At 41.2% G+C, this 142996-nt stretch overlaps 7 protein-coding genes and 1 non-coding gene across 10 annotated transcripts in view; 3 read left to right on the top strand and 5 right to left on the bottom strand.

Moving 5' to 3' along the window:
* Positions 1 to 2212: 2212 nt before the first annotated feature.
* Positions 2213 to 16969, bottom strand: DERL1 (derlin 1). Of its 2 annotated transcripts, none has more exons than XM_054385340.1 (8): positions 16817 to 16969; positions 15190 to 15301; positions 12317 to 12381; positions 10037 to 10063; positions 8701 to 8796; positions 7976 to 8028; positions 6776 to 6826; positions 2213 to 5018 (listed from the first exon to the last, which is right to left on the bottom strand). In XM_054385340.1, the coding sequence occupies exons 1-8, from the start codon at positions 16967 to 16969 to the stop codon at positions 4880 to 4882; spliced, it is 696 nt and encodes a 231-aa protein (XP_054241315.1). In that variant the 3' UTR covers positions 2213 to 4879. The 2 variants fall into 2 exon arrangements, with proteins under 2 accessions (XP_054241315.1, XP_054241314.1); XM_054385339.1 differs by having other exon boundaries at positions 6776 to 6886.
* A 1622-nt stretch (positions 16970 to 18591) lies between these two features.
* Positions 18592 to 43827, top strand: TBC1D31 (TBC1 domain family member 31). 2 transcript variants are annotated; one of them, XM_054385342.1, is made up of 22 exons: positions 18592 to 18668; positions 21083 to 21229; positions 21740 to 21855; positions 25301 to 25479; positions 28448 to 28599; positions 29020 to 29179; positions 29416 to 29616; positions 30796 to 30972; positions 31789 to 31868; positions 31971 to 32117; positions 32396 to 32529; positions 33514 to 33647; positions 34233 to 34412; positions 35403 to 35635; positions 36016 to 36168; positions 37318 to 37453; positions 38270 to 38362; positions 40032 to 40172; positions 41219 to 41413; positions 41828 to 41995; positions 42857 to 42977; positions 43682 to 43827. In XM_054385342.1, the coding sequence occupies exons 1-22, from the start codon at positions 18592 to 18594 to the stop codon at positions 43825 to 43827; spliced, it is 3270 nt and encodes a 1089-aa protein (XP_054241317.1). The 2 variants fall into 2 exon arrangements, with proteins under 2 accessions (XP_054241317.1, XP_054241318.1); XM_054385343.1 differs by having other exon boundaries at positions 41828 to 41978; positions 42861 to 42977.
* A 1678-nt stretch (positions 43828 to 45505) lies between these two features.
* On the bottom strand, positions 45506 to 45578 carry TRNAM-CAU (transfer RNA methionine (anticodon CAU)). Its single transcript has one exon. It is a non-coding gene; the product is annotated as a tRNA-Met (tRNA).
* Positions 45579 to 47725: 2147 nt separating this feature from the next.
* On the top strand, positions 47726 to 58130 carry FAM83A (family with sequence similarity 83 member A). The gene is made up of 4 exons (XM_054385516.1): positions 47726 to 48301; positions 51189 to 51356; positions 52813 to 52937; positions 57584 to 58130. Exons 1-4 carry the CDS (start codon positions 47726 to 47728, stop codon positions 58128 to 58130), a joined length of 1416 nt encoding a protein of 471 aa, XP_054241491.1.
* Positions 58131 to 63291: 5161 nt separating this feature from the next.
* On the bottom strand, positions 63292 to 71381 carry C12H8orf76 (chromosome 12 C8orf76 homolog). Its single transcript, XM_054385590.1, has 6 exons — positions 71268 to 71381; positions 71065 to 71160; positions 68416 to 68559; positions 67132 to 67652; positions 64527 to 64659; positions 63292 to 63498 (listed from the first exon to the last, which is right to left on the bottom strand). The coding sequence occupies exons 1-6, from the start codon at positions 71379 to 71381 to the stop codon at positions 63292 to 63294; spliced, it is 1215 nt and encodes a 404-aa protein (XP_054241565.1).
* Positions 71382 to 86793: 15412 nt separating this feature from the next.
* ZHX1 (zinc fingers and homeoboxes 1) lies at positions 86794 to 89478 on the bottom strand. Its single transcript, XM_054385678.1, has one exon. It carries the CDS (start codon positions 89430 to 89432, stop codon positions 86808 to 86810), a length of 2625 nt encoding a protein of 874 aa, XP_054241653.1. The 5' UTR covers positions 89433 to 89478; the 3' UTR covers positions 86794 to 86807.
* Positions 89479 to 108078: 18600 nt separating this feature from the next.
* ATAD2 (ATPase family AAA domain containing 2) lies at positions 108079 to 136623 on the bottom strand. The gene is made up of 27 exons (XM_054385314.1): positions 136529 to 136623; positions 135963 to 136012; positions 134461 to 134614; positions 133009 to 133102; positions 131978 to 132053; positions 130886 to 130990; positions 130302 to 130410; positions 129237 to 129341; positions 128217 to 128325; positions 127884 to 127999; positions 126556 to 126730; positions 125851 to 125939; positions 125364 to 125523; positions 123752 to 123842; positions 123026 to 123340; positions 121763 to 121889; positions 120253 to 120436; positions 118971 to 119156; positions 117551 to 117683; positions 117213 to 117409; positions 115908 to 116067; positions 115419 to 115541; positions 115175 to 115324; positions 113629 to 114021; positions 112936 to 113060; positions 109871 to 109999; positions 108079 to 108454 (listed from the first exon to the last, which is right to left on the bottom strand). Exons 1-27 carry the CDS (start codon positions 136618 to 136620, stop codon positions 108413 to 108415), a joined length of 3789 nt encoding a protein of 1262 aa, XP_054241289.1. The 5' UTR covers positions 136621 to 136623; the 3' UTR covers positions 108079 to 108412.
* A 4455-nt stretch (positions 136624 to 141078) lies between these two features.
* Positions 141079 to 142996, top strand: part of NTAQ1 (N-terminal glutamine amidase 1) — a 12432-nt gene continuing 10514 nt past the window's right edge. The window contains exons 1-3 of the mRNA XM_054385287.1: positions 141079 to 141152; positions 141363 to 141462; positions 142026 to 142076. Coding sequence (XP_054241262.1) covers positions 141079 to 141152; positions 141363 to 141462; positions 142026 to 142076 — 225 coding nt within the window. The remainder of the gene's footprint in view (positions 141153 to 141362; positions 141463 to 142025; positions 142077 to 142996) is intronic.

Here is a 142996-nt window from a genome sequence, read left to right on the forward strand (position 1 = left end):
TTTTACAGCACTAACAGTGCTTAATTAATACAGGAAGTCCTAATGAAGGCAAATGAAGCCTTTCCAGTTTGGGGTAGGTGAGGATGTTTTGATTTTAAAGCAGGCTGAGGGGCCTGTTAAGGTTATCTACAGCTGACTGACACTAACTTGAAAGCAAAGGGAAATATTAGTGCAAAGAAACTTTCTACACTACCTGGCTACCACAAGGTGACCTGAACTCTGTGGTGTGGAGAGATTCACCAAGCAGCTCAGCAAGCCCAAGGGTTGGTGTAGGTGGAGGCCTCACACCTCCAGTCACAATGACCAGTCAATGAAACCATTAATACAAGAATCCACCCAGTGTCCTTGAATCCATGGCCAGTCAATGGACTAGATTTACAAATCCTGTTCAGGACATAAAAGTGAAAACTCAGATGCAAAGAAGACTGCTTGTGGTGGTTTTGATTTTCAACACTGCCTCCAGCTGTTATGATTTTCATCACAGGAGGCTTACGGCTGGTTAGTAGTTCAGAGAAACTTGGCCTTAAGAGTTGACTAGAGTTCTAATGACATTTCACAAAGGCTTTGTCCTCCAGGGGGAAAGGGGAGCACACAAACCAAACAAACCACCTCCAGGAATCAGATCAACCAGATTCTGCAGAGGCCTTGCCAGTACTCAGCTTACCTTTTATGCAACTTTTGCTCACAACTGTTGCAATCACTGTCATGTTCTAGACGGTAAAAGGAGGAGCCACTGCCGTGAACAGAACTCCTTTCATCACCAAAAAAGTGTGCCTGAAAAATACCAGCAGCTGAAGTGGTTTCATTTTTTCAGTCCTAGAAAACAGCACATCACCTTTCAGACACAAGTACTTCTGCTTAACATATGTTACATATTTAATTTAATAAAACCAGACTCAATTCTGAATTTCAAGTCACACTCTTACTATCATCCACAGCAAAATAAAGCTCTAGGGAGGCACAAACCAAGAAAAGACATTTACTATGGCAGGCAATGGCAATGCTAAGAAAACCTTCACTAAAAATCAGTGCTCTGCCACACTGTATCAAGTACAAACTGACCCATCATCCTGAACTTTGCACAGAAAAGGAAGAATATGAATCATCTCCACTTCATGGATGCAGAACAGGATTACAAAGCCATTAGGTGACTTGTTACATCAGAAGCTTCAAACTGTAAGTTAGTATCTCCAGCCCACTACCTTAACCATCAGGTTCCTTCCCTGATAAGGTACACAGTGACACACAAACGCAGAAGGATCTGATGTTTCACTGCAAACAATACGCTACTCTGAAAATGGAAGCCTCTCAGTTTTCCTAACACAACAATTAGATGACAGAGGAAGTAACAGGTCCAGCTTCTCACGAAGTCACTGGCAACACACTAATGCGTTGAGAGAGGAGTTGTTGCCAAGACAAAGCAATAGGAATGAAAGGTGAAGCATTTCAGAAGTGTTGATTTCATATTCCTGGCTCTTCCACTGACTCCTTCTGCAACCAGAGCAAGACTGAAAGGAACACCCTTGCCTCGCCGCTCTGTCTGGTGCATTCAGTACGGACCAAGACTTTCAGTTCAAGGGGCACAACAAATTCACACAGCACCTTATGTACCATGCCCATGATCTCCTTTGATGCCTCTATGGCAACAAACGGGAGAAGCGCTGTCACATGAACAATGAGGACCAGAAGAGTCATTAAGAGGATGTTCCGTGTCTCCAAATCAGTTGAGATAAAAGCCTTAAAAAGGAATTCTGGCAGCTGTGCACATCTGGATAGACAGAAAGAGAGTATTGCAGAATACCAAGCTTACTCCAGGAAAAGTAAGTCAATTCTACCAATCCCGCAAAGTTTGAGGGTGAGTAAAAGGATACTTTCTCCCAGAGGACAATAAGGGATAAATAATCAAGTATGTACAAAAAAAGCTGTAAAATGGTACTGGTCCAAGAAGGATACAGACTACCAAAACTCATGGTGATAAACAAAGAAAATGCCTTCAAGCTTTTGCAAACCTGTCAGAGAAGACAAGACTCCCACCCAAAAGTAGGTCATTTTCTCGAGTACTTTTACCAGCAACAGGAGGTGGTATAACAGTACAGCTGTCATCCCCAGAGACGTGCAGATGACAAAGCTTGTCTCAAGCTGAAATATGATTTAGCAAAACAGAGACAATAACAGAGATTAAAACTTTAATTTAAAACTTTGCCAACAAAAATTGATTACAAAAAGGGAAGTTATCTGTACAAAGTAAGAAAGGAGGTACTCATTTAACGAGAGACTGCCATTGTCAGTATATGCTGGAGGACAAACACTGCTTCAGGTCAAGTGGCAAGTGAGAAATGAACAACTGAGCTCCTAACATGGAATTCTGAAGGGAATTTTCAAACCACAGTAAACAGACCTGAAGCAAGCTCAAAAATGAATCAAGACTTATCAGAAGTCTATTTTCCTTGCAAACCTTTCCCTCAATTTAGAGAAGAAGGATGTATGAGAAAGCAAGACCCAAAACAGCACACTAGGCCAGGACAATAAGTTCTGCCATGCTTCCTTCCACACAAACCTTCCTTCTGGCCTTCTGTATGAAGATTTTCTGCAATTTGAGTGTGCAAGGATATTATCTGAGTGACATTTTCACTTAGAAGTTCTGACTCAAAATGAAGACAAATGCTTTGGAGAGACAGTGACATTACCATGATTAGAAGACCAGTTGCATCATGACTCCTATAAAAATGATGGGTTTCAGACTTTCCAAGTTAATATCAAACAGCAGCTGTTGGTCAATGATAGATTAGTATTTGCAAGACTGCAGTCCTCTTTTCTACCTACCACTCTATACAAAGAGACAAAAGCATCTTTAAAACTCATCACTGAATAGATAAAAATGGCAGGTGATTTCTGAACTCCAGGTTCCTGTAAAACCTAAGCACACAATATGATCATCAGCAGTTTTCTACATTTTTCCACAAGCCAAATGAACAAAACGAAGTTGCAGTGAAGAAATGGAGCATGCATTTTTTTCAAGCAAGCCAACTGAGAACTTCCAGTCCGACTGCTTATTTTCCACTCACTTTTACATCATGTAGTATTTACAAGTTTTTAAACCTTCAGAATCTGGGTTTAGTGAAGAAAAAGTAGGAATAAAAATGTTTTGGCCCAGATTCACTTTACCTACTTATAGATACCTGAGATACCCAAGTTGGGGCAGAACGGCTTTCTGTGCACTACCTACCCAGTAAAAAGACAAACAAATGCTAAAGGAGAATTTGGCCAGAGACTTGAATCTCATCTTAGTGACAATGTTCTCCTTCTTGCAACTATAAAACAAAAAGTGAGCAACTATATCTTAGATTTAGACTAGATATAAGGAAGGAAGCTTTTATGATGAAGGTTGCCCAGACAGGTGATAGAAGCCTCATCCCTGGAAATGTTCAAGGTCAAGCTGTACAGAGCTCTGAGCAACCTGATCTATTTGAAGATGTCTGTGCCCACTGTAGGGGTGTTGGACTAGATGACCTTTAAAGGTCCCTTCCAACACAAAACATTCTATGATTCTGTGATATTCCAATGTAAAAGTCTTAGTTAAGCTTAGAGTAATTGCATTCCTAGCTTAAGTGTTGTCATTAATGTGAACCTAAGTCCTACCTTGCTCACTAGTGGCTCCCACCTAGGGGAGTCAGGGACAGCTACTTTTTAAGGATGAAGAGACATGCATGAGTCCTCCTTACAGCTGGGAAAACAACTCAGTTAAGTAGTTTGCTCAAGTCCATGTGGTGAGTCAGTAACAAGCTAGTAACAGCTTCCTGGATCTTTGCCCTGTGCTCTGCTCACAGGAACCCATATGAGAAAAACTACAGTACAGAACCATTCCCTTTTCCATGTCAAAAAAGAGTTTTACCAAAAAAGTACAGATACTAATAAACAGTGAACATGATGCCTTATTTGACAATTAAAGTTCTGTAGCATCTGGAAACGTTTATTTCCAGCTTTGATTCTTTGATGTCTTAAAGCCTTTAAGAGAAAGCTGAAGATTCAGTTAACAAACATAATGCTGCAGTCAGTACCCTTTACATTAACCAGGATGATATGCTACGTTCTCTAGTTTAAGTAGCGTTTGTACTATTCAGTTTTGCAATCAGAAGATAAACCTTGAAGCCAAGAGAATTCACACATCTTGGGGAAAAAAAAGCCATATTATTTCAGTTTAAACAGAGCGAGCCTCGTAACATGCCATTTACAGAGATTTCAATCCTGTGAATATCTGTTATTGCCATTTCAAACCAAAGCCCTCTTACCCTTAGCCTTGCCCAACCCACGCTGTAGCAGGTAGGACAAATGCCACATGGCAAGAAAAAAATACCCCTCAGAACACAGCGCAATAACAGAAATGAAGCATTTGCACTTTGTTTGATGAATGCAACAGAAAGAAATCACTTAATGCTTCCAAAGACCCTGGGACTTAAGCACAGCTATGGAAAAAGTTGTCTTCCTAGACTCTGGGATTGGTTTGATCCATCTGCCTCACACTGGATTCTTACCTTACCACAGCTAATGAAGCTTTTAACATACCAGGCGAGACAGAACACCATTAGCTTGTTCCATTACATCAGGGAACAAGAGGGCATAATGGATGCCTGTTGTGACAGACAGACAATACTGTATAAAGAAGGCTTTTTTCAATGGCAGAATCAAATCGGACACTACTGGCTAACCAGGAGCAACATCTACATTTTTCCCTTCTGGAGTTCTTAATTTTCTCTTGAACCAGAAACACTCTTTCTAATCAGTTAAATCCAACAGAGAGTTCGGTTCTTAAGCATGCTCTGCACCAGGAAGGGTCGGTCCTACGTCCAATTAAAACCAATTTTCCAAGGGCAGGAGTTCTTCACTGGTCTCCTAGCCGGAAACCTTGACCCCAGTTGTGTCTTCCACCACCCTGCTGATCTTCTGCAGCTCTTCTCATGCTAGCAGGTGGGATACCAAACCCGGACACTCCTCCTCTCCTGTTTGGCAGCCAGCGGTACCTAGGAGAAGCCAGAAGAGAGGAAGAGTTTGAGAAACAGCTGTACCTTGGGAGTAAACACCAGACAAATCTTCCATGCACTACTCCTTTAGTTGATAAACTCTGCAGGACAAGTGGCCTTCCACAGCAGTATTTCAGAATTCCTCCCAAATCTAAGCACACTGGCAAATAGGAATTCTGGGGAACTTCCATCTCTGAGATACGGTTACATATAATAATCCAAACAATGGGAAAAAAAAAACAAAAACAAACAACACATTATAAGAAGAGGCTCATTGTTAAGAATAAACGCTGTGGTACAGACTCTCCCCTTACATTCAGGGGAAATAATAAAAAATTCAAACAACTTCTGAGCATCTCCCTCTCTTCAGTAGTTGCAGAACTCCTGTTATCATAGCATCTAACCATCTCACTGCTCTCCAAGTAAACATTACTGAGAACCAAAGATACTAAGGGAAACAGGCTCAAGCATCTAGCTTGTCTGAAATCAAGCTCAGGTGACCCAGACAGAGCAAACAGGGGCCACCCAACTTAAACTACCACCTAAACAGAGTGATCCAAAGTACAGCTTTAGCGTTTTGGAGGAGATGCCACCAATGCAGAGTCATTTCAGATCTACAATAGCTACACTGAACTCCTGCAAACCCTTGCTGAATTTGACTACTAAAATCTGAGGCTCAGATATAAAATCCATTTTCCTTTCTGCAAGAAAAACAATCCTATGTAGAACAAAAGTTCCTACTATATTAAAGGTATCTGCAGTCATTACAGCTTTTTTTTTTGAACAAAATATTATAGTGCAAAGCCAGGATTTATCTCTTTATAAAGATGTTTGCTGTACTTTTGTTCCTCACTCTCAACTGTAAATTAAATACATGGAATCAAGAGACTTGCACACAATCAACAAGACTGATGGCAGTTTCACAGCTGTTATGACACTGAAAGATGTTTTTAAAAAACATTCTCTTCTAATCGTTATAGAAAATTATCATAAGGGCTTAGAAATTTACCATAAGGGCTTGCAAACACAAAAGTAGAATATAAAGCTTCCTTACTGATTAAAATTTGCACAGGTAGTCTAACTGTAACTCAACTCTGCATCTTCTAATTAACAGTTTATGCTACAAAAAGGGTTAACTGAGTTGCTAAAACAATGAGAACAAGGGAAACTGAAGCTACAAACTTTGGCTGCTGAGCACGGTATTTCAGTGTCAAAATAATGAACAGATCACAAGAAAAAGCTTCGCAGAAACCACGACCTGCAGTCTCGGTCAAGGTGACTGCTACAGACTGCAAAGCAGAATATGCATTGTAGTCCTGAACAAGTCTACAACTGACTCCCATCATTGCTACAGGTTGCTGAACTGGTAGCTACTGTAATAATACATGGAAACACAGATAAAAAGATAATTTACAGGAGAAAACAATTCTTTTTTTTATGATGTGATAATTGTTAGGGAGTTCTCTTTACTAAAGTTCAATTGACTAACACAGATGTTGCTGTTACTCTCTCGTAAGAGTGGGCAAAAGACATGAGTCACCCGTAGGGGTAGCAAAGAACTCTCACGTGGGCCACTTCTTTCTTACAAGAAACTCAACATCTCTGCTGACTCAGCAGCATGGTAAATATGAGACTCTGAAGCAGGTTGATTTAGCAAAGTGTTTGACGCTTCACAATCCCAGCAAATGTTTGTCTGAAGAACAATACAGAAAATTGGACCAAAGAAACAGTGAGCTAAACAGTAACAGCCAGCTTACAGGAACTGAGGTGTGGACAGAAAATTCCTTCCTCCCAAATCCATTGGATATTTAAACATTAAGAAGAAATACAGGTGTCCAACCAGATTTCCTATTAGCTCATTGATGACTCTGCAAGGCAAAAGAAAAAGAATTGTTTCACATGCTGTTTCACATCTCTGAAAATAAACAAATTATCATCTTCTAACAGCTACTACTGTTCACCTGCCATGAGCATTGATGGGACTGTGAACCACAAAAAAATTTCTCTCCCCTCAGCATTTTGCAGCCACTTCTTTAAAAGGGCCAACCTTCAGCGCCAACACATCAACAGGCAGTTCCACCCTCCCTTCCAAGCCTTCTCTACAGTCTGGACTGAAAATGCAATTAAATACTTGTTTACATCAGGGAATTAGACCGTACAGTTATTAGTGTCTAAAATAATAGTTTGTGGAGCTTGAGAAGTTACTGCTGTTTTCACTGGACAACCTGTCTCCTGCTGGACTGAGCTGTTTTGTTCCCAGTTTTGCAAAAACCACTGCTGAATGGAGCCCCTTGAGTATCTTCTGTCATGCATAGAAACAGCAGGTATCCAACAGCAGGCAGCTCTCAAGTGACGGATGAGTCAGTAGGAGGCAGAGCCAGAAGAGGGAATTTGGGTTTGCTGTACTTGCTCCTCCTTTTATAAGTCAACCACATAATTGTTATGGTCACTAACTGTGTTACAGCGGCACCAAGTGGCCCCAGTCAATGCAAGGCACCAGTGAGACAGACCATGCACAGAGGGGATTACTGCATCATGGGGGTTAGTCAGAGAAACCCAACACAGACCAACGAACTCAGCAAGTTAACATGGCACTCTGTGGACTTGCTGTAGACAGTTTGCCTCATTTCACAAGTTGAAAAAAGCATCATGTTGGGCAAGACCATGAGGGCAAGAAGTAACAGCACTATCAGAATCCAGCTAAATTTGTTTCTAAAACCAGTAACAACTGGGATTACACCTTTCTTTACTGTGCAGTACTCCTAGTAAAGACCTAATGCATACATCACTAGAAAAGAAACCAAATTCTTACTACTTTCCCCTCATCTCCATTCCCTAGTTCCCACATGCACATCTCTCTGCTTTTATCATAACTGACCATTCTGTGACACTGAAAATTATCAGTCAGATTATACAGCTTTAAGCCTCTTATTTTACTATTGTAAGTAAATACATACGATCCACCAATGATGTAGTTGAATCCCAGAATAACCCATGGTAGGTAACAAGCCTGAAAAAGAATGCAATGGAGTCAGAAGTTTTAAGTACAAGTTAAGAACATAAATGCTCCACTTGCCACTGCATTAATAAGCATGATTATAATCACAATGTTTTAGGCATTACACAAATTAACTTAAGCAGACTCTACCCAACAAGGTAAGATACCCCAAACTGAGTGACCACTAACATTTTTAGACAAATCACACTCATTTAAGCATTATTAATAAATGTATCTTTGCCACTCTGTTCTACAGCAAGCTTACACCTGAAAGAAAGTCCTAGTATTTCTGATTTTGAAAAGGTCTGGAAACAATGATCAAGAGTTTTCACTGCAAGATCAGGCAGAAATAGCTGAGGCTGCACAAGAAAGAATGATTTAAAATACCAACATTTTCTCAATATGGTGTCACTACATTCAGTTTTTTAACAGGTTCATCTATCAGGATTTTTGTCCTCTTTTTGGATCAGGAACTTCAGTTGCCAAGGACATCTTTTCAGTAAAGCCACACTGGGTGGCACTGTACAGAAGTTCATGAAAAAAATCTGTCTTTGCTGCATCTCAAGGAGTATATAGCAATGTGAAAGTACGGGACGTCTAATATGGCAAAATACTTTTATTTCACCCCTCAACCCTTCACATGCATCTTCTGAGCAGAAACCTTTCCAATATTCTGTGACATACCTTAAATCTTGTTCCAAACCAAAATGATACAATCATGTCTCTGTTCAGCTGGGCCCACACATAAAGTACTGACATTATCAGTGGAATCATCAGCAACTGCAACGGTAAAAAAAAAAAAAGCAAAAAGTTACCAACACTTTCACAGAGAAACTTATGCAGCAGGAGCTATAAGCTTCAAAAATGGTTTGTAAGCATGATACAGCACAACAATCTTTAAAGAATGTCCCAGAATCTTTGCCATTTTGTGAGCTACTGAGAAAGGTAAGCAGGATCATCTACTTGATCATTCTCTTCTGCAAGACCATGCCAAAGTAAAAGGCTCCAACATGCACCAAGTGAAAGAGCAGCTGTGACAAATTCCTCTGCTCCCAGTTGCTTGGTAAGCAGACCTACAGCAGATTTAGCAACATACTTGTGCCACAGTCATTTCCATTCACAACCCAGGGTACTAACATCAAACACACCTAAGCAAATCAACACAATCAGTCTAAAAATTCACACAACAGGTAAGTGACTTCAGCATGCTTTTGAAGAATTTTGTAGCATCTTCTTCAGAGCAAAAACTTTGCACTGTAAGTGCAAAGTTATGGACAGTCCTTAACAGAACTCAGCCCTGATTGCAGATACATGCTGACTGTTTTTATCTACCAGGGGAGCCTGATAAGTGATATAATAAATGCTAAGATAATATTGGACAGAATATTTGAGATATTGGTACATGCTTTGGGTGATGAGGACAAAGAAAAAACAGCAGAGGCAGGCTGAAGCCATGAAGTTATCTTGTGTCCAAAAAACATTCCCCTATTTCCCCGTGTAATACTGGGGGCAGATAGGAACTATGTCATTGAAACTGGTTCTTTAGACCACTATTTTAATCACTCTTCTGAGAGCTTTTCCACTTTGCAGTTCTGATCTGAATGTGAAGCTGCATTTTTCACAAAAAGATCTTCTGCTGGCAAGTAATTTGAGAAGACTAATGACCCCAAGAATTGTTTTTAGATAAAGACTGCAGAATCACATTAATCAGAAGAAACAGTACACAGGTGACATCTTGTGCCCATTTTAGTAATAGGCTGGACACTTCCTGACTGGACAAAGAGCCAATTTTCACTCCCTGACATCCTAACTAGTTAGAAGTGACAAAATCAGATCCAGGATTGTTTACTGAGGCTAACCCAAACTGAAAAACTAACACACGGCAGTCCCTTTTGGTACAAACTAAACAAGCCTAGGTTAACTATGTTGTACAGCTATGCTGATAATACCCTCTAAAAAAATCATTAAATAGCCAGAAAGTTCCATGAGTTGATTATTTAAGAAACTACACTGCACGTACCTGCATATCCATTGCCAAGCCAGTTATCTGTCATTGCACCATTAAGGAAAATGCAGCAAAACCTGATAGACTGGAATGATAAAAAGAAGCTGCACACACACTGAATACACCTGCAAAGGCCTTTAATGTTTAAAATTAAAGCAATGTTCTTGGGTAGTATTAAGTTAACCACTGAAAAATGAAAAACTTCCAATGATCTAGAGACTTAATCAGTTGGTTTCAATACCTGCTTTTCAGTAGCCTTTCAAGCCACCACCTCAAGTCATTACCCCAAGATGATGCACTGGTCTTCCCTCCACAACAAAACAAGCAGTCCTTGCATAAAAGCACGGTACATACAAGTTTAACAGCTGGATTCTTCCATTCGTTTTTTTAAGATTAAAATGTTGGTTTTCTAATTAGAGAAACAGCAGATCACAAAAAAAAAGTATCAATAGACTGTCAGTGAGTCACAGAAAATAATTTCTTGAAGGGCATCAATGCAGGCTTTTAATACTGCTCTCCTAGTTTGGAACATGAAGGATCTATTTGCTATAGTAACCGCTGAGTAGAAACAATTGCTGAAGAATTCTGCTGTCATCAGAATGCTTTTAACAGTTCATCATTGGCACCAAGCATTTTTCCAGATCATGCATTCAGGTTGCTGCTTACATCACAGAGGAAACAAGCAACTGGAATTTTTTTTAATGACCAGTTTGAAAGTAAGTCACAGCCAGATCCATCTAACAGCTCATAGTCAACAACCAGCAACTACAACAAAGCTGATGGTTTTCTCAACAACACAAGTAAATCTAGAGTTTTCCTAGTTACTGCTATTAGCTCAACAGACTAGAAGGAATAGCAAATCCCTCCATACAATGGAATGTGACTAGAGATAAATTAATAAAGGTGATAGCATTGATAAAGGTGATAGCATTTACACTAGCTTTCCTGGCTGTATCAGGTTCATGCTGATGTCACCACTCTGTTTCCCACATGCTTTGCCACTGCAAATTGCTACAAGGAGCTAGAAACGGCACAGACAGAATGCACCTCCAAGGATGAAGGACAACAACCTCTCCTGGCAGCCTGTCAGTGTTTGACCATAAAAAAGGTCTTTCTTGAATTTAAGCAGAATGTTCTGTGCTTCATTTCATGCCTGTTCTCTCTTACCACACCATGGAGCATCACTGAGAGAAGTCTCAATTTCCTTTACTCCCTCCTCTCTAAAGGTACTGATCCATATTGATAAGACACCTCTCTTCCTTCATGCTGCTCGATCCCAGCTTTACCAGCCTTTCCTTGTGTGACAGATGCTCCAACCTTTTAACCACCACCTTCATGACCTTTCACTAGACTTACTCCTGTATGTTCATGTCTCTTGCACTTGGGAACCTGTAACTGGATGCAGCCCAACCCATATTTCTCACAAGGCCTGAGCAGAGAGAAGTAATCACCTCCCCCAATCTGCTGGCAATGTTCTGCCTAATGCAGCCCAGTGGCCACCTCTGTGACATAGGTACAGTGCTGGCTTATGGGCAACTTGGTTTCCTAAAGGATCCACAAGACCATTTTTGCCAAGGTGCTTTGGAAAAGGTCAGTTCCCAGCTTGTCCTCGTGCCTGAGGCTGATCCTCCCCAGGGGTAGGATTCTGCAATTTGCTTTGCTGAGCTTCGCAAGAGTTCTGATCAGCACATTTCTCCAGCCTCTTAAGATGTCTCTGAATGGCAGCACAACCTCCTGGTCTGTCAACAGCTACTTCTAATTTTGCATCCAAGATCTAATGGAAATTCAGGTAGATAGATCATGGAAAAAACTGTTTCCCAACATTGCTAAACCTAGCTTCTTTAGGAAGTTGCCTCTGTGCAGATAACACAACACTGCTTTCACAGACTCAGCTGACTTATACTCATCAGGTAGATCTCTCTATGAGACACCCCAGAATTTCCCACTTCAGGAATGGCAGAGATCAGACCTGTTTGCACGTGGCAGCTTAACCAGACTAAATTCACTCTGAGCACATGCAGCAATCCATAGAAGTGATTAAGTGAAGCAATCCAGGAAACATGGAAGCTCATGCAGCATGAGCTGAGCTTCACATAAGCAGAACTCCAGTCCCTTGTGCCAGCACATTTATTAGTATTCCACTTACTACATTTCCAGGAAAATTAACAGCTCACCTGTGCACATCTGCTATATTTTAAAATTGTTAGTTGACAAAATCTGGCTCTTGAACACATTTCAGGCACAAACAGGAGAACCAAAAATATTGTGAAAGTTTGGTGATGAGCAAAAGGATACAACAATGCAGATCCAGTTAAACAGGAGCATAAACATGTAATCTGCTGGTCTTCCATCAAAAGCCCCTATAAATAAAAAGAATTGTTAGGAACAGTACTGAAATCTTAGTAAGAAATTAAGACTTTTTTTTTTGGAGTCTAAGAAAAGCTTAATTATTAACAATTATCCTCCATGCAGTTTGATTTTCTTTTTAAATGGCCTTAAAAGAGGACCAAAAAACCCCAAACATTCAGCCTACTGCATTAAGTGTACACACAGCAGCTCTACTTAAAAAAGAACACATTAACTCTGGAGGTAAGCGGGCTTAATGTCACAAGACCTCAAATTGGAATTGGACCCCCACCCTCATAAGAAGCACACAGTAAGGAAATACGCTTGCACAGCAAAAGCAGCAACACCAAGTTTAATGATTAAGTCATGTGAAAACCAGACCTTGCTCAGGCAAATTGCATCCTTTTTACATCACCTACTCAGACTCAAGAGATAGAACAGTTTTTATACTCCAGAAAAATTAACATACACGACAAGGAGGGTACAGATCTAAGCACATTCTGTTGCTTCTCCTAAGCTGAGCTGCTTGCCTAAATTCCCATTTCAAAGCATCAATTTCTTTAAGGACAGCGGAAACAAAACAAACAAAAAGCCCCACAAAACCAAAAAGTAACATTCCCTGCAGGTCATACTGAGTGAAATCATCTTTAGATGCCCAGTTGAGTTTACGACTTGGCAGAGAGGAAGGGTTAAAAACCAAAACCCCTAACAACAACTTGCAAACATGAAAGTTGTTAAGCTCTCACTATTGCAAGCTGCAATAAAAGGCTGGCAAGGACCTCAGAACCTGAACAAGACTCCTCTCAACTACCATGATATCCCACACAGGCAAGGAAAGCCTGAGAATGCTGCTGAAACAGACCCAAACCACACAGAACCAAGCTGAATTATGTGCTAAAAATTAAACATCAAATTCCCCAGAAAGAAGGCCACTGCTTCATGTTAGCACCATTTGGCTTCCTACAACTACTTTATATGTCTCCGAAAATGTAAAGAAAGAAAATGTACTTTTAAGCATTAGCTTTTTAGACTAACTGGAGTTAACTCAAGACTATGTAAAACAAAATTGATGTTTTAAATAATAAATGTAAAATAACCAAGTTCAGCCATGCAAGTTACACATGGGAAGGGCTAAATCTTTGGGAAAGTTTTAAAGTTGGAGAACTACATAAACTAGACTTATTTCCTTACAGTTGCCATACAACAAATGGAAACAAATTAAAAGATGAAGTTGGCTAATCTTGTAGAATCTCAAGCACATTAATTCCTTCACAACAGGAATAAATCAAAGCAAGTATTATTCCCTTGAAGATTTTCACTTCTCATTATCTAGGAGATTACTAACATTAGACAAACTATTTAAGCTGACTTTCCAATGAGTATCTAAGAAAACTGAGCTACAGACTGCCAAAAAGCTCAGCACAGGACCAAGGTGAGCTCTAAGCCACTGAGTCCTTTAGTAGGGTGCTGGGTATAATCCAGTCATTGGGCAAGAGCTGCAGACTCAATAACCCATCATTCGTACTGCTGGGGAGTGAACTCTGCACAATCTGGTTTCTCTGTTGATACTGGTTATGTTCTTTTCCAACAGAGACAAAACTGCACTCTCCTTTGGTAGCCAAATTTGAAGCTAGCATGCAACACCAGTGTGCATACACCAGCATATGCTCAAAACTCACATACAACCCTAAAAATAGAAGTTTCAGCAACGTCTACACCTCCCACTTTCAGAAGTATTTAAAACTTCTTTGTAAAGAGGAAGGATCAGCCTAACCAAAAACTTAATTTATACCCACTAAAATGACTCTAACATGGAAAAAAATGCACTGATTCAAACAAGACCACAATTGACTTCCCAGTTAAAATATCCAGATGTGTTGTACAGCAGAAATGTAAATTTACTGTTGAAAGAATTGACTTCCTTCCATGAGACTTTTGCCACAGCATAGACAACTAGAGTATTTTGTAAGTGTACGTACAAGCAGAGATGTCTTATAATTTGCATATATTAATCTTGCTACACATAGCTTTGCACAGGAGAATGTCATAACTGCCAGTACTCTCATGCTCACAAGTTACTGCAGAATGGCTCAAAGAGAAGGAGGAACCACTTCTAGCAATTAAACTACTATTTACTTTCACTAAGAAACCAATCAGATAACCTGTCACCACTCCTCTCTTTCCCTACTATTCTTCTTATAACTCCAAAACGTTTCCACGTTTTCTCTGGATGACAGGTTCACCAAGGAATTCTTCTCTGCCATAAGACTTGTTCTTAACATCCAATCTGAACCTATTCTTCTCTAACTTAAAACCGTTGCCCCTCATCGTATCACTACAGGCCTTTGAAAACAGTCCCTCTCCAGCCTTCTTGTAGACCTCCTGCAGGTACTGGAAGGCTCCTATTAGGTCTGCCTGGAGCCTTCTCCAAGTTGAATAACTTCAGCTCCCTCAGCCTGTCCTCATCTTTCCATCATCCTGCCATGCTCATGGCCATCGCACACAAGAAAACAAAGGTTAACATGATCTTTTACTTTCTATCCCTCATTTCCTGAAATCCAACAACTAAAAGCACCAGACCCTCCTGTTGAAAGAAGTATCAAGTTCAGATTCTAAATGAACAAACTCCCTGCCAAAGGGAAGAAGCCAATCACTGAAAATCAGTTTTCAGATCAATATCCTGTTGATCAACATAAGCAAGCAGAGGTGAGCTGTCTTTCTTACAACTCTGTCTGAATCAGCAAACACCCACAATACCACCAGAAGCTCTATCAGCTACATGCCGAGTTCAGTATGTGCACACAATTTAATGGATAACATACCTGTTTCTAATCGTGATGAATATTGATACAAGAAATACAAATTCACCAAGTAAAGAAATCCTGTTCCAGGTCCCACTGGGAAGAAGAAAGTTGCAGTTATCGGCCGCCATATCTGTCCACATCAAAAGAGAAAGATGCATTTATAGAGTGCAGAAGAAACTCATATGCACATGTGTTTTATTTCCATTTATCATCAATTACTTGGAAGATCAAAGAAGAGATTAAAAATAGCCCAAGTATCAAATACTGCTGCTTCAGCAGCTCTTACGTGTTTTAATCTGATAGAAAAAGCTGTTAAGATTACAACGTAATCACATACAACTTCCCAGATTGCTTCCACCTCTGCTGCAGTACGAAAGGGATATGCTTGCAATGATACTACTCTTTAAAAGCTTCCATACAGAACCCATTCCTGCATGGAGGCCAAGGAATTCAGACAACAGCCTTTAGTGTACAGTTCCAGACAGCACACACGGCTCTGAGCACCTGCTTTAGAGTCTCCCAGCTATCAATATTGCACACAGCCAACTCCATGGCAGAATACAGCTAGGATACATCTAGCCGTGTATGAACAAGCTCTTTAAGCAACAACATTCCAAATAAGGGTATTGGGATCCTGAATATCACAATTTCAGAATGAGTAACAACTAGAGGAAAACAGTCATTTAAGTTACTAAATTTTGGGGACAATACATGAAACAAACTATAGAAAAGGCTAACTTTTTAAAGGTTAGGATCTTTTCCTTCACTTTCATGTTCAGTTCATCCAGTGAGTGATCTCCGCATACACACATAAGTATCAAAACGCTGTAACCTCCCAATGGAAGAAAAAGAGTATATCCAGTTTGTGACTAGTTTTGATTTTGAAACCTCAGGATTCAGTTGTGAGTTTATCTCAACCACACCTAGGCACATTAGTTCACAATCCCAAACACATACTTTGTCAAATTCCAAGCAGGAATGTGGAAGAGATGCACTTTGTTAGCTGTGTCTTACTGCCTCCAAAATAGTATAAGATGGTTGCAAACCTGCCTGTAAGCCCTGTTCCCTAAGTCACACCCACACAAATGCACAATGGAGGCCAGGCAAGTCACCTGAAGTCACAGCCACAGGTTTTATGATTACAGAGTGCCTTGGCATAACAACCAGTGCCAGCCAGAATAATTCCTAAGAAACGCTTAGGCCAAAAAAAAGGCACCAGAATGATACACAAACCAAACTACAGGGCTTATGATGGGCCACAGCCCTCCCTGCCTCACCCAGGGTCCCTGGCATGGCCAGGCAATACAGCCTGTATCGCTCTGGTGGGAAGCTCAGGGCCTGTGGAAGCAGAGCACTAGCTAAATGCGGGACTTAGCTCGCAGGCCTTATATAGGCTGAGCAGGAAGGTAGGCCCGGCTTCCTGCTGAAGGTGATCTGGGTCATTCCTACAGGCTACCTGCGTGCACAATATCCTCCTAATGCAACCACGGACCCAGGGGAAGGGGCCAGCCCCTGCCGCAGCCCCTCTCCCCGCAGCACGGCCGGCCGCGCACTGCAATTCCCAGCATGCCGAGCGCACCCCAGGCTGGGTTCTCCTATGGCCGGCTACCGCAAGGCACGCCGGGATCGGTAGTGCGGCCCGTACCTGGAAGCGGTTGATGAAGGCGTCGGGCCAGAGGAAGAGGTAGACGGGGCTTACGAGGCCTAGCTTGCCGATGAGCGGCACCGCGATAGAGCCGGCGAACCAGTAGCGGGTGATCAGCGGGATGCTCCGGAACCAGTCCCCAATGTCCGACATGCCGCTGCTGCCGCGCTCGGTCACCGCCGAGGCCTCGCTACGAACCGGCTGCTGAGAGACTAGGGAATATCTGTCCGCGTTCCTCCCGCCACCGCCCCGGGCAGGGAGGGAAGCCCCAAGCCAGACGTGGCGCCGCCGAATTCGGCCGAGCCCCCGCTACTTCCGGCCCTGCCCACCGCTACCGGAGCAACACCAGCGCCCTAAGTCCCGCCTCCGCGGGAGGCGCTCAGCGACCCGCTGTTGCTGGGCGACGATGATGCCGCTCCCGTCACTACGACCGTCCGCCGGGCTGGGCCTGTAACCTGTGCTAATGCGAGGGCGTTGAAAGTAAGAGTGAAGCGGCCTTAACTCCCTCACCCGCGAAAGCCTCCAAGAAAGTATTGAGTGTCCTCTTGCTTTCTTGCATTAAGTTGCAGAAATATTTCACAGAATCCCAAGTTGGAAGGAAACTCAAGGATCACGTGGTCCAACCTTTCTCGACCAAAGCACCATCTAGACAATAGGTCCAGCACCCTGTCCAGCTGAATCTGAGAAGTGTCCAGTGTTGGGAAATCCCCCACTCCCCTGGGGAGATTATTCCAACGGCTCATTGTTCACTGTGAAAAATTCTCCTCTTGTATCCAATAGGAATCTCCTCAGGAGTAGTTCATATCCATTACCCCTGATCTTTCCCATGTGACTCCTTGTAAAAAGGAAGTATCCTTCTTCTTTGTAGCCACCCTCTAAATACTGGAACATGGTAAGGTCTCCCTTGAGCCTTTTTTTCTCCAGGCTGAACAAACCCAGTTCTCTCAGCCTTTCCTCATATGGCAGCCTCCCAGTCCTTTGTGGCCCTTCTCCGGACCCTTTCCCACCTGTCCACACCCTTTTGGCACAGCAGGGACCAAAGCTGAACACGATATACCACAAGTGCTGAGTGGGATGATGACTTTTGTATCTCTGCTGGTGATGCCTGGTTGATGCAACCCAGCATCCTGTTGGCTTTCTTTGCCACTGCTTACTCATATTGAGCTTCTTGTTCACCAGGACCCCCCAGGTCCCCTTCCACAGAACTGCCTCCCAGCTGGATGGATCCCAATCTGTGCTGCGCTCCTTGTCCTTGCTGAATTTCATAAGGTTCTTTTAGCCCACTCCTCCAGCCTATCCAGGTGTTCTTGCAGGGTGGCTCTCCCTTCCAAAGTGTCCACTTCCTCACTCAGTTCAGTATCACCAGCAAACTTCACCAGGGTACACTTTATCCCCTAATCCAGATCACTTACAAAATATTCAACAGCATTGCACCCAACATCGATCGCGGGGGAACGCTCTTTGTGGCAGACGCATTGCCAGTTTGAAAAGGAGCCAGTTACCACCATCCTCTAACCGCGCTCTGCTCCCCGATTCCCGCCCCGGGCCCGGCGTCACGCCCGACAGGAAAACTACAACTCCTGGCAGGCGCAGCGGCTGTCGGGCGGTTCAACCTCCCGGCAAGCTGGGGTGGTTGTGTCTTTCTCCTTTCTCTTGCTCTCCCTGGGTGAAGGCGGAGCGGGTTATACCATGTGTACGGCGTCCCCTGCCGTGGCGGCCGTTGGAGGAGTCCTGAGGGGAGGCGGCGAGCGCGGGAGCGTCAGGCCGAGGAGAGGATGGAGAGCTCCGATGTGGGCGGCCGCCAGCAGGGCCCCATCTGGCACCGCAAGCCCGGCCCGGCGGCACCGCGGGGGTAACGGCCGGGGCAGGGGGCGGCGGGGGACAGCCGGGGCTCTGTGCTGAGCCGGTGGCAACCGTGGCCGACCCAAGTGCTGCGCCGCGGAGAAGAGGCCAAGGCATTGGGCACCTCTAGGGGACGGGGCGGCGTGGGCAGGGCCAGCCAGAACTCACCTGCCAGCTTCTGCGGGGTGGAGGAACAGCCCAGGGTTGCCCGCTTATAGATAACGGGAAGAAACGTTCCCACGGAAGGTGGAGCAGGTCCCCAAGGAGGCTGTGAAACCTCCGTGCTCAGATATAATCACAACGCGGGTGGACAGTTATCCCATTGTAGTTTTGGGGTTTTAAACATACTAAACAAAATTACATGAATGAACTCTCTGAGTTTAATTAAAATTGGAGATACTGCGAAAATGCTGTCTGTCTCAAGCTGAAGAACAGCAGTATGAATGCTGCTTTGTGGTGTCTGTATGGGTGTTCCACCTGGGGAATCTAGATGCAGTTCCATCAAATCCTACTCTTACACTCCTGGGTTAGTTTAGTAGCAAAGGAACTTGTGAAAGGCAGGAAGCAGTGTTGAGGAAATCCTGGAAGACACTGTAACTATGCTGATAAATACTTACACTTCAGGGTGTGCCCAGAATCAGAAGCCATAGTTTGCTTGTGGGTATTTTAAATGACATTAAAGACCCTAAATTTTAATTATAATTTAAAATAGATTAGCATCTTTTAAATTTAATTTTTGTGGTCCTTCCCTTTTATTACAGATAAGAATGATCTTAATGGGATCAGGTGCAAATAGTTTTGTCTCTAGCTTGTACCACAGCTGCATGGCCCTTCCTTGTCTTGCAGTCATGGAATGTTAGGGGTCAGAAGGGACCTCCAGAGATCATCTAGTCCAACCCCCGTGCCAAAGCAGGATCACCTAGGGAGTGCATCCACATGGGCTTTTAAAGTCTCCAGAGAAGGAGATGCCGCAACCTCTCTGGGCAGCCTGTTCCAGTGCTCCACCACCTTCACTGTAAAGAAGTGTTGAGGTGGAACCTCCTGTGTTCTAGCTTGTAACTGTTGTTCCTTGTCCCATCACTGGGCACCACTGAAAAGAGCCTGGCACCTTCATCTTACACCCACTCCTCAGATGTTTATAGGTGTTGATAAGATCCCCCTCATCCTTCTCCAGACTAAACAGCCCCAGGTCTCTCAGCCTTTCTTCACAGGGGAGATGTTCAAGTCCCACAATCATTCTTGTAGCTCTCTGTTGGACTCTCTCCAGCAGATCCCTGTCTGTCTTTAATCACGGAGGCCAAAACTGGACACAGTATTCCAGGTGTGGTCTCACCAGGGTAGAGTAGATGGGAGGAGAACCTCCCTAGACCTGATGGACTCATACTTTTGTAACGTAGTCCAACAACTGCATGCAAGTGTGGGATTGCATATTCTGCTGTCTTAGAAACTGGTGTCTTGAGTAGCTATCAGCACATTATATAGCCATGATCTCAATACTCTGCAAGTGCCCTGAAGTCTTTAATGAGCCTGGTAATATCCTGTCCAGTTTTAGATGTAACTCTGAATTTACATCTAAATGATGATAAAAAATAATCGATTCACTCAGTGTTCTCTAGTGTGTCACACTTTCCTGTGTTACCTGTCCTAAGTGGTCCTGCTTTGCAGGGGTTGATGGTCTCTGGAGATCCCTTCCAACCCCTAGCATTCTATGGTTCCATGATTCAGTGTGAGCCGAAAAGTCCAGGAGTAGCAGATTCCTCCAAACTTGATTTCCTGCGTCCTGGACAAACCTTCCTCTTACGACACAGCCTGCACATAGGCTTTAGTTCTGCATTTGGCTCTATTTTATGCTCACAGCATGGTACAAAAATAGAATGTGAAAAACCAGCAAATTTTGTTCCATACTATCTCAGGTGAATAATGGTAAAAACAACTTTCTTTATGCTTCTGAAGACTGGAAAGAAGCAGTATTAAACCTGATTTCCCTCCACCTCTAATCCAAGTGGTTCCCTACAGCAATTCTTAGCTTCACCATTTTCTAGCATGTTTCTTAATGCTGATAATGAAGAGCCGAGTTCTATTCTGAGTGCTGAATTGGGCTTTCAGATACATTGGTAGATGATACACCAGTATACATCTTAGTGTTATGCATTAATAACATAAATGAAAATCCACATAAAATGATTGTGAATGGTGGATTTCCCATTTGCTTTACATTTCACTAACTACCTTCAAACAGTGAATTACTTCGTTTTAGTATATTAGAAATATGAGATTTCTGCGCAAGAAGATTTTTCATAGTACACCATGAATGATTAGAATGGTAAAAACCATAAGCTAAGAGCATTTTAATCCTAGGATTTAGAGAAATACATGCTAATAAAATTATTCTAAGCATGCTCGTTTTGCTTGGTTTCTTTACAGAGTTATAGTAAACATTATTCATAGTGTCAAAGGATACCATTCAAAGACCATACGTTTTCTGAATGTGGCTTTTGACAGTTCTGGAGATTCTCTACTCGCCGGAGACCACCAAGGGAATATATATGTTTTTGACTTGAATGGAAACAGGTAATAATATATTTATCAAGATGTTTTAATTGTCTTGATGTCTAACATTCAGGGGCATGAAACTTGCCTGGACAGCATGACACAGGTCTGGTTTTAACCCTCATTTTTCCATGAAAAGAGAGAGTGGTTTGCTTGGAGCTGAAACTACAAGCCAGTATTTCATGTAGGCTCCTTAAATATTATTTTATTACTTTAGCTGTTCCCAAAGATCAGAAGTTTGTAGCTCTAAACTGAACAGACAGCAATTTTATAGGAATTAAATATTGGTTGGTTATTCTTTGGACAGTGCCAATCAGTTAATATGAGCCATGTGTTACAATAAACTAGAGCTGAGTCTTAAAATGTTAGCACTCATTTTTAGATTTATTATGATCAGCTATCATTTATTTGTTCCCTTCTACTGAGTTAATTTATTTTTTTCAGTGGAATATATTGAACCTGATGTAAGTTATTACTTGACATGATGAACCAAAGTTTCCTAAAACAAGGAGAATGTGTGTTTTTAAATAGGTTTAACCTTGTTCAGCGCACAATGCAGCCTTGCACGGCTTTGGCATTTAATCTTCGCAGAAGGACAGAATTCCTTGTGGCTTTGGCAGATTATTCCATTAAGTGCTTTGATACAGGTAAGGAAAAATTTAAAGGCTTACTTTCTGGATTGCTATGAAAACCTATATAACTTTACTTTTAATCTTAACTTTTTTTTTGTTTGGTTTGTTGTTTGTTGTTTGTTTTGTTTTGTTGTGTTTATTAATGGAAACCTTCCTGTGTATTTCATGACATCTGTCCATAACAGTTTGTGCCTATGTGGGTTTAGTCCTGTGAGTAAATGAAACTGTGCTTTCTCAAAGTTTCTTGCTCCCACTAAATCATGCAGGCATCTGTTTAACTGAAGTCTGGCTCAGGATCACAATTATGTGTGTTACCTTTTTTTAAAGCAATTCTGTGTATGTTTGCTTAGAGTGAGGTGCTCTGTGTAAAATCAAACCAAAATTAGTTCACAGTATGTTGCTTTATAGGTGAACCAGTTATTAACTGTTTATAGTGAAATATTTGAGCAAAGTGGCAATATACACTAAAAGAATTGTCAATACTTCTGATAATGCAAGTACATTTTTATCCTTGTTCAAACGTGATATTTAAAATTGACTTCACAGGCCACCTGTGTGACTCTGCCATGATTAGAAGTTAAATGGTGAGAGGTGTTGACAGTTCATTCTTCATAAATTAACCTATCAAAAAGTGCAGTTCACAGTATCACAGTATATCAGAGGTTGGAAGGGACCTCAAGAGATCATCAGGTCCAACCCCCCTGCCAGAGCAGGATCACCTAGGATAGTCTGCACAGGAACACATCCAGGTGGGTTTTGAAAGTCTCTAGAGAAGGAGACTCCACAACCCCCCTGGGCAGCCTGTTCCAGTGCTCTGTCACCCTCACTGTAAAGAAGGTTGAGGTGAAATCTTCTATGTTCTAGTTTGAACCCATTGTTCCTTGTCCTATCATTGTGTACCACCAAAAAGAGCCTGCCCCCCTCCTCCTGACACCCACCTCTCATATATTTATAGACATTGATCAGATCCCCTCTCAGTCTTCTCTTCTCAAGACTAAACAGCCCCAGGGCTCTCAGTCTTTCTCCATAGGGGAGATGCTCAAGTCCCCTAATCATCCTCATGGCTCTCCGTTGGATTCTCTCCAGCAGGTCTCTGTCTCTCCTGAACTGGGGAGCCCAAAACTGGACACAGTATTCCAGGTGTGGTCTCACCAGGGCAGAGTAGAGAGGTAGAAGAACTTCCCTCGACCTGCTGGACACACCTTTCTTGATACATCCCAGGATCCCATTGGCTCTCTTGGCCACAAGAGCACATTGTTGTTCCATACAGAACTTGCTGTCCACCAGCACTCCAAGGTCTTTCTCTGTGGATCTGCTTTCCAGCAGGGCAGCCCCTAACCTGTCTTGGTGCCTGTTGTTATTTCTCCCCAGATGTAGGACCCTGCACTTGTCCTTATTAAACTTCATGAGGTTTGCCTGCACCCAGCTCTCCAGCCTGTCCAGGTCACGTTGGATGGCTGCACAGCCTGACAGGTGTCAGCCAACCCCCCCAGTTTTGTATCATCAGTGAACTTGCTGAGGGTACTCTCAATGCCCTCATCCAGGTCGTTGATAAAGATATTGAACAAAACTGGACCCAGGACCGATCCCTGGGGGACACCACTTGCCACAGGCCTCCAAGCTGACTCTGTGCCATTGGTGACAACCTCTGAACTCTGTTGTGGAGCCAGTTTGCAATCCACCTCACTGACCAACCATGTATGCCACATCTCCTGAGCTTTTCTATGAGGATGTTATGGGAGACTGTATCAAAAGCTTCACTGAAGTCAAGATATATGACATCCACTGCTCTGCCCTCATCTACCCACTTGGTCATAACTTCATAGAAGGCTATCAGGTTAGTTAGACAGGATCTGCCCTTGGTAAATCCATGTTGGCTACTCCTGATAACCTTCTTGTCTTCCATGTGGTTAGAGATGACCTCCGGGATGAGCTGCTCCATCATCTTTCCAGGGATGGAGGTGAGGCTGACTGGTCTGTAGTTGCCTGGGTCCTCCTTCTTGCCTTTTTTGAAGACTGGAGTGACATTTGCTTTCTTCCAGTCATCAAGCACCTCTCCTGTTCTCCATGACTTTTCAAAAATGATTGAGAGAGGTTCAGCAACCATATCAGCCAGCGCTCTCAGCACTCATGGATGCATCCCATCAGGCCCCATGGATTTGTGTGTCTTCAGATGGTATAGGATATCTCTAAACCTTTCCTGACTGACCAGTTGTGATGTTTCATATCATCTGGATTTAAATATTTTTTAAAAGCCATAGGAATCACTCACCTGCAGTTTTAGAGTTTGAGTTTGGTATAATTAGTGAAGATTTTAATGTAACACACTTTTCTAAAATAGAGGAGGAGTCAGGGTTAACATCTAAAATCCTCTATGCTTTTTCTTCTCCTTTCAACCACAGGAAGACCAAAAAGATTTTGGATGCACTTGGCAAAATCTTAATTGTTCTATAGAGTCTTTCATGTTTATATGGTGCTCTTTCCAGATGCCAAACCATAATGAAGAATGTTTTAAAATATAAATCTCATTCACATAAGTCAGTATTGGATGAACTATCCTTTGATGTTTATTAGCTAATGCTCCATCTCCTTCTTTAGAAGCCATACTCTAATTCCATGTCATCCTCCCTAGTGACAACAGCTTTTGCACTCAGTTGTCTGTAAGCACAGCAGAAATTTTGACTGTCAGGCTTTATGAGCTGCTTTATAGCCATTTCCCATATTTGATGCCACAGCTGGAACCACCCCATGGGCTTGCCAGGCAAACTACTCAAGGTAAATAGTGTAATTGCCACAAATATAGTTTGGTTACTGAGGGATTAGTGGTCATGCAGTCATAAGGGAGACAATGTAGTCAGAGGAACTATTTCCTTGGTATGCAATACACAGCATAAAAATGTTTTGGACTCTAAAAAAATTAATGAGGTGTGCTTTCTGACTGTGCCTTTCTATAGTCATAGCCTGGTGTCATTCAACCTTTCTTCCTTGCACCTGTAAATAGCTGCATAGTCATTCATAGATATTGTCTGCAAGTAAAAACAAGTGGAGAATTCTAACTGGAACATTTAGTCTCAACTTCTAGAGATTGCTGCAGATGTTCACACTGGTTAATTAATTAGCCTGTGAGGTATGCTGAACTTAATTGATCACAATGTTCATGACTTTTGAAGACTAATTTTTCGGCTAAATTAAGCAAGTCTGTGCAGGTTGACTTTCTTTGTAAAGCCCAGAAGAAGTTAAAAAATCTGTTAACTTGGAGATGAGTAGATGGCTATGGTATAATCACTATATGAAGGCTGCTACCTTTGTTTCATGTTTGTTGGGTTGTGATGGTAAATGATGATACATTAGGTACTCTTACAAGTCTCTTTCACAGCATACCGTTAGCAAAAAAGAATAAAGTAGTGATTGTTTCACTGAACGGCTTTCATACCCTTTTCAATCTTTTCATCACCTGCAGAAACCAAGGAGCTAGTTAGTTGGATGAGGGGACATGATTCTTCAGTGTCATCCATCTCTGTCCATGGCTCAGGCAGGTATGCCATCACTACATCCGCTGATACAGCACAGCTGTGGGACTTGGACACCTTTCAAAGAAAAAGAAAGCTGAATGTTCGTCAGTCTGTGGGTATACAGAAGGTGAGTAAAGAGCAGTTAGTGAGAGCTGAGCAAGCATACCTCAGTAGGAGTAACACTGCATGTTTAAATCACAGAACTTGAAAGTATTTTTTAAATTACAGCTGAATCTTTTTGGTGTTCTTTGGACATATCTCCTTAACTGTCATCCTATCACATCACCCAGACCACTGGAATCATGGCTCAGTAGTCACAGAGAACTGCTAGAAACCTTTTTAGGAACTTTCATCTTTAGAGATACTCAACACTTGGTTGGTTGTGACCTTGACTAACCAAATTTTTCCTAGAAGTTAGAGCTGTCTTCTAGACTGACCCTCACTCGACCTGAAAGTGGGCTCAGAGGATCTCTGGAGATCAATTCCAAAGTGAATGATACTGGGGTTTAGGGTATTGTTAGAAAAATAGTTTTGTTGTCGTAATGGTAGCTTCAGACAGTCACCACCTACCCTGTTCAGCTGCCTATTCCAAAGCTGTTTCTCTTTCTATATGCTGAGAAGTAACTCAGCAAAATGAAATTGCTGCCTAGTGGTTTCTTTGCTCTGGTTTGCTGCACAGACACTTATACTGGAACAACACAGGGGATGAGAAGGATGACATGTTTCTGTCAGGGAATGGTTTAAATAGGTGTTACATGGTTTGAAACAGGTCTGCCTGCGCCACCAAATGTCAAAATTTGGCATAAGTACTACAGAATTGTATTGATGCAGTGCCTGGGCATAGCTTGCACATGTGCTGCCCTGCAGTGAAACACCACTTCAATCTGAAGTTTTCATCAGGCTGGTCACTAAAAAGCCATGCTGATCTTGCAGAGGACAAGGATACTCATTTGGGTGTCTTCACCATGTTCTAGGTCAGGCAGAATTTTTGTCAGCTTGAAATAGTCACCTAGCAATTACTGTGGAAGATGATGCATAAATGTTTGTTTGTTTTATTAAAACTGTTGTGTAGTGCATGTCACTGAAATAATTATCGTGTTTTCCTTCCAGAGATGGCTCCATTTCTTTAGTGAATAATATTTTTCAACTGCTCAGTATCTTCCTTTTGTGTAGACTATGTGTTAATTAATAAACTATGTGTTCTTATTAATAAATTGAATTTAGTAGGATCAGGATATTCCAGTATGGAAGCAACCTTTAAGTCCAAACAGTAGTGACTATGGTTGAATGAATAAATCACTGTTTGGAAATCAAAGAGCCTGCACTTTTGGTGTGGCTCTGCCATTTCTGGTAGGACCTTATGCAAATAATCAAATTTATCTGGATTTCATTTTCCTGTCTTTAGAACAGAGAGAATGATACTTACTTTCATGACACGATTTAAGACGTACAGGTAGTGCTTTATTAAACCACAGCCCTGACATTCACTGTCCAGAGTTGGATTCTTGCTTGCTGTCTGAGCCATTGTAGTAGTGTCACACCAATCTCTGCGGTGTACTTTCCGATGCCTCTTTACTTACACCCAGTTGCTCTCCAATGTACACCTTCTGTTAAGCTGGTATGGAGCAAAGCTAGTTTAAAAAGACAGACTGAGCTGCACACTGTAAGAATAGCAGATGAAAAAAAAAAAAGAGAAAGAAGAGCTAAGAGAAGACATCCATAATGGCTGTTTTCAAAGCATCACTGCTTATTCAGCTGCTGCTTGTGATCATTGTGGTGTTTTGCTAGGGCAAAGCAGAAAACAAGGAACTGTGCAGTACTCCAGTTTACTAAAATGTATACTTCATCTATCTGCAAGATAGGCATGTGCTCTCAATTCATTGTTTAGATTTCCTTAGGGTTCCTGAATGAGGAAAAGCAGCTCAGTCAGTCTGAAGATAAATGACTTTGGTAGGTGAGGTGACACTTTCCCCACAAGTAACTTTTGCTCACTATCAAGTGATTAAATTGGCCTAAACATCCAACTTGCAGTCACTAACATGCAGCAAGATGAATCCCATCCCATGTATCCAGATTTACAGATTTTCAAGGCCCCAAGAGACCTTTCAGAGCAAATCTCTGAACTTTGTAACATTGACTATTAATCTCAGCCAGTGAGTAGTTCAGGTAGTCTCTCCAGTGTTTAGATACTGGAAGACATTTTCAGTTTAACCTTCAAAATTATAGGTACAGGCAGTTTGCTGAACCTGCATATGCTGTGTATGATCTAAACCTATAATCTATCATTAAGCAAGGATGCATCTAAAGACATCCAAAAAATGTAAATAATCCAAGTTTTTTTCTCATTGAAAAAGATTGCAAACAAACAATGAACGTGCTCAGAACAATTGAAAAAAATATATTTACAAGCTTTTTGGTTTTATCTTCACTTATCCTCAAAGTAAAATCTATGTTTCATAGTTGGAGAATACATTGCTAGACTTTATATTTACTTGTAATACATAAAAATACAGAGTTTAAGTCTGAAGATCACAGGATCACAGGATATCAGGAGTTGGAAAGGACCCAAATAGATCATCGAGTCCAAGCCCCCGATGAATGCTCTCTAGTATGCCTTTGGAGGCTCTTGGTACTATTTGAATGCTGGAGTTAGTTTTTAGAAGATGCAACAAGCAGTTGCTGAATGAGCAGTTCTAACCATGTCTTCCATCCCCTCCTTCTCCTGGGTTCATGTTCCACCTGTGTACATCACGTCTTCTCTGACACCCATCAGAAACCTTCACAAGATGATTTAAGAGTCATAAAAATAACACAGATAAAGAATTGTGTCATTTCAGTGAGGCAAACCAGCTTAGCAAAGAGTACAAGTTCTGAACCAGCACAAGGGGGAGCGAGCTTGCCTGGGCTGTAACAGGAAGGAGACCAGCTGCTTGTGGGATGTAAGCCTTGCATTGCAGCTGCATTGCATAGTTACAGTAATAGCTATGCTGTCATGGTTTCTTGCTGGGTTTTATTTTGCCATGCACTTTGGCCCAATTTAAAGGGTAATTCCTTGACAACACAGTCCATTATTTTTCTTTTCCATATTCTTTCAGGTTTTTTTTCTTCCACTGAGTAACACCATCATCAGCTGTTTCAAAGATAATTCTGTTTTTGCATGGGAATTTGATACTCTTCACTGTAAATACCAGTTGCCAACTCCTGTAGAAGGTTCTGTATTACTTTACAAAGTCTTTGCAGTTACCAGGTAAATTGCTTTTTTAAACATTCTGAAGACAGGCCACAAAAACTGTAGCTTTAAAGCAAATTTTTCTTTCCTTATTTGTAATGTATTATGGAAGTATTGAGCTGTATACTATGATAAGCTTTTGAACTCTGTTGTGACTGATACTTTCAGCAGGGATCAATTGCAGGATTTATTACAGTCCCATAGCAGTTGAAATAAAGTAAGTTGATCTTTAATGACCACTAAAATAAGGTTTTAAAATATCCTTTACAGAAGCAAATTTTATTATTTAGAAGCTATTTTGTTCTCTCAGGAGAGTGCAAGAGGAATAATAGCAGATTCAGAAGTTGTTAGAGGGCACAGAAGGAAATGTATAATCTCTTTTTAGCTAATACTAATTTATAGTATTCTGATGGAAACTTTACCTCATCTGTGATCCAGAGATGGCAGGATTTTTGTAGCTGGTGGAAAATCAAATCATCTTCACTTATGGTGTTTAGAATCAAAGCAGCTGATAAGAATAATCCAGATGCCTGCAAAAGTACGAGCTGTCCGTCATCTGGAATTCCTCCCTGACAGCTTTGATGGAGGCTCCAATCAGGTCAGGATTTTTTACAAAGCTTAAGACTGGAGTGTTTGGTTGGCTGATTCAACACATATGCTTGAAGGCTCTTGAGGGACACTGGGAATATGGGCCCATTCCACTCAAAAGGAATGTTGCCATGCTAAATGTTTGTTTAATTGCTCTTTTAGTTCAGTGGCATGTCATTGCTGAATCGGGTATTCCTCTTTGCTTTACAATGACAGCATTAACTGATGCATCCTTGTAACTCACAGGTCCTTGGAGTGTTAAGTCAAGATAATATTATGAGATTTATCAACATAGAAACGTGCAAACTTCTTTTTGACGTTGGTAGTCATGAAGAAGGAATTAGTACAGCAGCAATTAGCCCCAATGGACGATATATTGCATCAGTAATGGAAAATGGTAGCCTTAATTTATACAGTGTCCAAGCTTTGACTCAAGAAGGAAATAAGGTAGAGTATTTTACATTTCCTAAACCTGCAGCAGATCCCATTAAAGTTGATACTTGTCTACGTAACTTTTGTATCAGCAGTGGTTTGCAGACGTGTTGGTGTGCCATATTTAACATTACAAGTAAAGAAAAAGTGCTTTGTAGAGTTCCCTTCATAGTTACTCCAGCCCGTCAGGTAATATGATGGGTACTAAGTACATTTATCACTGTGTTTCTGGTGTTGGGAGGAAGGGGAGATGATATTTCTTTTATAGCAATATGTGTAGACCAACTTATTTTTGTAATGAAGTTTGGGGGAGATGGAAACAGCATAATTTTGCTGGTTCTATCCCATTTCCTACAGGAAATATTTTGCAACTGATGGTCTCTTAAACTGCAGGGATGAATGGTGTTTTTGTACTTGTGATTTTATTAATCTCATTGTGTTACTGGGTGCCAGCATCCATCATTATGGCACAATCATAATCCTAATCCTTCCTAAACAACAAGCATTCTAAATACTAGTTCTTATTTTATTAATTTATTAATGGGAGTCAGATTTCTAAATCCAGAATTCCATTCATCTTTAATCACCATGTCTTTGAAGTAAACAGTAACCAGCTTCAGATAATGAGGGAGTTGGAGCTGAGGAAGGATGTCTAAAGGTGTCACACATACATTCCATCTGCACTTTTGCTGCCGGTTTGACTTGAACTGAGTTATCCACTTTGTTACTTGCTTTCCCAATCTCCACTGACTTAATACCTCCCTGACACTGAAGACTAATTAAAGTTTGCAAAGGCCTTTTTGTATTCTTTTTAACTGGTGCTATAGAAATGCAAAATATTTTAGTGACATTGTGAAACATGCTGAACTAAACAACCTGAACAGTACATTATACACATATATACTGTGCTAAGTATATTTTGTATTTACTAAACAAGGAAATAACATGGTGTTTGAGTTGGTTTGGAAGCTACGTAAACTTTCTTACAGCCTTTCTAGTTTATTACAGCAGTTTTATTCACTGGCGTAATTATTTAGGAGTATGCAGTCCATATATATTTATTTATAGCATAAGTGTTTCTATTCTTGCTATGGGCATCAAGCTCAGAAATATGGCATATAAAATAAACATCAAATTATAGTGTTATTTAATCTCTTACAAGATGTTAACTGCATTGTTTTCACTTAATATTAGCCTCTACCACCCACATTCAAAGTAGTAGAAGATTGGTCCAAGTGCACACCAGAGGCAAATAAACTGGCGATGAGAGTGACTTCAGGAAGGTCAGAGCAGCCTTGGAAATCCAAAGGAACCAAAATTCAAACCAGACTGCTGAAAGTGCAAGCAAACACATCACTTGAAAATAAAGAGGTAGGAAGAAGTTGCAAATATTTTGTTCCCCAGTCTTCAGTGTTCAAATTTCATTGCAAAAAAAATATTTGGGCACTGACTTTAAGTTCAGGCACTGATTCACTTGGATGTTTGAACAGGGAAGGGACTTAGGGGGTTTAGTTCCATTTCCTCTCTCTGCTTATTCCATTCTCCTGTATTATGTGACACAGCCAGAGCTGCCTCCAGCTTGGGATAGCTCTGAATTTGTTCAAGCAACTTGTGACATGTTTGGATATTGCTCGACTGGATCTGCTTCCCTGCTACCAAACTGGCACTTGGAATGTCTGCCTAAAAGCCACTTTATTTTTCTATTTTAATTATTTACAAGATGCAATACTGTGATACTTTTTTCTGCCATTGCTATGCCATCTTCTCTCACTTGTCTTTATCTTGTGTCTTATACATAATCTGTGTGTACAGACACATATATGCACAGATCTATATTCATGCCTGTGTTTATCATCCTGTAACACTGATCACAACATGATCTGTCAATATTCTTTATGTTTTGAACATATCCATCATTTAATAATACATAGTTATAGTCAGATATGGTCTGCTCTGCTTCTGACTGAAATCACCAGCGGCTGTTATTTGTTCAGTGGAAGATGAATGAGCTTTTGAATTGTTTTTTTTTTGTTGTTGAAATACCAGGGATTATGTAACAGAAGTACAGATCATTTTATTGTTTTATTACATTAGGAACTTCAGTATTTAGCTAGCATCATCAATTAGAATGCAAAGAGATTATGAGAGATAAAAGCTTACATTTGTTGTTGATCCCTTGTTCTATAGAACGAATTGCCAGGCGGATTAAAGAAGGAACGTCTGCAGGCCTTGTTGAAAGGATTTGGAGAATATCCAGCAAAGTACAGGTGTGTTTGTGTGCATGTTCATGCTTGCACAGAGTAAATTTGTTTGTGTTTACTGGCCTATGAAAGAGAAGTTGCTTGACTAAGTCTGCATTTTAATTGCAGGATGTTTGTTTGGCGTTCCTTATTACAACTTCCTGAAAACCACTTAGCGTTCAGTAGCCTAATAGATAAGGGTACACACAGTGCATTTGTGAATATTCAAAAAGAGTATCCCATCAAAAGTAGGAAACTCCTGAGAGTTTTACAGAGGTAAAATATACACTTTTATATTATTTATTTATTTATTTATTTATTTTCATGTAGTAATCTGAAATCTATCCAATAGCTGGAATCAGCTGCAAGAAAAATTCTAAAATGAATTAGTAGTGCGTTCATGCAGGTTTGTTTTCTTTTTTTAATAACTCATATAATCCTGCAACTATTTTGAACTTTACAAACTTTTTATATTGTGGTTCTAAAAGGCATATTATATTGTTCTTTGGCATTGGATCAATGTTTTCTGCTCCTTTGTTTGCCTTTGCATACAGGACCTTATCAGCTCTAGCTCACTGGTCTGCTATATTTGCTGAGACACCTTATATTCCTTTGCTAGCATTCCCATTTGTAAAATTATTCCAGAACAACCAGCTGATCTGCTTTGAAGTTGTTGCTACAGTAGTAGGTAAGCAATGATTTTAAAAACTCAGATATGCTGCAACTTGTTTAAGCTTCCCCCTGCAAAAGAGCTTTTTCTGTTGAAATGAATGAGGTACTTCCTAAGAGGTCACCAGGCTCCAATTTACAAGTGTTTCTGGGAATTAATATATAGTAACTGTATGCTTAAAACAAAATCCTAGTTGTGAATAAAACAAGATATTAGACTTCCTTTTGCATTGTTTTTAGCAAAGAGTTAGCTGTTTAACACCATGTGTAAAGTCTAATCAGCAAAACCAAATGTATCTAGCATAATTACAACTACTGAAGTCTCTGAGACATAGGAAAAGTAGCCTCACACTCATGCATCCTCAGCCACTCCCAGACAAAAAAGAATGATCTCTTTTAAGGTTTTACTGTGTTTAGTTGTCTTAAGCATTTGGTAACTCAGAATTAGACATTTAACTGAAAGCTGGCCATGGTTGTCTTCTGAAGAAATGTTCTGAATTAAAGAGCTTTACACTTAAATTAATTGTTACAGCTGCTTCTAAGTCTGTAGAAGATATGTGCTGCCAAGCGTACTTGCCCACTTCACAAACACATGCTGTTAGTAAATAAGTATCCAACTTTGGAGAACTTACTATGTTAAAAATTACTTGATACAGGCTGTAGTTTCAGGAGACAGAAATACCAGGTTGAGTATTCCCATCTGCCTCCAGACACTTAGTCCTACAGCACACAGACTTACTTTATTTTTGAGCTAGATCAGTTCCCTAGTCTGGTTCACAGTGTACTGGCACAAACACAATGCAGCTGGAGGAGCAGTGTACTGTGGGGATGGGTTAGGAATAAATGCTAAGGAGGAGGAGAGATGGGAATATCTTAAATAGATTCTGCTGCCTAAAACTACCTGTTAAATCCATAGCCTTTATAACTAAACCTTAAGATTGTCAAGAGTCTGTCACTGGATTGCAGTGGATTTTGTTGTGGTTTGTCTTGTCTTCTCTTTCAGTTAACTTTTGTCAGCACTGGTTTGAGTATTTTCCAAATCCTCCAGTTAATGTTCTTAGTATGATGGAAAATGTTTTGGCACATCATGACAAAGAACTGCTTGAGCATTTAATAAAATACAGTGTGACTTCACAGGTAATGTTCTAGCCAACGTTTGTATATAAAATGTCACTGCAGTGAATGTTAGTGCACTAGTCTTATTTTGACATAATTCTTCTCTGAGGGAGTTTCCATTAAATAGCAGTGAATGATATGGGACTGTAATTAATGTATCATTGCTTCTCTGCAGCTTTTCCTTCTCCATAATCATAAATCTTACATACATGCTACTGTAGTTCTTAGAATTCTTTTGCTTTCAAGTCCACATTGCTTGAAAATCTACTCCTCAAGTTATAAATATACTGTTTGGGCTTTTTTAAGTTGAACGTAGGTGTGATGACTTAATTTTGTAATCCCTATTTATCCTTAGGGATGATTTCAGTTTCACAAGTCTAACCAGAAGATTTAGACATCCAGTGAAATAAAAGATTTATTTATAATCACCCCATAATAATTTTGAATGTTTATAGTGATGGATAAAACTTAATTTGGTTAGTTCCTTATTTCTTCATAAATCAATAGATTCTTGGTATAAAGCAAGAAAATTTTGTATTATTTCTTTAAAAGGAACGGTAAAATTGTACTAATGGATTATTTCATCAATTTTCCTAAATAATATAGGTTTATGCATGGCCTCTTCTAGAAACATTGTTCTCTGAGGTTCTAACAAGAGAAGAATGGCTGAAAGTCTTTGACAATATCTTCTCCAACCATCCTTCATACTTTCTGATGATTGTTGTTGCCTATATTATATGTTCCAGAGCTCCCTTGCTTCACTGTAATAAAACAGTGGATTTTGAGGTAAACACCTTCATATTGAAGACAGTCATATGAAAATGTACCTACAGAGATGCATAAAACATTATATCTATTGTTAGGGAGGTTAGAAGGAGATGTTTCCACGTTCCACATATTATTGCATATTTCTGAACATCATCTAGTACCAGACAAATACACAATAGATGAGTAAAACATGGAGCAGTTTCCTGCAGTTTCATATAATAATATGTTTAAAAGCTTTCATAAGCTTTCTAATGCCTCTAAAAATTATTTTGTAAACATCAATAGTTCATCAACCACAAAATAATTCTGCCTCTTTTTTTTGGGGATCTGATACATACTTCTGCCTATGGAGACAGGACACAGTCATTTTGCCACCTTGTTTCATTGTTGTGCTTTCAGATTTGCAGAGTTGGGCAGTATCATTTGATGTTCTCTGAAGCTAAATTAAAACATTTCCTTATGTTTAGCCTTCCATGGGAGAAGGAGGTTTTCTTACTTGAAAACATCTCTGTAGGCAAACAGTTGCACCGTGAAATATGTTTGTAAGCAGTCAGTCCAACAGACACCAAGCAGACACCATTATTGCTACATTTAATAATCACCGATTTACAGAGTTTCTTGGTGAATAGGTTTTGACAGAAAGAATAGTCTTTCAAGAATAGGAAACTCCAAGCTCCACATTTGAACACCAGAAGTTGAGGGAAGTTTATCCAGTCTGTGCAGTTAGTTGGATATTAAATTCACACCTAGTTTTCCAGGTCCCTTATGCAACTGCTATTTGAAGAGAAGAAACAGAACCAGAATGTACTTCTGTAACTTGAAGAGGTTTGGGTCAAGTTGTTTGAGCTGGTAATATTTTTCTAATCTGTAGGGCTAATTTCATAATCCCTTTTAAAATCCCCTTTTGGAATATAGGTCTTGCTAATTTACCTAACTATTCCCCAAAAAAGTATATTAAAAACTTGCTTAATCTTTTGTAGAATGTAAATGGAAGCATGTCTCTTACAGTATTTCTTCCATCATCATAACAACCTGGACATCGACGTTGTGATTAAGAAAGCTTATCATCTTATGGAGGCTACACCGCTAGATATCCATCCACAACGTATGCTTGATGACTTCATACCACTCACAAAAGGACAGTACCCTGTGTTTAACAAATACCCCAAGTTCATTGTGGATTATCAGACTCGGGAACGGGAGAAGATCAGACGGGATGAAATTGAATACTTACGAGAGAGGTATTAATGGGAAATGTGAAGACAGTATCAAACTGGGAGGGACAGGTTGACATAATTGTTGTTTCCTATTCAAATGTGTATACTGGAGAAGAGACAAGAAAATTCAGGAAGATGACTTCTTTAAATGGCTGCTAAAGTTTAGGAGTTACTAGGTTTGACACGCTTTTAAGTTAAATTTGTAGTTTTATCTCAAGCAAAAAATGTTTGCTAATTTGCAGAAAATATTGGGCCACTGGTCTTCCTCTTTTTCATGTACTTTATCAGGGGATGCCATACTCTTTCCTGACAGTGCATTTTGGCGGGTCTTTGCTAGTATAGTCATCAGTTTGTAAGTAATCAAGTCATGTCTTGATTCTTGGCTTGAATTTCCTTCCACTCAGACAAATAGCACATGAACAGGAAGCTAAAGCACAGGAATGGAAAGCAGAAGATGAAGCCTGGTACCGAAAGCAGGAATTACTTCAAGAAGCTGAAGAACAGAGGCGAAAAATGTTGCTGGAAGAAGAAGAGAAGCTGGCAGAACACAGGCAGAGGTATTACAATACAGGAAGCATTAAGGGCCTGACTGCTGTAAGGGCCTGACGTTTTTAACTCCGACTAAAGGAGCAATAACCACAAATTTGTATGAATTGTAATGTGGGAAAACGGTTCGGTCTGGTGGGTCAGATTTTGGTGTGGGAATGAAGTGATCTGGCTTGTATTACGCCTTGTCTGAGGGAATACAGCAGATTAAAGGCCAAGTCACTTCATATTTTTGTCTCGGCTCCCAGCCTTTTGTCTGATCTCTTCAGATTGTGAATGCTCTTAAGCAGCCAATTGCTGTGTGTTTGCATGCTAAGACTTCAGACTTGCACTGCAGACAGACCCACACTGCAAATATGAGATTCACTTTCAGTATCAGTGACTGAGCATTCTTGTATTTCTAGTGGATTTAGAAAAAGAAACAAACCTGCTTTTTCTGTCAGTTGCTGAGGAATGAGGTGTGATAGTCCTGAAGATGAACTGTTACTTGTTGCTGCAAAGGTTTAAGAGAATTTCAATATCTCCTTAGTTTTTTACATCAGCTATGAGTAATCACAGAATATTTAAGTTAACCCTTAGGATCATCAAGTCAGCTGTTAATGCTACCAAGTTCACTACTTACCCATGTGTCACATCTACAGGCTCTTCTCTTACACCTCTGTAACCTCCAGAGCAAGCTGGTTTGTTTTTTTTTTAAAGAAAGCAGTAAGCCTTTCTTTGCAAACTAATTCTTGAGTTTGTGACACTGTTCATTGAAAGAGTTTGATATTTTCCAAATAAACTTAGGACTAATTTTGTGCAGAAAGAGGTACCAGGACACTAACAGTTGTTCTAAGGAACAGTTTCTAGTTCTGAATGATTGAAATAGTAAACTAGTACACTGAAATAGTAAACTAGTAAACTATTGAAGTAGAACAGAAACAGAGCACAGGACTTCAAAGATTCACTGGGTTTGTTGCCATTGGATGTTTGTGTGTCTGTGAATTTAGTTTTGTCTTGTAAATGAAACTATACAAGAATGAAAGCAACTGTCATAAAGTTTTTAAGTTAGAGATTAGATGGTAATAGTTAATAGGAAACTGCAGTGCAAGTTTGTGCTCTTTGGTGTTGATCTCTTGTATATACAAGTTCCTTTGTTTCTGTTTGTCTTGACTTTGAAGATTAGCTGCTGCAAGAAGAGAACTGAAAGTTAAGGAACTACAGTTTCTTGAGGCTTCAAGAAGGCGCTTTCTGAAGCACCAGCAAGATCAGCGCCAAATGGAACTGAAGCGTCTTGATGATGAAATTGCAAGAAAGGCTGAGTATTGCTCAAGCAATTTTTTTCTTGAAGCTGTATTAGTGAAAATAAGCAAGTAAAGAATGCATAAGTAAAACTTCAGTTGATGTACTGCATCTTGAGAGTCCAGAGGCGTATTTGTCATGAGATGGACAGCTTTAAGTGGTGAATGCACAATTTAACAGTTTTATTTGACATTTACCATCTCCCACTGACTTGCTTTAACTGGTAAAATTCCTGAGAAAAGCCAGGTTAATCTGACAGTGTCAAATGAGAGGCTCTGCAGCATCCTCTGGGCAGGCCTCGCTCTGCTCCCTTGTTACTACCTTAGGCACCATGCCATGCAGGTGCTGAGAATGGAAGTTTTTGAAGCTCATGGGCACAAAGTTAGTCTTTGCTGGGCCGTTTCTCATGTCTCAGCACCACACTTTGCAGAGTGCAGTAAAACTGCACGTTTGTTTCTGCAGTCAGGGCACTGTATGATTCCTTAGCTCCAGCTCAGCACAGGCTCTGCCAGGTGCAAAGTAGCCACTTCCCTATCTGCCTACCATTGTCCACAGCGTTCTGGGTTCAGAGACTCTTTATTCAATTCAGGTTATTGGTGCTAGATCAAGCCTGAGGTTTTCCTAATATGCTTGGCTGGATGCAAAACTATTCCTGTGCCTTTTCTCCACCTTGCCCTGTACTTTCTGTTATTTGTGGTATGACAAAAAGTTAAGTAGAATTCAGAAGCAGGGTGTGGTTTGGAATTTTGAACATTCTTCTTGATTTTTTTTGGTATGTTTTAGGGGAAAAGAACTTCTCCTTTATATTCATGTGTTTCTCTTCTCCCCAAGGCATCCATAAGAGAGCAGGAAACAGCTGCTACTCTTCAAGATGTAGAAGCACAATGGATGGAACTTGAATCACAAAGGCAGCTTTTTGAACAGGTAATTATTAAGCAATGGCACAGACGTTTATAGTTAATGGTTCTTCCTTTGCAGTTCTCAGATTTGGTTGTGTTCATTCAACCAAACTTTGTGAGGAAAACCTTTTTTTTTTTTTGTCAGAATAAACCCTCTGTTACTAAAAGCATTAGAAGAACTCACTGCTATCTGGAAGAAAATACTGATATCCTCCCCATTTTATTCCTCTCCTTTGCAAAGGCATCGTTTGGTTGCTGCAGGGTTTAGCTGTGTGCTCCACTGGCTGACAGAAGCAAGGAATGTGTAAATAAGAAATAAGTCTTTAACAATATGTTCCTCATCCCAGAAACTCCCACCTTTTTGTTTGTGATATCCAGATAGATCTGTTTTCTGGTGAGAACAGTATAGCAGATTGATGTAGTTGATGAAAAAAATGTCTAATTGCCAACAACATCATTAAACAAAAAGGAATGGATGGTTCATGGGGAATGCCCAGTTCTTTTCTCAAATGGCCAACTTATAATTCAGAAATTAATATAATATAATATAATATAATATAATATAATATAATATAATATAATATAATATAATTCACTAATAAAGAGTTTAAATCAAAAATACTATTTAAAGTTAAATACTACTTAATCATTATAAATAATCATTATAAATGACTGAAAAGCAAGGCTGCCAATGGAAGGCTTTTGTAATGTCCAGTTTGGCTAGAAATAGTAAGGTGAGCATTTAGAAATCATGGGTACATGTTCCCATCTTGCCTGAGTGCAAACCTGATGGAATGCAAGCAGAAGTGGGCATCCAGATAGCTAACCCTTACTCTGAAGCACCTGTCTGCTTATATTTGGCTTTTTAAAACTTTTGGCTGTAGGCTTTCTTTTAGCATTTATTTATTAAATACACAGCCAACTGTATGGTGGCTAGATAACACAAACCAGGCTAAGCTCACTACAGTATGTGTGCAGTCAGTTGTTGAAGGGAAGTAATTCTGCAGTGACCATCCTCTTCAGGCTAGAAAGGTAGCAATTCTTTCTTTACCTGACTGAGGATATATGGCTGCCCATAAGAGCCTGTGAGGACAACCTTCCCTGCTGTGCCCTGAACTGATTGTTGCACTGCCCTCAGTGAAGGGCTTTATTCAAGCTTAGAAGGCTGTGCATGTTAGCTTTGCTTCAGTACCCTGCTGATATAGCTCAAGAGATTCCCACAGGTCTAGCAAAGGGTTATGTCTCCTCCAGAAGAGTGTGTAGATATGCCCTGGTGAATGTGAGAAAAAGATGGCAAGAGTTAAAATTCCATTTCTAGATCTACGGCTCATTCCTACTACTTTGGCAAATCACTTCTGCATTCAAAGTGCAGGTGTGTTCCCTGTAAGTCCCTGTACCATGTAACATGATTTATGTTTGTGAAACATTTTGAGATTTTGTCTAAAATATGCCATAAAACTGCAGAATATTTTCATGATTAATCAAATTCACGTAAGTTGGAATTCTGCTTTATGCTCCACTATAATCCAGGGAATGGAATTACATCAGTGTCAACCTGCAAGACCACTGTGATGACTCAAGTGGGAAATACATGGATATATTAGAATACTAGCTTAATTAAATTTTAATAAATGTTAAAATTACAAATGTGGGTTAGTAGCTTAGCAACAAGAATTTGTTTGTATGTTTGGCAGCGTCTAATCAAAGATCAAGAGGCAGTCACAAAGGAAATCAAAGGAGAGGTGGATGCCCATCAAAGAAAGGTCGATCTGGAAGATCGTCTTCTTCAGCGATTGATGGAAATAGAGAGAGAAGAAAAACAGAAAGCTCAGATAGTAAGATAATTGGATCTTAGCATGTGTTTTGGGGAGCTAGTAATCTAACTAGTACAAGTAGTACTAGCTACTAGTATTTTAATTGCAGTTAACTAAATCAAGTGAGTATGAGAATATTTTCCAAAGTCTAATTTATATGTACCTATATTAATATATTATGATACTGTGTGTAAAGTTTTGAGGGTTTCAAAAATCTGACTGAAGTGTCCAAGCAGCTATATAATACTGAAATTCTCTGGGCCTCTTTGGTATCAACTTCTCAGAACTTAGAAGGCATGTGGGACTCAAAAGTGCTTTTCAAAATAAGTCATCCTTCTGTTAAGGAATATGTTTTATTTGTAACCATAATAAAATGAAAGTAAGCCTCAAAGGAACTTTCAATTGGTAGTACTTGGCAGGAAATTCAGCTGTAGAAGCTGTCTTCTGGATCACAGTTATGAATGTGTATAGCTTAACATTAGGAATTGTTCAGATCTTCAAGATCAGAACTTGTAACTGCACAGTTGGAAAGAGAGTTGCAGCTAACCCACTGTCCATATGCTTGGCATCTGCATTTATATTTTGTCTAGAAATAAACATATGGGTCTGAATTTTTGTAAACAGCCTTTGATTTTTGGAAGCAGATGGATGTGGGTGGAAGTATTGGCATGCAGGTATCAATCTTATGTTAATTGCACCTGTACATTGTATTAAATCCTCAAAATCATGGAGAGGGCTGAGGTTGATGCTTCGTTCCAAAAGATAAAAAAAAAAACAAACCACCCCAAACAAAAAAACCTCAAACCCACAAACCAAAAAATACAACAAAAAAAGACCCTCAGTAAGGGAAAGAGTAAGAAGGATGAAAAAGCAGCAGAAGAAAGCCCTGAAAGATGAGACAGCCAGCTGTAATGAATGGAGGAGTGGCACTGCAGGGGCAGTCCCCCAGCAGGGCCATGTAATAGTGATACTGGAGAACACTGTGGTTCATCTTACCTTATCTGTATGTAAGGCTGTGTACTTGAAATAGAGCAAATGGATTCCTGGTAAGAAATGTATTTTATTAGGTGGCTGAAGAAAATTTAGCCAAAGCAGAGCAGAAACACATTGACACTGACTGGAGGTTGCGAGCACTGCATAAACTAAGAAGTGATGATCGGGATCGTGAGAAGCGTTATGAAGAGATAGCCAAGGTTCTGCATGACAACAGGGTGAGAGAGGCTGAACTGCTGAATGCCATGAGAGAAGCAGAAGAAAAGAAGGTATTTGGATTATTTCTTCTTCTAAGTGAAACTGACACAAACGTGTCTTTTGCCCATAACATGATCGAGCATGAAACTGAAAGGTATCGAAGAAATATTTTGTTAGAAATCACCATTCCTGGTTTGTCTGGAAGTTTCCAGAAGCACTAGAGCAAATTGGTGAGGGTACTTTAGGCCTAGGAAAGCATATTCCTAGTTCTGTATGTTACTTTCCTTGTTTTTCTCTGACCCAAGAGTTTTACCTTTCTCCAGGTATTTTAATAAGAAGTTTTCCTAAAAGAAATATTCACTCAGCTAAATAACATATATTTTGATTTAAGGGTGAAGTGCAATCTGTAATAATCCTGATGGGTTTACTGATTGCTTTTTAACTTGCAACACATTGTTGAAGACACATTTAATATCTCTGCACAGTGGAAAGAAGTTACACAGAAAAAAGCTCAACTGGAGGAAGAGCAGAAGGCTGCTGTTGCTGCAGATGAACACAGGAAGCAGTTTTTAGAAGACAAAATGAGGGAGACATTAGAATTGGCTGAAAAGCTGCAAAGAAAGGAAGTCTGTTTTGGTGAGCATGTAGATAATGCAGTTCTCTCATGAGGATGTCAGCACCGATATTGGCATGAAGCATTCAACAACTGAACGCAAAGTGTCCCATATTAGAGATAAACTTATGATCAACTCCTTTACATAAGTACTTTTTGGCAATATTATTTCATGAAACCAATATCTCAGGCTGGACTTGGAAAGGAATCTTGGTTTGATGTCTGTCAGATGCAGCAATAGCTTAAGCCAATTGTAAAATCATATCCCCTAAAAATCCTCTCTTAAATAACATATTAGCAAACTCGCTGCTAACAAGTGATTTTGCCAAGTGTTTGTTCACAGGGGAAAAAACAACATTTATGCACTTCCAGAATTTGCCAGTACATCTTTCTGAAATGCTGCATGTGTGTTTTTGCAGATATTTCTCCTTTCCCCCCATCTCTGCACGGCTCACACAAGATTAGTGATTAGTTATTAAGATTAGGTAATTTGTATTGCTTTGGGCAAACATTTTCAGTCTGTGCCCTTATTTACCTAATATTTTTACTATGGAGTAATTTGCCAATGCAGATTATTAACATGGGTGTCTCCTAAAACTGCAAGTATGAGTAGTGATATTGCACATGATCTTAGTGGCCCATTTGTCAGCAGATTAATTATATAGGAAGAAACAGCACATGTGGAGCTGTAATTTCTTAAAATTAAATGCAGCGATGCATATCTTTGACCCATAGAATAGAAACATTGACCTGTAATTCTGAGCAAATTGTACTTGCCATTAGATGGAGTGAATGATTGTTCCAGTTTGGCTTCCTGGGGAAAAAACGTTTCACCTCAAGCTAGAAGAAGTCACTAGAAATCAAAACACTTTTAATGTACAAAGAATTCTCTCCATTTCCAACAGAGAGACTGCGTGATTTAAGGGCCAGACGTACACAGAGTGGGGTAGAGCTGCAGCAGGTGCCAAGGTCTGGAAACATCTGCCTGAATGATTTGTCTGCATCAGAGTCATCATCACACGGTAATTTCTAAGTTAGGACTGTGCTTTCTTTCACGTTTCATTTCAGAAGCACTACTGGAACACCTCATAGTGCAATTGAGTCATTACTACTTGTGTAGGTGTTTAGTGGATAGTAAACCAGTTTATTGTTGCATTGTATTTCACACCTGAAAAAAATGTCTTCACTACCAGTGGCAGCACAGGTAGGAAGTGCCTAAAGAGTCACATCATGAGAATGGTCATATTAAACCTTAGCCTAGTTTAATCCAATTCTGACCTGATATTTTTTCCTATGCTTTTTTTGTTGTCATAGTTATGGGTGATTGGAGGGGGTTGAGAAGATGTAAAACTGTCTTCACCAAAATCTTACTGAGAGTTAGAGTCAGGAGTTAGTCTGCAGTTATTTCCTTGGGTTGTCCTAGCCATTACAGTGAAAGCACATTTTAAAATCACCAGTGCTTAAAGCATTTTAAGTGCAAAACCCTGCACACAATGGGAAACACCTATCTATGGACCTGCCATAGCAATTCGTCAGCATGTGACCTTTTCATAACAAAACATGGGCACCACTTTCAAAGAACTTGCTTTTACGGGTTTTAGGGCTGACTTATGCACACTGGTGCTAATAAAACATCTCATTTCTATGTCAGAGAGAGCTGTTTCCAGTAGGCATTCATAGTGTTTGTTTATGGAAAACCATAAAGTCCCAGTTTCTTGTTCTCAAGTGTCTTTAGACAGAAGACGAGAAGAACTGGCACGCCAGGAGCGGGACCTGATGGCAGAAGTCAGACGGCTCAGACAAAAGCTTACCTCACGGGCTCGAACTAAACATCCTACTACTCCATTTCCAGCTACAAAGTGGACACCTTGAGATGGTTTACCCTGCACCTCAGCTGTGCTTTCAGATCAGTAATCAGTGAAACGCTAAACATGTACAGTGTGATATAGGACTGATCACAGATTGTTTATTATAGAGACTTTTGGAAATATTTTTATAATCATAAAATGCTAGTTAGCAAAATGTGTGCTTTGTAACTTTCTCATTAGTTTGTTAGTAACTATAATGCTATTTTTACTTCTAAAATAAACCTCACTCTTTACCATTAAGTGATTACACTTGAAGTATTTGTGTACTTAATTTGTTTTGGTGGACGCCATTACTTGAAGAAAGAAACTCCTGTGAAAATGTTGGTTGTAAGTGGATTCTACAAGTTGCAGCAGAGAAATTTGCAGTTGGAAGGAAAAAAAAAACTTTCCCTTCAGAGACAAACCCTGAAAACAGGGCCCAGAGAGGCTGTGGAAGCTCTGTTGCTAGAATACGTGTAATTGTTATACATATTAGCAGATTGATTTTCATGCTGCTAGGCTGTTTTTTTACTGCCTAATGTTTTTGACCCAAGTGGAATATAATGGGTTATTAAAGTAAGAATAAGGGAAGTAAAATAAAGTGTATCATTCATAATGGCTTTGACAGGAGTATGTTTGGCTGTGTAAAAGTATGAGGACATGGAACTTAATTTGGTTGGTTTCCCATGGGCTTTTGCTGATGCTTTTTGGGCCAGCGGTATCAGAGGAGGACTGCTCATGGTGCTCTGTAGGTGCCAAAGCACCTTGCAGGGGGCAGACCCAGACAATACCTCTAAACAACAACTCCTTGTCACCCAGGGCTGAGAGCAGCCTCCCTCTTTCTCATTAAATTTCAGAACGACCTCAGTGTGCAGCAGTACTTTGTTATCCTCACATTAGCATCCTCTGTGTCTGAAAACAGAAACAGACACATTAGTAGTGAGTGGGGATCTGTGGAAATCTCACTGCAGCCCTCAGCAGAGTGCAGGGAAAATTGTTCCTTCTCAAAGGGACAAAAACGCAGCAGGCAAACATCATCTCTGGGAGGCAGAAGGAGTAATGAGAAAATTGCCTTTTTCTGATGACTGTCTTGGAGTTTGCATGTGATTATACCTATGTTTGAAAGGGAAAAAAAAAAAAAAACAGAATGCTTTTGGCTAGCACCTTGGGCCATATGTGTACACACTTATGGTTCATAAAAACACTACAGCCTTAATCGTGCATAAGCCAGAGTGTTTCCAGCAGGCAGGTGCCAGCGCCCTGCCATGCCCCCACAGCAGCTACTTGTCCCTGCCTATTGCCAGGGGCTGTGGGATTCGTTGTCCTGCCTTTGCCCTGGGTGTACTCCGCGGCCCACCCTTAGGGGCAGGACCCATTTCCCGGTTCCCCAGTGCCGAAGTGGGCTTGCAGATAGCTGGGATGCAGAGGTTCTCTGTCAAAGGGCATTTCTCAGCAAAACACTTTGCTGAAATAATTTGGGTAAGCCCACACCCAGAGGCCGCAGCCCCTGATCTTGCAACTACAGCTTTGTAAGCTACCACAGCAACGACAAAGCCGTGGGTTTCGAGGGCAGTTTTGGAGTGGTTTGTCGCAGCTAAAAGCGCTGTGGGGCGCATCCAGAGCTGCCCGCGGAATCCACGGGCACGGAGCGCGCAGGGCGTAGCGGCTCCTCCGGCCGCAGGAAGAAAAGAGCTGCCCGCCTTTGCCCCGTGTGAGGATCGAACTCACGACCTTCAGATTATGAGACTGACGCGCTACCTACTGCGCTAACGAGGCGGCTGAATGGGTCTTTTGCTCGGTGGCTCTCGGTGCCACCGGTGGGCCAGGGCCCGCCGGTTTTCTGCTATATTGGGACTGCTGATGGCCCGGTGGCCGTTTCGGCGCGCGCCACGGGAGAGCAGGAGGTGGAAGGGACGGCATGGCACGGTCCTTGCTCCGGCTGCTCTAGCGGCTCCACGCCCGGACCTCGGAATTAACGTGCGAGGCCCTGTGGAAATGGTTTTGGGCTTTGTAGTGACTGTGGAGCTCCAAGGTGACCATGTAGGTCCAGCTAGTGACGGTGTGGAATTCTGTAGCGGGTCTGAGACATGGGACTGGCCATATGGGACCCCAGGGTGCCAGTGGCGGTTCCCTGGTGCGACATTGTGAAGCCTCCTGGTGACAACCTTGGGTGACCTGCGTGGGGCCCTGCTGCGGCCACATGGGGCTGGAGTGACCGTATGGGGCACTTGGGTACCCATGTGCGACCTGAAGTGACAGCGCAGGTGCCCACCAAGACAGGGGTGATGGCCCTCCGGGCACAGGGAGGCCCTGATTGGCGTTGACAGGGCGCGATCTTGCCTGTCAGGTTAATTAGGCAGCAGCATTTTCTGCATAATTGCCCAGAACAGGTCAGTAGATAATTAGTGACTTTTGGCCGCGTCTGACAGCTGCGGGCGGATGTCAGGGGAGGGACAGGATAGTTTTTTACATCGCACCACAAGCTCAGGGACCAGCCCCACCACCCCCTCTGTGTGTGTCCTGCCCTCTATCACAGTGGGATTAAAATCGGAACCATTTCATATCCTCTTCTCTTTCCATATATATGTATATGTCATCCTCACATATAATTACTTTTTTTTTTTTTTACCCCTATAAAGCATCTGATATATACACAGACCCAGCACTTAGGAAGCTAGCTGGGCCTGTGTCACTCTGAGCAGTCTTGAAGGTGTTTGGCTCCTGAGCATGTTGGTCAGAGTGCCAGGAGCCTTTCCAGGTTCAGACATGCCCTCAGCAGCCCATTCTGCCGTGCCAGAGCCCAGCGTGGCATGTCCCTCAATCCTGCTCTCCCCTCCAGAGCCACGGCACACCGGTGCCTCGATACAGAGATACAGAGGGCAATTGCAAAACCCAGCCTGTGTAAGAAAACTATGTCACACGTGCCTCTGTGTAAAAGCATGCACGCAGGTATTTTTATGATGTACCTCAGGCAGGCTGCCTTCCCACCCTGCCTCTCCTCACCCCCGCGCAGTCATACCAGTCGGCCTGGCTCCCCGGAGGCGCTGCGCCTCTCACCCCGCTGCGAACCCGCACCTCAGTCCTGCTAATGACACAGCAGCTGAGCTGCAACGTGACTCCAGAAGCTGCAGCCTGGAAAAAAAAAAAAAAAAAAAAAAAAAAGGCAACCAACCAGCCTTGAATGTGCACAATCAAGTGATGAGTGTTTGTATTTCTGATGCTTTGAGGCCAGCTCACAACCCTCCTTCCACATAATATTCAGGATGTTTGGGAAGGTGTGTTTTTCTTTTAATAGGGTGGCAGTCACAAAGCTTTAAAGAAATAAATGAGTGAATCGTCCGTGGTAATAGCAACATACTACAAGCGGGGTACAGTGACGAAGTTCAAGTTTATTTTGAAGCCTGCCTGGCAGCATGTAGGTGCAGACAAGTGTCCATGACCCTTTCTGCTGTTGAAGCTATGGACATGGCTAGTGCCTCTGTCCCAGTTCAACGTCAGAGTTGTTTTTGCTCCCTAACGAATACTATGGGAAGACAGAGAAGCCTCGAGCTGTTTTGAAGATTGTGCAACGATGCTTGGGAGCCTACCTGCTTCTGCTTGAGTGTGTTCCTCACTCACATTTGACAGGATGCGACAGCAAGGGAAATACAACCAAATCGGAGGGCCCTGGTAATTGGACTTGAATCCTTCGTATGCCCTGGGGGTGAGGTGGGTGCCTCTCAGATAAGCAATCTAATGAGCTTCGCACTTGTGTCTCATCTGGAAGCAGATCGTTGCCGAAGAACACCACCACCTGAGAAGCAATGTTTTTTTTAAGGTAAATATACCAACGAAACCAGGGAGTGTGAATTTGCCTGGGGTAATAAGATCTCTTTATTTTTATTCACAGCTAATTCATTCAGCCAGGGTAATTTCACGCCAGAATGCAGTCTCCAAACAAGAAGGATGAGTGCACTGCCAGTGCCTTGCATATGCAGAGTGCCTGCCCAGCAGATCGACTCCTGAGACAAAGAGCCATGAGCCACTCCAGACACATGGGGAAGATAAGGAAAAGGCTGGAGGATATCAAGAACCACTCCTCGAAGTTCACAAAAGCAGATTTCAGCCACAACGAAAGCATAAGGTTGGCTACCGACGCCTTCTTGGATGGTGGGACAGATTCTTACCTCGAAACCTTAAACAAAGAGGGTGAGGTGGATTTCCTCTCCTCGGTGGAAGCTCAGTACATCAAGGACAACACCAGGGAGTCCTACTATGCACAGGAGTCCCTGGCTGCTGATGGGGCAGCTGCACCAAAGCAGAACGATGCCATGTCACTCCCTTCAGGAACCTACTTCCCCACCATGACTGATAGCAGTGATCCAGCTCTACTGCACACCTGGATTACAGCAGAGAAGCCCTATTTAAAGGAAAAATCCACTGCCACTGTGTATTTTCAAACAGAGAAGAACAACAACATTAGAGACATCATACGCCGGTACATCAACAAGACCACACAGGTATGGGGACAGAATTGCTGCACTTGGCTGTCTTCCTACTCTTAATAAGATCGGGTAAATCTGGTGTGTGATCCAAGCCAGCCCTGTGCATTGCAGCGTAGCTTGGCTCTAGAAAGGGGCTGTAAAGAGCCCGTTGTTAAACACAAGGAGGGCTTTATTTTTACTTTTTGTTTGGTTGGTTTTTTTGTACTCACACCTACACCTTTTTGTGTTGGTGACTTAAAAAGGAAAGCATTCCTTCTTCTGTTAAACTCCCCATAAGCCAGTGGAGCAAACGTCTGGTAAAAAGGGCAGCTGGGCTCACTTCTCATGCATCACAAGCAGGATGTTTGCTCTGTTCACACCACTGCACTGGTAACAAGAATTCATCTGTAAAGCAGGTTCTGAGCCCTTAGTGCTTGTTTTAGGGCACTGCTAGGAGATGTGGGTGAAGAGCAGCCCGGAGAAGACCATGTGGTATGCCAGCAGCCATCCTCAGAAGAAGGAAATTATTCAGAAAAAATAAGACCTTTCATCCCTCACACATTGTTAGCACCACTAAAGGTGCCATGTGGGCTCCATATGGAGACTTTGTAACCTGGCATGTGGGAAAGGTGCAGATGATGCCCCTGACAACAGACAAAGTGTTAGGGGAGCTGCAGTGAGGTGCCAGGCACAGGTCAGGCTACCTGCACACTGGGAAACCAGAAGCTGAGCAGCTGGAAGGGAACAAAAAACCTCTGTCGTGTTAGGGCAGCTTTCCTGTTTCCCTGGAAAAATAATATTTGACAGTTGAGGGCTGTGTTAACCATTGTCTAGGACTTTCCCCCTTGCACAAACTCAAGATGCCACAAGCAGTTTCACAGGGGAATGGTCAGGAACAAAACCAGGCTGCAGTGCCTGCTGTCCAGCACAGGCTGCAGAGCCCACTGGAGTCACAGTCTTTCTCTTTATTATTCTCCTGCAAGAACAAGTGCTGGGGCTGACAACACTTGAGTGTCATGGCAAGGGAGAAGAATCAGTGTAGGCAAGTGCCCTTGCAAAGACTGCAAGTGCTCAGCATATCAGGGAAATGATGAGATCAGTCATTTTAAGTTGGCAGCACCAGAAACATACGGCAAGAGAAGAAATGTCTCTGGAACAGCAAAACAGGCATCAGTATCAACACAGGCCAATTTATTGTCCCAAGAAGAGAAAAATTGTAGGGGATCAAGTGGGAAATGTAGTATAAATCCATGGTTCACATGACCTTCTTAACCATCTAATTTACATTACAAGAGGGTGCTGGAGCAACTCTTACTCACAGTATAAATTTGGCAACTGCTTTTTGAGTACAGTTTTCCAGTGGCAGCATTTATTAATTAGTACCTGGTAAGAATCCATCCTGCATAGCCTAGTATTTGATATATCCATTAACAACTTAAACAACAATAAAGACTTCATGGATGATATTAAACTGCAAAAGACTGGTGAGTGGTTCTATAATCTTAACACACTTGTAGAACAGGTGTGAATCATAACATGAAATTTGGGCAAAAGAAATTTCCCTGCAAGTAAGGGAAAAGTCAGGTGCAGAAAGACAAACTGGGAATGAATGGTGAAAAAGCAGTACCAGAGAGAGTGGTCTGGAGCTGTGGTGAGGCTGGATGCATATTATACTGTTTAAAAAGGTAATGTGGGTTAACAGTAAGTACAGAAGTGAGACACTGGATATAACTGTGCCACTTAGCACTGGCAAGGCCCTTTCTGAAGCACCAGTGGAAGGAAGGTGTGGGATCCTCACTGCACTGCAAATAATTTGACTTGCCTGAACAGAATGTTGGCCATGCAGTGTGTGATTGGTCTTGTAGGAGTTTCTTATGGTGGCAAAGGGAATAAGTTTGCTGGCAGATGTGGACATAGGCTTTGGAGTAAGACGTGGTGCAAGTTGGAAGCAATTAGTAAGGCAGATCTGCAGAGATTTCTGTAAAGTTTGTTTTGAGTAAGGATGATATCCTGGTGTACCTGGGAGTGTAATTACCAAGGGTTCCAAGGGGCAGTGAAGAAATAGGCACCTTCTGAAGGTGAGATATTAGCTGGGCTGAATTGCCCTAGGCAGATGACCCCTTCCATGGTCAGCAGCAGACATCAGTGACAACCAACAACTCCATGAGGCCATGCTCAATGCTGAGTGTAGGTGTTAGAGTATGGAAGTGGTTTTATATCACATTGGCAATTCCCTCAATCCACACTGGAAGCTGTGCATTTAAGTGGCTGTCAGGGCTTTTATGCCCAGTCCTGACACTTTTACACCCTGTCCTGCCAGTTGTGAATTAGGAAACATGGATGTATGGTTGCATTGAAACAGTTAGCTTCTAAATCAGTATTAAAAGAAACACCAAGGAGATGGAGCTGCTGCAGCCTGCCACCTCAACACCACCACAGTAAAGATTTAAAGCTAGGACCATTCCAGGTGTAAGTCATACACAGGGAAAGCATCATCTGGTGGTTCTTGCTAAATGTATGTGAGGTATGACAGCCAGACAGCTCTTTGGCAGGGGCAGTGGTCTCTTATTTTGGCTACATCCTTATTGTTCTCTGACTAGCATTCCAATATATTTCCTAGTGCTGAAAACTCACCTACAAATTCATGGATCATCTTGTGTTTTATGATTAGCAGAGCTTAACCAAAGTGCATGCCGCGTGTTACTCTGGCTTTATATGAACCACAGAACAATGCAGCAGTGTGTCTCATCAGGTACTGATCCAGCCACTTAGGGAGAAAAACAGGAAATATCCACATACCCCTCTGAAGATTTGTGTTTGTTGGAGTATCTTTTATAAAACAAACTACATTTCAGTGGCCTCAACAGGCCACCTTAAGTTATGTAAATCGACTCTGCTAATGCCTCTGCTTTTTTCCCCCTAGGTGCTAGCTATTGTGATGGACGTGTTCACAGACACTGAGATTCTGTGCGACCTCCTGGAGGCAGCTAACAAGCGTATGGTGTTTGTCTACTTGTTGCTTGATCATGGCAGTATAAATCTCTTCTCAGAGATGTGTGACAAGTTGCAAATTGCTGAGGATCTCTTCAAGGTACTGAGGCTCTGAAACTCTTAGGCTCAGATTCATCTGCCTGACTTCAGGCACTCTGGGCTAGAAGCATGGCTATGCTAGGGTCAGTTCACCTTGTAATTAAAAGGGGGCAGGAGATTTCCAGAGGTAGCATTAGCACATCTAATTACTGTCTTTGAAGATGCCTGCATTTTCCCATGGGTGTTATAGGAAGTTAAGGCATTTCCATTAGGTTCTTGGATTAAACCAATCTGGGCCCTGAAGTCTTACAAGAAAGCTTAAATCCTCTAGTAGAGTTGTCCAGCACAAACATTACAACTTCTGTTTAATAGCTCTATAGCAGCTGTGGTCTGGCAGCCATGGGTGGCAGGTGCACAAAACTCTTGTTTGCACTGGGTGGTTTCTGTATTAAAGCTCTGTATTAAAGGTAATGCTTCCAATTTAGCTGGCTGTTACCTTAGTCTGCCTTTATCTCTGCCAGAGAGAACTGACCTGAAAAATAATCTCCTAGGGACCATTTCAGCTGTGGCTTGAGATGCTGTAGGGCTCTTGTGGCATCTTTGTGGGGATGGCTGACACTGCAGAGGCAACAGCCTTCTGGAATGGCAGCTGGAGAGCAGACAGGAGACCTGAGGGCATCTCACGTGCCCCATACATGTGTGTTTCAATAGCTGAATCCCACCCTAAATGTATAAAGAAACTGAAATTAATGCTCCTAACAGTATTTGCATGTCTGTAAACCCCCACTCCTTAGGAAGCCCAAGCCTGTGTTCTTTATTGTAGGTATACTGCTACAACACACAGGCTTTGACAATGCCATTTACTAAAACCTTAACTCTACCAAGTGTGCATGCAGAGAGCAATCAGGTCTGGGTGCCTGGCCTGCCATGAATGCGCTTGCTCAGGTACAAGGACAGTGCAGAGCATTGCATGGGCCAAACTGACCAGCTACTTGCACTCAGGTGTACTTGCAGCTGATCCTGCAGGACAGCACTCATCTGGGCTACACCAGAGAGCAGCACCTGTGCCTCTGCAGGCCCAGATGGACTGGAAGAGCAGAGGTTTTGCCCTGCTGTATCGTGCCATAGCCCATGTCAAACAAAAGCTTAAAGCTAGAGCAAATTGTTGCTGGGGTGGCTAACAGAATGGTCTCAGCTAGGGACATGTCTCATTCCTGTTTTGGCTGGAGTAGCATCAGTTGTAATCACACAGCTCAGCTCCAGCTGTGTAACTTTACAGGCAGGTTTATGTCTCCACTGATACAAGTAACCTTGTGGCAGCTGGCACTTAACCAGCTTCCCTCTAGCCCCAAACCTTCAAGTAGAACTTTGGAAAGTCCATGATGAAACCCTAACAGACACAGGGGAAGTGAAGAGCTAAAGGCAGTGGGGGGTGAAGGTCCCTTTCCTTCCCTTCTGATTTTAAAATAAATAATAATAAATAAAGATCACCAAATTTTTATTTTGTTTCTTTACAGAATATTTCAGTCCGCAGTGTTACTGGGGAGGTTTACTGTGCCAAATCAGGCAGGAAATTTTCAGGACAAATACAAGAAAAATTTCTTATCTCTGACTGGAGATATGTGCTCTCTGGCTCTTACAGGTAAGATGAGCCATTTTTTAATATATATTACTTCACAAAAAAAAGTCATGAAAATTTTGTGTGTGTAAGTTTTTTAAACAAAAACTTCTCATATTTCCCAATGTGTCATTTTTCAATAATCCATGAAGCTGACTTTATAGATGATGTTAGGTCTTTATAGAGCATGGTATTTAATTTTTCAGAAACTAACATAAACAACTTTGCCACTGCAGTCCTGGAACAGAACTAGAAATACCTATAGCTTTAATATTATGCTTTCTTCACTGTTTGGATCCTCAGATGCGGTGATCATGAGACATGATACATTTCTATCTCACTTGGGATCGCTTAATGTAGCATATGTCACTCAGCTTATCTGAGGATTTGTTCTCCATATGACAAGTTTAGTGATTAAAGGTAAAACAGAAATACTTCAGAGACTTACTGTTTTCTCTTGTGTTTCATTAACAGCCAGGCAGTGTGTGTATGCAACTGTTGTATCTTTCCTTTTTTTGTCCTTTTTTTTTCCCTTGTGAAGCTGTGTCTGTAACTCTCCACTTCTGTGCACCTTTAATTCTTTCAAGGTAGAGGATGTAGCATCTCAGCAACTGGGTTTTTAATTAAGATCCAAGCTCCTCTAGTCAGGGAATTTCAGGAGCCTCTGATGCTTCTTCATCAAATAAATGAAGTTCCTAAGCCTCATGGCTACAAAGATAAATTTCACAAATGACCAAGTGCATCCTGAAAATCCAGATACAAGAAGACAAGAGATGACTATTTAATGAAAATAATGAGATTGTTTTTCTTAATTCTAGTTTATAAGTGCCTCTGGTTTGATAAAACTGTGCTAACAGGAAGGTTACATAACTATAGTAATGAAGGTAAAGGTGAACATGTAGAATTAGTGCAGGCTGCAGGAGCTCAGCTGTTCACAGAAGCAGGCATCTGGTTTTCAGTTCCAAAGGAACCATCAGACATCAACAAGTGAACACTCAATGTTGTTTTGCTCTTATTGGTTGCCCTGTGGTTTTTTGCTTCTTTCATTTTCCCTCCTCTTCTCTCTCATAAAGATGTGCAGAAATGCAACAGCAGATTTATACAGTTAGAGTAGAAGTGAAGGGCAGAACAAGATCTGTTTTCTTCAGCCAAGAAACTTCCTTTTGGTTCCTCTTTCCAATCCCAAAAACAAACAAAAGAAAAAACCAAAACCAAACACAGACAAAAAATCCCCAAAGTCCTGTGCAGAGTAATTTCTGTCCTTCTGTATTACTGTTGCAGTATCTTCTAACCTCAAGAGCCTTGTCAAACTCTGTAATCCCCTCTCCAGCAAGCAAGCAGAGAGGGTGGTGAGAAACAAATCTATGCACTATTTAACTTCAGCTTGCTCAGCACCAGTTTGCAGATACACATGGGGTGTAGCACATTGGATTGCTGTAGGCTTGCTAGCTGTCACTTTATTAATCTGAAAGATTTCTGTTGTCTCTAAACCTTATTCACAACCTCTACAGGATAAATAAGAATGACAATGAGTAAAACAGCCTCAAACAGCAATGCATTTGCTGGAAATCAAATTTGAACAGATCTTAAAACTAATCCTATAAAGCAGTGCAGCAGCAAATTTCACCTAAATCCTGTGCCCTGCATAACTTTGTAACAGTGGTGGGAAATAAAATAGTCCTTCAGGACATACTCCTCTAAAAGGGACCCTGCCCCATTGTTTCTACTCGAGTGTTTGGGGACAAAATGTATTCACCTAATGGACAGCAAACAGGGCTGAAGCTGGTAACTAGTTAGAGGTAGGGAACCACCACTGAGTCTGTGGCATCTCCTGCCCTGGAGCAGTTTTTAAAACCATGTTAAAAAGCCATTGCTTGGGTCAGTGTGGATGAGCATGGTCCTGCCACATAGGGCAGGCAGAAGCTAGGAAGCTTCTGAAGGCTGTTCCACTTGTGCCTGCACAAGTGCAGGCATGCTTTAAGTTACAGTTTGCTTCTCAATTTTTATTGCCAATATCTATGGTGTGGGGTTCCTTTTGCTGCCTCTGTGTTACACTAGCCCATGCTATGATGATATTATTCCTTTTTTCAAAAAAATAAAAAAATTAGTTTGTAGTTAAGTAGTGCATGAACTCAGTGCTCCTAAAGAAACCAAAATGAAGGCAGTGGAAAACATAGACCTTGATCTTTAGGGGCAGCTCAGTTCCCAGCTGCTACTCTGAAAGCCACCAGCCTCTTCAGAGCCATCTAACACTGGGGTACATGGAGAAAAAAAAAAACAACCAACAACAAAACAAACAGTCCAGTGCAAATAAAGAGTGGACAGGAGAGGTGGGTTTTGAGTCAGACTGTCATAAATGAGAGGATCCAAAACAGGACTTAGGTTTGGAGACAAAGTCCTGGAAAGACAACTGAGAAATATTAATGACTAAATTTGTGACCCAGCTTTGTCCCCAAGCTAGGTAGTAATTCCTTGTGATTTTTCTTTCTGATGTGTTTCACTCAAAGAGTCCTGGTAGAAAAATGCTGCTCCTGGGCAGACAGTGAAAATAACTGAGCCTTTCCTCAAAGAGCACTTAGAATCGAAAACTAAGGAACGAAAAAGAACCTAAACCCTAAACACTGAGTTTCATCTTAGAATTAAGCCAGTGAAAACCTGTCTTTGAGTTCTGCTTTGTTCTTCAGCAAAGCGTGCAGAATGTAAATCGCTGTGACTCGCTACATGAAGTCCACAAATGTCTGTGGAAAATCAGGCAGCTCTCACCTTGTTGCTTTACAGCTGACTGATTTCCCATCAGTCTGTGGAGAATGGCTATTAATTGGATCCAAGTTCCTCTGCTTACAAGGGTTCCAGGTAAGACTGATGAGTTACTGGGAGTGAATTATCAAAATTGGGTGCAACAGCTTTTTCTTTTGTTGATTTTTAAAGAGCCTTTTAGAAGCATAATCAATTTTTATTTCTAAATTTTCTTTTACAAACTAGCTATATCTCTGGCACATAAAACACATGCCACTCCACACCTTCACCTTTTAATGAATTGGTAACCTTCAGCATAGATATCCCTAGTTGCATGTGCTTCTGTATTTGTTCCTGGCTTATCATCTCTGTAAGAGTTAGACAAAGGACATGCAAAGGTTTGGAGAGGGGTTCTAGCTAGGCTAGCAGAGCAGGTGTAACCCACACAGCAGGGAGTTAGCTTGCTGTGCTGTTTATCTTGACTTCCAAGGTTCTGTTCATGTTTAGAACGATTTGAACAAAGTGGATGAGAAGTATTCTAGCTGACTGTGTATTTTCATGTCCAACCATACGATGTACAGTATGTACTGCTGGGTTGCCTGGTGGCATCGAACTAGAGATTTCTTCATTCCTCCCCTTGCTCCTGAAGCAATGGTGTAAAACCATTGTATGCCCCAAACCCAACCCTCTTTAAGAATGCTCTGAACAGGCAGATGAAAATCTTCTGCTTTATTCCCTGAGCATCAGCTCAGGCTGTCAGTCCCAGAGTTTCAGGGAAGTTTTGTATAAACATGCCAAGACTGAAAGTGCACACACCTACAGCCAAACTAGCTCTCAGCGATCCTCCTGCAAATCCAGTGCAGCTAATAAAGTCACACAGGAATAACCCAGGCAGAGTTTTGCCAGCACAGAATAACCTTGGGTTCAAATCCAGCACTGCTCTCTATCCTCTGTTGCACAGCTCACGCCTCAGTCAGCTCAGGGAGTAATTACATTTCATTCTCTTAACTATGCTTTTTTTTATTGCTGCTGCTGCTCAGAAGAGGCAGCCTGCACAGCACAATCAGCCTGGCTCCTGGTTTTGTAAAAGAGCACAAATTTATGTCTGCCAAGTGGATTAGGGAAGCACAGAAAAGAAAAATAATTTCAAAGCTATAGGGTATAGTGAGGCATCTCTGGCCCACCAGAATGAAAAAACATGGTGGTGTTTCTTCCTTACTTCATAGCAAAATGTTTGTTTTTTATTTTCTTTTTTTTTTTTTTTTGGGGGGGGGAAGGTATAGGAAATATTTACAATTGTATTTTCTCTGTAGTGTGGAAAAGTATTTGTCAGGTGTGGTGTTTTGTTTTGTGGAGTGCAATGTGACAAAGTGGCTGGGGGCTTATGTGCTTTTCTTGACCAATGCTGAAGTATGGTAAAATGAAAAACAAAGGATGGCTATTTTTCACTGGTCTTTCTAATGTCAGTTTTGAGTCAGTGAGCTACCAACTGGCATGGCATTCAGCAGGGAAGGTACAATTTACATGTGTGCAGACAAGACACGACAATACCTGAATTTAAGCACTGTGCATGGAAGACAGGGACCCAAAAGAGAGGTCTAAACTCCTTTCCATGGAACAGACACACAAACCTGAGGTACTGTATCTGACCCTTTGCCCCGCAGTGGATCTAGTTCACCACTCCCTTTAGGAGGTTGTATAACTTTACAAGGTTTCTTGAAGGTTTTAGAAGCAGCTGCAGTAACAAAGCTTGATACAAGTCGAAGAGCGCCGATGTGAACTGACCTGAAATTCAGCTGCAGCACCAGCTTCATCCTGTGTTTAGACAAGAAGCTTCAGCAGTAAAACACATTTGCCTTCAGCACCTTCCCTGTGGGAATCTCCAGTTCTAATGGCTGATGTTAACGCTAATCCTTACCTTGTCTTCCTCCTAGCTTCACGTGGCTATGTGGCCAGGTTCACCGCAACCTCCTCTCCAAGTTCACGGGTCAAGTTGTGGAGCTGTTTGATGAAGAGTTCCGACACCTTTATGCGCTGTCCAAGCCAGTGAGGGGACCCAAGTCTCCACCACGCACCCTGCCCTTCCTCTTCAGCAAGAGCTGGGCCCCTCAGCACAGTCTCCCTGACAGCAATGAGGAAAGTGCTAACACTCTTTCTGATCCCTTCAGCAGCCTCTCAACTGGCAGCACCCACAAGACAAAGCAGACCCCAAGAACTCTCATATTCAGCAGCAACTTCAGTCCCCAGTCACCTCTTCACAGAGTTAATTCCTTCCACAGCTATGTCTCCTTCACACCACCCCCACCACAGCCAGCCATCCAGGCTAACTACTACCAGCCACAGCACGTGGCTGATAACTCTGCAGTTCTGTACAACAACATGAACGTTTACAGGCCTATAAGACTTAGACAAGAGGAACCAAACAGGACAGGGTTAAGCTCACCCTGGAGATGCCTCCACAAAGCTAATCTGTTTGCATAATAACCACCTTGTTTTGAATTGCGAGTAAACGTAGTGACGACCTGTTTAGCAATGATGAATATAGACATTCTGTGTAACACAAACCCAGGGTGGTTTCAAGCCTCTTGTTCTGTTTTGCTGCTTTGTTTCCCCAGTTAAAAAGCCAAGCCTGCTAACATGTAAACCTTGGGTGCCTCATGATCCCAGGAAGAACACATCTACCTAACACTGGCCACAGTGCAACACTGCTGCTGCCTGTCACCTGCCCTTGGTAGCATGTTTGTGTAGCAGTAGATTTAGATGGCTGGTTTTTCATATGGCTGGGCACCTGAAAATGGGGAAACTCAAGAATTTATTTTTATGCACTAGCATAAGGAGACTGAAGGCTGCTAATTGCGTACCCAACTGAGGTGATGCTAGCAGCAGCTGACTGCAACTGTCATTGCACCTTACTCTTGATTTAAGACTCTTCTAGGGCTAAGGAGGAAGCACAGTTTCTACCACCTGTCTGCTTGAGGTGCACAGCAAACCTTCACAAGGTTTCTAGGAAGGGGCCCACCAGCCATGACATGGACCAAGACTGAAAGTTCCTGCAGCCACTGTATGCTCACTTCCACTCATCAGCAACAAAGGTGTGCTCCAGCATCCTTTGTTACAAACCTCCAAACCCACCAGAAATTTGCCTTACTGCAGAGCAGCTGTGCAGATTCAAACTGGAAAAGGAAGCTGAATATAGAAACAAAATCCTACTAGTAACACACCAGAACTGAGTTGCAACTCCTCTGAGTGGTCGTTTGATTAAATGCTAATTTAATGATTCTTTATTTCAGAATCTTTAAAGTTTCTAATTTTTAAAGACAAACGGGGTGTTAGTAGTGCCCACTGAATACAGTTACAGAGGGAGCTACAGCAGTTCACAAGCTTGAACCAAAACAGAAAAACTTTCTGCCAAATAATCCATGAAAACCAAGGAGGCTTCTCTAAGTGAAGGCAAAACAGAATAATAAAATTAAGGAAACAAAGGATTTTCATCCAAATCCAGGAGTTACTAGATGCCTAATATCTACTGATATATCAGTAATTTTTTTTTTTATACCAGCTTTATATCATCTTTCATCTGATTCCAACAGAAAACAGAAACCTGAGCACATTTGCATGTCTGGCCCATTTTGCCTGACTTCTCACCTACCCAAAAAGGAATACAGTTTAATTATTTAGGCTGTGGATGATGAAAATTATATGGAATAGCAAAGTCTCAGGTGAGGGAAACTTCTCATCCTTGGAAGAGTAATAATTTTGAAAGTACACTGATGAAGTTTACAGAACATTCTGAAAGTTCCAGGATGGACACATCCTGCTGTAGCTTCAGTGTGGACGTTTTTACCTGTGTTATCAAAGGAATAACAATAACCTACTGCATATAATTGTACATTTTGTACATAACATTTTGCAAATTTCTTGGGAAGAAGGGAAAATTGATTTTCATTCTTATGACAATTCTACTTAATTAAATAGGGAAAACATTCAAATAAAAGAGAAGACTTTCATTAACAACTCTTTGACAATGATTTTGTTTCTTCGTTCTCTTGACTTGTGCACCTTACTCTCTGCCAAAAGCTAAGTGACTTACATATGGTCAGAGCCATATGGTCAGAGAAGAGGAAACACATTTTGCTACTTCTGAAATCAGGAGGAACAGAATTGAACATACACATCCCTCCAGCCTCAGTAAGATTTTTACTTCTGTTTGGCTCAGTTCCCTGTGGTCCAACTGGCAGTGGCACACAGAGGCATATGTGACGAAGTCTTTAGACCACTACCTATGCAGCATTCATTTCCTCAGCTCGTGATCCATAAAAATCTGTGTGTGAGCTCTCTTCATCTCAGCAAGACAGCTTGCCTATGGAAGTTTTGGAGAATGCAGCTAATGAAAAGTAGATAAGGGACAAGCAAGTAACCCAGAGGGAGCACTGCGAGTTCACAAGGGCTGATTTCAGCCCTAGATCAGGGATACAGCTTCTGCTAGTTCAGATGACTGCTGAACTTGAACATCAAATTAATGGACTTTCAGTCCTGATGGAAAACAATCAGAGTTTACAATTTCAGGATTAAGTTATGCCAAAAACCCTAACAAGCCCTCACAGACATGCTCACTCAGCGAGGAGGGGAACATGTCAAGATGCTGACAAACCTCATCTGTCTGCAGCAAGGGAAGGGCTCAGATAAACACTACCATACAACCTACCTTCAGCAAGTTTGCAGATGACACCAAGCTGAGTGGTGCAGGTGATTCACATGAGGGAAGGGATGCTGTCAAGAAGGACTGGCAGAGGCTGGAAGCCCATAGAACCCCCTGAAGTTCAACAAGGCCAAGTGCAAGGTTCTGCACCCAAGCTGGGGCAACCCCCAGCATTGGTATAGACTGGGAGATTGAGAGTAGCCTGCATAGAGACACCTGGGGGTACTAGTGGATAAGATATTGGTCCTGAGATGGCAACATGCATTTGCAGCTCAGAAAGCCAACCATGACCATGGGCTGCAACAAGAGAAGCATGCCAGCAGGTCAAGGGAGGTGATTCTGTTATTTTGTCACTTTTAGACTGTTTGGTCTGCTTTTCTCTAGCAGCAAGCAGACTTGCACAGGTGAGGGAACTACCACTGCAGTCCTACTGCACATGTCTTGGAAGACATCTTTACATTTCAGGTTTTTCTTCTGTAAGTGCAAGGAGGCCAGGACAGACCATGCAAAGCTCTCTGGATCTGTCTGGAATGGAGTTAGCTTTCCCCATAGCAGCCCTCTTAGTGCTAAAGGATGCCTTGCAAGACGGAAACACAAAGCCCTTGTGAGATATGATCAGAAGCAGGAAACTGGAATTAGTAGTGGCACAAAGAAGTGAGGAGCAGGCCAAAAAAGGAGGCATTGAAGTAGGTGAGATGGCTCAAGTGGGACAAAGGAATATTTCACAGCCCCAGTGCAATGAACACTGGTTATTTGGGACAGTAACTACGTGACACATTCAGAACAACATTCATGTTATTTTCTTTGCAGTAGTTAAGATCCAACATTTTTGCTTTCTCATTATGTTTGAGAAAATACTTCCTGTCCTTAAGAACAGCCACTTGCCCTCCACTCCTGGAATTAGTGGGAAGGTAACCATTTTGTTCCCAGTCTAACAGACAACCTCAAGACAAACAATCTGCACCCACACCAAAGTTTCCAAATCACCTTGGCTAGCTGCTGTGTACTTCGACATCTGTCACAAAATGACAATGTTTGGTAAGTATTTAATTTGCTGCTACAACAGCTCAAATGCTACTTCCAGCTTCTAAACTGTGGAGCTCAATTATTTGGCAAGTTCCCACTAAATATCTATACAGACTTGGTTCCACAAAAGCTGTGTTCTGGTATCTTAACTACTGAACCTACTCAAGAGCTGTGACAAAACAAATTACAGCCTTTTTATGTGGCTACTCTTGACCTTAAATTTAAGAAGAAACTGGGAGAAGTCTCTGTTACAGTTTCTTACTGACTTCTCTGGCATTAAGCTTTCCATGTTGGCTAGGTCTTTGCTGTTGATGCCAAAATTGTAATTAATTTACAGCACACTATGGACAATCTCTACTGAAAACTTATGGCACCAGTTAGACTTAAAAGCATGACCAGCCCTTCAGGCAGGCAGGCAGGCAGGCCCTTCAGGCAGCCCTTTGCTGCCATCTGAATACAGAGCTCTACACATGCACACAAAACTTTCCACCTAGCAAAGCACACGGATGACTGAGCCAAATATTCTGTAATACATTGTGAGTGCATTAATGCTTGCCCAAGTATACTTGCCAAATCATCATCTTTTGTAACAAGCTGACCAGGATGTGGTTTAACTGCATCGAGTCACCAAACTAGCAAAGATAATTTGACATGGCTGAAGGTGATATTCCATTTTTCTGGAGGTTTCAGAATTACCTTAGCAGAGGACTTTACCATTCCAAGACTCGGTGACAGGTTCCTAACCATCATCTTAAAGCTTTAAAATTCACGTAAAGGTAGCAGATGCAAAGTGTGTTTATATATGGTGAATTACCAATCAGTTTTGACTTAAAAGTTTCAGCGCACTAGTACACGGGAAAACATTAACAAGTCACTGCAAATTATGTCTAAAGGACACCAGGATTTAAGCTGCGTCCATTACAGAGCACAGTTAGAAAAAGCTACAAAGAAATGAAGGCTCACAGTTTAAGAGAATATGAGGGAACTCGTTTGTGTCAAAGGTAAATTATTTAAAGCAATGTAATCTCGGCTTTTTCTGTAGAAGCCCAAAGCATGTAGCATCCATACTTCAGAAAGTAAAGCAAAGTGGTGTCATTATCATCTGAAAGGGTAACATAAGGAGCTGTATGATGCAGAAACATTGCCAGTTTTCACAGCAAAGATCTTCTTCCTTGCTCAGTTTTACAAAGGATATGATCTGACTAAACACTCCTCAGTACATATAAACAACCTTGACAGTTTTTCTCCTCCCTCACCTAAGCACACCGAAGACAAGACTATAGCTAATTCTATGCCCTAGCTTTGAAGGAAGAAAATCTCCTCCTAGTTCCAAGTTAAATATTTATCACTTAGACTTCCCCCCGCCCCCCCCCCCCCCCCCCGCTGAAACACATACAATTGTTCTTATTGGCAATTTCTTAGTATAAATATATTGAAGATTTCTAGCTATTCATTGCAGAACAGGAAATCACTATAAGGTCAATTAACCAAGAAACATATTTAAAAAAAAAAAAAAAAGAAAATTGCTAATTCCATAGCTTTAAAAATGCAACAACATAGAATTTGACACCAAGAACCTTTCAAATCAGACATCATAAAGAAAGCCTCACAATCCACCAGCATCGCAGGCCTCAAAAAAAATCACAGGCTCTTCAAACACAACACAAGGAAGCTTACAATGCAAAGCTACCTCTGAAAGCTGAACTGAAAGCCTGATGTTTTACCAGCTTTCTTGTTATCTTTAATGCATACAAATCAGTTAACAAAGACAATGACAAAATGCTAAAAGTTCAAGTGCAGCGATTTTTGTATATTCTTAAAAGATACATAACAACTCTTAAAAAATGTAATATGAGCTTTATTGTAGATATAATTCCATAATCATTTGGAGATATGAGAATAAATACAACAAGACTTTTAAGTTACTGAAGGTGGGAGAAATGTATCTGGATAGAATTGTCTGTCAAAGTGACATACATCGTCTTGGACATTACCAAACCATTTGATTTCAAATTCTGTGGCTGATGCAGTTACCAATGATGACAGTGCTGAAGGGCCTATGCATTTTACCTCACCCTGAAATTCCTCTTTTAGTTTTTCTGGTATAAGATCCTGCCCCATAACCTGCAGAGTAAGAAAGAGGATAGGAAACAAGAAAATAACTTGCAAGAAAAGAGAAAATATGGCATTAATAACAGACTTTTAAAAGAAAAGTCCCTGAGACATGAGCCACATGCCATCTGAGAAATTTCCAAGTCACAATCAGGTTGTCTGCCTGTTGCATTCTGAAACCAGTGGGGAGAACCAAGAGCCCAAGCTTCACAACTGCACAATCCCCTGTGAGTTCTTTGCTCACTTTACAACTGCACCAACACCCTGATCTTCTCCTGGGGGTTGTTGGACCAAGGGAAGCAAGAAGGGAAGTTTTCTTCTCCCATCTTCTCCCAACCTTTCCAAACCCTGAGATAGTCTGCCCTCTTATGGATGAAATCCCAAAAGACTGACTGCCAACCCAGCAACGGCTTGGCTTTCACTAACTTAAGGCTGCAATATCAACAGCAAAGTTAGAATCTCACTGGTGCCCTTCTGTTCCTTAAGATAAAAGCGAGAAACTCTAAAAATAGCACCAAAAATGTTTAATCCTTATGAATAAAGTCATGCAACGTTACTCTCCGCCTTTGTAAGTCTTTAAAACAGAACAAAGAAATCATGTAAAAAGCAGGCCTCTGGCTTTTTCTGGGAGAGTTGTGGCCATCAAAGTAACCATTACCATTTCACACTTGTGATTCACTTCGTGGCACCTAGAATTCCTGAGATAAAATCTGCATCCCAAGAAACGCACAACAATGATGCATCTGCAAATACAGGTCCAGTGAGGAACTCAACAGCTCTGAGCATTCCCAAAAGGAGAATCTCAGCAGAAAAGAGACACACCTGCATGACACAGGCCAGCACTATAGAGGTATCACTGAGTTCCAGATAACACACGACCAGGGCAACCCACCCCAACTAATTTACCTTGCTTCCTGCCACAGTTAATTGGCCCAGGAGAGCATCATGCTGACATGACATCTTTGTGCCTGAACTGGCTAGAGTACTGCAATCAGCCTACACAGAGCTGGGAGCGTGCACACAATGAAGCAAGCTCTTACCTTGGTCATCATCACCACGGAGTTTTCATTGAAACCAAGTTGTGCCACTTGGTCATCCACTTCTTTTTGACCTTTTAGGTTATTCTCTAGTACAAAGGATGACTGTTGCAACTGGGTAAGCTGAAGTAGAAGTCTGAAATGAAAAAAGCACAGCTGGCAAAAGGTAAGTCAGCAAACCTAAACCAAATCAAAATAAAATACTTCAAAACAGCTTTTTCCTGACTGCAAAGAAATGTGTACTTCCATATCAGTCTACCATGGGTATGGTACATTCATGCTGTGACAGAGGCACCAAGATGTACTTTTGAGAAGTGACAGGCCAAGTGTCCCTGTTTGCCTGTGCAAACATTTTTCTCCCCACATATTTGTCACACAATTTAAATGTGGAGCTCGGATCTGCCAGCACTAACTGCAGCACGTCAGGTGTCCCACATCCTTATTAACACCTAACAAGACAGCAGCCCATTTTTGCCTATAGCAGTGAAAAGCTAGAAATTGGGAGTTTTAGCAAATATCAAACAGCCTTCCCACAGGACAACTCTGGAATATTTTCTAAAATCTTTCAGCACAGTTTCAGGTTCAAGGCAGTCACCACCATGATCTGGTGAAGGTTAGACACTGTGCTCACAATGTGGCTTCATGTCACAGAGGGACCCCATCGCCAGCTGCGTGACCAGAGGGAGCAGAGGCAGTTTCCAGAGTCCTCCTCAGGACTGTAAAAGGACTGTAAAACATGTCAGCAGAGGAAACATCTAAGTTCAACCAAGGGACTACTGGGACTTAGCAATATTGTAACTGAAACTATATTTAATTCAAGCTTTATGCATAAAGAACAATAACATTTTTAAAATCCACATTTACCAGAGTTAAATTAAGCAGGTATTATAAAAAAGGTCTGTATTTTTATGAAGAAAAGACTTCAGATTTCAGATGAAGTTTTTCAGGTAAGCATTATGAACATCAAAATTTACAAGTCTGAGCCAACAAATCATTTGTAGATTCTGTAAAGTTTTGATGGGGAAATGAAAAGGAAAAATGAAAAGTATTTTTAATTTGCAAAGCATTTTTGTTTCTAAGTTCTCATCATTATAATGTAAGAAAGAATGAAATCACAGTGAAAATGAAACAAAACTATTTCTTAATTTTAATTTTTCTTTGGCTAAACTAGAATAATCAATTATTCATGATGCTTTAACGCAGAACATTATTACCTACAAAAGCAATACCAACATCCCTCTTCCAGATGCAGTTCATCCTGCATAAATGTTTATGCAACATCCACATCTCACTTAAAATCCAACAGACCTGAAAATATTAGAAACTCTATTTGATGCATAAGCCCTGGGGAAGGGAGAAGCCTACCCTGGACAACTGTATCTGCAAATATAAACCACAATAAGACTTTGTGAAACTGTGTAGACAAGAAAGGAAATCCCAGAGTTTATAACTGTCTGAATGTGGAACCATACACACCAAAACAAGCACCACAAATTATTTTACTATGAATGTAGGTTTAATATTCAATCTCAGCACTAAATTATTAATTTCTCCCAAGCAGCAATTAAAGTCACTCTTAGCCTGAGTAACGTTAAAAGCTACCATATCCGTTTTTACATTTCTTAAGCTTGCCATAACAGGGCAGTTATAAAGTGGTCTCTGCAAACATTTGTGAAAGTTCATAAAATGGCATTGAATAGGTTTGGTGACTAATATATTACTGAGAGGCAAGAAGGAGGGAAAAAAAAAATCCAGGACTATTTTAACAAAACCAGTTTAATTATCTCTTTGAAAGATTATGTTTTGGGGATTTTTGTTGTGTGTAAGACTTTTAGGAAGTGAGGGGAAAAAAAGAAAAGAGCATTTTAATGCAGTCCTGTCAATCAACTGTCACAGCATTCATTTTTCAACCTCATTCATTATGCAGATTGGGATATTATTATAAACTACACTTTCACTCAAGCATGAGGCTTCAAGCAAATAAGTCAGGTGGCACATGCAGAAGGAAGACTGGCTGTCTTTGCCCTTTGGGGCACTTTTGCTGCTGCATCTCTAATATCAAACCAGGGAACAGCCATGTTCTAACAGGAGCATTTGTTGAAGAACAAGTTCTTTTGCACAGTTACTTGAAAAGATTAATCTAATAACATCACTGAAAAATGCTTTATTTCTCAACAGGACATGACACTGGTTTACATACTCCACTCAGATTTAGGATGTTCACAGCTACCATGCTAGTGAATTTTGCTTTTTAGCTATGAAGCAACAGGAAGAGAGAATCATAGAATGGCTGGGGTTGGAAGTGACCTCTGGAGATCATCTAGTCCACTACCTGCTAAAGTAGGTTCACCTATTTCAGGTTACACAGGAACGCATCTAGGCAGGCTTTGAATGTCTCCAGAGGAGACTCCAAAACCTCTCTGGGCAGCCTGTTCCAGTGCTCTGTCACCCTCAAAGTAAACCTGCTTCTAAGCTTAGTGTTGCCAACACTGAAACAGACATTTAAATTCAAAATGTAAACTGAAAATATTAAGGCTGAGAAAGATATGCTTTAATTGTTTAATTGATTGGGAGAAATTAACATTATTCTAAGAATACATTTAGTTACCTTGCTCTAATAAATGAGGCACATGCCTTTATCCCAACTTTCTTCAACACGTTCTGTTCCCAGGACCTGGAGGCTGTGCTTTCCCCTTTGTCTGTCCTTTCCAGTTCTTCTGAAGCGCAGAGGAATTCTTTCACAGCTTGGCTGCTGCTACAAGCCACTGCGTTCTCCTCCCTCTTTGTTTCTGTAGCTAGGCTGGACCAAGGACCTTCTTTCTGGCTGGCTGCTCTGTGAGGCTGCAAATTAATCTCCCTTCTGGCTGATGTTTTGAAACTACTGTCACTTACATTAACCTCTTCAGACGGATTTAGCTTTGTTTCTGGAATGACTAATGGCGATGAACTCTGCAGAAGGCTCATATAAGCTTCAGCAAGTAACTTCCAGTACCAGGGGTTGAAGGGATGTAAGCAGATCAGTTGCTGCAGACACATGATCTTTTTTCCTACATTTCCCAGACCCTGGTAAATGGCAAACTGCAGGTTGAGAACCATTGTTAAGTGATCTGTGTTAGTAGCGCTGTTTCTCTAGAAACAAAAGAGAATAGATTAAAACCAGAAGTGGAACAGAATCATCTTTCAGAGCCTAAGAATAATGGTAAGTATCACTAAAGGTAATTTTTAAGTTGTACAAAACTGTACTCTTAATTTTAAATGATACAGTTTGATAGAGATCATGCACCATCAGGCTCTAGTTGCCTTGTCCCATCCTGAACAACAAAAAGGCCCCAAATTCTGTAATTTGCTTTTTTTTGCCTTCAAGGTTTTATACAGCTGCCCTTTATAGTGTAAGCCACTTTTATATAAAATAAACAGCAGCAGCACAATTCTAGCAGACTTCAGAGCCTTTGGACTTCTCCTTTATGGGGAAAAAAAGCAATTTGTGGTTAGATACTCTTCTTGGTGGCAGTTTGGCAGCAAGTGTATGGAAATAATGGGGAGGCTTGAACTGTCACTTTTACAGTGGAAAGATTTAAGCACTCATTTATCCCCTTTCTTATAATTCCTATTACATTACATTAATTCTGCCTGGCAGAGCATGATATTTAGTCCCTTCCAGGACTACCAGCCTCCCTGCACAGGGAACTCATTGTGGTACAGGGTGTTCTGATTTCTAAAGAGTGATTATATCTGCACTGACAGTTACCCTCTGTTTAGCAAATACTCTGAGCACTGAACATCCTGAAGGATTATAGACACGAAGATTATTTTTTCAGAAAATGGTCCATATAAAAGACCTACTGGCAATATTTTCATGTTCAAAGCCTAAAAGAAAGATTGAATTATATACCATTTTTTCTGCAACATCCAGAGCCTCCTCATGCCTTCCTAGATGAGATAAGCATCGAGCCTGGCCCTCTTGGACATCTCGTCTCATTGCAATGTTATTGGCAGGTAGGAGTAGTAAGCAGTTGGAGTATTCACACAGGGATTTCTAGTAAGGGTAACAAAGAGAAAAGCCAAACAAAACAGAGAGAGATTTTAATTTAAAAGCAAGCCTGACAATACATTTTCTTTATAACTACAGTCACAAAGGGAACTCAGGAGCTGAAATCCAGAGTTTCTTATCTTTGGACTCAGCTACTGCTTATGTTAGCAGCAGACAAGGGCTCTAGTGCTATGCAGCTGAGTTTTGACAGCGATGAGCAACCTCAGCCTTAACTCATGTTTAAGCCCTGGCAGGACTGTTCACCTCTCCTCCACCAAGCTCATCTAGAAAGGATCATCCACCAAACTGGGCAATATGTGACACAAGGTATCTTTCCATAAGCTGCAAATTACTACCATCAGAGCACTCATCCTAAATTTGGGGGACGTTGTTTCAAATCCACTACATTCTCCATGGGAGGGTTTGAGTCTCTGAGTATCTCATCTCACATGAATAATCAGCAGACTGAAGAATACAGTAAGGAAAGTGCATCTCCATTGTTCCTGAAGGGTGGTTCTAATTTCCATGAAATAATTAAATATTAATTTGGCTAAGGAAAAAGACAAGAATGAATAATACTCATGTAGCTTAATGCTCAGAGCACTCGCTAGGACTCCAATTAACATTTAAATACATCAAGTATTCAGTAAAGCTAAGACTGGAATCTTAGTTCCTCTCCCCTTTGTGTATGTGCTCAGACCAGACAACTAATGAGCAGTGCTCATTCTCCTGTTTCTCAAGACGAGTATTTAATTATTTCTTGCAAACTCAAATGGTTCTAACAGAAAGAGCTTCCAGGCAACATACTCTAAATACTTCCTATCAAAATGGCTGAAATATTCTTCTTCCCTAGTGTTAAACTCACATTCCTTCTCAAGCAAAAGAGGGAGCTCTTCTCTGCCTAGTGAGTGCTGCAGCAAATGGCAAAAATGGATCAGACCAGGGTTGCAGAACACCTGTTCACCTTGTTATGAGACTAAGCGACATAACCTGGCAAGGATCAAGTAGATTCTACAGTTATCCATACCCTGAAAATGAGCATGGCTTAGATGATTGCTGTCTCTGGCATTTCCTATCAAGTGGCGTAGACTGCTGTAAAAAAGTATTCACAATTAAAGAGATTACTACTCAGATTTACTTATTTCCATCCCCATTTCTAAGGTCAGTGCTCTCAAATATGTAATTTAATGTGCAGTCTAATTCTAGTTCTGTCATTGATCCAGGTTAGCAACAATACCGAAGGACTAGACATTTTTAAAAATGGATCACTGCAACAAAAAAACAGTTAGGAAGCAACAGTCTGTTCTGCTAGCAAACCTGAAGGGGTGTCATTCTCTCCTCAGAGGGCACCACAGCACACAGCAAGACGCAATCTGCTCTTCCTAAGGGTCAGCAGCCACGTCTGACTGCAGCCTGAGGCATCTTTCTTCTCAGCATACTTTTATGAACCCCTTCAGGGCAACTCAGCTGAGACTGGAAAGCATCTGTTGGGTATAGACAATGCAGAAGTAGCACTGGAAGAACATAAAAAAGCCTAAGTCAGTGCCAGCTGAGGTACAGAGAGATCCACAGATCTAATGGGCAAGGCAAAAGGAGTGGAGTCAGAAGCCGGTCTGAGGGCTTTGAAATCAGGGAGTCTGTAATGCAATCCATAGCCTGGAAAAAGAAGCTCTTACAACTGAAACAAAGGCAGAAGTGGCTGATTTCAACCAGGAAACAAGGTAATACAAAGCCAGATCCAGCAACTAGGATTACAAGGCAGGAGCGCACCAATGATCAGGAACATGGCTCAGGAAGTAGGCAGCAGGGCATGGTCTAGGACTACAGCAGGCAGGAACAGAAAGGGGAACATAAACGCACCTCAAAAGCACAACCAGCTGTCCAAAGCAAGGGGAGGCAGCAGAGTGCTGGGACAATTAATTAACAGTGACAGTTACAGTCACTTTTCCTCTGGAAGCAGAAAGAGCTCTGAGAAAGGTGAGCAGCAGCCAGGTGTTTGCCAGTAATCTGATAACCTTTGTGGTATGTGACATTATCCAAACAAGAGAAAAACCTTGTGCTTAACTCTGGCTGACCACGACCTCCATGGCCACCAAGACCAGCTCTGCTCCCTACTAAACTGGATGTGCAAGCCTGATTTGGGTGCATAGCAGCATTCCAGTGACTTCATGATGGCTACTGGAAAGATGTGTGGCTGGAGGCGCCTGCCAGAACAGTCTTCCATCGTGGCTTGACCACAGCTCAGCCATCAGGACAGCTCTCCACCAGGTCACCATAACTGTCGTGGGGCTGTCACGCCTTCAGCACAAACGAGGAACCATCAAGCAGGATGTAACCATGCCCTGGACCCTGCACCCCCGGGCCGTGGCTGAGCTGAGAGGCTTTTATATAAATAGACACATACACACACACACACTGCACACCGGAGGCTGTAGAATCACCCCAGGCTGTAAGCCCTAACTTTCACCGACAGAGCTCAGGCTCCACGCCGTGCGAGAGCCCTGGAAATACCTCAAAGTCCCGCTGCCGGTAGGCCCAGTCCGCCCGGAACTTGCTGGCCGTCAGCCCGCCGGCGCCCTCCTCGCTGGCCGCCTCGCTGCTAAACCACTGCGGGCACAGCACAAACCAGTCAGGAGATGCTGAGGCCACCCCCGCCGCCCCCAGGCCGCCCCTCTGGCCGTTCCCGCCACCTCCCGCCGCCCCCGGCTCCTCACGAGAGGCTCGCAGAGCTTCGCGCCGCAGGACGACACGGGCTGCCCGCCCGGACCCCGCTGTCGGCTCGGGGCGAAGAGGGAGTCCTCGAACTGCCAGCCCAGCAGCGGCTCCATCCCGCCGCTCAGCTCGGGCCGGTGTCCGCTGTACGGCAGCAGTGCGTCCCCTGTCGGGCCGCCGCTCAAGGAGGTCCGCCGCAGGCGGAGGGCGGCGAAGGCGAGCTACCAAGCGGACCGAGCTAAGGGCGGCGCGGGCTTGAAGGGACGCGGCGGGCAGCGGCCACCTTGGGCGGGGCGCTGTAAGGGACGGGACTGCGCTGCGTCGCGCTGCCCGCCGGGAACTGTAGTCCTGACCGCCGCGCCTGAGGTCCTGCTCCCGCCGGCCCAGGCGCCCCCTAAATGCTTTGTATCCTCCGCCACTACGGGGGCTGCAAAATGAAAGTCAGCTACGGTAGGGCAGGCCCCTCACCAAACGGGGAGCTCCGCTAGGCCGGGACACCGCCTGGCCGGAAACGGGGGCCACGGCAGCCCAGGTGCCGTCGGCCTTGCCGAAGGCGAGCCCGTCCAGCGAAGTGTGAGCAGAGGAAGGCGCTGCCTTAGAGCAGCTTGTGACTCCTCGTTTCTGGCGTTTGCGTCGGTTTTAAGGGGTGGGTGGTAAACGGCTGCGGCTTGTGCTCCCCGATGGGCAGCAGAGCCGAGGGCACCGACCTGGCTCTGGCGAAGAACTCGGTCACAAATCACTGTAATGGAAATGTTGTCAGATCTTGTAACAAAGAGTCGAACCGAAGTGTTCCCAGCTTTGATAAATTAATTGCATAATTTTAGAGTTGTTCTGTTGGTATCTTGGCCTAGTGCCTGTGTGGGGGTGGGTGGGAGTGTATTTCAGTAACTTTTCCATTTGAGTTCAGTTTTGCCCCAAAGCAGATGGGGAAACTTGTGAAATCTCAGGCTTTTTGAGACAGGATTTCCTAAAGTCTTCTACACTGTGCTATGACAAATGGGGACATGACAAAGTGAAAACTGATACTAGAACTTCAAGATGTAGAGATTCTCAGATGTGTTGCTGCTCATTAACAGCACCTAGATGAAGTTACTACAGCTTTCTGCCGTACCTCATGGTACTACCATACATAGCATGCTGTGTTTTAAGTGCACTGCAATGCTGATTCCCCTCTCTTCACCTTTGCCAGTCATCTAGGAAGGTCCATTTTATTCACACAGGTTTGGAAAAGGTGAGCTGAAAAGTCATCTTTGGTCTTCAACTTGCAAAATCGACCGATGTACCTGTCTACACCAGAACAGCTTTTGAGGCCAAAGCACTGCTCATAGGAATAATTTTAAAGGTTTCCTTCTAGTAGACAGGTAAAATACAGGTTCTGTGTTTTGAGTTTTCTTGTCCTTTATAAGTGGATACATACTCAAAATATCCTTCCATACCAGCATCAGCTGGTGTAAATCCCTGGGTAGAAACTCAACTTTGGCAGGTAGATTGGATCCAAAAAATAAAGAGATTGAGGTTTATTTTGCTTTTAGATTTGCTGTTTGGCAAACAAACCCTCCTGAACATAGAAAACTGCTTAGCAAGTATGTCTGGAGAAAATCAGGAGTTTGCTTGACATGATTTTTGGTACAAGTATCAAGGTAGGCCACCACAGTTAGAGCTGCTTGTATGTACACATCAAAACCATCTGGCTTCGTTCTGCTTGCAGGCCAGCTTGATGAGCTGCTGCAGGACAAGCAGAGCACAGAGAAGTCAGCCTGCAGAGGTTTGCATTAGTGTCTAAACAGCCACAGCATTTGTACCATTCCTTTCCCACTCTTCCTGGGCTCCTGATCATGCAAGCAACACACTAGTCTAAGTAAAGCATGAAAACCCAGCAAGATGATTAAGAACAAATTAAAAAAAAAACCCAAAACCGAAAAACATGAGTAATCAAAATGAAATGTGGCCCCAGCTCAAAGTAAAACACAAAGAGCAATGCACTCCCAGGGGCAAATCCCAGAGCAGCCAGTTGGCTGCCAGCTTAGATTTTGGAGTCCTCCAGGGCTGGCAGTTTCAGCCATCGTTGCCTCTGGGGATACCAACATGGTCTGCAAAGGCTCTATGTTGCAATGCAGAGAATGCCTTTGTCTGGTAAATCAGCGATAGGAGGCAGCGATTCCTGAGCACCACACAGGGGGGCTAGCAGCTGATTGCACGGTTTGTGGGAAGTTACAGGCATAATACTGCCTGTCTTCCTTCTTCCTCCCTTGCCTGCATTTCCCCTTCCCTCACATTTAAATCACTCCTCGTGTATTAGTAACAGAAATAAGAAAATGCAACTTTAGGAAACCCTGTGCCTTGTCAGCACTGGAGATTTGCACAATTTCTCCCCAAAGGTCTGAGCCATCAGTGTAGCTGCCAGAATACAAATTCCCACGTAGTTAAAGATGTTAGCCTTAGTTTGCATGGCATGATTTGCCATGGTGCAGTCAGCCTGGCTTCACACAGGAGAAAACAATGTCTCTGAAAGAGGCAGCTTTGAGGGGGCTCATATAAACAAGCTCTATGAGAGCCTGTGGCTGCTGAGGCTGCTCTGTGCAGGCAGCTTCAGGGATAAAAAGAAGCTGCAGATTAATCTCTTCTTAAAGGCAGCCAAGGTCTTACTCCACCATCAGCCTAAACCACAGGCTCGGCACATGAACATCAGACCAATAAAACAAATGGGCTCCAGCAAGTTGTGGTTACTAAGTGAGTTCCTGCACATCAGCAAAGCTATTGTAGCTGTTCAGATGAGCAGGCCTCATTGCACCAGCTGTGAGGTGCTGTGACCCAGTTTCAACCTTGGTGAACAGGGTGGTGGGCAGGCAGCATGCTTCATCTTGCAGTCAAGGTGAGCACAGAGAAAGCCTGGGTGGTCAAGACAGCTCAAGCAACAGACAGGAATTTGTCATGCTGCCCTGCTCTCTGAGGCATTTGGTCAAGAAAATACAGCGTGGCATACAGAACTCATCTAGAACCTGACAGCCTTTCTTTTCCCGGCTTCCCAGTCTACTCTGAGGTGAAATTAATTCAGCAGAATTCTCCCCAAGTGATTAATTATTCATTATTTGTATTGTGATAAGCCTCTATATGAGTCCTTGTCACAACCGTGCCTCTCTTGTGCCGGGAGAATGCACACCACAAAGGTTTCAGAGACCATCGAACACATGCAATAGGAACAAGAAATCTGTTGGCAACTAGGGCCCTGTCTTGGTAGGTCTACCCACATACTAGCCAAGGAACAATGCAGCTCTCACATGGTTCATAGCTTTATTAAAATATTTTGGAAAAGAGCTGCCCTTAGAAGAAATCAAGAGAGACTAGTTCCCTCAAAGCAAGAGAGTTGCCTGCACTGAGGAGGCTAGTAAGGCCCACAGGCAGCATTCCTGAAAGGATGGGTGGCTCCTGAATTGTCAAGTGGATTCTTCCAGACATTGTGAAATAGTTATACCTTGAGGGAAGATTAGTTTTCTCTTTTGACAATCGTAAGCTCTTCCCTAAACATGTTCATGACAAGACCAGCAGCTGACATTGTCTCACCGTGTCCTTGTCTCTTGCCTTTTATTTAGAGTGCAAGTTCTTTACAGCAGAGATCATCTTTCATCCTTTTTGCATAGTGTCACACATAACAGGATATTGTTCATTACTAATGTGGGAGGGTAATACTGCATTTCATGGCTGGGAACATATAGAGGTTATCACTACTACAAACAAAACTGCATGTAAAGCTCAGATGAGCTCTAGCACATCCTACTGCTACAGTATGAGATTGTTTAGAAGCAATCTTCCTTGAAGAGCAAGTGATCATGCTGAGGACAACAAAAGACTGACCATCCTCCAGCCCCCCTGCAAGCCAGAAGCTACTGACACAATTTTCTGAAAATAATACTTGTCTCAAACTCAGTACATCTTTAAAGAAGTGCTGGCAGAATCAAGATGAACTTCATCCATCCCAAGGTAGCTGAGAAACCAATTCAGACAAAATGTGACCAAGAGCAAGCTACATTTGCTAAATTCATCTTTCCCTGAGGAACAATCAGGAGTGAGGAAAGGCAAATGTGGAAACTAAAATGACTCCTTGCATCTAAAGTGGAAAAGTGCCCTGGTACCCTCACGTAGGGAGAGAACACTGAAGCCAGGGCAGCATTAACATGAGAACATGGGGGTCAGCAGCTGAGCAGAAGCACATCAGGCAAGACACCAGGCAGGAAGAGGTGACTGGGGAAGTGGAGACAGCAGCACTGCTCCCAACAGCTGCAGAGGCCAGTAGGCTGGGAATCTTCATTTGCTTTCCCATCTCTCTATAAGAGTAAAACCATGGAATCTGGTTTCTCTGTACATTATGAAGCCACCCCACAGTTCTAGTAAGACACAACAAAAATGGGTAGGGAGGTGATGGGTTGTGCATCCAAGAAAATTGTTAACAGAAGTCAAAAGCTTTTTAAGAGGTCCCTAGGACAGGCAGGAGAGGATGCATGCCTCAGAAGCAGTTCATTTGCCTGCTCTACCTTAAAACAGTGCAACCTTTCAAACCCCTGACAAGCCATATTAACTAGGCCATAATCCTTCCCCCTATGGCCTCACAAATCCCAATAAATCCATTCTTGCCAAAAGGGTGCACTACAAACAGATGTGTTCAGTTAGTAATGGATTATGCAACTATTTTCTGCCTAGTTAAGACAAATGATGAACAGAATGAGCATGCCCTTGGGTTTGATCAAAATACTGCTGAAAAGAGGAAAAGAACTTTCTGAAAAGACAGAATGTGGTGACCAAGTGATGGGGAGAATCCTGAAGCAGTGATCCTCCTGTGTAAGCCAGCATATTAGCAGTGCCAATGTGAATCCAGTGTCTGAACTGCTTTCCTCAGACATGTAGCATAAGCACTGAGGTTATACCTCAATGGTCTGTGGATACGATCTGGATGCAGAAGTCATGGCAAAGGCCTGTATCTATGATCTACTGCTCTAAGTATAAACAAGCCCAACAGACTCACTTTTTGGAGCAGTGAAGTTCGTATGCCTCCTTCTAGGTCCTTTTTTTTTTTTTCAGTTTTATCAGTTTTTCTGAAAACTCATTAACTTCCCCTGGCCACAGTTATGCTTGTTGCTTAATTGCTAACCGTGATGAAACCAGGCCATAGAGACCAGAGCAGATTTGTTACCTCTCAAGGTTAAAATTTTCCTAGTTCAGTTTTCAGGACTGGGCAGGACTAAGTAACACTGCTCGCAACTCCTCTGGAATACCATTTAAGCAGCCTTGGCTGCTGCAGACCTCTACTAGTAGTAACATCTATTAAAATGGGTTGCCCTTCTACAATTCTGGTATCTTGCAGGAAAAAAGAGAAACAAAGCTAAAGAATTAGAAAAAAAAAAATGCTACGTTGAAGGGCTTTGGACTGCCCTTGAGTGACCCTCACAACTCAGTGGCTTTTCCAGTCCTGCTCTCCTTTCCATATGGAGGTTGGCAAGGAGGGTTGCCTCCACAAAAGAAACAACCAAACTCTGTTGATTCTCCAGTGCTTTGTTTCCCATGCAGCTTTTACACTGATGGAAAGGACCAGTGGAAACTGCTACTAAATTTAGTTTCTATACCTTCATATTTGTATAAGTATCAAGTTCCTGCAGAAAGCGTTAAGGTGAAGCTGAGGGCAAGCAATGCTCAATGAACAAATGTAAACAAAACATAGAAATCAAGAATAAATTTTGCCTGCAATTGTTTTCTTCCCTAAATTATTGCAATGGAAATGTATTTTGAACAAAGAACACCACAAACCATGCATCAGCAATGCAGGTTTTTAACTTTGTGGTGTCACTAAGAAAAATGATCCATCACAGGGCTTCCATGGGTCTGTTTCTGCACTTTGTGGGTATTGGGTGCAATGCTTACACAGAAATCCTTGCAGCTGGACTTCACCTGAAGGCTCTGGCAGCTACTGGAAAGAAACTGCAGAATTCTGAGCAATTACAATTGAAGTATTATTTGTACTATATCCCTTTGTTCAGAATATGTCATTATTAGAGGGTACTTTGTGACCCTTCTTCTATGTTAGTCCCTTAAGATAGGCTTCACTGCAAAAAACATCTGTTCCTGTTTGGTTTTCATTTAGGAAAACTGAAAATCACTAAAAGGAGAATTACTGCCAACACTGACCTTTATTTTCACCCAAAGACACAAATCAACTAGGTGCGACACACACTTTCATTCCCTTTCTCCGTCTTTTCTTTCTTCTACCAAATAAATATCTTAAGGTAATGAACATCAGCTCAGCACTGAGCCTGTAAAGAAACACACATGGGAGAGGAATTAGTCACAACGCTAATAGTTCAACATTATAGCAATAGAAACATATATTAGAAAGTTTGTTTTTACAGTGCTTGTGGTGTAACAAAGCCATTTAAACAGAAGTATTAGAAACCACCATTGGACAGGCTGAAGACCACCACCAGCAGTATTTCAAAGCAACACCAAGCCTACAGGGAGCAATTTAACATCATTCTAGAGGGAATTTTCTGGTATAAAACGAGAAATAAATGGCTTGGTATTTTAAATTCTTAAAAATAATAGCTGACGATATTGTTATGAAAACAAATGGAAGATGGAAGGGGCTGGGAAGAGGAGGCTGGGAGAAGGGAAACAACCCACGAGGCCAGCTGGTTTCTTGTGAAAATATCGACTGAATTGCAGCATTCTGGAATTGCCGATAACATTGTAAACAAAAAAGGTAATTGTTTGTAAAAAAGGTGATGGTGTACACAGTCCAGGGCTTTTCATAACTCCCTCTCTAGCTGACGGATTCTTGAATAACCAATTCCTTCCCCCCCTTTTTTTTTCTAACCAAACTGAGAACTATTTGGCCAAATACCAAGCTGTACTGACTCTGACTGCTAGTGCTCATCTCCAGGTCTCTGCATAGCTCAGAGCAGGATAGAATTTTTCAGGACCGAAGTAAGCTACAGCACAGGAACAATTCTATCACCTTAAGCATAATTTTCTGAGGTGGGGACAGGTCTGTAGATGACACCAGGTCCCACAGGGAAGACAAGTCTCAAGCCCTTCCAGTTGCAGAACAACAGTTGATGTAGATGTGCGTGGTGAGTCACGCTGATGCGGGACACTGGCACTGCCTCCAGTGGGGAGCTTCTGTGAATGCAAGTCAGGCTCACCCGAGAGATGCAGAGCACAAGTGAAAGTGCTCATCTCAGACTGTTCTTCTCTGAGGAGAAGGCACATGTTAAACGCAGCCACAAAGCACCAAATCCAGCAGACAAAGACTTCAGTGGGGAGGCGATTCCCACTTGCCCCTACTCTTGCCACCCCATGTATTTTAAATGCCGTAATAAAGAGCATCTGCCTTAATGAGAAAAATCACATGAACATCTCTAGCCTGCTGACACAGCAGAACAGTTCATCAACAAGCAGCTGTACTGACTCGCACATGAAGCTGACCTCACACTGGCTGTTCAGCCCAGCCAGTTCTCCAAATTCAATGCATCTGAGGAATCAGTGAAATTTGGTTTTGTGTAACAGGAAAAAAAAAAAAGGCATTTGATAAGATCTGGTTTGTGACATTTTCATACAAACATGGTTCCTGATTTCCATACCACCTTTTAAAACCAAACACACTCAGTAAGGAGACATTTATTCCATTATTTCAGTTTTCAAATTTTTGGTACAAAGTTTATTTTCAGAAGTTCCCACATGATCTTTTCTTCTACCAGCATCTTTTAGGATTTTTTCTATCTCTGATTTATTTTCTTTATCTGTTGAAGCAAAAGCAGTAATTGCTACCGAAAGCAATAATGGCAATATTACAAGTATTTTACAGCAGCATCCATTCGTCTCTTTGCCTCAAAAAAATAACAAAAATAAATCCAAAGACAAGATCCATACTGCCACAAAGGCTTAGGTTTGTAATATCCAGAAGTATGCTGCGTTCCCATAAATGAGTTGTACAAGTCCAGCACAACTTTCCAAGTTTGTGCAGAGCCTGATAAATAAGACACAGAAATATCAGTTACATTATACTGTTTCTAAGAACTTTTACTCTGTAAAATGTTTGGTCACTCAAAGCTATAAGCTTAATCACATATCAAAGAACACAGGCAATAAAGCCCATCTTACTAGAACATATAGTATTAGGCCAAACAAAATATAAGAGGACAAAAATCTAGTGGTCACTGAAGCCTCTTCAAAAAAGGTCTAAAACAGAATGCTTTCATTGTGTATCAGAATAAAAATGTACGGTATTAAATTTTTTTTTTTTTTTACAAGCTGTCTTTTTAATCAGTCTTCTATTTACAGTGCAGAACTTCTGCCAACCGCAGTAGTTTAACTTTGGCACAACACTAAGCTCCAATCCTTCAAGTCCTGTGTGTGTCCAAAAATTTTCTTGGTTTCACAAAAGATTAGGCCCATTCACAGTTAACCAGTTATCTTGAACTTTTTCAAGAATTGCTTCCCCTTCACCACACTGGGCAGCTACAAAGGAAAGACATTGTAAGCTATTGCATCATTCAAAAGAAACTCTTCATTCTAAACAGTAACAGTATTGTTGCTTCCTTTAACATCACAAACACCAGACAGATCACACAGATGGCTACATACTGGATACCTTCTAAAAACCTTGCTGGTCGTTAGTGAATCGTCTTCATACTTCAAATACATAATAATGCATTAATTTAACTTCACATGTCAAACAGGGCATTTAAATATATTGCAATATATTATAGAAAATTGCAAAAGCGCCATCATTTCTGTAAACGAGACTGACACCTGTTAACTCTCCTGTGCACATGAAGAGCAGTACCTAGTGCCACACTTTCTATACAATATAAAGCCTTCCCAGGTAGGGCAACTCATTTTAGTGCATTTCTGTACAGACTGTAAGCATATGTGCAGAGAGCCAACTATGCAAAACTGGAAATACTCATAAGCTGGAACTGGAGGTGGGGGGAACATTTTGAAATCATAACGGAGCTGTTGCGGTTGATCGCTTTGTATCACAGATGAATCTTCTGTCATTCTAGCAGATTCTGTAGGGAAAGTTTTGTGATAGGTATCTAGTACTGAGTAAGCATAAGGAAATACTTTCATCAACAGGAACACAAATATCATGTGTCTTAATGCATTCTAAGTTATGCACAGTCCAATGTTCATACAGTAACCTTATCTCTAAAATCCTTGAGAAACCCCAAATCATTTTTATGCCATAGTACTGTAACCAGGGATCAGTTACTTTATCCACCACTGTAGTGCTACCTGCTCTAGAATAAAAGAAAAAAAAATAAACAAAAATCCAGAAGGCCTCACACTTCCCAACAAGCCTCACTGGAAGCAGAAGTAAGTACCATTGCTAACCACCACACATGGATCAGTGCTGCAAGCCTGCCAGTACACTCCCAGGCGAAGATCCATCTTACCCAGTTTCAGATGTCTGTAGTGTCAATGCCTGCCTGCAAGCTGTATGTAACAGTTCATGGAGTTTGGGGTGCAGTTCATCTGACCAGCTCCAGACATGTAGGATGAACAGGCTTGCATTCAATAGGTATACTAACTAGCCACAGTGTCCTCCTCAAATGCAGACATCAACATGCAATCAGATGAATCCCACCGTAATTAATGAAAAGTGCTATGGGATCCTCAGTTACCTCTCCAGATTTTACAACACCGTGTAAGTCAGTTTTAGAATGAATATCCACCAAAAAAGTGCTGATGCTCTTCACCGCAGAAGAAGAAAACCCCCCAGGAGCTCCAGCCGCTTTAACTTCAAAATACTGGCTGTAACCCTCCTGTGCTTCAAAGCCTCCCTTTTCAGAAGTGGGAAACCAATACAGGTATTTGAGCTATCGTGTACAAGCAACCATTGAGGGGATTTTTCACCTTGTTACTACTTTCATTTAAAATATTTTCCTACAGAATTTTAACACATCACCAAACCTCAAGTAACTTGACCTACTAAGTTTATGTCATGCAACTTGGTAAATCTGCTTATCCTAGGATACTGCAAGCTTGCTGGAGAACACAGGTGTAACCCAGCACTGTTCAGAGCAGGAACTGAGCCCTCACCCAGCCCTTCCCATCTCTAACTTGCACAATCATCCCAGGTATTATGAACAACTCTCTAACAGTTTTAGTGCATTCTGATTACTAATACTGTCTTTTCATTACTACTGAATGTAGGAAAAAATATTTTCCAAAATAAATAAAATAGCTATATTTCATTGCACTCTATTTTTGTGTATTCAGGTTAGGGGAGGGATATTTAGTATTACAGAAGCTTAAAGATTATCTTCTCTCCTTGGGAGATATGAATATAAACAGATATGGATCTCAGGCAGAGGACACAAATCGATTTTGTCATATTTACAGAAGCAAATACTGATATCTAGCCTGAATACATAGTACTCCTTTAAGTGCAAAAGGGAAAGTGCTCCCCACCTTAAACTACAGCTTGGTTACTCGGCAGCCAGTGACTAGTTGTCAAGAGTTACTGCTGTGCTCTCATTTCAGAGGAAAACAGAGGAGGAAGAGAGCGTCTGCATCTTTGGGCTTTCTGGCCTACAGGGACTGCGTAAGGCCATGAATCACTTTGTATGGGCTCCAGAAATGCTTTCTGTGTCTGCCTCAAGAGCTCCTTGGTGAGCAGGAAAGAAAAAAGGCTTTTGCCCAAAGCCAGCAAATCATGCATTAGAAAAATTACTTCGTGTCATGTGCGGACATTGCAAGATTTTCCTTCCCAATAATCAACTTTATAGTCAGACACCACACTGCATATAATGTCTTGAAAAAACAGTTTTCAAAGTGGTAGTAGATGAGGTTAAAAACCAGGAATGGCCTCATTTACTACAATAGCCCACTAAATTCTAATCAAGAGATACGAGATATCTTTCCTCTGTGTTCAAAACAAAGCAGAGATTTCTATGTGCTGAAAATGATGGTAATGTTTTATTTGTTCTGTCAGAACAGCAAGAGTAAAGCTTGTTTTGCTTAACAACTTTTAGGTCAGTGAATTCTGAAGGGCAAGCAGCCTTCAGGCTTCTGCATTTTCCTTTTTTTTCCCACTTCTTACAAGCCAGCACTCTGTTAGTTCACCCAGACCTCTGGGGAGGAATAGGTCTGACTTTATTTTTACAACACACTAACCTTGGGGTCATTGAGAGGTTGATACTGGGAAGGCAGCACTGTTTAAGATGGAACTGTCTCTTTGTACTCAAAAGCAAGAGCAAAACCTGCCATGAAACCGCACAATATGGTGATGGCGTATGCCTCACCCGGTTGTGACGCTATTTGCTTTCTTTTAGCTCTTCTCCTTCTCCAGTCTGGCATGGGATTAGCTTTTTTCTGTCTAGTGCAATTTAAAAGACAGCAGTAACTAGCATCATAAGATTAGGTACTCCCAGCAGAAACAGCAGATAAAGAGGAAAGCTCTGCCTTGGCTGTAAAGGAACTGGTGCTCACAAATGAATTCTGAAATAGTGCTCCCAACAGAGACTGAGAACAAACCAGCTACTTACAGTTAATGTCTCAGCAAGATCAAAGACTTTCTTCTTCTCACTGTCAATGACCATCACTGAAGCCTGGCTTATAACAACCTGAATCACAAAACTGTCAGGGTTGAAAGGGACCTCAAAGATCATCCAGTTCCAAACCCCCTGCCATGGGTAGGGACATCTCACACTAGATCCGGTTGCCCAGAGCCCCATCCAGCCTGGCTTTAAAAACTTCCAGGGATGGGGTTTCCACCACCTCCCTGGGCAATCTGTTCCAGTATCTCACCACCCTCATGGTGAAGAACTTTTTCCTAATATCCAAGCTCACACCTAAGTGGTGAGGTTCCACAGAAACACAGTAAAACTACCCAGGCTTATCTACACAGTCCTCTGAGTAGGGAATCAAGCAAAATCTCACATGCACACTCACCCCAGCACAGACTTTCTTGCCCCTTCCTTCCCTAACGTCAGTGTAGCTGAGTCTGAAACACCCTGCAGGTGTGTGTAAGCTACAAGAGGGAGCCAGACTGCAAAGGCACACTGCTGATGGTCACAGTGATGCTAAGATCATCCCAAATTAAGACACTTGCAGGTGTGCTCATGTTCAGGAAGTTTCCTGTATGTAACTGGTATGATGAGGAGATGCCCTGTTCTCTCCACCAACCAGCTGATCTCTGTTTCTCTCGGGTGCCTATGTAGCGTGCCTTAAGCACCTTGGTAAGGAGCACAGCAGCCAAAGATTGGCTAAGATGAACCTGGCCTATTCCACTGTTACCAGAAGCCTTGAGTTCCCACCAGCCACAACCACAATTCATAGATAAAACAAATCAGCATGCTGACAGCTCTTTCCAATGCTTGTCCTGTCAGTCTTGATGCGGGAGGCTTACAGGAGAAGTTTCCCTCTGTCCCAAGTAAATGTGAAATAAACTTGTAAATAATGGATATTGTAAATAATGGAACAACAGATTCTCAGTAATAATGAATGCATACAACTGCTCTCTTCAGGCTGAACCCACACAGATTTTTCTCATCCTTGGTACAACTGACAGGCTTCCAGTGTGCATGTTGGCCAAAGGAAAGGTGGGTACTCCACATGTCTCATTAGCCACCCCACAGCCCATACTTGAATTTAAATTTTATATTCTGCAAACACTGTTGCAGCCACTGGAATACATGGAACTGTAATATTTACAGCAATTAAAAATCTGGCCCAGTATAGATCAGCCTTCTCTGACCATTTTACTGAAAGAAGATGTCCATTCCAACTATATTTAGTCTAATAAACAATGTATTTCCTCTTCCTGTGTTTTTCAGACCAGATGTGCTGAGGCCTGCCATTATAGCTGAGTGTTATTTAATAGAACACTGCCAAAATGGAAATTTTCCCACTTTAATCATATAATTAACTTGGACCTTTATTTCTTCCCCATCTTTCAAAGGAGGTTGGACTTAATGCTAACCTAAATGCAGCCTCTGCTAGCAACAAATAGAGACGTTTATTTGGACAGGTTGCCTGGGTGGGGTTTTGTGTGTTGTGGGCTTTTGTTTGGGTTTTTTTTTTTTTCATATTAGCATTGGGTCAACCTTAGGGATTAAGGCAACTCTAGATCTTGCTTGCCAGAGGCATATTCCCAAGGATTTTAAGAATTTGATTTAATATTTTTTGAACCTTAAAAATAGCATCTCTTTCCCTAGTAGCTTCATCCCACTCAGCAAGCACTGATTTTGACCCTGTATTCCCAGTGGAGCTTGAGGCTAACATGAGCCTTTTTTAAACTTGCCGGCATCTACAACAGCCTGATCCATACCATTACCAGCCACACAAGAATACCTCCCAAACACATGTAGCAGTCAGTGCTGAAAAGGCCAGATTCTGATCTCTCTCACACCACCTCACATCCAGAGTCATAAGCACTCCAACGGAATACGCTGACAACACCATTTTGCTTCTCTCCCACCTCTAAATCTGGCACCACAGGCCACTTTGTGCCACACCAATTTAAATCTTGGAAGCCAGGAAATAGTTTCATCATCAAATTCATGTCGCACACCAAAAGCTACTGCTTTTTTCTTTCCAGAAGTCTCAAATGCTTGTAAGAGCTCACCCTGTTAAATGGCTTTCACACAAAACATCCTTATGCAACTCAGGCAGCCTGTTCAATCTGGGAGCAGAAGGGCAGCTGCAAATGTCCAGAGAGGAAGGTGAATTAACAGCATTTTTTTTTGCCAGATGTTATTCCCTTTCTTGCTTTGACCTGGGTTTCATGCACAATCAGGTATGAAAAACGGATCTAACATAGACATCTCCTCTGCTTCACAGAATCATGACTAAAAGGAATCTCTTGGTCTTTTGACAGTTACCACAGTGAGGAAGAAAGACTAATTCCAAATTAGCTCCTTGGAAAAATGGAAATACTGGGACACACTTTCTCTACACTACTCTGTTTCTCACTGGTCATGAGAGCAGAAGCCTACAGAGATGCTGCTGACAGATGTGCAAATGGAGATTGCTAGTATCCTTTCCATTAGTTCCAATGTATAAGCAGACAATGCTGGTGACAGCAGCATCAATTCATCATCATCTTTTGACACCTAAAAAATGCAGATTGACAGTAACTAAAATACAAACTACTCTTCCTCGGAGTAGCAGTTCTCTAGGATGCCAGACATCTTCCTTGAGTTTGTTTTTAATTAAAACCTAGTATGCTGAGTTCAACGTTTTGAGACTAAATGGCTTGTTTTCTTTTCTTTCTTTTTTTTTTCCTTCCTGTTTTGAAGATATTGATTCAAGATGTAGATGTTCTGTATCTGATTAAACTGCTTCTGGAGTTCAGATCAGGTAGATCAAATGATGTCTAAAAATAAGTGCATTCACCCAGCGGCTCTAAGAACAGTGGTGAGCTCAATTAGTTAGGATGAATTAAGGTTAAACTTTTGGACAAATCATTCTACTGGGCTATCTACTGGAGAACCATTAAACACTATCATGTTTATAATTTCTAAGCATCTAAAAGCCATATAACTTCTTTTTTTTTGAGAGTTAAACATCACGCCGTTGCCACAACTTACTCGGAAATCTTTCTTAGTAGTACCCAAGGATGCTTTTCGTCTCTCTGTGTATTCTTACAAAACTCTAAGCAACTCTGAACGATTTGTAGGCAGTTTCTACCTCACATTTACCTTAAAATTCAGTGTAAGATTTCAAAAACTCAGTTGTTTTAGCTAGAAATACATACTTTTCTTACCATTTCCAACCAAGGAAAGAACGCACAGGCTAAAAACAAGTTACTACTGACTGCATCAAATTTGTCAGGCATTTAAATTGATGTATGCTGATTAAATGTAAAGAAAAGCATTTTCTAGCATTAGACTCATTCAGTTAGCACATAATTATCAACAAGGAACGTTTCAGCACAAGTTCTGTAAACCCAAAACACTCTAAAGATATGCAAAAGTGCCGATATCACACCCTTTTCTTAAACCAAGCAATCCTCACCCCTAGGGTCAATGATTCCTTTGTCACACTTGCCCCTTTCTCTTTTGAACTCTTTCCTTAAGAAATAAACCGAGGCCTGGAAACCTTTCAGGTGAAGTGATATTTGCAAGAAGACATCTTAGGATTTTCTGCTTTCCTCCTTCATGATCAGGCAATGTTCTCCCACATCAACAAAAAAATATGTCTATTTTTTTTGGAATTAAACAACGTAAGGCAATTAAATACTGAGAAGCAGTCATGTGAATTGATGAACATGAACCTTCCCACTGGTAATGCGGAAGAGGAAGAGCTGAACTGGATCTGATTTATAGCCCCATGTCCTAGGCTGGGCCTGAGGATGCCCATCACTTTCAGCAAGGAAGCAAATAATTGTTGCCTGCACAGGTAGCATCTTGCCCATGTTCTTTTACGTGGAAGGAAGATGCTAAGCAGGTGCTTGCTAAACTGAAGGCCATGAAAAAAATCATTTGGCTCTTCATCGTAACATCAAACCTGATTCATAGGTTTTTGGCCCCTGAATCCCAAATTGCATGTCAATCCGATTTTGAAAGTTTACGCTTAACATGTCGGGGGGGTTCCCAAGTATCACTATCATCTGTTTCTTCCTCATCTTCCTGTTCTTCCAGGATTTCATCTTCCTCCTCATTATCATCAAACAGCTCTATTCCAAGTTCTAATCTTCTTTGCCTTTCTGCAAACCACTCCCTGACCTGCTCGTATCCCATGTGAGATTTGGCTACCAGTTCATCAAGGTCTTGCTCATTAAGGAATTTGTGCTTCATATAATAGTCCTTCAGGATTGCTGTTCCAGTTTTGAATTTTATGACAGACATACCTCTGTCCCAGCAATTAAACCTCTTGCTTCCCCGAGGCCTACCCCGAGGCCTACCTCTCCCTCTCCCTTTTGGTCTTCCTCTCCCTCTCTTTCTTGCAAAGCTCTGGCCATTCAGACTGTTTGCACCAGCGCTCTGGTAATAATAGTACCATTTCAATCCACCATTTTTCCAGGCATAGCGAGTATCTCCAAACCAGCTCACAATTTCTGATCTTGGGAGCCCAGTTTCTTCTGCCAGCTTGTTGTATTCTTGTGGAGATGGCCACTGCGTACGGACAAAAGAACTTTTAAGCATATGCAACTGCTCTGGTGATTTTTTGCCTACTTTGCTTGAACTGGAACACCCTGGTTTTGCTCCTGCTGCTCCATCTCCCACAGATGTTTCTCCAGGCTCTTCTTTTGAGCTTCCAGCATTGCTCTCACTCAATTCGGCTCTCTCTTCCTTCAAGACATTTGATTTCCTTCTTTCTGTAAACCAGGCATCAATCTCTCTCCTGGTCAGTTTTGTTTGGGCTCTTAATCTATTCATTTCTTCCTCAGTGAGGATAGGGTTGTTAAGAAAACTTGCTTGGAGGACTTGCAGCTGTTCAGCAGTCTTTTCTTTGAATTTCTGTGGGGTGAAATCAGGAAAAGTGCTCCACAGTGACTTGGTCTGTGGAGTGACTCCCGTTGGGGACTCATTCATTTCGTCGCTTGAATCAATAACAATGGTGGCACATGAATCACTGTTGAGATGAAGCCCATGATTATTCTTTGAGTTTCTCTGATTGTAGCGTGTATCACTGAACCACTTCTTGATCTCTCCTTTAGTCAGGCCTGTTATTTTCATAAGTCTAACAATTTCTGAATCTTGAGGAAACTGATTTTTAAGGTAGCTGACTTTCAATTCTGCCAGTTGCTCTTTAGTTTTTTTTGCTCGGATACCAAAGGAATCGGGATTCATCAGCATGGATTCATTTTTGATAGGCTGAGGGGCTGGAACAGCAGCTACTGGCTTGGTTTCTGCAACGGGCTGAGCAGTGTGAATCTGACTCTTCTGTAACTGTGTTTGGTTTGGGACTCCCGCTACAGTCAAAGCTATTGGGGCTGTTACTGGTAACGTATTTGCACCTGCAACTTGTGTAAGAACAAGTCCCGGCTGACCAACTATTTGGCATGTCTGTAAAATTGAAGGTAAACCATTGCTAGCAGCAGAAATGTGTGCTGGAATAACAGTAATTGTCTGTGGCACAGTATGCACCGTGCCATTAAATTGTTTCCTCCTTGCTTCCTCCACTTCCTCCGGCGTCCAGCTCACACCATGTTTCAGACGCTGTGCAGAAAACCAGATTTTAATCTGCTCCTCTGTATACTTAACTTGAGTGGAAAGCACAGTGATTTCCGACATGGTCGGATATGGAAATTTGTTGTAGGTGTTAAGCAAAAGAGGATTGTTATCCAAGGCAGTATTATAGGCTGGAATGCTATTTACAGGTATTAGGACTTTTGGAATCAGGGTTGAGTTCTGTGGAGCTGCAACAGCAGTTATAACTTGTGCTACCCCTGGCTGAAGCACTGGTGCTGGAGTCACTACCGCACCAGCCACGTCTGCTGTGGTGCAAACAACCGAATGGCTCGCTTTTGACTCTGAAACTGGTGGTGGTGGATTTTCTACTACTTCTTCAGAGTTTGGCTCATTTTCAGTTCCCTTTTCTTCACCAGAAATGTCATCGACTACATTATGGGGAACAGCAATGCGTTTAGTTTCAGTTTTGTTTTTCATCATTTTCATAATAGGAGTTTTGCTAATTGAGATCCCTGATGAGGGGGGCTCAGAAAAGTTGGCCCGTATAGTGTATTCTTCTGTAAAAAAACTCCCATCAAAAGTGAGATCATTTACAGTTTGTTCAAAGATTGTCTGATTATTACGTTTCACCATGGTCAATTTAAAATCTTCCTCTTCAGGGTGGTACTTCAAATTATGTTCTGAGAGAGCATCGTATCTTTTGGTAAGGAAATTGCATTCTACACAAACGTAGGATGAATTTAACACTACATTGGGATGTTCTGAGTCCACATGAAAAGTAAACATATTGAGATCTGGAGTTTGGAAAGTACAGTATTTACACTCATAACCACCTTCTACTTTATTTGTATTTTTCTGATTGTCTGAATCCACACACTCAACAACATCCTCATCACTTGTTACGCTCTCTGCTGTAGGGTTCTCTGCTGGCGTGAGTACAGGTGGTCCTTCCTCCAAGTCTGATACCATTTCTAGATCCGGATCCTGCTCGTTGGCTAAGACCATGCATGGTGTTGTTGATTTTCGTTTACTTGCCATGCCTGTTATGTGAAAATGACACTGACTGGTCAGACACAGACTTAGCTTCAAGCTCTTCTTGAGTAATAATAATGGCTTTCGGTACTTCAAGTTAGCTCTTGTAAAGTCTCAACATTTATCCCATTAGCAGCTTTTCTTTTGTAGTGCAATCAGATTAAAAATAGATAGTTGAGGATGAAATGTTGAGACACACTGTTTTAAAGTCCACATCCACCACCTGTAGCAAAGAAGAGACAGTGGAATTAGTTCAATTTAATAGTAACTTCTGCTACATATGTTGCCTTAAGGTCTTTGGGGGTCAGTCTGCCACTGTTCATCCCCTGAAAGCAGCAGACCCATTCCAAGAAAAAGTTACTCAAAGCTAAGTTAATAAAGGCAAAACCCAATCCATTCATTACAGGCTGAAATGTGTTTGTGTCAATACACCGAAAGGCATAAAACATAGGATGGTGTAAATCAGGTAACTTTCATTTTTGTTTCCCTTTCTTCAGAAGCCTTTTTCTTGGCACAATGCTGAGGTCAGCTGTCACACAGAACTTCTGTAGTCTTGCCTTTGGACTGCTTTGCCTAAGCTATGACAACTTGTTGCTGTTATCAGATTCCAGGGCTCAAACCCACGGGACAGAATGTAGGTTACCCCCCTCTTCTCCTTCCGAGTACCCCCATAGAAAAAAAGGTACGCAGGGGAAGTAAAAAGATAAACAAAAGACTTAACGGAAATCAGAAGTTAAGAAAGTAATTTTTACAAACAATAAAAGGTATTTAGGGAAAAAGGATGTACAGAGATACAGGGGAAGGGGCTTAATACAGATATCTACAGAACCAGTTGGCAGATGGCAATGGATCCTTTGGATGGAGGCCCTAACAGGTGAAGGTAGGCCAGGACCACGTTGCAGGCCTGACCGCGTGGTCAGCAGCTCTCAGTCAGGCATGGAGGTGAAGGGTGAGAGAGCGAACTGGAAATTCCTCTCCCGTATATAGAAGGTAGGCAGGAAAGGGGATGGAATAATATGACTTGGGGACCCTTCCCCTGGGGGATGAAGTTTCCCATCCACTTGGGTGTCAGGTTCCCACCCATCTAAGGGGTTTGGGTTTCCACCCGCCCACCTGGTAGCTCTTAAACTACAACACAACTTCTCTCAACTTCGCTGTGAGCTCAAGTCCTTTCTATCACAAACTCAGCCCCCATATGACCTCTCCAGTACTGACTGTCATTCTTTCATGGCACAGGCTGTGAAGGGTCCTGAAAAAGGCAGGTTTAGAGTGTTTTTCTATTACATTATACATGTGAGCATAAGCACGTGCAAAGCCTTTCTCCCAAGTCTGAAATCAAGCAAAACAATGCCCTTTTAAGGCACTTTGATGGACAAAAGAGGACTATTTTTCCTTCCTAGTTCTCCAAAAGTAATTCACCAAATGAAGACCAATTCCAAATGATAAAAGTTGATTGCTAGCACATGGCAATTAACTAAAATCTGTTTTTATGCCTCCATGCATTAACAGGGACATGATTGATTCTGTGAACTGTACTGGAGCGAAAAAGCATTAAAGGCTGATATAGCAAGTAAAAGCCAAACAAAATTATGTGTTTTTTGTTTAGAATTCTTTATCCATTTCTAAGAAACACTAAGTACCACCAAACAAATATCAGAATAAATATAATCTTACATAGCACAGACTTCTGCAGAGAGTTATCAACTCTGCAAGTTTTCTTCTTTAAACAAAATCAGACATTGATTTTTCATAGCAGAAGCCTCACAGGTACGTGGGTTTTAGACAATGGACTATCACCTACTTCCCAAAGTGGAGACATGCTCAAGTTCAAGGGGAATACTCAGTAGCTGTTTCAGAAAGTTTAGAAACCCAACAGCATTTAACAGGTTAAAAACAGAAGGCCAGCTTTGTTCATGATGAAGTCTTACATGAAAAAGAACACTGTTAAAGGAAGAAAGGCAGTTACAGGAAATGGGAAAGGGTAAGTATGATAAGGCAGTTCTTTCTTTTTTTATTATGGGAGGTTAGGGGCTGTGGAAAGGAAGAAAGATAAATAATTATTAGCATCACATTTCTTCTTTAGGCGAAAGACAGAAGTGTTCATCTGCACCTGCCACCCAGTGCTGCTCCATAAGCTCTGTTTCTGGAACTGTGTGCCTGACCTCACTTTTTCATAAATACCCTCCCCAAATGTTTTTAACAGTCACCCTCTGCACTACTTCTGTGCTTACATCCAATGTGCACGGCCTGACATCATAGGCTTTTTATGCCAAGATACAGTTACACAGCATTAAGGACACTGACAATGCTCAATAAATTGTGGGTAATCATCATTCTGGGATGACAATCACTTAATAGTACTTAAGTTGAAAGATACCCTTCTTTCACAAGTTAATGCTGGCAGTCTGTAAAACTCCACAGAAGTGTAAAAGGTATTTATTTTAATATATATATCCAAAGTATGTCTTGCAGGCCATCTCATTTATCTTTGCAGTGAGAGAACCATGAAGCAAAGCTAAATGGATCCATTTGTCTTGGTGTGCTGAGGGACAAGAGGTAGAGTGTTATTAACTGCACTACTGCTCTGTAGGGCAAGAGGACTCTTGACAAAAGAAAGACAACTGCCAAGACTCAACGTTGAGCAATGCTCTTGGGGAAGAGCTGGGTGGTATTACCTAATCTTTCTGTGATCTTGAGTAAAATTTCAAAAATGCCAGAAACGCCTATTTTCAAAAGCTACTTAACAGCTAGTTTGCTGTCTGAAGTTGCAGTCTGAAAAGTGCCTGTGATAACTCTGCAGCACCTCGTGCCTAGTGCAGCATGTAGTATCTATATGCAGGGCAGCCTGAGTGAGTGTAAGCACTTGCTGAGGGTCCTATTCTGGGATGGCACAGAATACAAACGAAAACAACACTTGACTAATGTGCAGTGTTGGAGCATGCTCCAGATAAGGCTGGAGATAATAAACAGAATGGGAAACCTATCCACAAATCAGTGTTTTTCTCCAGTCCTCTCATTTACCAAAGAGCATTCATAGTGTCTGTAAGCTCAGGCCCACATGCAACTGTATCACTTGTAGCCTTTTAGCTAAATCTCTGTATCAGATCTCTGTTTGCCGAGGTTTGGTTTCACTCACTGTGCACTGGAAAATTATCCCACCCCTCCACTGTTTACCAACAGAGCAACATGCCTCTGATGCAAGCAGGCTTCAGAAAAAGAAAGTTGCACCTATGCTCTTCTCATTACACTTTGTAAGATTTAAAACACACCACAAAAACAGTATTATGATTTCAAAGTCCTATTTAATTCAGGGCTATGAAAAGTGACAACAATATTCACTTAAATATCAGTAAAGCAAGGGGCTTGCAAACCTTCCCAGCCTTCTTTCCTCCCCAAACTTTACAGACACCTCCATTCCCTTCTCCTTGGTGTGAAAGGGATTATTCCATCTGCAAAACCCTACTTGACATGTTCTCTCAGTTTACCAGGGGACTACGAAAGCTCATGCTCAGTAGTTTATCAAACCAATTGTTCATCCCCCTTGTACGTCAGCTCCTCGACAACACTTCCGCTGTACTGCTCACAAGAATGCCATGTGAGACCTTTCTGTGTATCTGGACTTCAGATGAAATCATATTGTCCTGACATAAAATGGTTTTGACAAGTTCACCTTTTTAAGAACCTTGTTGCTATTCTCTAGGTTCTTACAGACTGTTTTTTAAGTAAACTCTTCCTATATCATCCTGCGAACAAGGATCCCATTACCTGATCTGTGACTCCCTTCATGTTCTCCTCTGCTCATGCCTCTCCCTCATTCAAGACAAGGTACTATGTTTGCCTGTGTAAAGTCCTCTGAGACCTACCCCCCAATCCTCCATGAATTCCTAAAGATCATCAGTATGTAGTTCAGAGATTGCTTTGGCTTGTGCCTTACATACTCTAGGTCAAGTACCTGACTTAATATTGATTAAGACTTTCTGGTTGTAGCTGGGCTGTGTTTTTATCCCTCATTGTTAACACTGACGTTACACATTGTGCAATTTTGTTTGTAATTAAATACTCAGGTGTTTGCTTTATGTCAAAAGCAGCATTTTTCAATAACAGAATCTGGAGGAAAAAAAACTGTTTTGATTTGTTGCACTCTTAATCCCTCCAGACATTTGTCAATTCAATCCTCTTCTGTAATTTTACGTCAGATTTTCATACAACTGACGTTCCTAGCAAAACCAATCCATGAAACAGTGATTTTTAAAGGAACACAAAAAATGTAAGGGCAGGTGCATTTTTTTGAAGGTCCAGGATCTTTATATTTTATCTTTGAGCAGACAATTGCTCAGGACAGTGCTTAGAAACAGACATAAACGGTTAATCCCAATTCATTAACAACTACATGAGAGACTTACTCTCCAGAGCGGAATTCAACATTTAAAGTTGTTTCTACAGCAGATTTGGATAATGATTATATAAACATTTTCTAGAGGCTGGCAGAAACCTTCTGCCCCTTTGATTATAGCTTCAGAAAGAAAAGATGAAGGGTTCACAGCAGAAGACATATTCAAAAGAATCTGTTTCTTGCATACATTTTTTTTACTCACCTCTTCCTTGCCTCCAAGAAGGAAGGGCAGGAGTAGCTGATGGAGCAAGAAAATAAATGAGATTGCAGAACGCATTCACTGTGTGTTCAGGTTGCATGCTTTATGAAAAGGCACTTCTCCCATCCAGCATGCAGGAAAAGCATGCCAACATAACATCCAAACTCCAATAATGTGATTTTAAGAAGATGCACAGAGTTGCTCAGCAGAAGATGAAGCAATGGAAATGGCTTCTAACTCTAGAATCACTCAGATTACAAATTGCCTACAACGTCTCTCAACACAGAAAACATTGCTTTGTCTTTTCCTTATAGCATCATATTAATCCACAATAACATGCAATTGTTGATCCTTCATATAGCCTCCTTCTATTTGAAGTAGATGTATTCATGTCAAAAACTATTCTGCACAGAGCTCAGTGAAGGCTAACCTGCTCTCATCTGTGCTGCCTCTAAGCGAGAAGGGTGAAGGCTTTTGTTTTATCATGCCAGTTTCTTTGATTGTTCATTATCTGCAAAGTTCAGAGGGCATTACTCTTAGGGCTCCAAAATAAAGCCACATCTTAATCTAAACCTTGCATATTCACATTTGACTCCGCTTTAAAACGAGGACTGGTTTTAATTCAACACAAGAGCAAAACTTGTCAAACTGCTATCAGCAGTATCACATGTGCTACAAAGACAAGGGAATGCTTTGGGTCCCTGCTGCCTTACAACCTGAAATGAAGGAGGCACTCACCAAATGCTACTGTACAGAGCTTCAGGGTATGCTGAAGCCAGGCCCATGCTGGAGCACTGGGATGCCAACAAGACCCAGCAGAGGCTGAAGGGAGCCTGCCATAGGGCATGTGACTAGACTTTCTTAATTACTTCCTATCCTCACTGGTTTTAATGGGTAACAAGCAGGTTCCATCAAAATAAACTTCAGAATTTTAGGCCACAATTGACTACTAAATGGCCTGGATAATTGTTCTCTATTACAAAATATCCTCCAAGTACCTCTGCAGTGAGCACTCCAACTTGTGTCATCACTTTTGACACTTTTTTATGTTTGATCACATAAAAGCTCCTGACCAAATGTGACAAGTACTTAATGATCATGGGTCTGTTCCTCAGCCACATGCACAAGTATTATCTATGTTATCCAGTCACCTTGGCAGCTAACCCTCACAGAGGCAGGTAGTTTTTTATTTTGTTGGGTTTGTTTTGTGTTTTTCTGACTTCTAAAGCATTCAATTCAAATTGTGAGCACTCAGGATTTTTAACATCATACATGTCTGCATGATTATTCTTGAAAGCAAGTATCAGACTGATGTGCCCCATGAAATGGCAATGGAGTTAGGGATATTTATTTTGAATAGTTACAGCTCTGTCTTCTTTTGCCTGTTGTGCTGTTGCATAGAATAAGGAAAGGAGGAAGAAATAAATTACTGATGTGAAAAGATTTTTAAACATGTTTTGGGTCGAATAAACATTCAAACCCCAGAATGTTTCATATTGACTTTAAAAAAAAAGAACAGTAAAAAATTACTCATTTTTAAATCATGTATAAAAAAACAGTTTCTCCTTAAAACATCAAAATAAAAGGTTTTATTCTCCTGGGATTTCCTTCTTTAAAATGAAACAATCTGGCACAGACATGATTTCACAAAATGTTCCTCTTGACTTCAACCTACTTTCCCCCCACCCCCCCACCCCCCCCCCAGATGAGAAATTCCTAGAGGTTTCATTTTCCCAAGCCCTAGTCTAGTGCTGGAAGCACAAGACCTTCCTTCCACTTCCTGGAGTTCATGTCCCCTTTCAGCTTCTTCAGGGACCAGAGCAGCAGTTCTACAGATGGTTTCCTTAGCTAGACAGCCCGACTCATTCTCTAATCATCCCTTGTGCTGTACAGGAACCCCCACTCTTCTGAAGGTGACACAACTCAGCACAGATTGTCTCCTCTTCTCCCCTCCTCCACTGCAGCTAACTGTACGTACCCTTGTCACATTGGGAAAACAGATTTCAGATCGGCTGCTATCTTCTTTCATTAATATTTGCCTTTTACCATAGCAAAATGATATCTTCTCAACAGCAATTAGATGTATTGGGAATGCTCTACCCTTAAACAAGTGAGACTAGGTCTCAAAGCTTACCAGCTCCCAATGCCTTTATAGCTCCTGCTAGACCAGTGGCATTTGCAGGAGCACAAAACACAGCAGCAGCTTAAGGACTATGTTGATGCATGCCAATACAAAAACCTAGGCAGATTGAGGAGTAGAATCCATTTAATACACGTGGTTTAAAGCAGCCTGCAAGTGTGCTTGACAGGCACAAGAGCATGATCAAGAGCAGGTAACAAAACATCCTGCAAATTCTGCCTTGGATACAAAAAGGTAGTGATACATTCTGACTCACAATTCTTCCTTCTTTTTTTTTTTTTTTTCCCTAACAGTGGAATGCATTTCTCAGACCTCAGGGCTAGATCCCTGCCAAATTTCAAGTTCCTATGTCAAATCCCTGAGGCACAGAGCTGTTCAGAAAAACGAACGATAATATGTCTTTTTACTTTGCAATTGCTTCTTCTCCTTGCTTCCCTCTTCACTGTTAATCTTGCTCTTGAGTCAGCTGAGTATGTCCCCAAAACCCAACAAACAAAGAACAAAAGCATCCTCCAAATAGAAACAATGTATGAGAAATTCTCATTTCAGTGATAAGAAACTAAAAACAAGGGCTTGCATGGACTCACCACGTGACACTAACACGCACTGCTCACTGAGTTCTCCACATGCACACACAGACTTGCATACACCACAAGACCCATAATTTAAGTAACTCGAAAAAGGACCCAGAAACACTTGAAATAAATTTGTAACTCAGTCTTTGTATGAGCCAGTGTTTTATGAACAAAGAAAAAGCTAAGGACTTGAACTGCCATATAAAAAACAAGAAAAAAAAATACAGTTCTGTAGCATGTGTCAAGATGAAGACTTGGAGGCACATTATCAAGGCTGCAACTATTCTTTTGGACCCTCCTCTACCACTTATGCCACCATGGCCTTCTCCTTATATATGCCTCTTCAGAACCTCTTCTGCATGCCCCAGACACCTGCTTCATACCCCGCATCCTCCTTAAAGCCTCCTCTAGCCTCTTAGGTCTGCTACCACTTTGTGAGGTCAAGGGCGCAGAGTGCATAAAAAGTCCTTTATTTTCTTTGCCACGTGATTTGCTTCTCCACTTAAGAAGTTAAAAAATGTGACTTTAGAGCTGATACTTTAGAGGTTTGTTTTGTCTTTTTAATGTGGCTCCAGAATGCTGCCAGTGTCATATAACAGCTTTACAATGTAAGCTGAATCACTAAGTTAAAGACAGAGAAAACCAATCTAAACAGACATGGACAGAATATGCCCTCACAGAAACAATAAATATAATCTAGTAACTATAAAAGGTATCATATTTTGTCTCATAAATCCATAGGCCTTAAAAAAACCCCACACTTCAATAAATGTATTCTTTTATATTCTACATATTTACAGTACTTTAATAGTACAGACATGTTATGATGTTTAGGGGAATTTTTAATTAAATTTTAATTTTCAACCAAACGCAGTTTGACATAAATTGAGAATAACAGGAACTAATCATTATCTGAAACCCAAGATATTAATAATTCAGTATTTTCTAAGAAAATTACAAAAATTAAAAATTAATACTCTGAGTGTACGTTGAGATGAATAACTGATAAAATAAACACCAATGTAATTTATCCCTTTACTAAACAAAATGTTGCCAACTACGACATCAAACAATGAGAATCATTCACCATTTATGAAAATTATCAAAAGCATAAATACAAATCAAGATTAGAATAAATAATTTAAATCAAGGTTCCCTACATGCAGATTTAAACTGTGATTAAATCATCTATTTAAAACCATTTTGATATCTATATATTAGGATTGTTTTTGAATTAATGCAGTAGTTAAATGACGTTCATGAGGGTAAAACCGTTTGGTAAGGAGAGGCAAGATGAACATGTTTAGTGTCATTATTAAATCAACCAAATTAGAAGAGCCCCAGATACGACTGGGGTGTGGTACTCAGAGAATGTTTATGAATGTCCAAGTTTAGCGTAAGAGAATAGGCAAGCCTTGAAAACCCATGGGAATAAGATGCATCTGTTGTTATAGGCAGCCCCAGCAAAATGTTACTGGTTCACTAGCCTGGGGCAAGCTTTTTTTTTTCCCCTTCCCCCTTTTCTGACAGCCAAGTACAATATTAGCTTGCCTTTTTTTTATTTATTTTTTTCCCCATCGTCAAACAGGCTGGGTGAGAATACTTTGTGTCTAGACTAATAAATGTTTGTAAGGATTTTGCAAGACTAGTTTATGGGAACAGAATCCACATTTTGTTTTCTGCTGGAAAAAGCAGCATTAAAAGCAAATGAGCACCATCATGCATTTGTTTTAAATTGCATATTACAGCGCTCCTATTTTGTGTGCAATCAATACATAATTTGGAAGAAAAATGCTTTTAAAATTCAAAGCTATCCCTGAGTAGCTAAGGTTCTCTTGGAAACTGAAGGAGGAGTCTGAAATTATTGTTCTTTTGTTTGCATCCCCCAGTGGGAAAAGGCAGCACACAACTAGGAACCACTGTGCTTTGAGGCAGCATGAATCATTAAGAATAGAGATCAACGTGTCGTTCCCCCACCCCTTCATTTAAACATTAGATATTAAAACTGAATCTAGGACAAAGGGAAACTAAACAGACTCTTTCCTTCCCAAGCAGTTATTGGGTTAAATAAAGTATCAAAGGGACCGTACAAATGTTGTAACTTCCTCTAATGAAATAAAAGGGTACTTATATTTTGCAAAACATGGCCTGTCTAGATCCTAATTACAAGCATCAACTTAATCAGTGGAAATTACTGGGATATGCAGGGGCCAAAACCTACATTTTCTTCTTAATATTTGTTTTGGAGGGCGGAGTATCTCAAGATGAAATGGCTGACTGAGGTTTTCATTTCATTGCTTTGGGTGGAAATGACTTAATCTTTCCACACAAGGTAGCGCAGAGAAGCTGCTCTGGTGCAAAGCAATCTTCAGTCCCAACCTTCCAACAGGCTCACACCCTCAGCCTATCTCTCCTGGGAGTCAGCTTTCTGAAGCATCCACAGTTAAATGGTAAGGAAGAGGGCTTCTGTTCCGTAATTCACATTTAGTAACTTCATGAGGACTACGCCCAGAGATAGGATGGATGTTCACTCATATAAAGCAGCACATATCCAGAAATTTTGCCCTTGAAACTAGCTTGTGCAGCAAGTAAGAATGTGTGAGAGTAAGCACAACTGAGTATGGTGTTTGTACTGCAATCATCCACACAAATATTAATATACTAGAAAGCTTTCAAAGCAAAGAACTCTGAAGTTCAATTTCAGTGTATTCAGTAACATAAACCTTCTTCATCTCTGAACATTATATACTATGATTAATATATATATTTCTAAGGATGTGCACATGTGAGTACTTCTTTACTACACGTGGAAAGAGCAAAACAATTTTACTTCAGTATTACTCTCTTTTCTCACCTTTCTCCTCCTTTCCCCAAAGGAAAACCAACTGATACTAACAAGGCCTTATTTTTCCCCTAGAGGAACCCAGGAACTAGAGAATTAAAAAAAAAAAAAAAAGTGCTACTTGTCAAGAACCATATTTAAAATGGTTTGTGGACTGTAAGATAAACCACACGAGGCTGCCATCATTTCACAAACAAAAAAAAATAATAGTAATAAAAAGGGATCCTTCCATCTTATTTGTTTTAATGAAATAAAAAACAATTAGTTATCAACTCACAAACTGCTCCAACAAATTTAAGCATAACGTATTAAGGAGTCAAATTTGAAAAGCACTCATAAGATTTGAAAGTAAAGTTGTGTGGGTTTGCATCGTGTTTTAACAAATAACCTGCAATGCCCGCAAGGTCCTGTACAGGCATCAATTCCAACAGTGAGAACTTTGGAGGACAGAGAGCCTCAAGTACTCAGCACTGCAAACAAGGCTGGACATTGTGCAGTGCTGAATGCTCTGAGAATTCCACCAAAGCTACATATGTGTTTCACCTTGCTGAGAACCTCACTGAGAAACAGAACCCCTCCAGACTTCATATTTGCTCCATATAGCTCACTGGTTAATTGCTGCCTCTGATTTGCAGAACACCCTCAGCTCCAACTGATGTTGCTGAAGGCAGATGGCCTATGTATAAAAGACAGTATTTTTTTCTACATTGCACATATTCTGAAGATTAACTAGGAATTTGGACTTTTTGAAGAAGCACACAGCTATAACTGAGGTTTAACTACCAGTCTTCTACAGCCTAGACAGTACCTATTGTTCCTTCATGACTTCTTTCCCATACCCCTTTTTGAACTAATTATCAAAAAAGAGCCTTATACCAATGCATAGAGTCAGTAGAAGAGTTTTAAAATCAACAGTACTTTAACATAGGAAGCATGTCCTTCTATTATAACTCACAGGGAGGAAGGTAATCCTGCTAGTATCATATTTTGTTTTGACTAATAACCACCAGTTTTGAAGAAAGACAAATTTAGAGATCTCTACCAAGACTGCCTTGGACTATACAAACATGCCTTTCCATCTATGAAGTTCTTAGCACCTTTACTGAGTAAGACAACATTAAAATAATTACACTCCTGAAGTATAAAACAAAGTTTCAAGCCTTAACATCAATATAAAATAATTGCCTAATTCACAGTATTCATTGCAAGCTAACAGCTATTTCCTACCCAATATACAGAATCATACAATTGTTTAGGTTGGAAAAGACCTTTAAGATCATGAAATCCAACCATTTACCTAACACAGACAAGTCCACCACTGAACTATGTCACTAAGCATCACATCTACATGACTTTTAAATACCTCCAAGGTTGGTAACGCCATCACTTCCCTGGGCAACCTGTTCCAAAGCTTGACAACCCTTTCTGTGAAGCATTTTTTCCAGATATCCAATCTAAACTTTCCAGGTACAACTCGACGCCATTTCCTCTAACGCTGTCACTTGCTACTTGGGAGGAAGGATTGTCTCCCGCCTTGCTACAACCTCCTTTCAGATATTCATAGAGAGCAGTTAGGTTTCCCTTCAGCCTCCTTTTCCAGACTAAATAGCCCCACTTCCTTCTGCTGTTCCTCAGAAGACCTGCCCTTTAGGACATTTACCAGCTTTGTTGCCCTTCTTTGAAAATGCTTCAGCACCTCAGCTTCTTTCTTATAGTCAGGAGCCCCTAACTGAACACAATAATCAAGATGCAGCCTCACCAGTGCAGAGCACGGGAGGACAATCCCTTTTCTAACCACTCTATTTCTGATACAAGCCAGGAAGGTATTTGCCACCTGAGCACACATATGTGATTCATAAGATGCTTTGAAGATTCAGTGTGCTGAACATGTGGAACTTTACCATAACCATCACGAAGTTCAAAAGCTCATTTCTGTCCTTCTGTCTGGTGGGGTGAATTTAGCACTCACAGAACAATGTTGGCTTTGCCAGTAAGGGCTGGCATTATGCATGCCCATTACACAGTCTGTCTGCCCACTGTTTAAACTGCCAGCCTTCAAGTCTTGCTTGAGCAACACCTTCAAATCATGGGTTCCCTGGAAACATGTCAAATTCCTTCATCTCCTAGTAAGACCAATGGATAAGGAAGGTGAGCAGCAGGCTGCAGACTGCCACCAGGGAAGGCCAAGTTGCCTGGCAAGTGAACCTAGAAGACCAAGCTCACTTTGTTAAATGGCACAATTTGAAGATGGTTCTTTGGAAGTAGAATATACTGAGCTCCTTTAGACCTGTGAGCCACAAGCAGAGGTCAAGCTACTAAAGGATGCTTGCAACCTAAGTTCTTTGCTACCCCTTTGCTATCACTTAAGGAGAGCACAGAGTAGCATAGTCAAAGGTCTTTTCCATTTTTCCTAAATATTCCCCCATCTAGACACATCCATCCCTCTTTTAGTCATCAGCACTTTCCCTTGTTTCTGTGCTTTAGCATGATACTGTTCCTTTTTATATTTTTAACAATATAATAAATGCTGTATTCCAGTTCTTGCCACTCTAGATCGTACTTTTTTTATTTCCACTGCATGCTACTGAACTTAAAACACTTAGCATGATCTCAAAGCTTTTAAGGATAAGAGACTTGTACACATCTTCCCACAAGAGACAACACAGACTTTTGCTCAGTTTGGGCTGATTTCTGAGGCTAACTGAAAAGGATTCACTGGTAGTAGACACCGTTTTATGAAATATGTTACAGGTCACTGAACTCTGAAGGATATGCAAAAGACGTGAGTGGACCTTCTGAAGTTCCTTCCAGTTCCTTGACAGAAAGACAACAGAACTGGAAATGAACCATCAATTAAAGTGATGCAAGGCACAGAATTATGAAATGCCATCTGGCTGGTACTGGATAGGGAAATGTGTCATTTTTGGTGGCTTCCACCTCCACAAAAGAAAGAAAAAACTGTTTATGTAGCAAAGTGGTTTGAATATTTGGGTTCAGAACTAGACTCCAAAAAAAAAATTAAAATATGATAAAAAGGACTAAAGTTTAATTGCTATAAAGACAATAAATTTTAATTAATAATTCTGAAAACATAAGTAATCACATCCCTTTGACAGCCTGAAGAAGCTGCTTTAATGCTCAATTTAACATTATTAGAAACTTGACTAATAACAGCAGCAAATTATAGTCCTATAGGTGTATATTCAATAAAGGTGAGGTTACTGACACAGTGGGGAGACAGATGAGTAGAATGCTAAGATCAATATTGCTGCCTATTTAGGAAATAGCAAATAAACAAAAGAAAAAAAGGGAAACAGCACTATATTGAAATTTATATCACTTGTGTAAACAAGTCACTGATAACTCAGAGGTGAACTATCTTGGGCATTTATGGATCAATGACCCTGCATCTAAAGTGCAAGGGAGAGAGAATATTGACCATTAATACACAGAAAAGAACGTCACGTCCGTGCACTCAGCTAAAAATGTTCAGAACCCTCCCCCATGCCGTGACCCCAGAACTGTTATCAACCAGGACTTTAATTTTATAAACAGACACTGAAAAGATCATTCTGTAAATTTTGCAGCTGGCTCAAGACTTCCAAAAATTAGAAAAGATAAAAATATTTAATTTGATACTGTGGAATTCTTGACTAGACCTCAGCTTGAGAGGTAAAGACAAACTAAGCACCAAAACAAGATTAGCCATAGCTTAGCTACAAGTGATTGTGCCTCAGTTTTATTGATTATGTGCAAAGAGAATAAAACAACTGCAAACAGCTGACATGCACTCAGTGCTTTAAAAGTTCCAGTTTCACAATGTTGGAAAAAATACTGAACTCAGACTTGGGAGAAAAAATCCGAATTCAGATATACCTCACCATATTTTTAAAGAAGGTACTTCTAAAGTCACATCCTAACAAAAGGGTCATCAATCATAACCAGATGAGAAAGTTAACAAAAATTGAATCCTTTCCCTCAGACTACATATAAACAAATGGGGGAGAAAGCAAGGGATAGCAATAGGCTTACATGAAACGCTAGAGACTGCTCAGTGAAGCAAGACACACCAGAAGCAGTCTTTTCAGTACATTAGGAACAAAAGGAATCCTAACAATAATACAAAGTCCATTATTTGATAGAAATTCTTCAGTATTGAGAAATCTACAAACAGCAGAACTGTTCAATACCAAAACTCTACAGTCTCCAATGATATATTAGTACTCAATGATAAATATTGTCTACCCCAATAACAACTAACAGCGATAAATGGCAGCAATTAAGGCTAGACACTGGATCCAGCTAAAGCATGCACAGGTCATTAAGGGTGTTGCAAGAGAGGAAACAATGCAGAAGAGAGGAATAAGAAACAGTAAGAGTAGAAAAGTATGTCTCATGAAGAAAAGCTCTGTTTTACAAAGACAAATTTAGGGACAATCACAGCATACACACACATTACCCCAATGTGATAGCAGTGGGCCTTTCAGTCCAGCAAAGACATGAACCATTAGTAGCATAAAGTTAAAAGCAAGTAATTTCAGTTCCTGAAAATGGCATCTACTTCTCACAGGCTCAGGGGAATTCATTTAACAACACAAGTGAAATAGGCTGCCCTGCTGGCAGTATCTGAAGAGTAACAAAAAGATTTTCTAAATGATGTGTGCTTGCTCTGAGGCTGTAACACAGGCCAGTCCTCTAGTTTGCATCACACAGGTTGTTTTAAACATGATTTCTTTAAGCACTCACATGCTTTTCTTTCTTGTGGGAAATCTTTCTAAGCAAAACTAAACAAAAACCAGACTGGTAGTCAAAACCAACAGCACAGATTTAAAAATTCCTCTTTCATTCCTATTTTTAATTGAATATTTGTTTTCATGTAGCAAGTTTCATAACAAAATTGAATTATTTATATATGTTTATATGGACTTTGACATGCCCAATATGCTTCTCTACACATCTCTATTTTAAATACAAGTGGCACCCAGTCCAGCTTGCAGATCAAGAGACATCCCAGCCATCACTATTTTACATGACACTGTGCAAAGTAGACCTCTCCATCCTTCCGTTAACTATTTAACCCACCAGAAAGTCCAAGCCGCTCAGAAATAAAGCACAAGTACCTACCAGAGAATGTTCGCTATTGCAGACACTCTGAGCCCATTCAGAGATTCAGAACTGCCTCCATTACATGGTTTATTGAAGTCGGTGTTGATCTCCAGTGCTGAACATCTTGATCTAGGGGAGAGCCGAGTGTCAGAACACACCCTAAACCCCAGACACCCCCAGAAGAGTAAACCAGACATCTTCCCCAACTTTGCCTGCACATACACCGCACTGTTCCTCCACGCTCGCCCCCACTCTGCAACGCCACGGGATGCGAGACAACTCTGCAGCCAGAACTTCATGGCTCGTTGGCTGCCGTCAGTCTGTCAGTCAGTCTGTCGGCCCGGGCGCCAGCGCGGGTGCGCGCAGCCCGGTGACACTGGGCGGGAACTCGCCAGCTCCTCTGGGCGCACTGGGGTTGAACTTCTCAACTCTCCTCATCGACTGACGAGGCAAGAAGAATTCTCCTCCACCCTGCTGCGAGGAAAGCCACGCACTGGCTCCCGGCTTTACAGCTGGCACGGGGCGGAGGAGGAAAGAACGGGGAGAGAGGAGATCGTCCTCGAACTCGACGGGGTTTAACCCCACTGCGGGCTAGGCTATGGGGACAAGCAGCAGTCTGCTTCGAAGTTACGCCCCGGCTCTCCCCCCGCCCTGGCTCCCCCAGGCAGCCTGGAGCTCACCGCCCCCGGCAGGCGATGCAATTCGGGCTGCGAGGACAGCGCCGGCCGTTCGCCCGCCGCCACCAGACAATAGGGAGGCGAGCGAAGCACGGATGGCCCACCGCGCCCACCCCGCGGGCGGCAGTGGGGCGGCCACCCCCGCCGGGCCCGGCTCAGTCCGCCCGCCCCCGCCGACCAACAGCCGCCTTGGCCCCGGGCGCGCTGGCGCTGTCCCGTCCCCGCCGAGAGAGCATCTAGCTCGCTCCCCGGCGGAAGCAAGGGCTTGTGGGCGGCACGCCTCTCAGGGGGGTGAGGAGGGTCGCCTTCCCGACATCTAGAGACCCCCTCTCCGCCCGCGCCAGAAGCAGCGGGAGACGCGAGCCCCTACCTGACGGCGCCGCTCCGCCTCGCCCCCTCAGCCCGCGCCGCCCGCCTGCCTGCCCGCCCGCCGCCTTCGCTCACGGCCGCGCCGCCATCTTGCGTTTCACAAACTACTGCACTTCTTTTGGGGCGGGGGGGCGGCGGGTGAGCCGGGAACTCCCAACGCCGCCGGCCGCCCGGTCCCTTGCCTCGCCGCCGCCCGTAGCGCCCACTCGCATCCTCCCGGCGCCTCGCTGCCCCGGGGCGGTTGCGCGGGGAAGCCGGGTAGCGGCGGCCGGTGCCTCAGCCACCCTGGTAGGGAGCGGGGGCGGAGCCGCTCCGCTGCCGCCCCGCCCGTCAGACGGTGGACAGAAGCCGGAGGATGGCCCAGCCCGGCCCGACCTCACCGAGGCAGCGGCCAGCAGCGGGGGTTCCCCGGCGCCGTAGCGCTGGGTCCACTGCCGTCTGCTCGTCCTTCCGCCGGGCGAGGTACCGGTGCGCAGCGGCTGCGGCAGGAAGGAACGGGGGGTGGCAGGCCAAGAGTTCCCGGGTGCCAGCGGCGCCCTCAGCCCGCTCCTCCGCCGACAAACTTCAGCGCCGCGCTAGACGCTCCCATGACACGTTCAGATAGATTTTAAGGACAGCGTCGCTTCGACCCCCGCGAAAGCTTTTTCTCCGACCCCAGCCCCGAGGGCTCCTCAGGCGCCCCGAGCTGTTGCTGAGGAAGGACTTTGCCGCGGGGTCATGAACCCCATGCCAGGGGCAAGGGAAGATCGAAGTAACGGCTCTCAAAAGACACACCCACCCCCACTCTGTTTTGTGCGTTTCGTTACAGAACTTGAACCAGGGGATGGATCTCTTCCGTTAGTACATACTTGGACATTTTGGTCAATATTTAGTTTTAACTCGCGCTCCATACTTCTGAAAGACGTTGCGTTTCTACACACAATTTATTTTATCGCTATTTGCCATTTTTGTTCAGACACTAAAACATGGTGGTTTCCCTGAGGAAAAAAAAACTAAAGATGTTTGTGGGAACCCTTACTGCTAAGTGCTGTTAACTGTTAACCAACTGGTGGTCATTGGTCATGGAAGACCAAGGTTTACAAAATTCTAATTAAAAAACACCCCCTGTATAGATACAGTAGCATGTTGAGATTAGTGAGAGGAAGCAGTTTTAGCAAAGCTTTGAAAATCAAAAGTTTTGATACCAGCACTGGTTCTGATTTTTCAACCTGCCACTATGGTTCAGAATTTCAGTCATCCTAGGGAACGTGGTCAGCAAACCACCCCACATTCCTATCGAACTTAAGTGACAGCAGCCACTCTGGAGCTCAAATGAAGGAAAAATCATGTTAATTCCTTTATTGCATTTCAAACGTAATAAATCACATTAACATTTTAAATTTTCAACATCTGTTTTTCTTTCTCCTGTGCTTGCTTTTGCAGAATAAGCAATACACCAAGAGTGAGGTAAACTGCTCACATACAGTTCTTACTTTAAAAACAGCATGGGGCTCAAGACTCAATTTAAGTGTAAAGTTATTAATGATCAAAATTATTCTGCAATAAAATACCACAGCAAAACCACACCAAAAGGTGATTAATTTTTTATTGAAACCAAATGTATTATCCAAACGATACAGACAAAAAGAAAAATTTTGGATAGTATACATTTGACAAGCACACTAGAAAGAAACAAAATAAACCCAATAGATACATCAGAAATCAAACACAAATAGGGATTGCAGAGTTAGCATCACCAGACCTTGTGATAATTTTATTTATCATAAAATTAAATTTTGCCTATGTTATTATCAAATTTTTTATTAAAAATAATTGTCAGATGAACACAGAAATTTTCTCTGTTGGTTTGAAGAGGTATACATCTTCAAAACAGGGTATTGCTTTGCTTTTACTTAAATATATTTATCACCAACAATATATTCACTTGTATGTAATAAATGTGATTCTCTCCAGGTAAGTAGAAGAGTATTTACAATTCAATTTGACTACAAGCCATCTGATCTGCAGCTAACAATGTATGAAGAAGATTGTCATTATTACAATCAAGACTATGTTTTACCTTAGAATAGTTACAGTAGTAAATCTTGCTTTGATTCAAGTTAGGTTTTTCTGACAGGGAAAAATATGCCATAGTAGAAGTTCTTATGCTTGTGGAAAGATTGTTTCTCTCATACATTTTTTTAGGTTGTTAATTCTACCAAAACCACTTGAGGTGTTATCAAGGTAATAATAATAAAAAAAAAGAAAAACCTCTGATCTGCATTAGGAAGTTTCTAAAGAATTTTCTTTTCATATACCAAAACTAGATTTGGCTTAAAACCTTTATGTTTTAAGCCAACGGACTGTACAGCACCACAGTCTGCCTCAGAAAAATACATTCCCACAACATGGAAAGCAATAAAATTTTATCAAGCTTTCGATCATTTTCTTTTAAAGAGAGCTAATGAAGTTATCTGGGAGATGCTCAGATCTGCAGCGTTCCAAAGGCAATCACAGTAGTATGTCACATAAAAATATATAAGACAAAAATACCCAAAAAAAGAGTTATAAGACTGTATTTGAGCTTTCTTAATAAACTGTAAGATATTTGTTTACTATATGTAAAAGCAATAGTATTGAATTAAGCACAGATGACAGCATTCAACAACAACCAAAAAAAACCCCAGCAAACATTACAGAGAAGTGTCACTGAAGATAACTGAAGGCTGTTGTTTCTTTCTTCATTTCCTAATAAGAAAAATAGACAAACTAGTAGTCAGCATGAATAAAAGCTCAGGAATCCTGTTTATTTTTTCATTAAAAGAATAAAGGATCTGTACATGCATACAATTGTCAGTAATATCTAGCAAATACACGTGCTACCACCAGCACAATGCCTGTACCCACTAGCTCCAAACACATCCTTATGCATCCATAATAGACAGTAGTGTAGAGAGACTGTGGATCTGTATCAACAGTTTGAAAGAGGAGACAGCTCCTGAAAAGCCACAACTAAAAGCTGGAAATACTATTTTCTACACTCAGTAATTACTTATTAAGTAATTCATACAGTAGAGCTTGGTACTGATCAACATGCACAGTCACTGAGTAAGAGATATCTTTTGTTAAAACAGAAAATAAAGAAATCATGTCCCCAAAAGCTTACAAGCTCACATAAAAAAGTCCCTTCTCATACTAAACCAGATCATTGCACTGGATGACAAAGAAAGGCACGCTTTTGAGGAACAGCCTCCCTGAATCCAAATACTCCTCTACTCCTCACTTGCACAATCAGAACTGAGTGCCCGTTCTATCTCTTTATCAGATGAAGAAGATGAGATGGAGATGATCAGGGACGAAGAGAAGAGGCTCCCTCATTTTTAAGGCAGACTGAGAGGCATGAAGAATTTTATCTATTCTCAAGCACAGGTATCTCAAAGACAAGTGGATTTCAAGGATTCTAAATCTGAAGACTGGATATCCAACCTATCAAAATTGATTCAAGACTGGAAATGCCTGTATGGGACCCCAGGTGCCTCTGGAAGATTTCCGCTGCGTTCCAACAACACAGAAATCCTTTCTTACAGGAAAAGATCAGACAATCTGACTCATTAGCATTAAACTGGCATAGACAGAAATCTTCCGTTATGCAAAATTAAAAATGCTCAAGCCATGCTAATTAAAAGAGATTATGGTGAGACTAGAGCAAAATCTCAATCTCTCATTATTTTTCACACTTTATTTCTTTCCAAGAATAGAATGATTACTATACCAAGTATTACCATGTCTGACTGTCTGTAAGGAGAGAAAGAGGAAGTGACATGCTGAGAAAAGCACTCTCCTTCCATAGCCCCCCTACCCATAAAAAGGTGCTGGAGAAGGGTTTTCGACAGACTAGAGGTTAACTGCTCTGTGAGGGCTGTGTGGGTGGACCCATTGTCTTCAAGTTGAAGTTTTTTCCTGCTGAAACCACCAAATATTATGCCAAGTACAACAATGATTTTGCAATATGGATAAATGTCTTCCAGACTGAAAGTCTTGTAACACAGGCAACTAAGCAGTAAAGAGTAATGCTAAATAAGCATGATGTCAAGGTGAAAACATACATGCACATAACACACAAATGCCTAACAGTGACAGAAACAGGTATTAAAAAAAAATTACCTTCAATAATTCAGTTTTGTCATAGTCTTCCCGGTGTCTGTAAATGCACTGACTAAGAACAGCATATAATTTTTCCAGTTGCAATATATTGAAGTTTCTAGATACCACAGTGACAAAATTCAGTAGTTGCTGAAGGAAAAGAAATGGAAAATGAAAGTTTAGAACAGTGCAAGGTCCTTTACAGAGACTCTTTATGGTTTCAGAAGCTAAATAATACCAGTACAACACAAGTGACATCCTGCTTACTTACATTGTTAACTAAAATACCAGTAACACTTATGAGAACAGGTTAAATATCTGACAAGATTTAACTGGAGAAAATGAGTTAATTTTTCATACTTCATAGAAAAGGAAGGCTTACATTTTAGACAATATTTTGTTGCTATTCACTTCAATGATCTTAACTGCCAATCAGCTGCTTCCAGAATGTCAGGGAATGACAGAATCCACTTTGACACAGAGTTGCTGCCACAGCAAATCCACAATTGTATTTCATAAGGGAAACTTGCTGTAATACAGAGCACCATGAAATGGATCTTTGGAAGCCAGGCTACAGATCTTCCAGATACAGTTGTGCCAACTGGAAACAGAAGCATCCTTAGGTGCTCACCTTTACCCACTGAGTGCCTACAACTGCTGGCAGAACACACTCTGCTCAAGCCATCTGGCCAGATCAGGAAGCAGTTAGATTAGTTAGCTCCTACCTTTAAACTGAAGAACGGATAAACTACAAGAGTGACTTGGCCTGTAGCAGACTACCAATCTCTCACACAGTAATTTCTGTTACCAAAGATGTGAATGTGATAATCTTTAGGAAAGGAACAGTGACAAGCTAGTAGCAGCAATCTTCTTACACTGCTGAGGCTGTTGAGTATGTGTGTGTTGTGCCAGGCTGTGAAGATGAAGCTTAAGAGAGCAGCAATACCAATGAAAACATTACTGCCTCACAATTGCCTGTCATCAGACTCTGCCTGCCTCAGATCAGCTAGCACCACACTGGAGTATTCCCCTCAACTTCATTCCATACAATATACAGATAAGATGCACAAAGGCCACACAGTGTGCTTTCAGCTGCTGCAAACAGAAAAGGTAGGATGTGACAGACATGCATGGTCAACATTCTGTGTGAAACTATTGCTGCCACATGGAATCATAGAATAGTTTGGGTTGGAAGGGACCTCCGAAGGTCATCTAGTCCAACCCCCACTGCAAGTAAGCAGGGTCATCCTCAACTAGATCAGGTTGCCCAGAGCCGTGTTGAGTCTCATTTTGAATAAGTCCACTCTTTTTGTAGGCCTCCTTCAGGTACTAGAAGGCCACTACTAGGTCTCCCAGAGCCTTTTCCTTTCCAGGCTGAACAATCCCAGCTCCCTCAGCCTGTCCTCATAGAGAGCTGTTTCAGCCCCTTGATCCCTTTTGTGGCCCTCCTCTGGATCCACTCCATCAGCTTGGTGTCCTTCCTGTATTGAGGGCTCCAGAGCTGGACACAGTACTCCAGGTGAGGTCTCACCAGAGCAAAGTGGCAGAATCACCTCTTGATCTGCTGGCAATGCATCTTTTGATGCAGCCCAGGATGAGATTGGCCTCTGGGCTGCAAGCTCACACTGTCTGCTTATGTCCAGCTTCTTGTCCATCAGCACCCCCAAAGTCCTTTTTCGCAGGGCTGCTTTCTATCATCTCATCCCCTAGTCTGTATCTGATGACATCCATCCCTCTGGCACATCAACATAGATGACTGTATACTCTTCTGTATATTCAGAAACTTCTGGGTCTATTACCAAGCAAATAAATGAACAACCACCACCAAACAAAACAAAAACAACAAAACCCCCCAAACAAACAAACAAAACCAAAGCCCAACAAAACCAACCAAACAAAATCAAACAAAAAACCCACAGAAAACCAAACAAAACCATGCAGCTACATTTTGGAGGATCATCTGGCTTATTCACTGCAGGTGAATTCCAAAGAAGCTCTCTGGTGTGAGCAGTTATTTCCAATGGCACTCAGGTTTGGAATGCACTTTCTAAAACACTCATTTCATGACTGTAGTTCTCCTCAGAGCTGAAATATCTATAAAGGCTGTACTCCAGCAGGCAGTCATTTCAGAGCACATGCTATTAGCACCTTACCTATGTGAAAAAACTATGTGGCTTCTCTATACACATCAGCAGACATGAACAACAAACCCCCATGAAATCTGCTTCCTTAGGAAGCCAACTTTAAAAAGTTTGTTTTACCTTTACAATTTAGGTCACATCTTAAAAGTGTGACAGAAATTGTGTTGACTAACCCCTCCACTAAATGGGATTCCTATCTGGCCACAATCTCCCCACACAGGGAGAATATTCCCTTTCTCATCATTGCAGGTAAACAGCAACCCTCCTCTGCACTGGCCAACTTCCAAGACTCCAACATAGCAATTTTCCTCACTGCAATATCCCCTGAAGATTAGGTCCTTGTTCTGCAAAGGAACCTCTTTTACTCCCTGCAGCTAGGCCCATTTTTAACCTTTTCCCAGCTATAGCCCAGGATAGCAGCTTCTCTTCTAGGAGGGACTGGAGAATCCTTTTAACATTGTAACTGTATTGATGAAAAATTCTAAGGCTGCATTTGAAAGAGTTTCAAAAAAGTAGCTATTAGTATTTTATCCAAGATGAACTTTATGTCAACATGCTAATTTAAGGTTGAAAGTCATCACTGCTAGCAATAGAAGTCCCTTTCAGGTTCCTAATAAATGTCAACATACAAAAACCTAAAATAAAAGAAACTCCACATATCCATCATAAAGATTGTTACGACATTGCCAGCAGTACTAGCAGGTTGTCAGTATGCTATTTTAAATTAAACAAGCCCTTTTAAATTAACAATTAGAATGAGAACTCACTTCTTAACATTCCACACAACCAGGTGTGGAAACACAGCAGTCATTGCCCGTTACAATTTGAATTATTTCACAAGCTATATATTGTTTTAATTGGCACTGGTTAACAACCAACTTAATTTACAACTCTGCACACAGCAAAAAATATTTTTTCTTCTTCAAAATTGAAGTGAAGACTCACTTTGAGCTCCAAGTAATCCACAGTCACGGGTGGTGTAAGATTGTCTGTGGCTTTCTCAACACGTGTTTCCCGTTGTTCTTTTACCTGGGAACGTCTGGCACGAGTCACACAGTGCACCCATGAATCTGGAATGACACAAGTTTCTTAAGTCAGGCTTTCTGTTTATCAGGAATACAGTATCAGTGAAGTATACCATATCTAAGATAAAGTCTCTCCCTGCAGTGACAGGGATAAAACTGCTGTTATTGTTTTACTAGGAAATGCTTGACTTTTACTTTCTTTCTGGTGAAAAGCCACTCCATGAAAATTAAAAACTCAGACACACACAAAATCACCAGAGAAAAAGACATGGTAAAAACAGGAAACAAAATAGAGTCATGTTGTCATTACAGCACTGCACAGTAAAACTCCAAAGTAATTTAGGTTAGGAACCACATCTTCCCTTGCAAAGAGCAGGACATAATTCTTCTATTCCACACCTGACTGGGTCCACACTGCTTGAAGTACAACTCTTTTAACTTAACACTGCAGAAAAACAAGAGTTTGGCATAACAAGAAACACTCCATGCCTACTCTGGAGAGTTACAACAGAAATAACAAAATGGAATTAAAGAAGGCTAAAACATAATACAACAGTATAATCCTCTTCAGAAAGAAAAAGCATCTACATGACGTGTTTGATCTCTCACTCACCACTTGAATCTCCGTCTTCAGAACTTTCTATTATTTGGCAATGCAACGTTTCACTCTCCGGCCTCGGCTCTGAATGTTCAGGAACCATGACAGCCTTCTTTTCAGTAGACTTAGCCACCAGAGCTCTCTCATTTTCTGTTGCAGACTTATTTTCATTCCTGTTTTTCTGTCGTTCTTGAAGTACTTTTTCATTTTCATCCATAGAATAATTCTGTGTGGACTCAACTTCAATGCGATCCATGTTAGAAACGTGTCTTTCTGGAGACTCTTCCTCACTTTCTACTTCATTTTGGTCTTCTGGAACTTTATTTTCTTTATTGAATTGAAAATGCCTCCTTTTTGCTGTAATACTAGAATACACTTTATTCTTCCTACGTTTCCTTCTTGACATCTCTATGAAGAGACACCAGAAAAAGTAATTCAAAACACTGTGAAAACAGTTATTACTTCAAAATCCAGAATTCTCATCTCATTTGACATACAAGGAAAATGATCAAAGGAGCTCAAGTACCATTGTTTGTCTCCTTACAGAGTTAGTGAGGTCAATTTGCTATTAGATTTTTAAAAACAGCTACAGTATTTCATTCACAAAATCATCAAGATTTTATATGGGCAGAAAATTATTACTTTATATAGAAAGCACTACTGCAAAGCAAAGTTATTAGGAGGTGTTTCTTAATGTCTTACTATGTGACCTAATCTAGATGAACAACAAAAAAACATTTGGAGACAAGTGCTTCCAATCTCTTATAAAGTTGTTAACCTCAAAAGCTAAACACATGCTGGGGAGAGTTAGAGACAATTTTAAGGGACTATTTGATGGAGAAAAAATCGTCTGTAAAGATTTACACTTCATGTGCTTTCTGATCCAGTTAACTTTGTTGAAAACAAACTTTGCCTTTTTGCTCTTGAGAAAATCCCACCATTTTTTCTATTCACAGAGTACTGGACAAAGCACACGTGTAAAGTCAGTGGTGAAATTCCCAGTTGTGTAAGTGAGACCACAAATCTTCACACCATGTCATACATTTTAACTGAAAAAGCCTGAAAACCCTCATGCCCTTTTCACAGGAGTGTGAGGAAATAACGATCTTTCCTTTCCATATCTATTATTATTGCACTGTATTTCTTCCCTCCTTCCCCTTTCAATTGGAAGTCACAGTAAAAAGTGGCATAGAGTTCAATATTTGAGGGCAGGAAAGAGAAAAATACTGTTTCATGTAACAAAAAATTAATTGAGTGTTCAGAAACTGCCATGTAACCACATTTTGGATTTCAAGAGCTAGCAATTTAGCAGCTGTGAAATGTCAATCGAGCCACCAAGGCTAGGGTCTTACATTGCTGACCAGCCACTGTACTTGAGCTTCATAACCACATTGATTGCATGACATCTGTATTTATCTCACATTTTGAAATGAATTAAAAAACCTAATGCCTCTGGCACAAAGAGCCAGGGATCACAGAAACCTGTTGTGTCACAAGAACAGAGGAAGGATCAGAAACTTCAGCATCTTCTTCAAGAAAATTTGAGTAAAATGCAACTGGCCTTGACAGCGGGGTGTACTGGCATCTACTGGTGCTGCTGGCATCTTCACGTTTTCATTACACTTTGGGTCAGTTTTCTTACACCCAGGAACAGAGTTCTTCTTTGGCATTACATGGTAGTAAGATGGAGCATACTTTGAAGAGCTACAACCTTGCAATAAAGAACAGACAACAAAGAACTGTCTTGCACTGTTGGCTACAAATACTGACACAAGCCTTAAAATCCTCAGCATCAAAACCCCTACCTCTTTCCTCACGAGATTCTTTGATTTCTTCGCAGCACTGTTCGAAATCCTCATCCATTTCTTCCCTCACTATGGCGTATGCCGTATCTCTCAAAGAACAAGCTCGGTGCCTAATCTGACGATCTGAAAGTTGAGTCAGAACCGAGTATTTTCTACCAGCCAATGAAATTCTTTATTTTGATTACTTAGAAATATTTTGCTCTTTTCATAGATAGGTTCTGGAAAGTTATCTTAGTGAATATTTTCAGCACAACAGTATGGAAGTTAATTATTAACAGCGGCAAAAAGCACCAGTTACTTATCAACACTTTGATCACCATTTCATGCCCAAGTAGTTTAATGATACAACATTTACAATCTGCCAAGAAATGTTCCTTGTGGATGTTTTTAACCGTCTAATATCAAGTCTACTGTCCACAGAAATTTTAAATATTTTAAATTCTAAATTTTAATTTTCTCCCAATTTGGGTTAAAACCACACATCCTCACCTCCAGGATCTTTATCTGGGTTGTACTCTAGAGCATTGCTACAGATTAGATCGATGTCTTTTAGAAAATCTGCTGCAGTTAGGTACTCGTGTAGGTCAATCTTGGAGAGGACTGTTGATAGGTCCATGGGGTGTTCAATAACTGTGTTATAATCTGGTACCTATGAATGAAATACACTTGCTCAGAGAATTAACACAGTATCCACCAAAATTAATTATTTTTATAAAGTTAAATAAACAACTTGTTAAAACCACCAAATATTTATGACACATCCAAAGATGTGGAAATTAAACAGAAAATTTCTTGAAAACAGAAGGGCTATTTCAACTGGCTTTGAAGAGACAGACCAGAAGAGGGAAAAAGAAAAGCAGGAAGGTTAGAAGCATGTGTGGGGAAGAGACGGGAACAGTACCCAGAATAGGATCCATCTCACTTTGCTTTGGCAAACAAACCTTTCTCGGTAAAATCACCCAAGATTCTCTTTGGTGGTGGTGGCGGCAAGAGTTGCACCTTTAAAGTTTCTGTCCTAGGCATCTACTTTAGAATGAGATAACTAGACCCAGAGGTGCTGATTTTTTTATCCAGATCATAAAAGGAGCCTAATGACTAGTTTAAATGAGGACACCTATGTTTGTTTACATTATTCACATCTCAGAAACTAAGTAAAGAGACAGACAAGCCAGTGCAAACTTAGGGAAACAGGACTTTGCTGAAGCACAAAGCTGTATTAAAACTAAGGCTGGCTTTGAACTTTATGCCCTTGGCTTACACTTATCCAATAAATTACATGAGAAAAAGAGACGTAAGATATGATTGGGAGGAAGAAGAAACTACACAGGCCTTATGGTTGATTTTACACTGAGAGGCTGAGTATGAAACAGAGAATAGAATCTTAACATTTATTTTAAGGACTACTGCTTCTGTTCTTGCTCTCACAGAAACTATTGACAGTCAATTGAAGAGCTTTAGGCCTTATTAAAACAGACCTATAGATACTGTTTATAATTATAAAGAAAGATCTCTGCTTTTCAATGCTTCAACATGCCTGCAACATGCCTACACAACGATGTCTTAGGAAGAAACCAGGGCTTTTGATGAATATGCCAATAATAGACATCTGAGAGCCTCAAGGAGTCAGCAAAAGTATAGGCAAAATTAATTCCCTCTTTCTGGAAAAATTGTTATAGTATGGTCCTGAAGCCAAAAATAAACCTTCCTATAATGAGCACATAAACACTGAGAAATAAACAAAAAAATTATGAATACACAGATATAAAATGGCATTACAGATCAACACTAACTTACCTCCTCTTGGTCAACAGGCTTCGTAAATGCCCTGAAACGCCTATCGACAGCCAGCCTGTGAGTCACATCCCTTAAGAATATCCTAAGTTGACGCAACGTGTCCTCCTCCTGCTTCTCCAGCTGCTTTAGTTCTTCCTCTGTCAGCTGTGGAGGCTTTGGTGGTGGTGCTAGGGGAAGTACCTCCAGGGGCCGACGAGCTTAATCAGAAACTTTTAGTCAATTTATAGTACTTGAATATGAGCATAAGAAAAATTACTGATAGAACATTACTATCAAATCAAACACTGTAGAGTTATTAATTTACAGTTGTCCAAATTTTATAAATAGAATAGCCTCACCTGCATTGTTTTTTGATACAGGAGGTTCAGCAGCTTGATTTAGAATTAAGTCCTCAAAAAACGTTGCTCTTGCTTGCTTATTAGGTACCTCAACTTTGAAAACTTCATAATCATTAATAAACAACTCTTTTATCTAAAGAATGAGGAGAAAAGATATTTCAGATAAGGCCACACAAATGCATATTCTAATTCAAAAGATGAGCACCTTTCTAAATTAAAGTGAATAAACATCTGGATTAGACAAACTGCACAAAGTTAGCTTTTTGGCCTTAAAAGGAAAGATTTTCACAAGTTAGCACAGCAAATTAAAGTATTCTTCTCTAGGGAACACCTCTAGAGTTAAAGCTCAATGAAAGGACCATATGATACACTGTTGAAGTGGTGACATTCACCACCTGCAAGACTGCTTCCTCTGTATTCACCTGGCCTTGCTGCTCTTCAGTTTGAATCTTTACAGCAGCTATAGAGGGAACAGGCAGCGTTCAGTGGACAAGCGTGGGCATTTTGGTAAGGTTTCTGTTGTTTGTTTGGGTTTTGGTTAGTTTGGGTTTTGTGTGTGTGTTTCTTTTTGTTTGTTTTAATTAAGTAAGGCTTCTGAACTTGCCTACTTCGAGGTTTTCATCCATTTTTCAATCTCTACTACCAAAATGTACATAATACCAAGAATTATTATAGAAGGAATCTATTGACAGTATGAAAACTTCTGTAGAAAGTTAAGTCCATTCAAAGCATCTGATGATAAACGCATCTAAGTAAGTCCTCTCTTCCCCAGTAACTGAGACAAAACCATCGGAGCGGCATAGTTACATTTTAATTGCCTTCCTTTAATGCACACTCTCAGATGTGCTAAAAGCTAATAAGCATGTACTTTCACTAAATTTTGCTAAGGAATACAACTGAAAACTGACTTTCAGGTTACTTAAACAGAAGTTGTACCTGAGCTTTCTAATTTGTAAAGCTTTCACCTATATGAAAAAAATGTAACTTTTATTAAAGCATTTAAATTTAAACCAACATTTCCTTAACAGTGTGAGCAGGGTACTTTTTCAGTAAAAGTATCTTTCAATTTTCAGTAAAAATGTCTTTTTTCCCATTTCAAGCACCATATATTCTTGACTAAGGACATAGGTAACCATCTTGAAGTCACTTGAACTCTTGTCTGAAATAAATTTATACATCTATCTAATGAGTGTGTCAGAAGTGAGAAAAAGTTAGGTCAAAGGCAGTCTCTTTACCCAGAAAACACTTCAGACAAATGCTTTCAGCATTTTTTTCTCTGAGCAGATTTTAATAGTCCTGGTTAGGGTGCCTGAGTAGCCACAGTACGAATTTGCTTGGAAGTTCCCAGCACTGCTAAAAGGATTTAAAACTTAACAAGAAATGTAATAAAAACGTTAAAAAAAAGTACTAACAGAAGTACCTCTTTTGGGAGATCTGCATGACGCACATCAGATGTTGCAAGCAGCAAAACTGGAGCAAACGTTGGAATGTTCTCCAGCAGTGTTGTAAACGTAGCTTTCAATGTAGCTCCAACAGCCTCCCACCACAAATGGATATGTGGGATATAAATTATACTGGGTGCTGTTCTTTGAGCTTCTCGCATCAACTGGTAAAATGAATGCTTAGATAAGAAAACTAAACCATGCAGAACAAGCTAATAAATAACTAGGTATCAAACTATTTTATGAAATTGGAGTACATGAAGCCAAAACATCAAAACAAACCAACAAAAGAACAACTCTTTAACAATAAGGTAAAATTTCTGCTTTGACTCCAGTATAGACATTTCCACACCTCAATCACAAAGGAGGACATGCATCTACTGCATGAGAAAAGTGGCAACAGTTTTTTCAGATGACAATCTTCTCCATGCACCCTTTCAAGATTATCAGTCTTTGGGGCGTTCCTGTCACAAGATGGGAAGTGCATAGGGTATATGTGGGCAGTGACTAGCCATGGTAGTTATATCACAGCAGATGTAACCATTGCAGGGAAAAAAAAAAAGTATCCAGTCATGATATGTGGCTGCCCTTCCTTGTACAGCTGCCAAATGCTGCTACTAAAGAACAAAATATTTTAATACAGGGATGCCAAATAACAAAATGGATTTCTTGCCTAAAAGTAAAACGCAAGGCAGTGCTAAATCTGCTTATATTTAAATTTTCTAGTGTAAAAATGTTTTACACCAATGTAAAAATGTTACATGTTCCATGAATTTTAAGGCTTCTACTGCATATACTGCAGCAGTAAAAGCTGTATATGATATATAAAAAAGAGAAACATCTCTTTTTCCCCAAAATTTGATTGCCTTACAAACAGAATAAAAAAAGGCAGCTGCAAAAAGTGCCTTATATGCAGTCTGGCTGACCCAGAGCCATTTATAGGGAGCAGATTCTTAAGAAGCAATGAAAACAACTTTCTGGATGCCACTGAGACCAGCATGATTTCTTGCCACAAAAACGGGTTTATTAGCAGCACATCCCATCTTCCCAAACTGCTAGCACTATTTAATTTGGAATGGAAAATATGGTTATGTATAACATCTTTATTTGGTATCATTCAATCTAAAAGAAAAGTGGATTTTCAAACAGAAGGAAACAAAACAGCATATTCAAACCAGACACCTCCACTAACAATTGTTTCATTTACTAGTTTGCATACAGAGTTCATGAATCTTGTGATATTAAAGAGAAAAAAGGTACCTGTGCACATGTTTCTTCTGGTGATGTGGTGCTAGCAAACAACAGTGATAGTTCTAGTGTATAAACTGAAAACTTTTCCAGGGCGTGTATTACTGCAGGTGCCAAGTGAGAAGCTTGCCCATATCCTGGCTCTCCAACTAGTAAGAACCGTGGCCTATAGGATGTTGGCTGGTAGTAAGCATTTCTAGAACAAGAAGAAAACAAGTTTAAAAATGAAGTGATGAATAGGCACACAGATGTTGAAGGGTTTTTTTTTCCCTACACAATTTTTCTTTGGTAAATACCCTCCATATTCCAATAAATAAGAAGCTGGCCTGTGATTGGGAAGACTAGCAGAACCCCTTCGATTACTGTACCTCCCCTACGAAATCTTGCCAATGCCCAACATGTCTGCTATTCACATGGCTGAGTTAACCAACAACTCCTCCATCCCACGAGGGGACTGTCCAGCTGGTCAGTAACACACACGATTGGTCAGTAACCTGACATGGGAGAGAATAACAACTCTCAGCACACACCAATTTTCAATAAGTCTTGAGTTTAAGTAACTGAGATCTCTCTATCTGTCAAGCCTAGCTGAAATCAGCCATAATTGCTGAAGATGGTGGTAAAGAAGCAGCACAACATTTCTAGCAAAAAAAAAAATAATGTGGGTGCTGAAACATATGAGCTATTAACTGAAGAAGGACACAGTTGGATTGGTTAAATTGTAACAGTACACTAAATACACCTAAGATTTACTTTATTCAGTGATTCTGTTTCATCTTTTAATTGTGTATTAATTCCCTAGCAATCTTGCTTTACTACCATAAATACTACCATAAAACTCTTTTGTGAGGAACATATAATGTTTTTTATATATAGATCTATCTATCTATCTATCTATGTATCTTATACTACCACAGTACTGTTGCACCTTTACTGGCTGAAGTCCTAACCAAGCTCAGCAGGCCAGGCTTTCTGGACAGCACAGCAATAAAACATGAAAAAAATAACTGACCCAACAGCGATGAGAATGATCTATTTTTTCAGCTGTTGCTTTATACAACTTCCACATTGAAATGCTGGAAGGTTAACATAAACTCAGTAGGTTAAAGGTTCAAAATGCAGGCATGGTTTAGGTTTTCTCACAGTGTTTTCTCAATTTTGTTTCTGCTACATAATTTGCTACCAATTTGGTTTAACACCTTGGAAGGTAGAAGGTGCAGGGATTTTTTTAGCTAAAAGGACGGACAGATTCCTTGAATCTTTCAAGGAATACTGTTGATTAAATTAAAACATTCTAATAGTCTGCAGACCACTGATTTTGGAAAAGAGGGCTGGGCCATTCAGTTTGATAAGTTATGGCAGTACACTCCAGCAGAACATCAGTACCCAGCTGGATCTTCATGCTGCTTGCAAATATCGATCATGCTCCCGCTACCCACACACTTTACTCCTCCATCTACCATCCCTCACACCAAAACTGCTTACAGACCCAGCCCTCTGAAAAATGTAAACAAACACTTACCTGCTAAAATTGAGGAAATTTTCTCTTTCTCTACCAGGCACTTTATGAGTTGATTCATCTGTAAAGATTGATGGTGATTCCTCATCACTGTCAATTGCATTATTACTTAAAATATGATTTAAACTGTCTGAAAAAGAAGAAAGGTTTGTTAACTTCCCTGGCTAGTCCATATCTTGCTCTCACATTAATACAGCTTCTAAATCATCACTGTATTCACTTGTCTTGTATTTCTTTATTTGGGGGTATGCACTGACCACTGTTTTCTGAAGATTTCATTATGCTCTAAGGAGACTGTCTCATTTGCCTAAGGTACTACCTGTCTGTTGAAAACTTGGGAAGCTTTTCTCCTTAGAATAAAGACGGTTAGGAATAACTTCTGTAGTCCCTAGACACCTGAAAAACCCAACAAGACCATTTATTTCTAGAGCAGGCTCCCCTCTCCGGATGTAGGGAACTAAGTGAATGGGATAGCCACAGACTTCCATTGATCTAGGACTAGTGAGTCAGAACATGCAGATCAACACATCTTCTAAATAAGGCTCCTCAAAGATCACTGAAGGAGGACATAACTAAAGGCAGAAAACAGAGGGCATACAGTTACCAAACTTCTAGCTTCTCTGCTTTCATTTGGTTGGAAGGTTTCTACCTGTTTTACCAATGCAATCAATCTGCCAGCTCTGCTAGGAGTAATACTGATAGGATATTGTAACCCGTGGGATATTCTGCCTATTTACAGATCTTCATTAGTCAGGAGTGGAATGAGTTTATGTCACCAACAGAATAAACCCGATAGGGCTGATGCAGCCAAGGCATGAGCTCACTTATGCTATGAAGCCAACCCCCAAAGTTTACACTACCAAAATGTTCTGATCTCAGGTGCAAGCACACAGCATGATCCTCAAACATCTCCATTAAGAGACTAAGGCTAAAGATCATGACAGCTAAAACGAGGTTCAGCTTAAACCACTTGTGTTATGGTTCTGACATTCTTGAGACAGGAATTCGAAGCATTCATGTAAAAACACACTTCTCCCCCAATTTCAACATTTGTTTTGAAGGAGGTTCCTTATACACCTAAGATTCATCTCTACAAATGGCAAGAGAACACATAGTTCTCTACTTTTTATTGTGAGTCATTCACAGCTTCCATCCAGCACTGTCCACACGTATGCTGTCATAGCTAAGAGCTTTGCCTATGTTGATTGCACAAATCAAAGCTTTGCCTCTTGCAAAACTTTAAAGAAGTGGATGTTATTGTTATACCTTGCTGTTGGTCCTTCTTTAGTGCAAGTTCTGCATGAGGAAATACTTTCTGCAAGGCTTCTAAAATGCTTGCTAATGTGTTTTCAAGGAGGGGTTTTAAATTGGGTGGTAGCGCTCTCCCAGGTGAAGCCACAGCCCTCTGTGAAGCTGGAACAATCTTCTGCATAGCCACGACAAAATCCTTTGCTGTTATTTTAATAGAAGCAATATCTAACTGCAGTTTCGCGTTACTTTTGTATATCTGAGGGTAGCGGCGGCGCAAAGCACAGAGGGCAGCTTCAGCACATAAGGATTTAATATCAGCACCACAGTATCCTAAACAAACAAATAAGAATCAAATGTTATGTCAATCTCAGGTAACAGGGAAGTCAAGGCCAAGGCTTCTAAAGTGACTTTGTATGAAGCCAAAAATTAACAGGTTGAGAGAAAATTTAAAGAGTTACTGCACTGCAGAGAGGTTTTGTTACACGACTTGCAGCCTGGTATCTTGCACTTACGAAGTAGCCTCCTAACCAAAACTCAAAACTTTGCTCCCGAGGAAGATACCCAAACCCCATTCAACGTTCTGAGAGACAAAAGGAAAAGCATCGCATCTACTTTTGCTCCCAAGGTGTGCCAGCTACCTCACTCTGCAGCAAGGCACAAGAGCTTAGCTACTAGTTGGTACAAGCTCAGATTCCTTAGGGCTTGGCCACATGCAGTAACTCACTTTGTTTTCATACTTACCAACACATTCTTCAGCTACCTCATCAAGAAACATGTCCAATAGCCTAGGAGTCCAATCACGTGTGTGAATCTTGAAAATCTCTTTTCTAGCCTGTAAACAAAATGTTTTAGTTTGTCCTGTTTCCTCTTAAAAAAACCTGCCACAACACAAAGCCCGAAAAATCTTCATACTAATACAAATACTTTTCTCGTTTGCTGAAGTTTTAAGTATTTCAAAGTTCAGTTAATATCAGCTTGTTCCATTGAACTCATTCTGGGGGACTGCAGTGAAATAAAAGGCTTTTAGTTTCCATAAAAGGTTTCACAAGTATGAGACCTAATGATCCTGAGGTAAAAATACGTAGTCAAAACACTTCTCTGCAGAGATGTTTTTCATCAAAGAAAATTCTTTCAAATTTAGCAAAATTTCATGGTGACAGTCTCATTAGTTCATCAAATTTGCTTTTCTGCCACTTCACTCAAGGAAACAGTTCTAGCACTACCTTTCAAATTGCTACAATTACTATAAAGAAGAATAATTATGACTCAAGCTACTGTCACTGATCTAGAAAAATGTCAAGTATTGCCTATCTTCCTCTGGTCTTAGCAAGACTTTATTTCATGCTACATAGATTGATTACAGCAGACTTCTAGAAATCCTCCACAGTAAGGAATCATGTATTGGATCTGTTTCATGGCATTTCCTCTCCTGGTGCCCAAAAGCAAATAAAAACTGGAGACAAATGTTTGTGTTAAATATCCTGTTTAGTGCACTTCCACCAGCCTTCAAACCAATAGGCATTTTATCCTTTTCTAAAAAGAAAAAGTGCTAATAAAAGAAATATCAGTGGCAGCCAGAGAAAAAACACAAAAACAGACTCCCAGTTTGGCACACTATCTTCCCCCCCAACATTTTTTAGTTCTATACACCTATTTTTAACATTGCTTAACTATTGCCATGTAACGAGAAACTTCCAAAGCCCTGCACCTTGTGCAGTACTTCACATCTTTGTCCAACTCCCTGTTGATAAGTAGCAGTAAGAATGTCAGATCCCAAAATACTTATAGGTATCCTTCCAGGATACTCAGCCTGGGAACAATCCAACACATGTACATCCACTATCAATTTTTAAACTGAGAACAAGAGCACTTCAAGGTGAAACAAGTAAGTGGATTAAGTAAGTAAGCAAAGATGAATCACTTTGGGAATGAAAAAAATTTAATTCTCTCCAGCTTGAGCTCTGATAAAAGGTTTTGCTAGCAAAAAGGAATTCTTGAGTGTAACACCATTTCTTTCATTTTCAAGATGAGACAACAGTAATTTATAGTCAAGTCGTACAATCACTCTGTCTTTAACATTTTAGTGACAAGCAGCATCCCATTTTCTCAGCTAGTCACTGTGAAACCAAAACCGATTACAGAATTAACCACTTGCTGAAATTGTCTTAATGACATTGATTCAGTACCAGATCTGCCCTCCACGGTACAACACAGTTTTTCCAGATATCCCCTCTTCTAAGTTGTACAATACCGATTTCAACTTTAACTGCTCTGTAACATTGCATTGCTGACTGGTTTCGTCATAAAGACAGACTTTGCCACATTAGCATTAAGGTTGAGTTTAAGTTCTGACCTCTTTATTGGGTAAGTTGAAGAGGAACTCTCGATCAAAGCGTCCAGGTCTTCGTAAAGCAGGATCTATGGAATCTAGTCTGTTGGTGGCTCCAATTACCACAACCTCTCCTCTGCTGTCTAAGCCATCCATAAGTGCCAAAAGCGTTGATACAATAGAGCTAACGGAAAAATATAATTTTAATTCACTTTCAGCAAATTTTGTTACATTTTAACATAACCTCCTGCAACAATCATTCAAAAGGATCAAGCTTTTAATAGATAGGATGTTGATTAGTGACTAATTTTAAGACACAAAAAGAGAGGGTAACACAGGCCTTGTGCTGATGTCAACCTTTGTGAATGGTTTTCAAGTATTCCTTAAAAAGCATCTTAAATTCAAAAGCATTGAACTAGTTTTCCACATAAATAAAGCATCACAAATTTAAGGAACTTGCAATCTTCTTTTTACAGAGATGAAGGAGCTCCTACATAGATACAAACAGTACCTGTGAATTTGATCCTGTTTACTGGAGCGTACAGGAGCAAGTCCATCTATCTCATCAAAGAAAATAATTGAAGGTCGCATGCGGTAGGCCTGGAATGAAAGCACAGGTAGAGTGACATCAGTGAAACAGCACTACTTGAAAGAGAAAAAGGCATGAAGAATGTTATGGCTGGAAAGTCACTGGACTTAGATTCTTCAGACTAACATCAGGAACGTCTACTAATTGAGCTAATGGAATAACTGGCACAAGCAACAGAAGAGAGCAGCCTGTACCAACCCACTGAGATTGGGTGACAGGAAACAAAACACACCAGTAATTCTTACAGCTATTGACAACCTCTGAGAACAGAGCCAGGACTTAATTCAATTCCACGTTCTGGAAGTAAGTGTCTTCCATTATTAATTTAAATGACCATTCTTTCAGCCTGTACCTCTTTCTCTCTGATCTAAAACCACTATCTTTTGCCTCTTGAAGCCTTTTTGTGTGGCTGGAGTTTTCTTTGTAAGGTTCTCTCATTTATTTTATTAATCTTTCCCAATACATGTCAAGATTTCAAGCCCCTAAAAACCTACTGAAAAAGGAATACTGACAATCTCATTTCAGTGGAAGGGACTGACAAAACATGAAACAGAGTTCTTAAAAACACTGACCACAGAAAACTATAGTTACAACTTGGAGAGACCTCATAGCACATTTCAACCTTACCTGATCAAATAGTAAACGAAGCTGGCGTTCGGATTCCCCCACCCATTTACTAAGGCAGTCAGCACCTTTTCTCATAAAAAAGGATATTCTCCTGTCACCTTGGCTACATTCATTGGCAAGTGCACGAGCAACCAGTGTCTTTCCAGTGCCTGGTGGACCATAAAATAGACATCCTCTGGAATGAAAAAAAAAAAGTTAATAAAAAACCAAGATATTTACATCATGGAAAGGTTTTTATTACAACCCTATCCCTCAGGTACACAGCTCTTCTCTCCTAAACAAAACACTTAATCTGTAAGGCAGTGGTAACAGTGAGTATGAAAAAAATTCAAAGCAGATGGAAGTTTTTTGCTCCTACACAATTCAACAAAGCAGGTAACAAAATGGATAAAAAGCATAATGCAAATGTACAAAAGCTTGAGAAAAGATTGCAGTGTCCCAGAAGGGCGTTTCCAAAACAAGCAGGGGTGGCTACAGCACAGTGGAGCCAAATGAGAAAAAACTTCAGCATTGAATCTGAGAGAGGGCTAACTTATGAATCACCATTTCATTTTTTCAATAATACACTGCATATTCATTCTTATTTTCACAAAAGGCAAGATTTGACAGTAAAGCATTTCATTCTCCCTTAAAAGGTTTTAAGTTACTGGATTTGGCCTCCTATTGGTGATGATAAATGAGAAAGTCTAAAGCTGTGTTCTGCATTTCCAGACAAATATAGCCATCAACTAGAAAGGCAAATACACTGCTCTTTCAAAAAGAATTTCAAAGAATAAAGAAGCAAAACATAGAAAGATTATATTTTCATTATTTGTAGCACCTTTAAAGTTACTGAAAGGAATGAATTTAAAACCATATTTCGATATACCATGATGGAGTTATATAAAGCTAACAATTAAATCTCCAATAATTCAATTTTGCAACAGAGAACTAATTTCACTTTGTGAAGAAGTGGCAGATTCTTATCTTAGCCCAAGCACAATAAACACTGCAAGGTTCTAGTTGCAAGTCCTATCAATTGTAAAATAGTTGAGTACCATTACATAATTTCTTCCTGCTTTTAAACTAATCAAGTTGGCTTGTACATAGAACTCAAACCAAAAGCACCCCAACCTCCCCTTTTAAAAGGAAAGACACTATTAAAGTAAATCTTTGAACCTACATATATTCTGAATTCTATCCATTTTTTGGAAATTACTTTTTACTGCTAAAATTCTCAATCAATACTGCTGAAAATTTTGAAGCACAGAAACAGATTGATACCTCACTTGAATAGTCTCCTGAAAACAGGTGAATTAGAATTTATAGTTTTATATAATGTCTGTTACCTCGGAGGCTGAATTTTGAATCTCTCAAAGACTTCTGGGTAAAGCAATGGAAAAACAACCATTTCTTTTAAAGCTGAAATGTGATCAGCAAGACCACCCACACCATCGAATCGTACCTAAACATAAACAGAATGCATTTCCTGTGTTAAAGAAAGCTGCAATTTGATGAGCTTCCATCAGAAATTCCACGTCAGCACAAAGGAAACGTTCTAGCAAATTTTCAAAATGCCCAAGAGAAAGCTGTAAACCAAGGTAGATGTATACAGCACATTACTGAAAGCTTTCTTAGACACTGGAAACATCTCACCGACATAGTGAACTAAAAATACTTACTGAACAATCTATTTGCATTGGATCAACATCAGCCTGACTTGCTCCAATTTTCATACGATCCTTGTGAATTGCCTTTAACTCATCTTTATGAAAATTGAGTGGAAGACACCTGATTTGAATTAAGAATAAACATAAATGCTCTAAGGTTAAGATGTAGCTAGATAATTTTTGGCTCTCTAATGATGGCAAGTCAATGCAGAAGACCTTGTAAGTGAGCATCAGCTTCCTAAATAGTTAAATATCCATTCAAATTGTTTTACGTTTAATGTCCACGAGTAAATAAATGAAAATGGTCACTCTAGACATTAAACTGAGTTAATTATTTTCATAATTCCTAGGAAACATCCATGCCAGACAACACATGTGAATGCAAGCTTTTAACAAGTTATTCTGCCTGTAGAGACTGTGAATTGACCTTTATTTGTGTGAAAGTCACCCCAGCCCCCACAAAACACACTGACATCTTTTAAAGACTCTTTGCTTCTACTTTGAAATAGTTACAGCCCAAGGGGATACTTATTTCAGTGTGGGCTAGCATAGCAAAGGCTGCTCACCACTGCTGGTCCCCCTTTAAGGACGAGGAGATGCGTATGCCGTAAGACACACATCTGAGAAACACTGGGCTGTAAAGTTACTTGCTACATGGTTATTAATACAGCTTTCCTAGAGCATTTAAGTAACAAAACCTCCGTCATTTCCTCTATTTATAATGTTTTCTGCTATGCTGGTTTTCTTTCTGAATATACCACTGTAAAGCACAGGAACAGCAGAATTTTACATTCAAAATTAGATAGAAGTGTTCTGACCCCCATTCTTGCCTAGAAATCAAATCACTTACCAAAAATCAATTCTAAAAAATCCCATTTTACAGAGCCCAGTTATGACTGTCAGTGCCAACAGATAGGATTAAATATGGACACAATTCAGAAAGTGTACAGCATGAAGAAGGTTTCACAGTTAAGCAAATGCTAACACCTTCCAAGTAGATTTCTCCCTCCCCTATTCTCCAGTTTCATTAACCTTCTTAAATCTCTGTTATGGCTGAGCTGCCTATGCCTCTCAAAATGTTCTTCATCATCAGACGAGGAAGAAGATGTGGAATCATTGTGGACTGCATGTCTCCGTCTGCAAGCATTTAAACAAGAAAAAAAAAATGAAGTACACACTAAGTAATGTCAAAACTTAAGTGAATTCTATCTCAGAATTTACTTGGAAATCTATTACATTTCCAGGTCGCTGTATTCCTTATGAATCTGATTTTAAAGAACATTACATGTTTTGAGTTGTGACAGTAAAAATTTTTCTTAAGAATGAAAAATGTTTAACTGTTTTGCAAAGAAACATAATCATAATCTTTGTCTCTCACACACATACAAATCCAGTTTCGATTAGTATTAATGTAGCCACTCCATGAAAAATAAAACTTTTAGACTTATTAAAAAATTTGGCTTCAAAACCCCCTGCTTCCATAACTGTATGCTTTCAGTGATGCTAAAGTGCTCATATATAGCAAAAGACAGCACTCTCCATGCTTTAACTGCTTACAGGATCAAATACTCCTTTGTCCCTACTATTGCAATTTATAATTTCATTCAGCATTTCTCTTGTTTAAAGGTGGTTTCATACAGAAATATTAACTAACTCCAAAGAGAAAGCAGAATCAGTATTTCTTTAAAAAAATTAAAAATAAATCTATTACAACTTCCATACAGACTCTCACTCAAGTATCCTCAGTTTTAAAAAAATAATTTGTATAATTTCAAGATTAAATAGATTTTCAGAGAGAGATTCTGGCTTCAGTTCCACAATAAAAGAATTTCAGTTACACAGCTGTAGCCACAATCTCCATAATCACCTTATCAATGACCATGAACACTGCATTTTAAAAGACCTAATGGCTAATAAAAAGCATAGCCTCCCTCCTCCCTCCCTCCATTTGTTTCCTTGACACCCTCAGACTACCACAGCAATAATGATACTGTTAATCTGTAATTATCACCTATGCAAACACCCCTGAAAACCTTATTCAGTAACTTTACTGACACAATACTGATAAATAAGAACTATCACTAGCCATACACTAACCTATTAGGTCTTTTGCAGCAAGAGCCTCCTGACTGAGCACTTCTAAATGAGTATCTCTGTCTGACAGGTGAAGACTGGCCCGAAAAAAATATCTTACGTTGTCTTGGTTCTGTTGAAAGCAGAATTTAGAATAATGTTACAAACAAGTTTCAGAGAAAATGGGATAGTGAAGGAGGCAGGAAAATGTGATGTGCTTCACCCATCTCTGATTTCAGGGTAAGTTTCAAGTGATTTGGAGGAGGATGTGTTAAGTTTAAATCAGTGCATGACAGAAGTGAAAAAAAAAACACACTCCTGCTTTATAAGACGAACTGAAAATTACAAGAATAAGATAATCAAGTCTGTTTAATTATTATTCTTTCAAGAATACATGCAGGGGTTTTCAACTGAAAAACAAGAAGTATGCCAAATGGCAATGAAATATAACACACAGAGTATAGATAACATTTAGTAAAATTTACTTGCAGAATGAAGGCAAGAAATGTAAATATGAGTACTCGTGTATGTATTTTAATAAAAAAAAAACCCAAACTTCTCACTTATATGCAAGAAATTAGCACTTAAAGAAACTGCACATAACCTACTTTCCAAAGGAGCTTGATAGCGTTCAACAGTTTTCCTCTGCCGAAAGTCATAACGCTTTTGAGTGTCTTCACCATCATCTTTCTCTTCACTTTCTTCTGATGACACTACTGGACATCAATGTAACATTAAACTGTTTAAGTACGAATGCAAATTCTATTAAATTCAAAATGCACTACATAGATGCCTCCAGGTTTTACTATTACTTTCATGTTTAATGACATAACAAAAAACCTGCAAAACCTTAAGATCAATTTATGCAAGACACGTTCCAGAAATCATGGAACACAGAGAAGCATACATATGGAGATTGCTCTTTCCTCACTGAAATGGCTGTGTGACTTCTCAGAAGACTTAGTAACAACAGGTCTGTCAACTTGCTTATCCAAAATGCAGGTCCTATAAAACCCATTGTTTCAGAAAGGTATTTCCTATTATTTTGAGAAAGAGATTGAAGGAAACGTTTTCAATATTCTACAGTTGTAAGACTAAGCATGGCAACCTAGCTTCAGGTCCTAGCTCTGCCCCGGATTACATGAGTAATAATGGACAAGTCATAGTTTTGAACTTCCCCAATCAGAAAATAATGTCAAATGCTTACAGTTCATGCCACTGGCTTCTGCAAAGTAACTTGAAGGGGTTTTATTAAAGATGGTAAAAATGCAAAATCTAGAGTATAATGATGTAGTAGATTCTTAACGACACCCTCCCGCATTAATAAGTGGACATCAAGTGAGGAATATGTATGCTCTTTTCATCTGTTTGCTTACTAAAATTAAGCAGATTTTATTCCTTTGAAAATACTACCCTCTTCTTCCCTCTAAAAGGTTGCACTGCTTCCTGAATACAAGATAAGCTACACAAGACACACAAAGAGCATCTGTTGCCTTTACCTGGTAAGCATTTTGGAAAAGTACTTATGTTTTTTTGTGTGATTACCTCTTCTGAGCTCACAGCCTGTGAATAAAGCTTGTGATGTCAATAGCAACACATAGTTTTTTAATAGATGAAAAACAGCCATTAGTTCATCTCAGTTGTTTAAGACAAGGCTTTTGGACAGGGCACAGTAAAGAAAATTTAAAAATGGAACTAACCATCTTGGTTATCAGCCATTTCTTCTTCAGCTCTTTGGATTTCTTTCTTTCCTCGGGTGTACATATTGAGGTCTTCCTAATTGAAAAAAGAAAGATCAGTCATAAATATACAGAAAACCTTACATGCTCAAATTTTGTGCCTACAGTAACATTATCAAGGCACATCATGTACACAAAAGATTAAATCAAGGTACACAGGGAGGGAATAAGAACATCTTTCTGGCATCTAGGATTAATAACAAGAATTTCTGCTCTAAAATAGGGTTTAGTACAGATGATAGTTAAATATCTATCCAGATACAAAACTGAGTATATAAATTAATCACAGGGTAATAATCCAAAAACGTGGTGGAACACAGGGAAAAGCAATTCCCAGCAGACTAAAAGAAAATTCACATGGGCATTTGAGAGATGATGTACAAAGTACTATGGCCAATTCTGGTTTCATTAAAAACCTAATCATATTCACATCTAAACAAACTATGAAAACAGGCTATGAAAATCTCTAAAAACCAAAGGGCCTGTCATTTAAAAGGACAGGAGAATAATACCATTTAATAGAGCAAAACTAAGAGGAAATGGGATCCTCTATATAATTTTAACATAAATTCCTCTAGGGACAGGGCACTACTTAAGCTCACAAGCAGGGTTGGCACAAGAACAAATACAGATAAAGCAAACATCAAGGAATGCCATTTTTAATAAGATTTGAAGTGAACACTCAAGCCCTCAAACAGCCTCTTGTACATGGTATCCACTGAAAAATCCTAAGGCAATGCAGAAGGCATAGTGTAACAAGTATTTCTGCATATCACTGGTAAATCATGTCTTCTGAAGGTATTTCCTCCATCCTTAAGAGTGTACCTGTAAGCATGACCATAACAGTAAGATGCTAAATTATAATTAGAGAGCAAAAGCAAATAATACGCTTTGGAAAAAATTATTTCAGCTAAATTATAACTAAAACTGAGAAATTTCCTTCTGTGGAATACAATATTTATACAAAAATAGTAAAATAAATTAGCATCTACTTCTGCATCGTGGAACACTCCCAGGTCTTCCATCATCCGCCGTCTACGCATCTTCTCCATGTCATCCATTTTTTGCAAGACTGCTTCTGCAGTACTAAGATAAAAAGTTGACATGTAAGAGCAAAGATAGGCAAACACAAAAACACCCCAACATTTAAAACACTACACATAATCACTATAACATTTTAATATAGCATGCACAAAACACTGAGACAAGTTTTTAAACACTACTTAAACGTTAAGTAAATGTTTACTTTTTTATAGATAGATTTCAGGAACAAGCATTTGAGGATTTGCAAAGGTTAATTTCCCCCTCTCAATAAGCACAGTAAAAAAACCCATATAAATCTAGTTTAGTAAGAAAAAAAAATTCTGAAGATCATAGTAAGATAACAGAAAGAAATTTTGGAGGTTTTTAACAGCTCTTAAGTTGCTCAGCATGATAGCATTAAACAGTCTTTAGTACATCATCTTCCTCTTATTTTTCCCTTAAAGTTTCATGTTGAGTTTACATCACTATAGATGCTGGGAAAAAAAAATCTCATTGCTATTACACTTCACAAATGTTTCAGAAAACAATGTCGGTTTGGGTTTCAGAAAGAATTAAGCTATGGACAGACAGGCAGAAACACTAGACTGCTTTGGCTCTATCCAATTTTCCTCAGTACCTTACTTAACATTACAAAAATACTCTTAAGCATGAAAGCTAATTAAAAGTGAAGGTGCTTCTGATGGTAAGAAAATTGATTTAGAGGGCAAGTTAAATCTACCAAAAGTCACAATGCAAAGAGATTGTTTTGGTTCACAAAGCAAGACATAGACCCACCCAGCCACTTAAGAGATGTTCTAGTGTGAAGACCTCTCCACACCTGACAATCCCAAAACGAAAACACCAGTGGCCAGTTTAAACACTGGCTGTGGCCAAATTTTTTACACAGGAAGCACCTTCCAAATACATCCTCAAACACACACTCTCAAACCTGGAAGTCTTAACAGCTTCAAGTACCTATTTCAAACAGTTTGGCTGTGAAGTACAAAGGCCCACAGGTTACATAAATCAGTATGTTAACAATAATTACAAGACATACCAATGCAGGCAGAGGAATCACTGCCAATCACCTGCCAATAAAATATTATCAGCAGTTGCCAACAGCAACCTGGAAAGCCCAGGTGGGAATTCCACTCTGGTGCAACTCTACTGTGGAGGGGACTTCAAGCCCAGCAGTTAACACAATGACATAGTGCATACATAACAGCATGCAGGGTAATCTCAGCCTAACCAATCAATGCATTTAGCTCATGCTGCCAGGAATAACAGTAACTTTTTCTGCTGCAAAAGGAAAAAGCCTCTGGGATAGCCATAGCACCAAGTCCTAGTATATTGTGGCACCATGGCTTGCTAACCAGCATCATTTTAGTAGCTTTGCAAGGTGATGAAAAATATCCACTTACTTTGTTATAAGTTTGTCAAACAAAACAGATTCATTTGTAGTGGTGTAATGACTCTGTCGAAGTTTGCAGCTTCGGCGGTCCTCCAAATCCCTGTTTTCATCATGGACTTGAACAGCAGCTTTTGCATCAGCTCTGGGCCTTAGTGTCCTGGTGACTAAAATGCATTAATATATAAAATATTTTGAGACAGAAAATATGTTATTCCCTTTATTTCACTGGTGCTCTAGCAAAATCGCAAAATCTAAAAAAAAAAAAAACTGCAGTGGGTTGTTTTCTTTAAATACTGAATTAGAAGTTATTGTCATGACTAGAACATTCAACCGAAATTACTACCTTAAATTACCCACTTAAAAGCATGACGTGTATACCAACTTTTTAACAGATCGAAAAGCCAATCTTGATGAAAACAAACATGTAATGTTTGTTCTACACAGGAGGCAAGTTTATTCCAGTTACTTCTTTTTGGAAAAGTGAAAAAAACCCAAATACCTCACTCTCAGGTATTTTCACTTTGTTCATGTAAAATTGTATCTAATGCTTTTTCTTAAAAAAAGAAAAAGCTTCTGTGGGAAGTCTCTTCTTAAGATGCATGGATTTAGTACAACGTTTAAACAGCATCACTTTTATTTTTTGCATTATGACACAAAAGCTCTTCAAGATAAAGAAATGCTGCCTTTCTTTAAAAAAAGATATTCCCTAGTGTTTACCACACAGCATCCTCTGCCACAGGCTCATTACTTGCTCCATCATTAAAACAGTTGAGAGGTCAGTAACAAAGTAGTAGATATATCACTGTGTCAGTATAAAGACACCCATGCTTTGATCTCATAACCACCAACTATAAAACTAAGTCTGAGCTCAGTAAATAATATTTTACATTGCACAACTGCAACTTGAATTACTACACACAAAGTGCATTTTGGGCCCCATGCCACATTCAGCCCATAGCTGACAAGAGCCTGCCTGGAGCTAAGGCATTTCCCCAGCTGCCAATAAGCAGCCTTGGAGCATCAAGCAAGTTTGTGAGCACAGCTATCTGGTTCCAGGGTAAATCACTGACCTTCAGGGGCATCTTCCCCACATCAGTGGGTTTGTGTGTCTCATGACTGAATTACTTTTTAACTGACATATAATTTTGAAATGTTCCCCCCTCTTTGCAGAACAATTTTTAATTAATTCATGCCCTCAGACTCCAGGAAACTCACGTCACAGAGAAACTCGAGATAAGAAACAGATTCTCTAGTCTTTAAGAGCAGGCTGGAATTCACACTGCATTATCCCTGAAACTGAAAGGAATTAACAGCATATTCTCCTATTTGCACCTACTTCTCCTCATAAAACTCATGGGAATATCTTTTAGATATTTAACTCTCATAACTTCGACTAATTTTGGCTGATGTCTTCAGAAGTTTTTGCGGCCAAGTTAAAAGACAAAGTGGCCAAATGCAATCCTTCCCAGAAATCAGGCTAAAAAGGAATCCTTAGGAATTACCACTGCTTACCTTCTTTATATTCTTCCTTTTTTTGGTCTGATTTTGGCTTTGCCAACTGCCTATATTAAGAAAGAGGACAGAGGAAAGGAGAAAAGAATTCCTGTATTAGAATTATTGTATAGAACTATTATATCTTATCATATTGCATTGTTTAGCTCCCTCTCAAGACTGGGGAACATCACCAAGTTTACAATCCAGTGCTCTATGCAAAAAAACCCTGTGGACCACAAGGAGGACTGAGATCTCAAGCCTGCTGTGTATCTTATGCACACAGTTCCATAAGGATGGACATGTCCTAACCTGCTAATCTTGAAGTCTCAATAGGGCAAATAATACCTCAGTAACCAAAATGGAGGAGAGAACTTCAAGGAATTGGAAAAACATGTTTTTTTTAAATGCAAGCACAAGGCTTTTACTAAGAGAGATCCTGGATCTAAGATACTGGTGCTGACATTAACATATTGTATTCCTCAACAGACTTTTAGCTATAGATTTATCATGACATGATTCATTGTGCATGCTTTCACTTTCATCCTGTAAATTGAAGAGAGATTGAACACCTAGAAGCACAATACCTTGTAAATTGTCTGCGACTGACATTTTCACTTAATATTTCCATGCTTTTTTCAAAGCTAGAGTCTGAACAGGGTGGCATGTTTTTTCTCATTGATCTTAAACAGTGTCCATTGAAACATTCAATTTTGCCAGAGGATAATTCCTAGGAAAATAGGAAAATAAGAATACATTTATCTGAATCATGTACCTTGAGCTAAGAAAAATACTTGGCCTCATGTAAGCAAATTCATTCTGTAACTCTCCTGACTTGAAGGTGGTGCAACTAACAGCAGATAACCCTTCAACCACATCTGCACCAAGAAGTAGCTCTCAGGAAGAAAACAAACAAACAAAAACCCCAAACAAATAAAAAATCCACACAAAAAAAAACCCACTAAAACCAAACCAACCCCAAACAAACAAAAACCCCCCATATTTCCAAGCTAAAGCTCCCCTCTGCAACACTTTTCTTGTGGACAGCTTGAGTTTAATATCTTTGAAAAAAAAATATTGCAGCAAAGCCTTTCATATAAACACAGTTTCATGAAAAAAACTCAAAGCTTTTATTTCAAGATTGGTTCAGAAGAGCAGTCAAGCTTGACCTTGCATGTCCTGAAATGAAAATCAAGTCAGGGGAGTTTTTCTTCTATCTCTGTTCCATTCAGAACTGCTTCGAAGAACATTAAAAGATGTCCTTCAGGAGGAAAACATTTATCCATGGGAAACCAAAAGGAATCGAAGATACACTCTTTTATGGCTGTTGATCTTGTTCACATTGAGATTTCTGCAAGGAGGATGAGTACTATTCACTTTTACTATGTAAGGAAAGCTATGATGACCGTGAGAGGGGGTTTGTTCAGTTTACAGCCTGAAGTTTCATTAAGAGTTCACCAAACTAAATCTCACACTGAAAATGGCAAAAAAGAGATCAGATTCTTTTATTTCTTGCACTAACTCTACCAAGAGGTACTTCCATTAGCAGCCAATGTACATGACAGAAGTGTGAAGAAGGTCACTACAGGAGGGCAATGATGCATGGGCAAGACCCTTGCAGGACCCTGCAGTGAGACTTGTGACCATCCACAGCTTGAAGGCTCAGCCCCGAGTGACAGAGCTGGGCAATTCTGGAACTGTCCGATGGCCTTCTCTTCAGATAACCTTGAATAACCGGTCCCAAATCTTCGCCTGACAACTTCCCATGGTAAAACAGGCCTTTTGACAAGGATTTTAATCAACTTTTTCCCACTTCTTGTTTTAAAGAGCACCTCCCTTCCTGCTTTCTCCAGGCTGGTGGAGTAACGCCTCATGAGATGGCTTTTGAATTGGGGCATCAGAGATTAAACCCCTAAAGATACTGTGTTCCTCACATCCAGTGAAGATGGATATAACAAGACCTAAAGCTTAATGAGAGCCAGGCTGGCCTGTCATAGTTAATGTTAACGTTTTTCTTCTCAAAGGTTTAAGAAACTGCAGAAGAAAGACTTTCAACTTATTTTTAATTTGTCAGAGCTACAGGTTTATTTGAAGAAGGCAAAATTTTGTGCACAGTTACAGGAGTAAAGACAAACCAATACTTTCTGTATCGGTCTCTCACATGCAATGTACTCAAAGAACTGTTCCTACAGAAGATATAACTATGGCTTACATATCATCCTACAAAATCTACAGGCATGCCAGTAATCATTACAGAATCATAGCACAGTTTGGGTTGGAAGAGACCTTAATGATCATTGTAGTTCTAACTCTGCTGTCATGGGCATGGACACATTCCTTTAGACCTGGTTAATCAAAGCCCCATCTAATCTGGCCTTGACCACTTCCCATGGGGATTCATTCACAACTTCTCTGGGCAACCTGTTCCACTCTCACAGTAAAGAATTTCTTCCTAACATCTAATAAACCTACCCTCACAAGGCCATCAGTCAGCCCAAGGCCTGGCTCCACAGGCATGAGCAGGAGATGCCATGGAGGTCAGATTGAGTGAGGGGCTCTACCTAGAAGGGGACTCATTTGGAGATGCAGATCACCACAGTCTGTCCTGGCTTCTTATTTACTTAACAGCATTTCTCTCTGTGTCCCAGGGCACAGAGGTCTGAGTGCCAGCGACAAGAGAAGGGGCCACACCTCCTGTGCCACCACCCACAGACACCAAGCCAGCATAGCTGGCAAATAGCCTAAGTTTTGAGAACCTGCTACTGGAAAGGCCACAAGTCCAGGACAGATATGGGAGACACCATGGGGCCTAAGTCAAGTACTGGGCTAGGGTCAGCTACCGGTGAGGCCACAGGTCTGGGTCCAGGGACCATGCTGCGTCTGCGCACGAAATAACTGGGGTTGTTTAGCCTGGAGAAAAGGAGGCTGAGAAGGGATCTCACCACTCTCTACAAACTTTCTGAAAGGCTGTGGTGAGGTGGGGCTCTCTTTCCCCCAGTAACAAGCAATAGGATAAGATGAAATAGCCTCAAATTGTGCCAGGAATGGTTCAGAGAAGTTATTAGGAAAAATGTCTTCACCAAAAGGCTTCTCAAGCATTGAAATAGGCTACCCAGGGAGGTGATGGAGTCATCATCCACAGAGATAATTAAAAGACTACAAACACGGTGCTTAGGAACATGGATATTAGGAAGCACTTCCTCACAGAAAGGCTGATTAGGCACTGAAATGGACTGTCCAGGAAGGTGGTGGAGACACCATCACTGGAGGTCTTTAGGACTGGATGTGGCACTTGGTAGCATGGGTTAGCTAATGTTGTAGTGTTAGGTCACTGGGCCTGATGATCTCAGAGGTCTTTTCCAGCCTCAATAATTCTATGATTCCGTGGTTTAGTGGTGTACTTGGCAGTGTTAGGTTAATGGCTGGGCTTGAAGATTTTGAAGTTTTTTCTCACCTAAACAATTGTATGACTAATTAATAACCTTTATAATAATGTAAGTTGCCTCTTTTCTCCTAGAATATAATAAAAGTATAAAAAAAAAAAGTAAAATTGTCATCATTTTAGGTTATACATTGAAGTACTTTAATTAAGCACAAATTACTCTTGATTTCTAAACAGTTTTGTTTTTAAAGCATTCAAAACAGCGCCTACATACACTTGACTAAGGAACATTTCACAGGCACTTTAGACCAGCTAGAATGCAGTTAAAGGTCATGTATGTTGTGTGTCCTGCACGATTTCTTGTCATCAAAACAGCGAGCGCTTCCTCTCTGAGCATTCGCATAATGAAATAAGGAAGCAGGAACACGGGTAACACACCAAACTTTAAGGTGATGGGAGTTTATATTCACAGGGCTGCAGGCGATCCAGAGACTGTGCCGAGCCTCCCTTTGGCTGTAGGGTGACCAGAAATGGGTGGCCCGGGAGGCAGCTGGACTCGGCCGGCTGCCGAGGGAAGACTCCGAATGCGACCAAGGCAGCTGCTGCTTCGCAGCCAGCAATGCAACCGACCGCAGCTATAGGCACTTACCCGAAACATTAAATCTCACCTTGTTTTTGCCTCCTCACGACACCGACCTCCCGTGCTTTTGCGCATAGCCTCAGCTTTCCCAGCTCCTCCAAACAGCTCCCGAAAGCTCCCGGCCGGCACTGGCAGCCCCTAGGACGACGGCTCCACGGCCGCGCTGGCCCTGGCGGCCTCCCCCGGCAAACAGCCCAGCGCCCGTCCCGTCGAGCCGAGGCCCATCTCCCCGTGAGGTTTCACAACCCGCCACCCGGTACTCACGGCCTCGTCAGCTCCCCTGGTTCTCCTGGATCTCGCGGAGCTAGCAGCGGCCGAGGCGGCCCCGGAGCGCGTCCAGATGTGGCGGCTGCTGAGCGAGGAAGGCTCTAAGGAGATGAATTCGGAACTGGAGTCCAGGAGGTCGCAGGGGGGGCGTCGCCGCCGGCGCTGGCGGGTGTCGTTGGCCACCGGGCTAGCCGGGCGGGCAGTGCTGCTCCGCAGGACCACCATGGCGGAGGGAAGCGGGGACACCGCGACCGCTCCTGCCGCCACAGGCCGCGCGCCGCTCAGCCGCCTGCCACTGCCCAGCTCCCGCCGCCTTCCTGCCGCCCCGACAGCCCCTGCGCCGCCACCGCTGACTCGCTGTCCTCCGCCCCGCTGTCCTCGCGGCAGCTAGTTCCGACTTCGGCAGCGGAGCAACACACAGCACACTACGGCCTTTCGATATTTTGGCGCGTAAAAGTTGGAGCAGGTTGTTTTGCCGGCGTGGGATTGGCTCGACGGCGAGCACTGTGCCCACCCCTCCGTCGCTTCCCGCCGGCAGGGGGCGGGGTCTCCGGGTTTGCCGGGGCCGCCGCTTAAAGGCGACGCTCCCTACACGGCGGTATTGCAGATCTGCTTCCCTTCGTGCCCAGCTGAGGCAACCTAGGTGAGCGGAGCTGCGCTGACTGCACCTCTGCGGACTGTTCTGGGCCGCTACCTCGGCCGTGCCCCGGAAGCGCCTGAGGCGAACCGGGATGGCGGTTCTGCTGCGCCTCTGCGTTTCCTCGGGGAAGGCGTAGCCGCTGGCTCCCGCCGTGCCCAGCACTTCCTGCGCTGCTCTGACCGCCTTCCCCGCCCCGCCAACGCCAGCCATGGCGCGGCCCGTCGTCGAATATGAGGCGGCAGTGCCGCCGCGCTCCGCCTGTGTCTACACCAGCTGTTACTGGTAAGGGCCCCCGGTGTCAGGGGCCGGTGCGGGGCCAAGTAGGGAGCCGGAAAGCGGATGTCCCGCACTGTGAGAAGGGCTCCCCTCTCTTTCCGGAGAGGCGGCCGTCCCGTTCCGCGGGGCAGTGAGAGCCCTGAGCGGTCATGGCGCGCTGCGTCAGCCGCTAGAAGTGAAATTGGGGGGAAAAACATAAATTCTCGTGTTTTGCAGCGAAGAAAACGTTTGGAAACTTTGTGACTACATCAGGAGTCAGAATCGATACCGTTTGGAAGAATTTTACGCTGTTTTCATATCGAATAATAGAAGGATGGTGAGTGGACGAGATGAGATCTGATTGCAGCTATGGAGAAATTTGGGCCCTCAGACTGCAGCCCAGTGTGAGTGGAATGTGGTCCCAGACCTTTAGACTACAGCCGAGCATAGGTGAGACATGGGTCCAGGCATTTTAACCACAGACCAGCGCAGGTGGAAGCATGGTCCTGGGCTTTTCAGCTGCAGCCCAACCCGTGAGATACGGTCCAAAACCCTCTTCTAGCTCACTTTGGTTCAGATTCATGCACACCACACCATGTGAGAAGTTTCAGTTGTCTTACGCATTTCGGACCATGGAAAGCACAATATCCCTATGAACGGTGTGGGTAATTCTTCCCTGTAATCTATCAGTTTAGGAGAATGGTTATAGTACATGGTCTAGATAGTTATCGTCACCTTCATGCTCCTGAAACACAGAAATTAGAGAAAATTTCTGACTGCAGCACAGATGTCAGCTGATGAAGCTGATATGTTATCAAAGAACTACTGAATTAACATGAAATTTATCTGTATTGATCTGAAAAGTTATTCATTTCGGATTTATTCACTTACCACTTTCAGATTCCGCTCTGGAAGCAGAAGTCAGGATGTGGAGATGAGCCTGTTTTCTGGGTATGGCATTCTGCTTTCATGTTTTAGTAATTCTCAGTGCGTACTTCTGTAGTCAATAGCGGGATCAGACGTGGGCAGTTTCAGCCATTTTTACTGTAACAGCCTGTTACGTGTATGTTCTGTGCGAATATAAGGAAACACTTTGTTACTGTGAAGGCAACAGATCACAGAAGCAGGTTGCCCGGATAGACTGTAGATTCTTGATTTGTGGAGATCGTCAAAAGCTGTCTGGACATGGTCTCAGTCTTGCTCTAGATGTCTCTGCTTGAACAGGGCATTGGACCAAATTACCTCCAGAATTCCCTTTCAACCTTAACTGTTCTACAGTTTTGTACTAATATTTACTATTATATTACCACAGATACATAAGGAGCATAAATCTGGTGTTCCTTTTTACCATTCATAGTAAATTAACAGCAAGACAGTAAAATCTACAGATTTTAACAAACCTTAACATAGGTAAGATTGCATAACAGATTTGTGACCATTATTACCTGGACATTGTTGAGGCTACCATCTTTGTAGAATTTTAAGCACGTGTCTGTACCTGTAAGAAGTAGGTGGATGAAAATATTCATGTGGGTGTGGCAGAGAAGAATATAAGCAATGTATGTGTTCAGGTGTGAGCAATTAAACAGACTCATAAATGGTAGCTTTGGAGTGTCATTTGATCAGTGAATATAATTTAGTAATTGCCACTATAGAATTCCTTTCAAATATGTATCATTATAGACTTCTTTTGGTTATCTGGCATAGGAAAAAAACCCTCTTATTTCTTGTGGCAGTGCCCATTTCTGAAATTCCGCAGAATAATTTGCAAAATTCTGAAGTTCTGTGATTGCCAGATAATATGTTCTGTCCCAGACTATTGATAGAGTTATAGCACAAAAAAAGGTTTAGTTTAAAAAGATACCCAAGTG

The sequence above is a fragment of the Indicator indicator genome, chromosome 12 (assembly GCF_027791375.1).
Source record: "Indicator indicator isolate 239-I01 chromosome 12, UM_Iind_1.1, whole genome shotgun sequence".
Taxonomy (NCBI): domain Eukaryota; kingdom Metazoa; phylum Chordata; class Aves; order Piciformes; family Indicatoridae; genus Indicator; species Indicator indicator.

What these genes read in the sequence shown, in the direction of transcription:
- DERL1 (XM_054385339.1), bottom strand. Translation starts at nt 16,969, where the DNA reads ATGTCGGACATTGGGGACTGGTTCCGGAGCATCCCGCTGATCACCCGC. An exon ending in CCTTCATCAACCGCTTCCAG is followed by an intron (nt 15,302 to 16,816) that starts GTACGGGCCGCA and finishes TGATGTGGACAG; the next exon opens with ATATGGCGGCCGATAACTGC. An exon ending in CTGTCCACACCTCAGTTCCT is followed by an intron (nt 5,019 to 6,775) that starts GTAAGCTGGCTG and finishes GGCTTCTCCTAG; the next exon opens with GTACCGCTGGCTGCCAAACA.
- TBC1D31 (XM_054385342.1), top strand. Translation starts at nt 18,592, where the DNA reads ATGGAGAGCTCCGATGTGGGCGGCCGCCAGCAGGGCCCCATCTGGCAC. An exon ending in CTCCTGAGAGTTTTACAGAG is followed by an intron (nt 32,118 to 32,395) that starts GTAAAATATACA and finishes CTTTGCATACAG; the next exon opens with GACCTTATCAGCTCTAGCTC. An exon ending in AAAAACAGAAAGCTCAGATA is followed by an intron (nt 40,173 to 41,218) that starts GTAAGATAATTG and finishes GTATTTTATTAG; the next exon opens with GTGGCTGAAGAAAATTTAGC.
- FAM83A (XM_054385516.1), top strand. Translation starts at nt 47,726, where the DNA reads ATGCAGTCTCCAAACAAGAAGGATGAGTGCACTGCCAGTGCCTTGCAT. An exon ending in ACATCAACAAGACCACACAG is followed by an intron (nt 48,302 to 51,188) that starts GTATGGGGACAG and finishes TTTTCCCCCTAG; the next exon opens with GTGCTAGCTATTGTGATGGA. An exon ending in TTGCTGAGGATCTCTTCAAG is followed by an intron (nt 51,357 to 52,812) that starts GTACTGAGGCTC and finishes GTTTCTTTACAG; the next exon opens with AATATTTCAGTCCGCAGTGT.
- C12H8orf76 (XM_054385590.1), bottom strand. Translation starts at nt 71,381, where the DNA reads ATGGAGCCGCTGCTGGGCTGGCAGTTCGAGGACTCCCTCTTCGCCCCG. An exon ending in CGAAGCTCTGCGAGCCTCTC is followed by an intron (nt 71,161 to 71,267) that starts GTGAGGAGCCGG and finishes CTGTGCCCGCAG; the next exon opens with TGGTTTAGCAGCGAGGCGGC. An exon ending in GCCTCATTTATTAGAGCAAG is followed by an intron (nt 64,660 to 67,131) that starts GTAACTAAATGT and finishes TTTTCATTTCAG; the next exon opens with ACTTCTACTTCAGCTTACCC.
- ZHX1 (XM_054385678.1), bottom strand. Translation starts at nt 89,432, where the DNA reads ATGGCAAGTAAACGAAAATCAACAACACCATGCATGGTCTTAGCCAAC.
- ATAD2 (XM_054385314.1), bottom strand. Translation starts at nt 136,620, where the DNA reads ATGAGAAAAAACATGCCACCCTGTTCAGACTCTAGCTTTGAAAAAAGC. An exon ending in GAGTGTTCCACGATGCAGAA is followed by an intron (nt 132,054 to 133,008) that starts GTAGATGCTAAT and finishes TTTTTCAATTAG; the next exon opens with GAAGACCTCAATATGTACAC. An exon ending in TCAACTTACCCAATAAAGAG is followed by an intron (nt 123,843 to 125,363) that starts GTCAGAACTTAA and finishes TTTTGTTTACAG; the next exon opens with GCTAGAAAAGAGATTTTCAA.